General features: G+C 36.4%; 2 protein-coding genes and 1 pseudogene across 3 annotated transcripts; all 3 read left to right on the top strand.

Moving 5' to 3' along the window:
* Positions 1–2,739: 2,739 nt before the first annotated feature.
* LOC143663673 (transmembrane protease serine 11A-like) lies at positions 2,740–45,626 on the top strand. Of its 2 annotated transcripts, none has more exons than XM_077137152.1 (9): positions 2,740–2,958; positions 12,746–12,862; positions 14,935–15,053; positions 25,089–25,156; positions 26,258–26,418; positions 29,030–29,201; positions 33,604–33,863; positions 37,500–37,642; positions 43,575–45,626. In XM_077137152.1, exons 2-9 carry the CDS (start codon positions 12,826–12,828, stop codon positions 43,734–43,736), a joined length of 1,122 nt encoding a protein of 373 aa, XP_076993267.1. In that variant the 5' UTR covers positions 2,740–2,958; positions 12,746–12,825; the 3' UTR covers positions 43,737–45,626. The 2 variants fall into 2 exon arrangements, with proteins under 2 accessions (XP_076993267.1, XP_076993266.1); XM_077137151.1 differs by having other exon boundaries at positions 12,741–12,862.
* Positions 45,627–69,902: 24,276 nt separating this feature from the next.
* On the top strand, positions 69,903–142,480 carry LOC143663301 (transmembrane protease serine 11D-like). The gene is made up of 10 exons (XM_077137020.1): positions 69,903–70,011; positions 92,706–92,827; positions 94,841–94,959; positions 109,353–109,420; positions 120,633–120,790; positions 124,452–124,490; positions 127,430–127,607; positions 137,038–137,297; positions 138,366–138,508; positions 140,962–142,480. The coding sequence occupies exons 1-10, from the start codon at positions 70,004–70,006 to the stop codon at positions 141,121–141,123; spliced, it is 1,257 nt and encodes a 418-aa protein (XP_076993135.1). The 5' UTR covers positions 69,903–70,003; the 3' UTR covers positions 141,124–142,480.
* Positions 109,692–110,588, top strand: LOC143663743 (vesicle-trafficking protein SEC22c pseudogene; annotated as a pseudogene).
* Positions 142,481–144,179: the final 1,699 nt, after the last annotated feature.

The following is a 144,179-nucleotide window of genomic DNA, read 5'->3' as shown; positions in this document are numbered from 1 at the left end:
GCTACTCACCAACTACCACTCCAATAAATAGCTAGTAATGAAAAACACAGGGCTGGTATTTCTTGAGTGTCTGCTTTGTGTCAGACACCATTCACATGGCAGATAAAAAAATTGATAAGGAGTAGTGCCTTTGGAGTTGAAGAGATCTGGATGAAAACACTGACTCTATCACTTACAGATGTAGGATATTGAGTGATTTAATATCTGTGTGCTTCTGTTTCCATTTCTGTAAAATGGGGTTAAGTCCTATCCCAAAGGGCTATTGTTAGTATTAAAGAACATAATGCAAATAAAACGCCGAGTGCAAATTATGGCCCTTGCTAAATATTACTTATCCAGAATTATTATAATCTCATTTAATTGCTTTCCTATTTTGAATATATATTTTTATTGATGCGTAATTTACATTTAGTAAAACTCACCACTTTTAGTGTACAGTTCTATGAGTTTTGACAAACACATAGAGTCATATAACTGCTACCATAATCGAAATATTGAAAATTCACTTGTAGCAAACCCTTCCACTCTTCCCTCTAAACTTGGCAACCTCTGATATGTTTTCTGTTCGTATAGCTTTGCCTTATCCTGAAAGTCATATAAATGGAATCATGCAGTATTTAGCCTTTGAGTCTGGCTTCTTTCACTTATCCTGATGCCTTGTAGGTAACGTCATTTAACTGTCACACTTATTACTACTCTCAGAGGAGGAAAATGAAGTTTAAAAAAGATACATAACTTATTCAAAACTTTAGTAAGTTCATGGAAGACAGAATTTTTTGTTCTGGTACCCTTCATTTCAACATTGTATTTTCTTGTTTGCTGTGTCATATTACCATCTGCTAGCCTATTGCTTATTAAACTCTCACTACCATTCAGCCATTTAGTCCACCAACCTTTCTTAATCAAAGGTGTGGAGAGCTAAGAAATCGGATGACTTCAGGACCAGCATAGAGACTCTGAGCAAAATCCTGCCATATTCTGTCATGCTGACATCCAGGGCAGTCACTATTTTACCTGAATCCAGGTCATCATGATTTGGTTCTAATATATGGCAGGTAGTGTGGGGAGCATTTTACATGTATTATTTCATTTAATAGTTTGGAAAGGTATTATTAATTCCATTTACAGATGAGGAAGCTAAGATGCAGAAGAGTCAGTGAAGTGGGGGAGCCAGGATTTGCACACAAGTGTGTTCCCCCCCCCCAGTGTCTGGGCTCTCTCTATCAGGCTTTCTGCCAAGTCAATGGCTGGCATGCTGCCAGACTATGTGCTCGCCAGTTTCTCATATATTCTGTCATTATAGGAAGAAAATGATACTCAGAGCTTAAGAAACCTGTTCCAGTTTATAAAGCTAGCAGGGAAAGAGTGAGAATTCTGCTTCAAGGCTGTGGATCTTTTTACTGTGCTGAGAAGCACTATACCAGGAAAAAAGAAGGGATAAGATGTCAGGAGAAACAAGGGGGGAAAGAAAATAGAAGGGGAAAATACATAACTTTATGAAATTTTTAATAAAGTTCAAAAGAATGACCATCACTAAGTTTTTCTCTGTTGAGTAGTAGGTAAGAAAATATATGTAGATGAACTAAAGTCCTAATAATAATAGCTAACATTTCAATAGTGCTTCTATTTATTATACGGGGCACTCTTCCAAGCATTTTACATATATTAACTCGCATTTCACAAAAACTTTACTACGTAGTTACTAGTATTATTCCTACTTTACAAATGCGGAAATTGCCAAGATTTATACCCTGGCAATCTAGCTCTGGAGAGTTTACGTACTTAAAGCACCATTGCAGGATGTCTAGGGAGATTATTTCAAATACACTTTCACTATATGTTAGAAGTAACAACTGCTGAATACCTTTATTTAAAGCACTTCCTTTAAATGGGTACCCTGTGTAAGATTATAATCAAGGTTAAACATTGAGTATATTCATACTATGGAAAACTATATAGCTGTTAAAAAGAATAAGGTAAATCCATATCCCAACTTAATGTTTTCAGAAAACATTAAGTGAAAAAAGCAAATTGCACAAGGATGTGTGCCACATGATACTACTTAATTAATACATATTTTTTATGCATATGGATATGTACATGTGTATGTATAAATGTTAAGAGTATTCCATAGAAGGACAGACTCTAATAACAATATTTACTTCTGAGGAAAAGGTAAGGGACCAAAATTAGGAGTCCTGGTCAAACAGGGCTTAAGCTTCATTGGTAAAGTTTCAATGTTTCAGAGACTAAGTATTCATACGTTGCTGGTCTAACTGAAAATATTATGTTTCCCTTCTCTTATATTTTGTTTTTTATATATTACATCAAGCCATTCATTTTTGGGAAACCCTGATTTGCTATGAATTTATTTGTATTACTTTCAGGCGTAGTTTTTTTTTTTCAGAAGAAAATGATTTTTTATTAATTAATTAAATTATTAATTTATCATACCTTATGAGAAATAGAGACAGTTATCATTCAACAAGAATTCAAGGACTATTTCTTGAATTCTCTTAGGTATTTAGGTCTTAGGACTACCTGATAATTATATTGAGAGTTTTTATAAGAAGGTTATTTTAAGGTATTTGTATAGCTACCAATAATCTTCTTTAAACTCTTAATCCTAGTGCGTTCCTAAGATGTTTGTCATATACACACTTGCAACCAGGTTCTTCTGCTTTTAAAAAGTTAGTCAATACCAAGTAGATATATATTGCTCTCTTGTTGGGACTATGCTGTCTTCTGGTTATTTCTTCAAACTATTCTACGGGTTGAGTCTTCTCTGTCCAGACTTGTTGAACTAGTTTCATTTCAGCGACTTGTTATTTGTTTCCTTATTTCATTCAGCTGCAGATCTGTAATGTAGAGAGAGATGCCATATAGTTGATTAGAAGGTCAAGTACAGTGGGTGCAGACCTACAAGATCGTGTTCTTCTTCCCCCCGACGATGCATAGGTAAGTTCAGTTTTGCTTTGTAAATGTCTTGTTCGTTGTACTGCCTGTCAGTGGCTAGACTCGCAGTGTGCCAGGGGACTGCTGGAGAGGTATCTTAATGGATGCAATCTGCACAGAATCTTGTGAGATTTCTGTGATTATGGCATCCCAGATGATTTAATCTCTGTGTTTGAGTCAATGTTTTTGTATAAAAGTCATCATTAGTGATATTTTCTGTTGCCAGATAATAGTAAGGATTTTAGAAGAAATTAACGAAAAATGATATTACATTGTACCTTGACTGAGTCTGAATTTAGGGGAGAGGGAAGGGAATGTACATTTCTTTAAAGACAAAACCCTATTTAGCAATTGATCTAAACATTGATAGCACTTTCTTTTTATCTATTTCCCTCATTCCCTGTGGACTAAGGTAGATTGGGAGTAAATAGCTGCAGAGGCACCTGCCTTTATCTGAGAACACCTGCAACTTCTTATGGGAAAAAGAGAGAACCAGGAAACACAGTAAAACCAAAAGTTGAGGAAAACATATCCACTCTCTGAAACTCTTCCTACTAAATATTGAAGAGATATAAATATTGAATTATTTCAAGTTTTTTTTCCAAAATGAGGTTTGCCTCGTGCAAATAAAAGGATAAACTAAAATTCCTTGGCACAAATTTTATATAATTACTAGAGTGATTTTTAACATCAAAGATTATGTTTATTATGGTTTAGATTTATGTAATTTTTGAGACATTTCACATATATTATTTCGACTGATAGTCAAGACACCCATTTGAGTTCATAGAACAGGCATTGTTAACTCTCATTTTAAAGCCTCATTTCTGAGGGAAACATAAGTTAAGGGTCGTGTGCAGAACTACAGAGCTATCAGATGCCCAAACCAGAACGTGTAATCTATAACTCCTCAGATTAGTTACTCTAGCCTTTCTAGGAGGTAAGGGTGCCAACTGGGGAAGCACAGAGATGAAAATTTGGTATCAGTTCTCCCTTTAAATTGGCAAACCTCATCAGATTTTCTTTCCTGCTCATAAGATACGTGTTTGTATCATCTCTTTAGTGAATTCACGGTAATTGTCATAGGTGCCACACTTGTTCTCTTTGAGACCCTCACAAAGAATTACTACAATGACTCACAAATAATCAACACTCTTTGTATATCTGTTGAACAAATGAATGAATGATCAATGGTAGGATATCAAGCATTAATATTTCACTTATTTATTAAATCATCGAATTTGAAAATGCACACCCCATTCTTTGAAAAGAACTGTTTATGAAAATCATTACATTATAAAACAATAATTTTAATCTTTCATATTTCACATTCCCCAAATTGTTCTTTTAAAAATTTCAAGTCTCCTCATAAACACGAAAACTCCTCTTTTCCAATGAACACTTAGGTGTATGTATGACTTTTTTTTCAGTTGAAGGGGAGTAAATTACAGCAGTAATATTGGAGGTCATTATTATTATTCTGTATATCAGCCATATGTTAGAAAAGAGGAGACAGTGGGAAATCCTGAGTGGTTATGGTTTCTTTTAGTTAAGTTCATGGGACACTAATCCAGGATTTGGATGGTTTGCAGGAGATGGCAGGTCACACTAACAGGTAGGCTTAAGGATTGAACAAATGCTTAATCATTCTATGACACCCTATGTCTCACCTACACTAATTCTGCAATATGATCCTCAATCATTCTCACTATTCTTATTTCTTTATCAGTAAGAAACATAATATGGGAACCTTGTCAAAATATATTTCTTTCCTATCTTTGCTCTTTCTACCATAATAAACTTTGGATTCCTTCTCTCTTGGTTTCATGACCCTGTACTCTACATCTCAGAGATGGTTTTCTCTAGTGTTCTGACTTTGCTATGAAAATCCATTTACATTTGCCTTCAGTGATATCTATACCCTTATAAATTTTGCAATTGGGTGACTCATTCACTTTAAAACTTCAGTTATCCTCTTATAAAGGATAAAATGCCAAATGACTTCTTCATTTGAAATTGTTATCCTGTTCCCAGATGTCCAACTTATCTCTCTTCCTATAACTCATTATTTTGGGTATTGCTTAATGAAAGCAAAAATTAGATTCTGCCTCTTCATTATTATCATTCTTTACAAAAAAAGACAGTCATTGGCAAGTCCTTTGTAAATATTAGTGCTTTATATTTTAATTTCTTTGGGGATACTCATTTCAGTTAACTTGTTAATTTGCTAAGTCCATTTCCTCATCTAAAACTATGTCTTCAGAGTTAAAACTATATTAGCAAAGTAAAACCTCCATGCTAGTCACTGAGCACTAATCTTTGAATTAATGATCAATTAAATATTACTATTTTTTTTTTGTATGCTGTATGGCGGAGTCACATTTCATTACTTTTCTGTGTAAGTATCCCATTATTGCAACACCATTTGTTGAATTTTTTTGTTTGGTTTTTGTTTGTTTGTTTGTTTTGCGTCTTTGTTATGTTTTGAGGGAAGTGCATGGACTGGGAATCAGAACTGAATTTCCCCCATGGCAGGCGAGAATTCTACCACTGAACTACTTTTTCATCCCCCTAAATATTATTTTATGTTAGTGTTCAGCAAACTTACAGTGCTTACTATGCACTATATACATATTACGTTTAACACTCACCTTCAGTTTATACATGAAGAAAGTATCTAGCCTAACATCACACGGCTAATGAATTCAAGAGCAGAGATTTGAACCCAGGCATTCCGGAACTGTAGTATGTGCTTAACTATTAGGATGGTCTGCTTTTCCTTCTTTATGATAATTGTCAAGAAAAGAATAGCTTTTATTAAAATTTAAAAGCAGAGGAAAACTTCCACAGTGCTAGTCACTCAGTAGGGTTCTATATATAATCAACAAGTTGAGATAAGTATCCATATCACTGAGATTTAAGGGCTGGTTTATAATACCCTTTCCTTGATTTTTCTTTCCTTCTTTTCCAATTGTCTGAATTAAAGTGAATGATACATTTAAGAGAGAAGGGAAGATGGTGGATATGTGTAGGAGACCAAGATATAAAGGATATTATGATCAGATAAGTATTTGATGCCATTTATGATCAGATAAGTGGGTAGTGGTTTATTTACAATCCTTGTAATAGCTACCCTTTATTATCAATTTACTAAATATAGGTTACTTTACATACATTCTCTCATTTATTTCTTACTATCTTCATGTTAGGCCCTGTCATTACCCCATTTTACAGAAAAGCAAAGTTGCATCAAATCACAGAGTTACTTAATGAGGCTATTCCGCACTATTCTATCCCATCATATTCACAGCTGTATCCATGGTGATACAAACATAATATCACAACCTTTGAAGAGTTCATCACCCAAGGCGTTCACCTACATAACTAAGGTACTCTCATTACAAACAGGAAAGATTGCTTTGAAGTCACACAGGCAAGACCTTCCTTTCTCTTAGATCTGTAGTCTTGTTACTTCTCCTCCCTGATCTTCATTCAGTTTTCTCATTAGTGAAATGGCGATGACAAAACCCACCCCACCAAGCCGTGGCAGCCAGTACACGACAAAACCTATATGAAAACCCTGACACAGAGTAGGAATTGCTATGTGCTACAGTCCTTCATTTACTCACTTCATCACCTCAACATCAATTAGTAGCATGTATTACTATCATTTTAGAGGTGGGAAAACTGAAATTCAGAAAGGTAATTTAAAATTTTCAAGATTCATGTTTAAGAGCCACGAGCAGGGACTGAAGATAGCGTTTTCTAACTCTTAAGGTATGGCCATCTCTGCTCTATCAGGATGCTTATAGACGATTTGTCCAGTAGATGAAGATTTAGAGGAACTTTTTTTAAATCTTTAATTCTTAATTTTATTATCTTTATAGAAATTTGTGTTTTTTTAAATACCTACAGAAAATAAGTTTACAATACTTTATTATTTTCAATCTCATAGTAGCACATATTGAAGCAGAAGCATTAAACGTTGTATGATGAGTTACACGAGGGTAGAAATCGGGTCTTATTCATCTTTGCCTCCCTAAACCCAGAGTGATGCCTGAAACATAGTAAAAGCTCAATAAATGGTTATTGGAAAGAAAAATGGATAGATGAGTGGTTGGATGGATGGATGAGTAGGAGTAGGTGGTAAGTTGGTTGCATAGTTGCATGAATGAAAAGATGGACAAATGAAAAGCAAACAAAGGAGGAATAAGAAAAATTGCAATGGCTGGTCAATTCTTAGAAGTGGCTTGTTCATGTGTATTTATAATGTGTATATTATCCCAACCTGGGCCCTGGGACACACACTTCACAAACTTCATTATGTGTGACTATATCCTGTAACAAAAATATGTTAGGACCAACCCCACATTTTTTTTTGAAACTCTGACATTAGACACTACCCAGGTTTTCAAGTAAAGCAGAACATTCCACAATTCATTTCTGTTTTGTTGGTCAACTCCTTATTCTCTAATTGATATTGTGCTTGTAAAGTAGCATCTCCATTTTATTGCATCACTTCTGGGCCACAATGGAGCACATTTGTTTGTTGGTTAATTTGTTGCATTAAAAATATTCTGGATATTTCTTTATACCCCACCAATCTAATCTCTCTTCTGAGAGGCCTCTCCAAGATGCCATTTGCTTCCAGTACCAAACTTTCCTATTATATATAACCTCATATTAAAATGCTTAATTTCTGAGCATGGCTTTTTTCTATCAGGTGTTTAATAATAATAATAAACAAAAATATAATACTAGGTCACATTTTTTTCAGTATTTACTATGGGCCAGTCACTTTACATGCATTAATGCATTTAATCTGCACATAAATCATACGAGGTAGATATTCATTTTGTTCCCACCTTTCAGATGTGAGAACTGAGACACAGAAGTCCAAATGCCTTGTCTCATATTGCACAGCCAGTAAATAGTGGAGCTAAAACTTGAACTCAAGTAGTCTGGTTCCAGAGATTGAGCTCTTGTCATTATGCTATATAAACTGCTCCCAGTGAAATCAGTTCCATCATGTTGCATTAATTTAGACTAACATGTTTCCATGTGCTATTCCTAATCCAAAGTCTAAATTCAATCCTATCTAAGAAAGGCTTTACAGCTATAAACTGGCACAAGAACACTCTATGTTTTGTTGATATGTGACAAATGTCAGCCAGATCTCAGGATGCACTCAGGATCAGTAGATAAGGAACTTTAGCTGTATGAGGACAGGGGTGTCTAGAAAGGACAAAGATCCAGAAATCATTTCACTTGTTAGGGTTGAGTAGAGGCTAGGGGAAATACAGAACTGCAAGGATTTGGAGTAAATCCAGCCCAGCAGGCCAGACATGATAAGCAGTGAGTAACTATGTACCTTAAAGAAGTGCCAAGAGTTGGGCATATCCACCTGTATGGATGGAGTAGGACCACAAGGAATGCGGGAAAAGCATTCTCGTTCCGCTTTTGTTCACGTTCTCCTCACTTAGCAGCAAGTCTCTCAAGATGGTCCTTTTTTTTGTCAGTTTGCCAAATTTCCATCCCTGAGACCAGGGTGAAGATGTTTTAGTTCCCCAGAGGGCTGAGGAAGTGGGGTCCTCTCTTTCCTAGGTTCCTAATTCTCTTCTTCCAAGTACGCTGAACTCAGCTTAGCCTGAATCTCTTCATTATTTCCACAGAAATGGTCTTTTACTCAGTATTGCACTTCCTCTTTACCCCATCCCCCCCAAACCCTACCCATAAGTGGGTGTTAGATGTGGAAGGAATGTAAGAAGTTTTCTTTGTCTCTTCTTCCTTTTCTTTTTAAACTTCCAGGTAACAAAGAGTTCCATGAAATACCAAATGATGAGAGTACATTTAGAACAATGTTTTCAAAACATGGAACTTCAGGGTCCCACAAAACATTGGAAGATATGGTGATAAAATCATATTTGGGGAAATTTTATTTCAACCCAATTCAACAAATAGTGGTACAGCATCTACTGTGAAGCAGGTGGGATATTAGGTGCTGGGTTTATACCAGTGAACAGGTTATATAAAAACCCAGGATAGAATGATACTCGACATTACCCCCATTTGAACTTAATGAAGTCCCCAACACTTTTTGAAGAGATGATCTTATATAACTTTATCCAACAGATTTTTCCAAACCTATTTGAATATGGGAAACCACCCTTCTCCCCACATCCTGGGAACACTGATTAAGAAAGTCTTCAGTGCAGTATGACTTAGCCAAGCTTCATGATCATGCACACTTATGGGGGAAGAAAAGATTTGTACACATAACATATTAAGAAATAAAAGGTATAGTGGACATGTGGCCACTAAAGAGAAAACCATCCAATTAAATACAGACCTTCAAACTTTACAAACAACCATAAATACATAAATATGACAATTAAATTTCTTTGCACATACCTGTGTCACAGGCCTCCTTCCCTCCTTGCCCCTTTCTAATAATTTCAGTCAATGCTATAAGTGCTTTGAAGGGAAGAGAAAAGGGAATTCTAACTTTTTGTGAGTACTGGAGAATTTAAAACCGATGGAAATGGAGAAGATGTGAAAGCAAAAACAACTCAAGACTTAATCATAGTGAAAGACAGTGGCCTGGCTGAGCAGTAAAAACCCTTTACCATCACTTAACTTTTACCCTCTTAAATTATACAAATTATTCATTTGCATTAATAGGAAACCTGTTCTGACAAAAAAAAAAAAATCTCTCAAGAGGTAGTTTGAGCCTGCCATGCAGGAGATCTGGGTTCAATTCCTGGTGCCTGCCCATGCAAAAAAAAAAAAGAAAAGAAAAGAGGTAGTTTGATATCACTGAGAAAAATGTGTATCTGAGTCATAGCAGACAAAGTTATTCTAACTGCACACTGCCTGCACGAATTAAGTGAGTTTTCTGTCTAAAGCAAGTTATTTATCTATAGACTGAAGATAAATAATTCTACTGAAGAGTGTTTGGAAGATAAAATGTGATAATACATGAACAAACCCTACAAAGACGGCACTTACCAAATAGTAGCTCTTGTTTCTATTATTTTTTTATATTAAGTGGTCATTCTGAAAGAGTCACTGGGTGTTCAGATAATCATATATCTGAGTGATTTAGTTCACAAAGAAAGATTGCTTTTCTTGTAACCAAGTTCAGTTACTCTGAAGAAATGATGATATTTAATAAGGGAAGGAGAGTTTGGCATTTTGGTTTTAGAGAAAATCTTTCTTCCAACAATCGGCCCTAAACCAGGAAAAGGGGAATAGCTTTCTACACCCAAAGGGCTCCCTGAAATTCAGAACCTTCAGTACTTTAGTTCACTTACATTAGGAGTTCAATAGACTTGTAGATTGACATAGGAAGCTAATACATATTTTTTAAAATCAGACAGTTTATTTTGAACTTCAAAGAACTTTATGGCCACCTACAAGAACATTATGTGTCTATAAACTGGCATTTGTATAATAATGAAAAGTTTCTATCTACATGGAACAGACAAATAATTCTAAAAGAGGAAAAATTTGGACCTTGTAGATATGATAATAATAAAGGGCATGTGACTGATGATGGAGTGAGTCAAAGTTGCTGCCTGCAGGGAAGACTTTTCTAGGAACAGGAAGATCCATACACAGTAAAGGGCTCATAATAACTTTCACTTCAATCAAACCATCTTTGAACTCACATAGATAGAAGTCACCTATGTGAGACTGGCATTGAGAAAATGCATATCCAGACTCTAGTCATTAACACCACTGCTATGTATATGTTCTTCAAGATATGCCTTTAAGTCAACAAGATTGCAGAAGGCAAAGTCACAAAATCATTCAAATTATCACAATGCTTCATTGACAATATCTTTGGAAAATAATGCTATGAATGCAGCCTTCTAAATGATGATAATCAACCTTAATGAATGTGTAACGGGATATGATATACTGGATTTCACACTGAGTATAGATTGTGTTTCTCTGAGTAAATATCATCCATAATTGCCCTTTCCTTAAAGTAATGCAGAATCCAATTAGGTCACCATCAGGATTACTTTTAGCTTTCTACCCATTTTAATTTCCAAGAGCTCATTTTGTATTCCCAAAAATTATTACTTGAAAAAAATCCCTTAATTTTCTTCTAATTTTATGCATGACATTGGATTCCCTCTTCATGGAATCATCCCCCCAACCTCTGCCACCAAAAAAAAAAAAAGACACGTACGGAAGATTTTAAATCTCACATGCTTTCTTTGAAACTATAGGTCTCTATCCATTTTCGTGATAGTCACAATATTTTCAGTTGTGGTGGGTGGAATTCTGTGAAAACCCTCAAGATTCCTGCCCCTTGGTGTTACACACACCTTTTCCTGCTATTCAGTTAAACACTAGTCTAAGTGCTACTGAGAAGGAATTTTGCAGATGTAATTAAGATTCCAAATCAGTCGATGTTAGAATAGGGACGCTATTCTTGGAGGGTCTAGCCCAATCAGGGGTTTACCTGGCTAGAGAGATTTGAAGCATGAAAAGGACTCAATGTGAGAGAGAATCTCCATCACTAGCTTTGAGGATAGTGGTCCACACGGCAAGAAACGTGGATAGCATTTAGAAGCTGAGACAAGCTTTTGGCTGACAGCCAGCTTAAGCAAGAAACCTCAGAAACTGAATTCTTCCAAAAATATGAGTGAACTTGGAAGAAGATCACCAATCTCAACTGAGAAAGCAGCCCCAACTGACACCTTGATTTCTGCCCTGTGAGACCCTAAGCAGCAAGTCCCGCCATGCTACATATGAACTGTGAGCTAATAAATGCGTGCTGCTTTAACATTAAATTCATGGTAATTTGTCACACAGCAATAGAAAACGAAACACCAGTGTTTGTTTTATGGGTGTAAATAAAGCCAAAAATAAAAAAAAATTCAGGTGCACAATGGTGCATCTCTAAGTACAGTCTAGATTCCAAAAGGATTTTCCAAGTGTGTTGCTTTTCCAATACTAATACAAATTCTTCAAAATAGGAAGTTAATGTTATATTTTTCGATTTCACACATTGCTTGTTCATATTCATGAAAGTTGATAGTAATTTGAAAGTTTATTTGTATAGGATTAAGTAGCTGCAGCTTTTATCCATGGATCCTGCAACTTTTGTAATTTGTCATTGTGTACTTGCTATATTCCCTAAAGTTTTTCTCAAAAAGAGAGACTCTCTGCCGATGACTTATCATCCAGTCTACTGGTCCCTGTTTTTTCCCAAAGGCTTACAGCTCCTTCTATGTAATTTGTGGATGTAAGATTGCCATGGCACTTGATGTAGTGTGTTGAAACATTCATCTGCTTATGATGCACCATTCAGTCTGCAACGCTGTGAGGCTGTGCGTGTATTGGAGGGGGCGTGAACTTCTTGTTCACATCTACTTTCTCCAGGCTTGTATTCAGGAACTGTGCTGTGATGGGAAGATATATTTCAAAGCCTGAAAATTGCCTTGAGTCTAGGCTTTTCCTTTGGTTCTTTTTTATTTTTTTTACTGCTGAATGACTTGGGGACATACTCAGAAAGTTCTTTGAGATAATGAATGGTCGAATAAGTGAAGAATGTATGAGTAAGTGAAGAGATAATTCCCTGATCTTTTTAAACACTTCCTCTCAGGTCAGGATGATCTTGACCAAAATTACAGGCAAATGTCTTGTTGCTGGGAAAGTAAGCCAAAGTGACTTGTAAGGCAAGCCAAAGCAGCTCTCCTTATCCAACGAGAACCAGAAAGTCTGTATGTTAGAACATGAGACTAATTGGTGGGCTTTCCTTCCTGCAGAGCAGTAGGACCTGACATCCAAAGAAGAGATCTGAAGCCATGGACGGTTGTTCTTCTTCTTCTGTTATCACTGACAGTGGTGGTAATGACCATTGGTTTTCTGGTTCACTTTTTAGGATCTGGTAGGTAAAATTAGGGATTTCACTTTTCAGCAACCTCATTTGCATGAAAATAAATATATTTCTACCAAAAAATACTGGTACCTTTACCTGTAAGTGTTCATATTGAGAATATTGCTTTAATTTTTCAATCATTCAATCAACAAATAATTGTTGAGTACCTACTCTGTGCCAGGTACTTTTCTGGGTACTCAGGACACAGCATGAAACAAAGCAAACAAATTCCCTATCTCCATGGAGCTTATAATCTAGTATGAATTCTAGTATAATAAGCATTCACACAAGAATAGCATATGTCTAAAATTTGCTAATAATGAAAAGCAAAAATTGTAATCATTCTTTATATATTCAAGGAAAAATATGTAATTAAGATTGGCTCTTTTACTGATGGCCATCATTTTTCATGCACCAACATTTCAATAGCAAGAGAAAAATACTTGTCTAATGAAATAACACATTTCAAAATGAGGGGTAAGCTCTAAGTATGAAATATTATTACTTATCTTTAAAGAAAATTTACTCTTTCCAAAACAATATTTAGATACTACATTTTATCGATGTATTTAGAGATATTTATAATATCAATATTTATAATCACATGAATAATATATTTGGGAATTTTTCTCTTTTTATATTGCATCTCCTCTGCACAGAGTGCAAAGCATTTAAAATTCTTCACAAATTTCCACACTGCAACTTTATTGTGAATGTGCATGATAAAAATGACTAGCTCAGGGTGCTAAATTGAATGGTCTCATCTGCTATCATACTCCACAGATCTGATGAGAGAATGAGTACTTTCAGGAAACTTAAAAGGCTTAAGAACATAGTCCTACATTTAAAATGAAAATCCCATATGTTTACTATATGCCAATAAAAAATGATTCTCAGTTCTATTTGATACAAAAGTCCTTTATGGGAAAATTTTAGTTTGTATATTTGTTACTAGAATAAAAAATTTTTTTAAAAATTAGACTGTACAACAGAAACAGTTATCCCTAATGTAAATCATGGACTATAGTTAATGGTACAATTATAATAATGCTCTTTCATTAGCCGTAACAAATGTACTATGCTAATATGAGGTGTTTATAATGGGTGAGCGGTATTTGGGAACTATATATTTTTTTTTATTAAATTTTAAATGGGAACTCTATATTTTATCCATGATTTTCCGTAAATCTACACCTTTTCTAATAAAAAAGGTAGAAAGAAAATTCTTTTATTATGTGTGAAAGTTTTGATAACAGTATGGATTACACAGATGACTAGTTAGAGGGACTAAGTAAAAGTGCAAGCTCCAGAGATGTCTGGTTTATGAGATACACCATCCTGAGATTAATATTAATCCTTCATAGCTTCCCTGCCTTCCCTGGACTTACTCTTAAATTTGCCAAATTCCTCACCAGTCTTACCGCTCTGTTTTCTTACCTTTTGATTGCCAAGCAGAGATCTTATTAACCTAACCCTGTTACCCACTGTTTTTGCCTCTAACATTAGATAGATTTGTTCTCAGCCTTCCTCTTCATATCTTAGCACACATGGCTTTTTCATTAAAAATCAAAATTTGCTAAGACCTTCATTTGTGTCTACACCCAGTAGAGCATACTGTAGTGTACATATCACCAAAGGGCAAAGGGCAATTAGTAATTGAGGGTTCAGGCTCTTGAACCAGACTACCCAGATTTAAAACTTGGATAGGCCACTTACTACTTGTAAAACATAAAACAGCAACTTGAGACCTCTGTGCCTCACTTTCCTCATCTGTAAAATGGAGACATTGCCAACTTTAGAGAGCTAATATGAGGATCTATGCATCCTTGTATGATCCCTGTATGATCCATGTATGAGTCAATACATGGAAAATGCTCAGTAGTTCCTGGGTCGTGGCAGGCACTCAATAAACGCTAGTAATTATTACTAACAAAGAGTGTTAACCATTGTTTCCATTTGAAAATAAAACCTTAAATACAAAGAATCTCAAGACTTCATAATTAGCCCCATTATAATTAAGGCTTAGATCCTGAAATCTATATCCAAACCACATAATTTCCAACTTTTCCTCCCCACAACAGACCACAAAATGGAGTATTATCATGGCACCTTCAGATTTTCAGATCTACAGGTCAAGAGCAATTCTGGACAAATTAGCACATACCAATTTAAAGAGTTGCAGGAGATGAATGAGAATTTGGTAAGTAGGGTAAAATTATTTTATCATAGAACAATGCATATGGAAGCATTTTTTGGATCATTTATTTCAATATTTCTCAAAACATGATCTTTCATACCACTTGTGTCAGAATCATCTGGAGTTCTTGCAGACTCCTACACACAACCCTAGACCTGCAGAATCAGTGTGGGATGGGTTAGGTATGTGGGGAGAAGAGACTGTAGGAAGGAAATCTTCATTTTTAACAAATAGGTGATTTTCATGAACCACTCTAACTCAGCCACCTCATTTAAAGTTGTGAGAACTAAGTCCAAGGTATCTTAGCCCTTTGCTTCCCTTAATACACCAAAATGTCACTCAAATGGGAAAGCGTAACTATACCAGAAATTATTGTAAGACCATACGCTTTCACTGTAAGGTCAAATTTTAAGATTTCAAGTATTTCTTAAACGTATGATAAAAGAAAGGATGACCACAAATCTTCATTGTATCTTACAAGTAATACTAATGATAGCTTTCTCAAATCCATTTCCATTTTTCATGGCATCATCTGTTCCTTGTCAACTTCAACATATTTACAGTAATGCCACAGATTATGCTTATAATTACATTTTCAATTAACAGTGTCATGCACATTGTTTTCTATTTTGCAGTCTCATTCACCTCCCATAAGTTATCAATGTTTACAGATTGATCTACATTCTTTCACTCTTTTATATTAACGGTGTCTTAGAAAATAAAATTTGCAGTGAATTCTTCTCCCCCACCTTTTTTTTTTTTTTTTTCTGCATGGGCAGGCACCAGGAATCCAACCCAGGTCTCAGGCATGGCAGGTGAGAACTCTGCCTGCTGAGTCACCATGGCCTGCCCTGCAGTCAATTCTTAAGGACAAATCTGGAGCTTGAATATGAATCCCAGTTCCTCCTCTAATCCTAATTATCTCTAGATTACCCTCCTCAATGTTAAAAAAAAAATCTGCCTTAGTTAAAAAGATATAAAAATTGTTTGAACAATTAAAATTGTTATAATTATTCAGGAAGTTCAAAATCTATTTTCTTAATGTTTTATAGCTGATGTTGTTTTAAGGTTGCTGAAGTAAATGGTCAGCAATGTGGCAGGACTTTTAAAGATAGTAAGGAAAATGCAACAGTACATCTAAACAGGAAAAGCTGTGTTTGGGAAGTGGACTTTTATGTTTTGGTTATTTCTGGGATTGAGTAATCTTTGTGCACAAAGGCTGAGTTAGGCAATGGCACTTTACCATCATTGACACATGCAAATTCCTTCTCTTGTTGTGATAATTTATTTATTCTCCTTTATTCCCTTTACTCACTTCCATTCCCCTCTTCCCAGCAGGTAACCAACCTAATGTGGTTCATATGTATTCTATTGATTGCATTTGTTCTTGCAAAAATATGTTTTATTTTGCATGAATGTACTTTTAAATCATTTAAGTGGTAATGTGTTGCAAATCACTATTTGTCTCATACCGTTTTACCAAAACTGGATATTGTTTGTTTTCTAATTTTGGCCAGCTTGATGGACATAAGGTGGTATTATATTTGTTATTTAATTTACATTTTTTAAATTACTAATGACGATGCACATTATTATATTAATTGTTACCCTTTTCGGTTTTATTTTCTATTAACTGCCTGTATATATTCTGTATATATTCTTTACCCAATTTTCTGTTGGAGTTGTTTTGTTTTGCTTTATTCTTATTGCTTTGCAGGAGTTCCTTATGTATTCTAGAATTAGCAGTTTTGGTTCTAGACATTGAACTTATCTTGTCTTCTATTAATTGTAACCATGCTGTCCTTCATGAAATAGAAATCTATAATGCTGGATTTTCAAAGTAATCATATTTTGATTTGAAGTGATGAAATTCATTAGTTTCCTTTGTCTAATGGTTTATGTTCTTGAAGTTTTTAAAAGACATCCTTCCCTGGTCCTAAGACAATAATATTCTAACAATTTTTTTCTATTTCAAAGGAGTCCACCTTTGAATGTGATGTTAGGTAGGGATTCTTTTTTTTGTTGTTGTTCTCCATATACTAAGCCAGTTTTCCCAATATAACCAACTATACAACCTGACCTTTTCCCAATATATGGCATGGTTTTTGAACCCATTGCATTTCTAGGAGCTTGGTTCTGGCAGAAGAGGAAACAAGTTCTATATCCTCAGGCTTCTCCTAATGTCTTTGGAAAGATCGAAAATGAACAGCGTGACCTGATGCAATTTAGGACTAAATTGTCCATTGTATGTAGACAATAAGCAAAGAAAATCAACAAGGTTTCCCATGGTCAGGAAAAGATTTGTATTATTTTAACCCTGTTTAAATGAGACTTGCTCCTCTTTCTCACCTACTCCCCCACCCAAGTTAGCTTTAGAAGAATTACAGGAAGGGTTCATGCCTCATCCTTAGCCACTCCTATTTATTGTTGGCAAAATCCCAATGAATAAAACAGGATTCTTCTCCCTGTCCTGTATGGGCACTAATTAGACAGCCAAAAAGAACATGTTGTAGGTCCTGTTCTTCTTCATAATTTAGGATTTACTGATTTGAATGCAAACGGAGATGTAAAAGTAAAATGAGTGCATTCTCAGGTACAACTAAAACCCATCCCAGTTCCTAGTTTCCTGAGATAGTGGCACAGACTATCTCAACTCTGGTATCATCCTTCAGAGTAGACTCCAGAAACCAGACACCAGTAATTCATGATTCCCCCAAATAGATAGGTCACTTTTATTATTATTCAAATTTTATATTTGGGTAAGGTCACTGACGGAGAGGGCGCTTCATTTAGAGAAAAGTATTTCAGAAGTATCAAAAAAATATTTTAAAAGTATGGAGTCATTATGAATGTGAAAGTTATAAACTAATTTACAGTTCAGCCTATTTTAGTTTGGTTTATAACTATTTTAGTTCATTTTAGTTTAATACAGTTTAAGCTGTTGTTAAACTATAACAATAATAATAGCTAATATGTATTGAATGCTAAGCACCAAGCTAAGCATCTTGCATGTATTAATTTTGTTAATCCTCAACAACACCCTTATGAGGCAAGTACTAACTCAACTTTACAGATGATAAATCAAGATAAAGAGATAAATTTTCTCTAGGGCATTCAGCCTGTACAGTTGGGACTTGGAAGCAAGCATTCTGATTTGAGATTCCACATTAAGAATTACCTTCTGTGTTCCTCTTGATGTTTATCATTCAAAAACATTATGTTTTGATAATTCCTGAGGTTTTACACCCCATCCAATATTCCACAAAATACCCAGGAGACAGGTATTTGTTTCTGGTACACTATGCCCTTTTAATTAAACATAGTAATTTATTAACACTTAAAATGTTGAGAGTTTTCACAGGATGGTCTCAGAAAAAATATTGCCCCTGTCCCCAGGGCAATTTAGAATTTTATCTTCTTTGTACCCAGGAACACCAGAATAGGACTCAAAATGATCCTCAAAATATCCTTGAGACCAAGTGTCTAGAGTTGTAGATACGAAGAAATGGGAAACAAAAAGTGATAAATGTAGTTTAGGAACACTCTCAAATTAGAAGACAGAAGTGTAAGGTTTAGCTCCAATCTGCATTTCTACTGAGTTCCTTTACTTTAAAAAAATAAAAAATCCAATTGGGTCAAGAGATGAACTTAGCAAAGGCATTAAAGTTCACCTAAATTTGGAGTTAAGGAAGTAAAAGAAGGAAAAGTTTCCTAATGCTTGGAGTAGGTCTATGGGTTTACGCTTAGAAAGAAGAGAGTGGATATGGAAGTTTTGAGAATAAAATAAACCAAGATTATGAATAAACTTCATGTGCAGAGGTTAGGAAAGTTGGATATAGCATATGACTGACTCTTCTTTGAGATCTCAGGTCTAAGTTCATTCTGTAATTAAAGATTAGGCATGCCTCAAACAGCAGGGTGTGTATTGTTAGTGTGACCTTCAATGTATTTAGTTTGAATCCTGAAAGAAAAAGCTAGCTATTGTATATTTCATTTCTAATCCCCAATACAATACTGCAAGAGAAGTGTTGCTATGCCCACTTTCCAGATACAAAAATTAAGCTTCTGAATTTAAGTTTCTAGAGCTGATAAAGATGGAGGGGAGAGTTGAATCCATATAGATATTCCAAACAAGTACTCTTTCCACTTAATTGTCCAACTTTTCAGAAAGGGACTCAGCTAAGATTGGAAATTCAAGGTGGAGAAAAATATTAAAATTTACATCAATTCTTCACCTTTTTAATTTTAAATCCATAAAGATTATAAATCCAGCAAGTTGAGGGTGCTAACCAACTTTTTCTTAACCAATACATCAGTTTTGCTGTCTGGATAAAGATATCCACCGCTTAGTTTCCTCAATTCCCTGTACCAATTTTTGATAAGAAAAGCAACAGGAGAAGCAACTATAATACAAAAAGAAAGGTTAACAGATGTATGTATGTCTAGCTTAAACCATCCGTGGTTGGAGGGGAGATATGGATGGGTCAGTTTTTTGAGGAAAATTTTTTGGTTTTGTTTTTGTTTTTGAGAAAGGAAGCAGTATGAGCAATCTCTAAGCCTCCTGATAAGATTGTAACTATTGCACATTCTTCACTCTGCCACTCCGCCAGATTATCTATTTAGATTATCATTCATTCATTCACTCATTCAGCAAATATGACACCATCAGGCACTATAGAAGAGGCTAATAAAAATGATGATTCTCTCTACCTACTCCCTCTTTCTCTGTCTCTCTCTCACACAATAATCACATTAGAGAACAGCAAATCTGGGAAGGACATTAATCTTCTAATTAATCATCTTCTGCTTTGGGCATTCTGGCTTTACATACCTTTATTACAACTTTAGACATGTCCAAATTAGATGTTTTCTACTTTTAGAAAGGTAATTTGGGAACCAAAGTTTAAAATATAGTCTCTATGTGGAATGATGGAAATGCTTTGGTAATTCAGGGTTGTTAACAGCACTGAAATATATTTCTGAATGTGGTTAAAAAGAGAAATGTTAGGTTGAATATAAAAAGTCCATGGAATTGCACTACACATTGAACCCTAAGTGGAACCATGGACTATAGTTAATAGCACATTAAAAAAACGTGCATTCAATGATTGTAACAAATGTACCACATCAATGCAAGGTGTTAATAGAGGGATATATGGGAATCTTGTATTTTATGCATAATTATTCAGTAAACCCACAACTTCTCTAGTTTTATAAAAAGATAATTCAGACTTTTAGGTCTTTGTAGTTAATACTTTATCCTTTGTAATCCTGAATTGCAAAAATTTTAATTATATGAATTTACTTTGCCTTTAATCCCAGGAATATAAACCAATTTGGGATAAGGTTTTCCAATATATCATTACTTGCTATATGGGGTTAGTTAGTTACAGATATCTGACTGATTCCCTCAGACATTCTACAAGAAAACATTGAGGAAGAGCCAGTGAAATCAAAGAAATGACTTTAATAGCATCACATAACATCACAACCAATTCAGTAGGGGATTTATTATCTTTTAGTTTAGGATATTCAGAAAGTCACACTTCCACAGCACTCCACCCACACCCCCTCAGACATCGTAGGATACTGCATCCAACTGCCTTCTCCAATAGACATGGCAGTGGCTCAAAGCTGCAGGCATTACAAAGATGATGTTGTGACAAACGAAGTGACCTGATCCCCATATAGTCAACAAACCTCAAAATCCTGCGAGCACCACTCAGTATTCAGGTTGGCCATACTCTACTTAGGTTTGGAACAATGATTCCTCACTGACTTGAGTCTTAGGTTTCACCAAAAATCCAAAGTATAGATGCAATAACAATTTTAGAGGATTGCAATGAGCATTAGCAAACTTATGGCCCTTATTACTGGGCGGCAATGAAAGCAGGCTGCCTTGTAGGGGGGTAGGAGCTCTCTGTACTCACCCTGTGGTCGGCGTTGCCAGGACATTCACAGACTCTGGAATGAGGTGACTCTGGTTTGTGTCTGGGCTCTGCTGCTCATTTCTAGGTCACCTAGGGCCAAGTCCTTCCTCATCTGTATAATGGAGATGTTAATAGTAGTCATCTTGGAGAGTTGATGGGAAAAGCGAATGAATTCAAATGTTAGAGCAGTGCTTGATGCACAGTTGGCAGAAAGCAGTACTACCCCACTATTTTGACTGCTGTAGTCTTACCACAGAGTGGTTTTCCCTACAAGGAATCAAACCACTTGAAAACTTTGGCAAAGAGAAAAAAAATCCCTTCGAAGACTCAAGTGCAGTTGTCTTCTTTTCTGTAAGAGCAAGATACTACCTTGATGTAAAACACATCAAAAAACTCTTATTGGCAAGGTTTCCTAGTAATGCCAGGCTTTCTGATAAAAACATTCTTGTTTTCATTCACTCATTTATTCACTCATTCAACAGACACGTATATGTAAAGCACCATGCCAGATTTTGTAGCATATGAAAAGATGAATCACCATCTCTAAACCTAAAGGTTTGTAGTTTAACATAGGCGATAATATATTTGTGTAAATAACTATATGAAGGGGTCAAAAGTATAAGATGAATAAGAAAAACTTAAGACAGAAGGAAAAGAGATAACTCTGAGAATCAAGGAAGATGCTACAAAGAAGGTAGCATCTGAGACGGGCCTTGAAGGATAGGTGTGATTCAGAAGAGCAGAATAGGGAAGGGCTTGACAAACCAAGCCTGAAAAGGACAAGTATGTAGAAAAGAGAGCCGCGCCTGAAGAAAGTATTGTCAACCCTGAAAGGTACTCATCTTGTGAACAGTTTAATTTAGCGTCAGATGGCATGGACCTTAAATGTCTAACTGCCAAGGGGATCAAATGCAGTTGTGCTCTATTTGTTATGTCTAACTTGACTACAGCCCTTGAAGCAATTAGGCCTTCTTAAGGCCAATGGTGTCCTTTTAAAAATAATCTCTTATACCATCCTTTGTGTTCCACTCTTACTATGAGAAAGCAATAAGGTCTGGAGTTTTCTGCATGGCATTTTTGCAGTACCTATAGTTCTCAGAAGCTCATGCGGTGCTGTGCTGGAACACACGGCTGTTATATTCCATTTGACAATCTTCAGTGGCATGTGTATCTGAGGTTTGTACTCTCAGTCTTTAACTCCTCCCACCCCCTACTGTGAATATACCCCTGTCCTAGGTGAGGAGAGCTGATTGGGAAGCTTCTGACAGTGAAAGGTGGGTGACTTGTATAAATAGAGTTAGTCTGGGGATGAAAGCTGGATGGTTGGGTGCGTCTGTTTGTTTGAATTGCCAGCCTCTCCCTAACTCTTTCATTAAACACCCAACTAACCTTCAATTGGCCTCTTAGAAATTAATCTCAGTGCAACCGTCAGCATTTCAAAATCATCAAACAGAAAGAAGTACTACCTTGAAAGGGAGTCTTATGTTCACTGTTGTGAGACCATCTCCAACTACAAAACTTTCCAGATGCCCCAATGTGGAAGGTAGAATAGATTTACAAATCACTAATTCCATTAAGGAATGTGAATAATTATGAATTTTTAACGACATGGCACATAGCTAATAGAAGAATCTTTTCAAATTGTTGGGAATTTGGAATGACAAACTGTTTTCAGAGAGAATGTTTCTTAAGTAACCTTGATCTGCCAGGGAAAACAATGACTTCATAGCCTCTAGAAAGCTAGTTTATACATAAACACCATTCAGCGATAAAGTTTATGTTCATGTTTTCTCTGATTTTCCTCCTGTCGTAAATTCCATTACTGTAGGAACTCTTCTGTTAGTTCCTGTGTCCCAGGGTTTCTTAGAATTAGGATCACATGAAGATGGTATAAATGCATACTCCTGGCTTTTACCCCAGACCTCCTAAATAAGGCTTTCTAGCGGCAGGATCATGGAATTTGAGTCATAAATAAGAAACTTCTTTATTCATGGAATAGCTGCCACCCAGATTCTTTTTACATTATTCTTTCAGCTCCTACTTCCCAGTCACCCTCACCACTCAAAGATTTAAGTGATGCTGTGCTTAGATATTCTTATAGGCATATTGCCAGATGAATAATGTCATCCAAAGAGTCAAAGACTTAATCCAAGACCGTCACCAACAAGTTAGAAACTGCCAAGGCATTAATTGTGGGTGGAACTATTCAGAATAAAATTATAAAAGGAACTTCTTTCAATACACAACTACTATTTAGTTTTCTTCCTTTAAAAAATTCTTTTGAATTTCCCCTAAATAATAAGTAATAGTATTGGCTATAGGGGACAAGGAAATAAATAATTAGAACAATGCCACTTTTGCAAAGTATGTCTTCCCAAATAGTTTTTTTTCTAGCATATAAAACCCACATCCCCTTAGCCTAATCAGGCTTTTCTTATTTAAGTTCAATAAAGGCATATTTAGAATTCTAGTAAATTCTCTATTATCTAAATGCTGTCTCTGCTCTTAAGTTTACAACTATTACAAAACTACATAAAACGTCACAAATTCTATACTTCCCCCTTAAGTCAATCAACTATTTCTTTTATAAGTTATTTCTATGTGTTCTATGAAATAAATTGAAGTAAAACTGACATCATATTCAGCAGGAAGGCTATGTATGTGTGGTTGAGTTCAGAGAGATGGACCGTAGCAATAGAAGATCTGGGTTCAAGTCCCATGTAATTATTTGTGTGATATCAAGAAATTTACATAATGTCCCTGCATCTTAGTTTCCTCTTCTACTAAGCAGGAACTAAGCTTAGTCCTATTTCATGGAGTTATCTTAAGGTTTAAATTAACTAATGAATACTTTGTTTCCTAATTAATAAGTAGGAATGCCTGATAATGCTGAGCAACTCATAACTTGTTCCTCATTCCCTGAAACAACCATCTCCTTTATTATTCTCATTTTATGTATGTTTACTTTCCATACTAAGAATCAGCTTCCCTGCCACTCCCTGCACAATTTAGGAAATGATTTTGCACATTTGGCTCATCTACAGTTAAATGTGGAATGGGTCACCTGCATTCAGCTGACACCGTTGCCACCCATTGTCACTAGGGGTAATGGCGGCCAAAGGCTAGCTGGGATAAGTCTCAGTATCAGAACGCTGTGGTAGGCAATGAACACTGTGGGCATGTGGACCAGAAACAGAAGCTTTTCTTCCTTGGTGACATATACTGAGTAATCTGAGTTTGACCTAATCCTGTAAGACTATCTTACTCTTTCTTTGTCCCTGGTTCACCCTAGAGCCCACAATCAAAAAGGACACTTTAAAAATCTTTGGCTCTTCCCTAAATCCCTAATGCTTCCTTCCTGCTTTACTGCCAAAGACCTGAAGAGAAAGCTGAGGTGCAGAAGGCCAGGATGGGAAATAGAGAACAACTATCAATATATACCCGACATTTTATCTTTGTCTTCTTTTTTAAACCCTTTGAGTAGCAAATCAATCTCTGTTTTACAGGTTAGGAAACCGAGCCTCAAATCAGTTCAGTAATTTTTTCAAGGTCATCCAGTTCATGAGCAGCAGATAAGTTTCCTCTAGAGGCTGTGTAGCTACTGAGCCAAGGTTTTCTCCACAACCCCTTAGATTTCCCTCTCTTTTGTCCCATCTCTGTTCTATACCTTTATGCTTCTCTTTTTTTTTTAGAGTGTTAAGAAGGCAACTTCTACTCCAGATATTTACTCCAGCACATTAGAAACATCTAGGGAAATGTTTTAAAATATGTATATCTAAATTCTCTCCAGACCAATTGAAACCAAACTCTTGGGAAATGCCTCAGCATCTGTAATTTTTTAAAATTTCTGCAAGTGAATTTCCTAGTGCCTGCCCATGCAAAAAAAAAAAAAAAAATTCTGCAAGTGAGTCTGTTGCACTGTGAGGATCGAGAAACATTTGTTTAAATAATGATATTATTTAAACAATATATATTAATACATAATATAAATATGTATTATTTAATAATGATATTTCATACTGAATTTTTCTATTTCCTTAAAATTTAATCAAAGGTGTATTATTATTATACATTTTATTAATGCAAAGTTTCTGTTTTGCAACTACAGGTGGATGAGATATTTATAGATTCAGCCCTGAGAAAACATTATATCAAGAACACAGTGGTCACATTGACGTACGTATGTTTGGACAAAATTTGAGTCACAAACTTGGAGAGACAAAGGGCAAAGGAGATAGGGAACTCTCATATGTTGTATGATTCCCTGGGCTAGACTCTTGGTTTAGGTTTCTCATATATATTATCTCTAAAAATCTCCAGATACAGTGCCGACCACCACTCTGTAAGTAAAAAAGCTAAGACTTGGCAGCAGGGTAAGTGATTCAATTTCCCAAGTGTCAATTTTCCCAAATGTCAGAACCAAGATTCTAATCCGCATCAGCTGCTTTTAAGGCTTGGAACCTACTAAAACAGTCTCAGGAAAACCCAGCTGTTATGTCACCCACCTGCACCTAGTTGGATTCTTTGGATAGTTATGTTATTTCAGAAATATTAAGAAGGCAAAATTTACTACCAAATCAGGTAAAAAAAATTTAGTTATGATGAGGCCCCATTAGCAGGAATACCCCAACTGGAAATAATAATTTTTCTTTTGGTTATGGAGAAGGAAAGCTGGTATAAATTGCAGAAATCACTCAGACTTTCAATTGCATTATTTTGAAAATCACATAGCAGAATACATATGTCATAGGTACAAACCCATGAGCCTACATGACTCATCCTCCTAAAGAAAAATGATACATTCAGACTTGGATTTATTTGGAGGAAATAATAGTCAGTTTTCTCACCAAGAAGCTAATGCCTTGTTGGAAGACTTACTTCATGTTTTTTTACACCTTTACTGAATAACTAATGACCTCAGGAAGGATTTTGATAGGTGTGTGATTGGCCTAATAAACTGTTAAAGGTGCTTCAAATGTTCAGAATATGATTTCAATAATGATATTTTGATATCTGTGTCCACCCAACTGCAATAACAAGCCTTCAAATTAATGGAGAAAATGTACTCAAAACATAATGAAAACTGGAAGAGGGAACACATAAGGAATTGACCTTGGGTCAGAGGGTTAAATGCAAAAGAGGGTTGAGGTGAGATTAGTCCTTAATGCTCTCAGCAATGAGGACACAATTCAGATTAAGATTCAGGTATGTTCAGTGTACAGTAGGATGGAACCAGTTGTAATTTTTAAATATGTACCTTTCCCTTGGGCTTCATAGTTCAGAGGAAGATGGTGTGAAAACAGATGTCATTATGGTGTTCAAGTTTCCCTCTACTGATCAAAGAGCAGGAAGAGAGAAAAGAATCCATAGCATTTTACATCAGAGGGTAAGAAACACAAGAGCCCTGCCAACAAACATACTTTCAGTTCAACCTGAGGGTAAGTAGGTGTCTTCCTATGTGGTGTGAAGTTCATTTTATATCAATTTTATATCCAATCTTAAATTTACTTGCTATTATTTCCATTCCAAAAATAGCTAAAATGGAAATTCAGCTTGAAAAAATTGCAAATTAATAAACTGGTATTTCAAGGCTTTCTTTTATTCTGTGATAAAAGTATTTCTGAGGTTAGCCAAGTGATTTTTTTCCTGAAGTAAATTAATGGTGTTCCAAAGTAAAGGCAAACCTTTATCACCAACAAGGGGTTAATCTGACCCAGTCACTGTCTTTGTGACTAAACAGGTGAAAACACCAAGGGTTTAGCAACAATTGCATCTCTGGGTGGGACCTTCCTCAAACACAAACTCCTTTGTCACTTTCTAAAAAAATATTAGTAATTTCTATATACAGTGATGTTACAAAATTTTTATTAATTTTTTTCCTATGGACATTTGGGTGATATAAAAATTTTGGAGCCACTAAAGGCATCCTATGATTAATGTTTGAAAGTCACTAAACTAGCAAGTGTGCACACATGCATGTACACATTGGAACCATTTATATGTTGTTCCACATTTTTTTCTTCATCATCATTATCACTTCAAGCCCCTTCTCTATGTCCTTTAATTTACATGAAATATCTCATTTATTTTCTATATCCCAACAAAGTAGGCAAATTCCCCTTTATATTATAATTATAATTATAAAGCTATAATTATGAAGTTAAAGGATCTAGCAAGTAAGAAGAGCTAAGATTAACCTGGACCCTCTTCCAAAGCTACTTTAATATTAATTTCCCAAATGTGTTCCAGGAGCACTAATTTCTTGAGAGGCTCCATGAAAAAAGCGTTCAGTGGTCAATTGCATTTTTAAAATTCTGTGTTCAATCTGTGATGTTTATTGCTTTGAAATCCATCACTCTTATTAATGGCTCCATGGAGTCCTGCCAGAAGGAAACTTGTTTACACTTGTATACTAAGCTGCCTCCCCATAAGCATCCACCTCCAACGGACAAATGCAGAATTTCCCCTACAAATTCCCATACACACCTAATTTAAGAGAGTTCTCAGAAGAAAATCAGAGTCAGTGATTCATATCAGATGTGAAACAGGATATCCTGCCTTGTAAGGGTCTGACCAGCTTTTCAAGAGGAAACTTGATCAGGAAGTGAAAATCAGAGGGAATGGGATGGGCAAGAGTTTGCTGATGTGACAGAGTCAGCTATTCAGGGAATAAAGCTGGCGACTTCTCCCAACCCAAGGGGGAAGAACCTGTCAAAAGTTTAATCCACCTTCTTCTTTGGAGTGAGAGCAAATTAATTGAGGTTGTGAAATAGGGGCCATTCTGATAAGTTACCTGATGCATTCTTTGTACCTTCTAATAGCCAGTTAATTTTAAAGCTTGAGCTATCTGAAACAGAAATGAGGCATGAAAGAGTCATAAGCGGCTGGACTCTGTGTTCCTTACAGACTCAGTTTATAAACTTCAGCTTATTTTAAAGATTTTGCTAGATTAGAGGGCAGGATGTGCTGATGGGGAACCCGATTTGAGAGTCATGTGACTAATTCTAACTCCATTGCAGGATCACCCAAGTAATTGGCCCACGCCTCTGCCTCCCTTTTCTTATCTATAATATTGCACTGGCAATGTTTGCCAGAACCATGCTAAAACCTTTTGACTTCATTTGGAGTCCATGAGGTATCACTGAAGGGTTTACATATTTGAAAAAGATAACTCTGGTTGTACTGCGAAGAATGGATAGGAAATGGCCAACACCGGAGGCATAGAAATTAATTGGGAAGGTGTTGCAATCATCCAGATGTGAGAAAAATGGGTTTCTAAACTGGGGTAATGGCAGAGGGATGAAAATTTCTAAAATGGTTGGCCATCCTTGGAGTATTATCAATACTAGTAAAATAAATTTTGTTTAGATACATAATTCACTGGGACAAGAATAAGAGCTAACAACATTTTCCTTATTAGCACCATGCCCTAAATATAAACAAATAAATTCTTAGAAAGAACACTAAATAGCATAATCATCTCTGACCCGAAGCACATAACAGAGTACATGTTTATTGCCTACAATAATGAATGTGAAGTTTATGTGGAAATATGCACCCCTCCACCCTGAAAAGTGAGAGACTGGTCATGATATCTGCACCTATGCCCACTCATCTATTTTTATGAGTGGGCATAGGTGCCCAACAAATGGTCAATTACTTGTCAGGACTGGGGGAGTTGCTCTTCTGGTGAGGACTTCATGTTAATGTAGCATGGCTGGATTGCCTAAAATGCAGAAACAATCTTAGTCAGAACTTGGAAGACATTTAGATAATGCCACTGCAATTCCTCAGGACTGGTTTGACACATGATGCCATACCCACACTTTGTAGCTTAACATAGCTTCAGTAAGTGACCACGTAGTTACATCTGTAAAAGGAGAGAGTGAGCACAAAATCAACATCAGGAGATATGGAGAATGCATATTGATATAGCACATGTTTATATAGATACAAATATTACTGTACTGTAGTACTCTCTTAGGTTCTCTGCATCAAATAAAGTTCAGGGAGGCATTTCTTCTAACTCAATATCCTCATTTCTTCCAGGTTGTGGTAAACGAGTTGTTCCATTGATAGTCAACAGAATAATGTCTGGAGACATTGCGGCCAAGTCTGCCTGGCCCTGGCAAGCTTCACTTCAGCGTGATGGCATTCATCAGTGTGGGGCTACCTTGATTAGTAGCATGTGGCTCGTCACTGCAGCACACTGCTTTAAGAGGTAAGCAACTGATCTTACTTAAGTCAGACCCCACTAGTTCTACTGTGTTCTGAATAATAATCAATGTCCCAAATATTGCTGGGGTAAAATAAGACAATTTTTTTCAGGTTCTTTTCTAAAACAATGATAAATTTAGTATACTTAATTGAAGGGTTTGGTTGGGGTGGAGTAGAAGGGGTAGTAGTCATTACCCTAGCATACCAAGATCCTAGTCTCCCTTGACCAGTCCGCAGAGTTTGGAATAAAGAAATTGTGGAAGGAAACACAAGTCACCCTAATTCAAAATATGTACTCACAACAGAAAATTAGCATCATCGTAAACAATCCTCTCCACTTAAAACTGTGTTTGTTACTGCCAAACACCTAAGACAATCTGACGCTTATCATAAATAATATGCAAACTTATTGCAAAATGAAACTGAAATCTTCAAAAGATGTGGGAAATTGGTAACTGTGATGATGGAACTGCTGAAGTCAAATTTATGTTGATGTTATTAGAAAAAAGGGCACACTTTTATTTTCAAAACTTGGTCACACCTACAAGTTAACAGAATATAACCGAAAATGATTCGAATCTTAATATACATCATCTCCTCAGTAAGACAAATTCAACTCTACCCCTCAACAAATTCCCCAAATTCTGCTTGACCATACTCCTGTTTCAGTCTCTGCTGTTATAACAGCCAATTTAATTACTTCATAAAATTATGGGGGAAAAAACTCCTATCTAAATCTCATTCCCATCACTACCTCCATCATGCTCCCTTTATGTAGGATGAACATGACTGCCCAGCACACCTTCTATGTGCCTTACCTTGTTTATTACATCCAGGTACATTCCCTAAAATTGCATCATCAAAGTGTTTCACCAGGACCCTCGATAGTACTCCCTTTCTTTTATAACTTACATCTACAGAAGACCTTCCTAGATCCATCAATCTCAGTTCTCCTGAACAACTTTCCATTTCTTATTTTGAAATTCCTCCTATGCTGATATATATATTTAAAAACTACCCAAAGTTAGTCCTATATACTCATGCTTCTCCATAAAACTTTCCAGGGCTGGAAAACCAATTATGTCTTCCTTATGCCAGTATGACCCCAGCAACTTCTCCTTTGCCTGCATCTATTCATTCTCAAAATATTTGATGAAGACCTACTCAATGCTAGTACTCTGTACAAAACTCCCAAACGTTAATATTTTAAAATAATGATAACAAAAATAAATGTAAGTCACTAACTTGGGTCAAAAATTTAAGCATTTTGGACAGAAAGGGAAAATGTACTTTTAATATGGGAAAATTACTTAGAACTTTTTGTTGAAAATGAGCTCACTGTGAGTCAGGTGCACTAAGAGCTACATTGTGATTTAGATTGTGTTAAAAGAGATGCAGAATAAATGAGGTATTGGACTCTGTGTTGGGTATATCCTACCCAAGATAATACATTCTCTCCTGGTCGACATACTTAATAGCAGCTTGACAAAATGAAATGCACTTAGAGTAGTGAGTCTTGGCTGGTAGAGAAAAGTGGTAGTATATCCCTAGGGCATTGTCACTCAAATTATGATCCACAGACCAGCGGCAGTCACATCACCAGTGAGTTTGTTAGAAATGCTAGAATCTCAAGCTCGATCTTAGAGCTACTGGAATCAAGAACTGGATTTTAACAATATCCCCAGGTTATTCATTTGCACATAAAGTTAGAGAAACATCGTCCATAGAATAAAATATTTTAACCGAAGAAAGCTCTGACGGAGATGATAGTTGCATTCATATAACTGAAGTACTTTCTCATGGAAGATAATTTGGAATTCAGTTTCACACTAAATCCTAGGAATAGCCTGCCCAGTCTGAGCTGCTCAAAGACAGTAGAACTTCTGGATGAAGAAAGGGACTCTAAGGCAAAAAAATAAAAAGACCCCATTTGCAGAAGGGTTTAAGCATAGGCAACAACTACTTGACAGTGTTCTTTTATTAACAACTGTCATTACTTATTGAGCTCCAGTCGATACATTTGGTTATGTGCTTAAAATTTGTTTTATATAATTCTTATTTCCACCTAGCCACCCAGCTTGGTAAGCTCTTATTAATAAGACAGGTAAAAAAAAAAAAAAAAGTAACTCACCCGAGGTCATATAGTTAGGAGAGAATGGAGTTGAAAACAAGCATAGGATCAATGAGAAGACTACTTAACTTTTGTGATCTAGCCTACCCTGAGATTGTTTGAAATTTCATTATTGTGGCTTAATATTGAGTTAAAACTTTAGTAAAACTCAATATAGGATTGTTTTACTTCAGTTATATGAATGCAACTATCATCTCCATCAGAGCTTTCTTGGGTTAAAATATTTTATTCTATGGAAGATGTTTCTCTAACTTTATGTGCAAATGAATAACCTGGGGATATTGTTAAAATCCAGTTCTTGATTCCAGTAGCTCTGAGATCAAGCTTGAGATTCTAGCATTTCTAACAAACTCACTGGTGATGTGACTGCCGCTGGTCTGTGGATCATACTTTGAGTGACAATGCCCTGGGGATATACTACCACCTTCCTCTACCAGCCAAGACTCACTACTCTAAGTGCATTTGGTTCTTCTTAAGCTAACCAACAACAAAATTTCCAGATCTTTTTTATAGGAATGGCTTCCACTTTGTTTTGGGATCTAAATGACTATTCTATGTTTATCGCCATTAAATTTCTTTTTGTTGATATGGACCAATTTTAAAAGTTTAGAACGTTTATTCTTAATCTTGACTTAGAATCTTTCATGTCAGGTATCTCTTCCAGATTTTCCCATCTACAAATATAATAAACAAGCTGTAATAAAAAGTATCAGGTTGTTATTGCTAGTTCTACTGAAAGCTCTAGAATGATCATTTTCAGATAAGTGAACATGATTCAACATCTGGTCTGTATATTTCCAAGTCCCCCAAATTTGATTGACTGTGAGCTCATCTAGGCATTAAGCTGAAGGAACAACTGTGCACCAATAAAACAAGAGATGATATATAAACCAGAATGTCAATATGTTTATGCTATATGAACAATTGTGGTCACAAAACAATATTTATTTAGTTTTTCTCATCTTTTTTGCACATCAAAGTCATATAAGGAAACAAAACTTTAAATTGCTTTGAAAATAGAAATAATAAGAAATACAAGTATAATTAAAAGCTGTTAAATTGGATTTAAATGTCATTGTTATATTTAAAGTCTTCTTTATAGGAATAAAGCTACTTATGAAGAAAAAAAATTTAGTTGAGAAACTACCACTTGTATGAGAAGAAGCTGCTTTTTTGCTAATCCTGTTGGATGATGCATTAGTTAAGGAACTTTAATCTTGCCATTAATAGAATTTTGTGGGAGACAGTTTCCTACAAAGAGAAGAACAGAGAGTACCAGGCAGATGTGTAATACTAGGCAGATAGTTAAACCCGCCATGGCTTTTTTATCCCATAAGAATAAAACTAAGCCTATGTTACTAGATGAGTATTTTAATCCTTACATGTGCTTCCATAAGTTGCTCAAGCCCACAAGCTAGAAGTGACCACACTTGATCACTTCTCACAGGACTAGTGCAATTGTCTTCTCAACAGCCTCTACAATATCAGCTCTTGCCCTCCAACAACCTATTCTCTAGAAAGAGTCAAAATGATATTCTAAAAATATAAATGAGACCATATCACTCCCTAGCTTAAAAATCATCCAGTAGATTTTCATATCAGTTAGAATAAAAACTAAGTAGTTTATTATGACTCATAATGCAGTATAAAATCTGGCCCTGTCTACCTCTCCAACTTCATCCCCATCACTCTTTCCATCATGTCCTCAATTGCAGCACATCTAAGGCCTTGGTTAGTTTTCCTGGAAATTTGTCTTGCCAATCCTCTCACAACTGATCTCATATCTTCAGAGGAGCTTTCCCTAACTATCCCTTAGTCATTCTACTCCATCATCTTGTTTTCTTTTATTCATAACCCTTATTAATGTTTGAATTTATTTATCATTTGTTAATTTGGTTGATCTTTCTCCTTCACTATACTCTGATATACTCCATGAGTGGGAACCTTATCTATCTCATTCACCACTTTATCTCTAGTACTTTAATAATGCCCAGCACATAGGCATTCAACAAATATTTGTTGAAAGCATAAATTAGTGACAGTTTATGTACCTTCCAGTTCTAAAATTCAATAATTCTGTATTGGATTGCAGCTCTAAGACATTGTTTGTATATATTTCATCTTTCAAAACAGTAGCAATAGATTATATTTAAATGGTCAAAGACAACTATAATTGCAACCAAGTATTCTCAGCATGGCATTTTCTCTTTTATTAGCCTAAATATAATTAATGTAATGCAGTTAATATAATCTGTTAATTGTCATCCTTTTTCAGTAGTGCAAATCCACAACAATGGACTGTTAGCTTTGGAACAAAAATCAACCCTCCCTTAATGAAAAGAAATGTCAGAAGAATCATTGTCCATGAGAGGTATCGCTCCCCAGCAAGAGAGTACGACATTGCTGTTGTACAATTCTCTCCCAGAGTTCCCTTTACTGATGACGTACGCTGGATTTGTTTGCCAAAGACCTCTACATCCTTCCGACCAAATTCAACTGTCTATATCACAGGATTTGGAGCACTTTTCTACGGTGGTGGGTATCTCAGAAAAGATCACAGTGCATCAAGGCCTATTTAGGGCAGTATAAGTTCATCTGCATCAATATTATCCTGCCTGCCATTTTCACACAGCCAGGGCTTTTATTTTGCAAGCCACAGAAACTCAACTCAAATTAACTAAAGCTAAAAAAGAAGAAGAAAGGAAGACAAATTTGGTCCCTATAATTTGGAAGTGTAGAGGTGAGTCTGGTTTGAGACACAACTAGGTGCAGGAGTTCATCTAAGGCTGTGAAATTCCGGTCTTTTCCTTTCACAGCTCTGTTTTCCCCTACGTTGGCTTCATTTTGAAGTAGTCTAGCTCCACAAAGTGGTAAAAGCAGCCAACAGCAGCTGTGAGTTTACATTATCCTTAACTAATAAACGCAGAGGGAAAAGCATGTTCCTGTTTCTGCCAGAGTAAAGAGCTCTGATTGGCTGCATTTTTGTTCAGGGGGACCCAGATGGACCAGCCAGCTCCAATACTCACTCCTAAGCATATGCCAGGGGAGGCAGGGGCGTGGACTAGGGAGAAGTAAATGTTCTTTCAGCAGCTGTAAGCCTATCCCCGTGTGATGCTGTGTATGTAATTCCAGGTGTACCTCAGGTATGTGGTAATCCTCAGGACCACTTTCACCCTGAGACCCTCCTTCACTTTCACTCCTTTCTTCTGTGACTATTCTTTCCTCTCCTCCTCCTCTTCCTCTTCTTTTGTTCCATCATTCATTTTCAGTAAAATTCTCCACTCAATCCCCTCACAAATTCTAGTTTTGCTCAGCTACTATTCCCAGTTGCAGCCAAATCTGTTCCAGAACTAAAGAGGCTTATTTAAAGATGACTGCAAATGAGAATACTGTGAGGAAATAGTCTCTGGTCACAATGCTTATATAACCCTCTCTTAATTAAGTTAACTCCATATACTAACTTAGTCTACTATGAAATAAAAATAATTTCGTTTTTGAATGCTTTGAGGCGTGCCCAGTCAGAAATGTTTTGAACCCTCTGGAGTCTATATTACCTTGTTTTTGATAGATAAAATCCATCTGGTCCTGGTATAGTTATATGTAACAATAGCTAGAGGGTTTCTCTAACCATGGGCTTGAGAAAAGGGGCTTTCTGAGAATGACACAATCCAAACACAGAACTCTATATAATTTATTTATATACAACAAACTATAAAGATTAAACCTTTAATGCTCGGTCTTCACTAAGGAACTAGGAATAATATCTTTTCATTAATGAGGCTTGGCGTAGACTTTGTGGTCTCTGGAATTTCTCCAGATTCCCAGGTGGTCTTGCTCTATACTTTATTAATCCCAGCGGTGGCTGAGTCTGGAGCTACAAGACAGACTGCTTTGTGTCTGCACTTTCTGAAGGGTTTTCTGTTTAAGATAGTGTTGACATTCTCTGCTTCATGATCATGGAAGGGGCATGTCAAATTCCCTTTGACATGGTGTGAAAAGTAATTTGCTTCTAGGAGTTTCAAGTTGGCACAGAAATATGTCTGCCCTAATACTTTGTGTACAGCAACAGAATCTAACTGGCATTTATAAACCATTCCACCCAGCAATAACAGAATATATTTTTCTCAAGCATCCATGGATACTTTCACCAAGATAGACCATATCACAGATCTTAAAAAAAAAAACTCAACAAATTTAAAAGAACTGAAATCATACAAAGTATGTTCTCTAACCATAATGGAATCAATCTAGAGCATCAATAACAGAAAGACAGCAGGAAAATGTTTAAACATATGGAACTCAAACAATAAACTTCTAAATAATCTACGAGGATTATTCTTTAAGAGGAAGTCTCAAAGAAAAAAATTGACTTAAATATAAAAATACATATAACTGATTGAAAATGAAAACCAACATATTCGTATACTTGGGATGCAGTTAAAGGACTGAGAGGAAAGATTGTAGCATGAAATGCTTACATTAGAAAAGAAAGGTCTCATGTCACTAATCTATCTTCTTACCTCAAGAAACTAGGAAAAGAAGAGCAAAATGAACCCAAAGTACACAGAATAATAAATATAATAAATGATAAAAATAATAAGTATAAGAGCAAAAATCAATGAAGTTGAAAAGAGGGAAATTATTGAAATAAGAAGTTGGGTCTTTGGAAAAAAGAATCAGTGTTTTGTAAGAAATGCCAGTAAGCAGTTCCACAGTAGTTGAGAAGTAGTTGAAGGATGTACACAATATGTGGGATACACTTAAAAAAATTTTAATACATTTGCCAACTTGTTTTCTAAAAAGTTGATGAATTTACAGTCACTTATAATTTGTAAATTATCCTTCCCAGCGCTGGACAATGAGTTTTTAAAAAACTGATAATGTAGTAGGTGAAATAAACAAAAAATTATACCAATTGTATTCAAAGTCATTTTTAGTTAGAACATTTTTAGTTTCACACATATTTTCTGAGCATTTTTTAAAAGATTCAGCAAACACCTCTCCAGAAATGAATCCTGAAATGGTACAATATTCTAAAGAAATTGGTACCGGTATTCATTTTCTGTTGCTGTGAAGCAGATCACCACTCATTTAGCAGGTTAATATTGTACCTAGTTATTATTTCACAGATTCTGTGGGTCAGGAGTTGGGATACAGCTTAGCTGGCTCCTCTGCTCCGATTCTCAAAGGCAATGGCTGCGGTTGTCATTTCATCAGTATTTCAGGGTCCTCTCTCAAGCTTTTTCTTTAAGAATTTAGTTCTCACAGCTGTAAATCCCATGGCAATCTTTCTTCAATCCTAGTGGGAGTGTCTTTGAACTCAGGGAAGCCTAAACACTATTAAAGGTCTTAATCTGACTAGGTCAGACCCACATTGGATATTCTCCCTTTTGATTAGCTCAAAATCAAATTGACTAGGCACTTTAATAACATCTGAAAACTCCTCTTACCTTTGTCACGTAACATAATCTCATCATGGGAGTGATAGTCGTCATATTTATAGATCCCATCTCTACTTGGTCAGGACTCTTGGTGACCATGCTAGAATTCTGCCTCCTACTGTCAGTTTTTTGACTAATAGGTTTGATATAAAGGATCCCTGAATTGTGAATGCTCTTCTTCGTTATGGCAGCAGTCTGTCTGTCATATTGTTGGCTTCCCTGACTCGAGAGCTAGCTTACAATCTATTACAAAACCTGTAATATATAGAAAAGAAGTCATTACCTATAAATGGTGTTTTGTATGTCAAAGTTCTTCATAATGTAAAGGATCAAATTAATGCCTCTGGAATTATAGCTATTTCAGCAAGCCAAGGAAGAAAACTATCTAGGCATGAATTGTTTGTGGGAACAATCTAGAATCCATTAATACACACTTCATTAAAAAATGAAATGCCTCCCTAAACAAAACAAAGATGTTTAACATAAAGGTAAAAAGATTTTCCAGAAAAGAGAGCAAATGGTCTTTTTGATTGTAGAGGTATTTACAAAAATGTCATTATATCATTATCATTTAAATGTACCAGATTTAACCAGGAATTTTCTTCTCTAAAAACGACTTATATTAACATCATTCTGTATTGACACTTTTAGTATGGAGAAATGTATACTCATTTTACTCTAGCTAAAAATGCTTTTTGTAAATGCTAAAATTTCTTTATTTTTCCTTAAGGGGAATCGCAAAATGATCTTCGAGAAGCCAGATTGAAAATCATAAGTAATGATGTATGCAAACAACCACATGTGTATGGCAGTGATATAAAATTTGGAATGTTCTGTGCTGGATATTTGGAAGGAATTTATGATGCCTGCAGGGTAGGTTGGAGAGATTATTTGATATTACTAATTCATATTTTATCTGGCCCCAAGAAATATTCTATAGTCTTTATATTAGTACAGACTACAGATATCATGTCAACTCAGAAGAGTTCTAAATGCAAATTTTCCAACATTATTTTTAATATCTTATTAAGTAAAGTGAAATAAGCAAAGATTACCTTTGATGCCACCAAACCATTTAGCCAACAAAACTAAAATATCATCACCAGAAATCCAAAGGTTAATCGGGCAGAGTTCTTTTCTTCAAAGGGTTCACATTCTAGTAAGGAAATAATCATATGCAATGAAATGTGATGCAATGTTATTGGTAATAAATGGAAGGCAAAGATTTCTTCCCTGAAGGGAACAATTTTTGGAACAATTATCAGAAAGAGATCTGAAGGATAAATAATGTTTACCCAGTTAGAGAATAAGGAAAGAATATGATAGAAAAGGAAAGCATAGCTAAACTTATGTAGGTAGGAAATTACCATTCATATTTGAGGGAGCCGCATGTAATCTGTTGTGCCTCAAGCATCAGGAACATAGGAGGCAAGAGAAGCAATTAACAGCGCGAAGGTAGATTATGCCATACTGTGAATATCCCAGTGCTTTACCTGACATCCTCATCTATCTTTCCTGACAAAGGTATAAAGAGTGCTCCCTGGAGTCACTTGCTTTGTAACATGATATTCTTGAACTCTCCAAGGAGGTGCCTCTTTATAATGAAATGATAGAAATGGTATTGATATCAGGTGACAGACCTCTCCAGAATCCCACAAATCACACACACAGGCAACCTCTATTTAAAAAGGAGCAAAAAAAGAATTACAGCACATAGGTCTGGCAAAATCAGGAGGATCTGGTATCTATAAAGTTTTGGTTGCCAAGAATGGTGAAGGAGACAGCTAGAATTCAGGGACTTCCTGGAAGAGATTAATGCCGTGACAGATAAGTGGAAGGTGGCAACAGGAGTCCAGGAGCCAAATAGCCTATGGGAATCCAGGCAACCAGAGTGATTTGTGGTAAGCTTCCAGAAGGACTGGCAGTCATAGAGGTTTCACACTGGATTAGGGAATAAAGGTAAGAGCTCCTTGACTGTGCAGATGAGTACTAAGACAAAGCTCTAGTCTTAAAAAGAGGGGAAATTATCAAGGAAGTGCCTCAGGCACACGAGCCTAAGACAAGAATGCAGTGATTGTAACTGGAGTCCTTTCTTTGATTGGAATCAAAGAAAACCAGTACCAGCTTGACTTCCTCAAATGCACTGAATAAGGATCTAGGACCCAACAAATTCCCTATATACAGAATTGACCCCAGAGCCTGCTTTGGAAGGAGAGAGGACAGAGAAAGCTCTTAATTTTTTCAAGCAGAGGTCTAACTAGGCTAGACTCAAACACAAATGACTAAAGGATCAGAACTGCTTATATAAAACCCAGAAGTGAAAGTGTTCAACAACTTCATACAGATTTTTGAATCCCCAACTAGTTCAATCCAGAGTTTCAGAAAAGAAAGATTTCTGTTTATATCCACCAAGTAAGCATCACACACACACTAATTTGATACATTTGAAATCATTTCAGGAAACCATAGGTGGGTCCTTTGGCAGCATTTGTCAGAGGACTCATAACTTAAACTCAGGTAGTTTAGAACATGAAGAATTGCAAAATGAGTCCAGACGTGTTCCTGGTCATTAGTCTGCTCATTCTAAGTCTCTTCATTTATTTTCACTCACACACAAAAATATGTATAAGTGCCCCCCCTCCCATTGACCTGACACTGTGCCAGTCACTGGAGATATGATTATGAAGAAAACATTTCTGGAAACTGCTCTCAGAGAACTTACTCTCTTGTGTACAAGATATAAATTTTCAATTAATGAAAAATTATACCAATGAGGGGCAAACACAGAAAAAAAGAAAAAAGGCCTTGATTCTATGAGTAAATATAAGAAATGAATATGACGAGGGAGGGTAGGTAGTGGCTGGAGGTAAGCTAAGATCTGAAAGAAACGTAGGAGTTCACTAGGAAAATAGGCAAGGGAGATGGCTCGGAAAGGAACCACAGATGGGAAGATCCTATTATGATGGGGGCAGAGAGAATTCTAGGAACCGAAGGAAGACCACGTGGTGGAGCGTGGAAAGCAACGTGTCTGATGGTGCAGCATAAGGCAGAAGAGCTGGTCAGAGGTCAGACTGTACAGGGCTTCCCAAGCCCTCTTAATATTTCCCCTTTCATTCTAAGAACAAATAAAAGTCACTAAAGAAGGCTAATTAAGAAGTTTCTATTTAGAAAGTTAATATTAAATTAGTTAATCTGTCTGAAGCTCTCAAAATTCTGCCTGGTTCAGACAAAGTACAATTTACGTGCATGTTATTTAAGTGCATGCTAATTTGTTAAATTAAATTTGTTAAATTAAAGGGGGGATAAAATTTTATTTGAAAATTGCACAGACTATTCTGGCCACAGTAAGGAGAATATTTTGAAGAAGGTCCACAGCAGATCAATTAACATTTATTGCAGAAAACTTAGTGAAATTGATTGTAATTTGTACTAAAACAATGAAGTGGAGACAAGGACAGTTAGAGTATTTCAGAGATAAAATTGGCAGGGTGAAATGATGGGTTCCAAGTGGATAGGGGGATTGGGGGAGAAGAAAAGCGTGATATCTACATTTCTGGCTGCAGTAGCTGGGTGAACTTAGGGAAGAGTGGAATACGTCCAGATCTAGGAGAAAGATCATGGGTTCAACGTCACATTGAGTTTGAGTTTGAGATACTTTTAACATATTCAATTGAAGATGCTGTTAGATCTTTGCCCACAGCTCTCTGTCACCTGGAATGCCATCTATCCTCCTACCTGAGTTACAGTACAAGTTTTAGAATTCTTCTTTTTTGTGAAAAGCTTCTAAGCCTGTCCTGTTTCCCCTGCCACCCCCATATCTTCCTGTTTTGTTTTGTTTTGTTTTTTACCTTTTCTGCTGTTAGCCAGTGAAGGCAAATCACTTGGCACTGGGGTACATATGATGGGTTGCTGTGGCATAGTTACTTCACGCCTCTGTGATCTGCCTCTTTAGACAGTTAATAAGGACCAATGGCAGAAATTTGAGAAGATATTTCAAGAAAATTTTGGAAAAGAGGGAGAGAAGTCGGAAGTGTTGTAACTGACTTGTCAGAGGAGAGGTTAAAATATAAATCTCTTGGATGAGAAAAGGTATGGAATACCAATTATAAGTGAAGTTCAACATTTTGAGAGATCAGGTAATCTCTCAAAGATTGCAGTCAAGTTAGAAAATAGTAGGAATGGTTAAAGACCTCACAGAGTTACCTGGATCCCCCACCACCACTACAATAGGCCTCCCTACCCTGAGTAATCAGGTATCCACCCCCTCCACTTCCTCTTGGTTTCACCCTCTTCCCCCACCAAGCACATAGGTGCAAGAGACAGGAGATTTATTCTCTGTATGAAATGCCCTGAAGTCAGTGAGACCAGACAGGGCAGAGAGCAAGAAGGAGGCAGGAGTCTGAAAATATGGGGATTACATAAAGTGACCCTCAGCCACTTCCCGTTCCCTGTCCCAAAACACTCTGTTCTAGTTTGCTAGCTGCCGGAATGCAATATACCAGAAACGGAATGGCTTTTAACAAGGGGAATTTAATGAGTTGCTAGTTTACAGTTCTAAGGCCGAGAAAATGTCCCAATTAAAACAAGTCTAAAGAAATGTCCAATCAAAGGCATCTAGGGAAAGATACCTTGGTTCAAGAAGGCCGATGAAGTTCAGGGTTTCTCTCTCAAGTGAGAAGGCACATGGCGAACACAGTCAGGGCTTCTCTCTCTCAGCTGGAAGGGCACATGGCGAACATGGCATCATCTGCTAGCTTTCTCTCCTGGCTTCCTATTTCATGAAGCTCCCCGGGAGGTGTCTTCCTTCTTCATCTCCAAAGGTCGCTGGCTGGTGGACTCTCTGCTTTGTAGTGTTGCTCTCTCTGAATATCTCATTCTCCAAAATGTTTCCTCTTTTATAGGACTTCAGAAACTAATCAAGACCCACTCAAATGGGTGGAGACATGTCATCCCCTAATCCAGTTTAACAACCATTCTTAACTAAATCACATCAACCAAGGAGATGATCTCATCACAGTTTCAAATATACAGTATTGAATAGAGATTATTCTACCTTTAAGAAATGGGATTTATATTAAAACATGGCTTTTCTTAGGGGGCATACTTCCTTTCAAACCAGCACACACTGCATCCAAAAACGTACCACTCCCCCAACTTCCTCCCAATGCAGGAAATTGCAGAATTTTTCTCTAGAGAAACCCACAGCTGCAGAGAAAAGATCTCCATGTACTGACGTTTGGAATGAGTACATCAGCCAACACACAGAATACCCAAGTAACACACATGCACAAAGTTTCCGATCCGGCTTTAAGTTCTTTTCTCTAGAACCAATCAAGAACAAGAATCAGCCCTGGGAACATAAAAATAAGATCATCCTAATTTTTAAAATCCAATAGAATGATTAGAAGGTAAGATCAAAGAAATCTCTCAGGAAGAACAAAAAGGTAAAGAGAGGGCAAATAACAGGGAAAGTAAGAAAATTAGAGGAAACTCAGAAAGTCAACATCAGATGAATAGGAGTTCTCAAAACAGAAGACATGCAAGTAAATCAAAGAAATTTAAAAAAGGACCTACTTAATTCCGATGTATATGTATTTCCTATTGTAAAGGTCTAATTAGTTTTGGGTGCAGTAAATGAAGAGATTCTCTCCAAGGTACACAATCATGCAATGTCCAAACAGTAGAGATAAGGAGAAAAACCTTATCAAAGTAGAACTACCCAATAATAACATTAGAATCTAGAAGACAGTGGAAAATACTTTCACAATTCAAAAGGAAAATAATTTCAACCACATCCCTGCCCAAGCCAAACTAATTATGAAGTCCAAGAGTAGAATTAAGGCATTTTAGGCATGTAGTGACTTAAGAAAAAATATAATACCTCTTATGCCCTCTCTTTTATGAAATCACTTGAGAGAGTTACCTCAGCAGAATAAGGCAAGAAAGACGAAGACATTGGGATCCAAAACATGGAGAATCCAACACAAGAGTATGGTGAAGGGGTTATAGTTCTGCACCAGTCCGAGTTAAAATAGAAGGGGGAAGAGGCAGTGTGTGCGTGTGTGTGTTAGGGTCAGAGAGATTATCAGAGGGGTAAGAGAACTGATACGTTAGCTGATGTCCTTGATCTTAAGTAAAAGTTATTAGATTTGGTAGATCTTTTGGAGTATTCAACAATTGTCATAGATACATAGAAAACTAGCCAAAGGGAATGGGGCATCATTAGTTCTTGGAAATTAAATTTGCCAAATAAAGTTAATGCAATCAAAACATGTTATTTGACTCATCAGTGAACATTTAAAAAGTGATAGTAATGTAAACACTGACTATTCATTTAGGGAAAGTTAAAAGGAGGTTGCAAGAGAGCTAAAGCCTTACCTAGATGACCAAAAATCAGTATATCCTATGTAAGTCTAGAAATAGCAATTTGAGTATATTTTTTTAGCCATATGGAGTTAAATATGGCTATTAAAAGAGTGTAAAGTGGTTACCTCTGGGGAATGGACTGGACAAAAGAAAAGTGGTACATCTGATTCCTTTTTTAAGCCCCTCAGTATCATTTTCTTTTTTTAACTATTTGTTGTTTTTGTTAACATTATCAAAACAAAATTTAACTTTAAAATGTGGAAATTGAACTTTAAGTCTGTTTATAATTTTTGAAATATATGCTTCAAATAATTATCCTATCATTGGTTTTATACATATATACACACATATACTGTCTATTAATAAAATATGTGGTTAACCAGAATATCTTAAATTGCAATTAGCTAAATTGTTCTTTTCTTTCTTTTTTTATTATAAGGGTGATTCTGGAGGACCTTTAGTTGCAAAGGATCTTAAAGATACCTGGTATCTTTATGGAATTGTGAGCTGGGGAGACAACTGTGGCCAAAAGAACAAACCTGGAGTATACACAGATGTGACTTATTACCGAAACTGGATTGCTTCAAAAACGGGTCTCTAATTCACCATAAAAGTTAGACGGAAAGAGCTGTATGCAGGTCATACATGTACAATGATCCAAATATTTAGCAGGTGTGGCATACAGAAGTGAAATTAAATGACTGGACCCAGCAACATGGGGCACACGATATGATTTATTTCAGAGGCATTTTAATCAACCAATAATAAATATAGGTAATTTATAAGGTGACTTTATTTGTAACAAGTCAGTTCACCCCAACTTGGAAAAGTACAGTAGGGTTACTCCACTCCTTACACATGCAAACCACAGTATAAATGAAGAGCTGTGCAGACGTGTAAGAATAGGCTCAGGAGATTTTTAGAGTGCCCTTGTTACGCTTATACCCTTGCAGAAACCCTTATATAATTACCTATCATTTCCCTAGCACTCACTATTTTTTTTCCTTTTTTTCTTATTCTTCTTGGTTTTCCAATGGTTATTCCCACCATAAGAAATAAATGTGTTACTTCTAAACCCATCTGGAGGACCCTCATAGGAGAAAATTATATCTAGAAAAAGTCTAGAAAAAAGTCTGATGGTAAATACCTCCCTCATTTTTTTGTTGATTTTTTGAGACATACATAAACAACCACAGATAAACCTACCCTACAGATATACCCAGGGAAAAGTACAACTGGTGAATAAATTTATGTATTAATTTGCTAGTCAGAAATTAATTTTTTGTTTAAAAAGTACTGAAAGGTGTGGTAACTTCATGAGCAGTTCCAAAATGAGGGCATAAGATTTTGACATTTTATAGATGCATTTACATATTTGGACCAGGGAGGGTTTTATACATTATTATAATGAGGTTAACTGATCAGAGAAATTTGAGGACTTACTAATATAACAAGGAAATAAAGAACATAGTTTTTATCCACATAAAGAAATATGTTATTCTATGTATTGCTACAATCAGTTATCCCCTAAGGCTTGTGGCAGTTGCTTGACTTTTGCAGATATTTTAAAAATAAAACATAAATGTTGTGCACCTGCCAAATCCAATGCACTGAACAAAACAATGCGAAAGAGTGAATGGACCTCCTCAGTGAAGACATTAGGAGGGTCAGTCTCATGTATCCCATGAGACAATAAAATGAAGACCTTGTGGAAGCTGTTACTGCGATTGGCAATGCCAGATAAATGTCAGGGTTTGCAGGCCATTTGCTCATGTAGTCCATGTACAAGCCAAACCATTGGGTCAGTTGGGTTACCTAGATAAAGAGTACTTTCTTCCCCTAATGCTATTAAGAGGGCATGAACATATTCTTAAAATAATGAGAGAGATTTATAATTCAGATCTACAACTTTCATAAAAGTTTAAAGTTCAGTAGAGACTGTACAAATCATACAGTCCAACACACTTATGTTATGGATAAAAGTATTAAAATCAGGAAACCTGAATGACTTGATGAATCTACTTAGGGTAGCAAATATCCCCAGTGAGACTAGAATCCAGGTTTCAGGTCCGTGTGCCCTTCTTCTTACCTAGTATCATCATCATTGCTCTATTTATTGAATTATCAGATCTGTAAAGAATTTTAGTGATTGCTATTCAATCTACTTTAAATTAGGACACTCTTAAGACTAGAACTTTAAAGGATGTGATTCAACTAGGCAGCTGGCTGCCAATTCTCTGAACTCACTTTAAGTCAAAGCTTCATTTTCATATATATAACTATAGACAGCATATAAATTATCCTATGTCCTGGTGGTAAAATATAATTCTGACTTTTGATGTTAAGATGTAGGAAAATATCTTGTGTTAAAAGCTTTCTAATTCTAATTTGTTTGGGGCAGCATTTCTTTCTGGGCCACATGTAAGCAAAGATTAATGTATCACTGTAAAGCTAATAAAGTTGGTGATCAGAGCATACCACAAGAAATATCGCTGAGTCTATACTAGGCCAATAGCATGACTCTTTCTTTCAACCATCTTCAGGATTAATTTCTTTAAAATAAGTTCTTTGGGTAATTCTGAAGCAGTGGCTCTCAACCTTAGCAATTCTGTGTTGTAGAGGTTCCTACTCTGTCCACTAGATGTCTCTAGCAAAACCTTCTCTTCCCAAGTTATGACAACCAAAAATGTCTGCATACATTAGCAAATATTCCTTAGAAGTAAAATTGCTTCTGGTTGCTACTGCTCTGAAGACATTTGATCATTTTCAGAAATGTGAAGAATACCTCACAGTCAGGACATGAGTTTTGAAAAAATACAGTCTCCTGATCAAGCTGACCATTCATTATCATACACCTAAAAGAAATAGCAGAATAAATGAGTGATGGGTCAGTCAGTGGCAATTTCGTATACAGACTGCTGTTCCCACACACAACATGCTTGGAGGATTCTTCTCATCCTCCTGCCTAAACTAGAGTATATTTGTAGAACGCCACTAAGCACTACTGTGGAGATAGGTTTTAGTAAGCACGCCTACCAGCATTTCTCTATGTTGACCACTACCCACAGGAAGCACAAATACATGCATGCATGCATACATACATACATATTAAAAATACTTGTATACTGAAAATTAAAATTGAAGTTTAGCAATACAATATTTACCTTCATTAAGTGCAATGGAATCTGATATTTTCTGTTTTAGTCAAGTCTATTCTATTTCATTTTTTTAAATGTATTTCACGATCTAATGGGTCATGACCTGCAGTACCAGTAGCACATTCTGGAATAATAATCCGCTATTATAAACACCACATTATTATTATCTCAACCTCTCCGACCTGTCTCCCTACCTTCAACCCCTCCGTACTGTATTGATCAACAAACTGCAGCCAGATTATAATGCTATCCAATTACAGATTAGATTATAATGCTGTTTCTGTGCTCTCAAATCTTCATTGGTTTCCCTTTGCCTGATAACTAGACTCTAAATCCATTTCACTGTAGAATTTAGGGTTCTTTACAGTTTCACAACAACCTATAGATCTTTTCTCTTGCCAGTACTCAAAGACTTTTATAACAATGAATGCTATTTTCCATTTCCTGAACATATCATCCCTTTGGTCATACTATTCTCTTCACTCTGTTAAATCAGCTCAAATATCACCTTTGCTGACAAGTTTTTCCTATTACTCCAGATGAAAGTATTCTCCATCTAAAACCTCTTAGAATTTTTTTTCCCCAAAGCACCTCTCATACTTTACTTAGTATTGTAGTTTTTATATTATCTGTATTATCTTTTAAAGTACTTTAAGTCCTATAAGGTCAAACACTGTGCTTTATTCATTTTTGTATCCCGCACAGTATTTTGAAAAATATTCTGTATATTTTATGTTTTGAATAAATGTTAATGAAAGGATAAAATAACAGAAGCTAATGACTTTTCAAACATCAAGACACAAATTTAGGCATTCACAATTGGTCCATGGTTATCTTATCCTGATTCTTTGAATAATTAACTTTCTTCAATTTATTGGTAGAAGACAATAGTGATGAAACCAAAAGTCACATACAGTATTTACTTTTTAAAAAGCTCACAGATATTTTCTCCCATTGTGTAAGTCACTGTTTTATTTTCATGGTACATTCCTTTGAGGCACAAAAGTTTTTAATTTTGATGAGTTCCTATCTATCTATTTTTTCTTTTGTTGTTTATGTTTTGGACGTGACGCCTAAGAAACCATTATCCTAAAGTAAGGTCTTGCAGATGCTTCCCTATGTTTTCTTTGAGGAGTCTGAGGATTCTGGCTCTTACATTTGGGTAAGATGCATTTTGAGTTAATTTCTGTGTAAGGTGTGAAGTAGAGGTCCTTCCTCCTTTTTTTTTTTTTTGCAAATGGAGATCTACTTCTCCCAGCACCACTTGTTGAAGAAACTATTCTTTCTCATTTGAGAGGTCTTCATTCTCTTGTCAAAAGCCTGTTGGCCATAAATGTGAGAGTTGATTTCTGAGCTGTCAATGTGACTAATTAATAAAAATTCCTCTCCTTGAACCAGTATTATGCTATCTTGATTACTATGGCTTTACACCGCATTTTAATATTGAACAGTGTGAGTCCTACAATTTCATTCTTCTTTTAAAGATAACTTTAGTAATTTGGGGCCCCTTACCCTTCTATATAAACTTGATGTTGGCCTTCCCATTTCTGCAATGAAAGTTGTTGGAATTTTGATTGGGATAATGTTGAATATATAAATCACTTTGGGTAGGATTGACATCTTAACGATATTTAGCCTTCCAGTACATAAACAGGAAATGTCCTTCCGTTTATTTAGGTCTTCTTTGATATAGACATCTCTCCAAAGAAGATACACAAATTGCTAGAGAGCACATGAAAAGATGCTCAACATCATTAGTCATCAGGGAAGTGTAAATTAAAAACACAATGATACCATCTCACACCCATTAGAATGGGTATTATTAAAAAAAAACTGAAAATTACAAGTGTTGGAGAGGACACAGAGAAATAGGACTATACATTCATTGCTGATGGCAATGTAAAATGGTGCAGTCACTGTCAAAGACAGTTTGGTGTTTCCTCAGAAAATTAAATATGGAATTAACATATGACCCAGAAATCAACTACTAGGTATAAACCCCAAAAAATTGAAAGCAGAGACTAAAACAGTTATTTGCAAATGGATGTCTATGGTGGCATTATTAACAATTTTCAAAAGATAGAAGCAATCCAAACATCCTTCAACCAATGTACGGATAAACAATATGTGGTATATACATACATACAAGGGAATATTATTCAGTAGTAAGAAGAAATAGAGGGACTTCTGGGAAGATGCCTAATAGCATAGCTCAAGTTCAGCCGTGCTCCATGGAAAAGTTAGAGAAGGAGAGGGAAGATGACTGAGATAGCAATTCAAGAGTAGGACTGACCTGGGAGAGCCTTCTGCTCCACCTAGGGAAGCCCTGGTAGCAGAGGCTGAGAAACTGAGAAGCAGAAAACTGGAGCCTGGCGCAGATGTGTGAAGCCCATGGGAGTGCACAGACAGGAGCTGGGGACTAGGAAGTAAGCCAGGCTGCATTCCTTGAAATCACTACCTTCACTAGCTCAGCCTGGTGACCCATGACTCACCCCACACCCCACGCACCCAAACCCCATCACCCGCCCCCAAACCCTGTGCTCCAGGAATCCCCACCCCACCAGACCCCAGCGCATGTACCTGCCCCCCACCCCCACCCCAAGTGCAGCCCAACCCACCTCTCCTGCACACCTCCCCAGCACTACCTCCCCCTCCTGTTCCCTGAAGGCTGTTGCCAGCACATGAAGGCTGCAGGTACTGACCTCCACACCTCGGCTACCCCTGGCCCCCTGCCCATAATGTCACACAGCCTCACCCCACCCACCCTGAGCTCTGTGAATCAGTTTGCTGCACTCCTAGACCCGTGCATGCGCAAGTGCCCCCAATTATGTCCTTCAGTTCTGGGAATGTCAGTTTACAGCAGTCCTGAATGCACGCATGCGCATGGCCCTCAGTCACACTTCCCAGCTCTGAGAAAGGGCTGACCTGGGCAGCTGGGTCACATCCGCCCCTGACACACGAAGGCATAACACTGACCTGCTGCCACAGCTCTACGCATGTGCACAAAGGGCTCCATGCCCAAGACCAGTGCACACCAGGGCTGAACCCCCCAGACCCGTGAAACCACACAGCTAAATCCTCCCTGGACAGTGGACACCTACGTTCACAAGCACCAGAGTAACATCCCCAACCTGCACCTATCCTGGCCCTGAAAAGAGTCACTGCACTGTTGTACCCCACCCTGTACCCTGGTCCCTGTGGCACATGCATCCCCAAAACACAAGGCCTTACACTACTGAAAGAAATCAACTCCCAAAGTAAATCAATCAAGAAATATACATGCAATAAAAACGACAGAAGATCACTAATCATATCACAATGCAGACAGATATAGCACTGCCTAACAACCAAATTAAAACACCAGAGGAGACACAGATATTGGAAAAACTAATGAAAGAAGTTCATATCACTCTAGTTAATAAAATAAGTTGGATGGCAAATGACGTAAAGGAGATCAAGAAGACAGTAGAACATAAAGAGGAATTTGAGAGAATAAATAGAAAAATAGCAGATATCACAGAGATTAAAGACTCTGTTAACCAAATAAAAAACATACTAGAGGCACACAACACCAGATTTGAAGAGACAGAAGAAAGAATAAGCAATATAGAAGACAGGATAACTGACTTCGAAGACTCAAAACAGCAACTGGCAAAAAAGATGGAAAAATTTGAATTGGATCTCAGGGAAATGACAGACAATACAAAACACACAAATATATGAATCATTGGTGTCCCAGGAGAAGAAAAGAGGAGTAAAGGGCTAGGAAGAGCAGTTGAGGGTATAATGGGGAAAGACTTCCCAATCCTTATAATGGACATAAATATAAAAGTCAAAGAAAGTCAACAAACTCCAAACAGAATAAATCCAAATAGGCCTTCCCCAAGACACATAGTAATCAGTCTTTCAAATGTTGAAGAGAAGTAGAAAATTCTGAAAGCAGCAAGAGAAAAACAATCTACTATATACAAAGGAAGCCACATAAGACTGAGTTCAGACGACTCAACTAGCACCATGGAGGCAAGAAGGCGGGCAGCTACATGATATATTTAAGATCCTGAAAGACAAAACTTCCAGCCAAGAATTCTGTACTCAGCCAAATTCTCCCTCAGTTTCGATTAAAATTTTCATAGACAAACAAGTTCCAAAAAAAAATTGTAAACAAGAGGCCAGCCCTACAAGAAATACTAAAGTGAATTCTGCTAGCTGAAAAAAAAAAAAAAAAAAAGGACAGCAGAGGAAGGTCTGGAGGAGGGCAAAGAATTGAATACCAGTAAGGAAAACTTAAAGGATAAAAAGAGAAAATAATATACAGCTCTGACAAATTAAATAAAAAAGATAAGATGGTGAATTCAAGAAATGCCTTTCTAGTAATAACTTTGAAAGTTAACAGACTAAACTTACCAATTAAAAGATACAGATTGAAAGAATGGATTAAGAAATATAATCCAGCTATATGCTGCTGTGGTAGTTAGATTCAGGTGTCAGTTTGGCCAGGTGAAGATGCCTAGTTCTATTGCTGTGGACATGAGCCAATGGCATGTGAACTTTCATCTGTTGCTAATTACATCTGCAGTCGGCTAGGAGGTGTGCCTGCTGCAAAGAATGTTTGACTTGGTTGGTGCTTAAATGAGAGAATGCAATGTAGCACAGCCCAATCAGCTCAGCATACCTCATCTCAGCACTCGCAGCTCAGCCCAGGCCTTTGGAGATGCAGAAAAAATCACCCCAGGGAAAGTTGTTGGAACCCAGAGGCCTGGAGAGAAAGCCAGCAGAGATCACCCTGTGTCTTCCCATGTAAGAAAGAACCTCAGTTGAAAGTTAGCTGCCTTTCCTCTGAAGAACGAATGAAATAAAGCCCCTTTTATTAAAAGCCAATCTGTCTCTGGTGTGTTGCATTCTGGCAGCTAGCAGACTAGAACAGCTGCTTACAAGAGACTCATCTTAGACACAAGGATACAAATAGATTGAAAGTGAAAGAATGGAAAAAGATTTTCCATGCAAGTTGTAACCAAAAGAAAGCAGGAGCAGGTATACTAATATCAGACAAAATAGACTTTAAATGTAAAAACAACATAAGGGACAAAGAAGGACACTATATACTAATTAAAGGGCCAATTCACCAAGAAGCTATAACAATCATAAATGTTTATACTCCCAATCAAAAGTACATGAGACAGACATTGGCAAAACTGAAGGGAATGATAGATGTTTCAACAATAATAGTAGGATACTTCAATACACCACTCTCTGCTAAAGATAGAACAACCAGACAGAAGATTAACAAGGAAATAGAGAAGTTAAATAACTTGATAAAAGAATTAGACCTAACAGACATATATACATAATTGCTCCCTAAAACACAAGTATGTATATTCTTCTCTAGTGCTCATGGAACATTCTCCAGGATAGATCATGTGCTGGGGCACAAAACAGATCTTTATAAATTTAAAAACATTGAAATTCTTCAAAGCACTTTCTCTGATCACAGTGGAATGAACCTGGATCTCAAAAACCACCAAAGAACAAGAACATTCAACAAATAGGTGGAAATCAAATAACAAACTCTTAAACAACCAGTGGGTCAAAGAAGAAATTGCTAGAGAAATCAGCAGCTATCTGGAAACAAATGAAAATGAGAATACAATTTATCAGAACTTATGGGATGTGGCAAAAGCTGTGCTGAGAGGAAAATTTATTACTGTAAATACCTATATTATAAAACAAGAAAGACCAAAATTCAAGACTTAACAGCTCACCTGGAGGAACATGAGAAAGAACAGCCAACTAACCCCAAAGCAAATAGAAGAAGAGAAATAACAAAGATTAAAGCAGAGATAAATGAATAAGAAAAGAACAATAGAAAGAATCAATAAAACCAAAAGTTGTTTCTTTGAGAAAATCAGTAAAATTGATGGGCCACTAGCAAGACTGACAAAGAAGAAAGAGAGAGGATGCAAATAAACAAAATCAGAAATGAGAAGCGGTGAATTACCACAGACCCTGAAGAAATAAAAGAAATCATAAGAGAATACTATGAACAACTATATGCCAACAAACTAGACAACTTGGATCAAATGGACAAATTCCTGGAAACACACAAACAAGCTAAACTGACTCAGGAAGAAATAGAAGATTTCAACAGAGCAATTGCAAGTAAAGAGATTCAATCAGTCTTCAAAAATCTTCCTTCAAAGAAAAGCTTAGGGCCAGATGTCTTCACAGGAGAATTTGATCAAACACTCCAGAAAGAACTAACACCAACCCTGCTCAAACTTTTCAAAAAAATTGAGGAAAGAGGAACTCTACCTAACTCATTTTATGAAGCTAATATCATTTTAATACCCAAACAGGGAAAAGATGCTATAAGGAAGGGAAACTACAGGCCAATTTCCTAATGAACATAGATGCAAAAATTCTCAACAAAATATTAGCAAATTGAATCCAACAACACATTAAAAGAATTATACACCGTGACCAAATGGAGTTTATACCAGGAATGCAAGGATGGCTCATCAAGAGAAAATCATTTAATGTAGTACAGCACGTGAAAAAATCGAAAGGGAAAAATCACACAATCATCTCTATCGATGCTGAAAAAGCATTTGACAAAATTCAACATCTTTTTCTGATAAAAACATTCCAAAAGATAGGAATCAAAGGTAACTACCTCAATATGATAAATGGAATATATGAAAAACCGATGGTCAGCATCACACTCAATGGAGAGAAACTGAAAGCCTTCCCCTTAAGATACGGAACAAGACTAGGATGCCCACTGTCACCACAATTATTCAGCATTGTGCTAGAAGTTTTAGCTAGAACAATCAGGCAGGACAAAGAAATAAAAGGCATTCAAATTGGAAAAGAAGAAGTAAAACTTTCATTATTTGTAGATGACATGATACTATACTTGGAAGATCCTGAGAAATCTACAGCAAAGTTACTTGAGCTAATAAACACATTCAGCAAGGTGGCAGGATATAAAACTAATGTGCAAAAACCAGTACTGCTTCTACACACAAGCAATGACCTAGCTGTGGATTCAGTTAAGGAAAAAATTCCATTCAAAATAGCAACTAAAAGAATTAAGTACTTAGGAATGAATTTAACTAGGGATGTAAAGGATTTGTCCACAGAAAACTACATAACATTGTGTTCTAGTTTGGTAGCTGCCAGAATGCAATATACAGAAATGGAATGGCTTTTAAAAAGGGAATTTAATAAGTTGCTAGTTTACATTTCTAAGGCCGAGAAAATGTCCCAATTAAACAAGTCTATAGAAATAACCAATCACAGGCATCCAGGGAAAGATACCTTGATTCAAGAAGGCCGATGAAGTTCAAGGTTTCTCTCTCAAATGAGAAGGCACATGGCGAACACAGTCACAGTTTCTCTCTCAGCTGGAAGGACACATGGAGAACATGGCATCATCTGCTAGCTTTCTCTCCTGGCTTCCTGTTTCATGAAGCTCCCCGGGAGGCATTTTCCTTCTTCATCTCCAAAGGTCACCAGCTTGTGAACTCTCTGCTTCATGGTGCTGTAGCATTCTCTACTCTCTCCTAATTTCCTTCATTCTCTAAAATGTTTACTCTTTTATAGGACTCCAGAAACTTATCAAGACCCACCCAAATGGGTGGAGACATGTCATCACCTAATCTAGCTTAACAACCACTCTTGATTAAATCACATCTCCGGGGAGATGATCTGATTACATTTTCAAACATACAGTATTGAATAGGGATTATTCTATCATTTTGAAATGGGAATTTTATTAAAACATGGCTTTTCTAGGGGACATACACCCTTTCAAACCAGCACACATTGCTAAAAGAAATCAAAGGAGATCTAAATAGGTGGAACAACATTTCCTGCTCATGGATAGGATGGCTAAATATGGTTAAGATGTCAATTCTGCCCAAATTAATATACATATTCAACACAGTACCAATCAAAATTTCAACAATGTACTTTGAAGACTTGGAAAAGCTAATTACCAAATTCATCTGGAAGGGAAAGAGACCCCAAATAGCTAAAAGCATCCTAAAGAAGAAGAACGAAGTGGGAGGATTAACATTCCCTGATTTTAAAACTTATTATAAAGCCACAGTGGTCAAACAGCATGGTACTGGCACGAACATAGAAGCATTGATCAATGGAATTGAATTGATAATGCAGAAATAGATCATCAAACTTATGGTCAACTGATTTTAACAAGATCCCTAAATCCTCTGAACTTGGACAAAATAGTCTTTTCAATAATTGGGCATGGAAGAACTGGATATCAATAGCCAAAAGAATGAAAGAGGACCCCTATATCTTACACCCTACACAAAAATTAACTCAAAGTGGCAAAAACACTTAAATATAAGAACTAGCACCATAAAGTTTCTGGAAGAAAATTTAGGGAAACATCCTCAAGATCTAGTATTACGAGGTAGCTTCCTAAATTTCACGCCCAAAGCACAGCAACTAAAGAGAAAATAGATAAATGGGAACTGCTCAACATCAAATGTTTCTGCACCTCAAAAGACTTTGTCAAAAAGGTGAACAGACGGACATTCGAGAATAAACTTGGAATATGTTATTGGTAACAGAGTCCAGCAGGAGTTAGAAACAGGGTAAGATAATGGGTAATTGGAGCTGAAGGGATACAGACTGTGCAACAGGACTAGATACAAAAACTCAAAAATGGACAGCACAATAATACCTAAGTGTAAAGTAATCATGTTAAAACACTGAATGAAGCTGCATCTGAGCTATAGGTTTTTTTTTGGGTTTTTTTTTTGTTTTTACTATTATTATTACTTTTATTTCTTTTCTCTATATTAACATTTTGTATCTTTTTCTGTTGTGTTGCTAGTTCCTCTAAACCGATGCAAATGTACTAAGAAACGATGATCATGCATCTATGTGATGATGTTAAGAATTACTGATTGCATATGTAGAATGGTATGATTTCTAAATGTTGGGTTAATTTCTTTTTTTTCCGTTAATTAATTTAAAAAAAAGTGAACAGGCAGCCAACTCAATGGGAGAAAATATTTGAAAATCACATGTCAGAGAAAGGTTTGATATCCTGTACATACAAAGAAATCATAAAACTCAACACCAAAAAAAGAAACAACTCAATTATAAAATGGGCTAGAGATATGAATAAGCATTTTTCTGAAGAGCAAATACAGATGGCCCAAAAGCAAATGAAGAGACGCTCATTTTCATTGGCTATAAGGGAAATGCAGATCAAGACTACATTGAGATACCACCTCACACCTATAAGAAAGGCTGCTATTAAACAATCAGGAAACAATAAATGTTGGAGAGGATGTGGAGAAATTAGGACACTATGCACTGCTGGTGGGAATGCATTTTGGTGCTATGGAAGACTGTTTGGTGGTTACTTAGGAACCTAAATATCAATTTGCCCTATGACCCAGCAATAGCACTATTTGGTATATACCCAGAAGAGCTGAAAGCAATAACACAAAAGACACCTGCACATCGATGTTCATAGCAGCATTATTCACAATCATCAAAAGATGGAAACAAACCAAATGCACACCAACAGATGAGTGGATCAACAAAATATGGTATATACATATGATGGAATATTATGCAGCAGTAAGATGAAATGATGTTCTGAAGCACATGACAAGATAGATGAGACTTGAGGACATAATGCGTGAAATAAGCCAGACGCGGAAGGATTGCTCCTGTATGATTCCATTTTTATGACCAGCGTAAAGGTATAATCAGAGGCTTATAATACAGAATATAGGGGAGTTAGAGATACATAAAAGCTAGAGATGGGTGAACAGTCAGCTAACCATTAGCTAATGAGGTTGAACTCCAAAGTAAAGGAACAGATAGAACTGAAGGTGGTTTTCTAGTGGGTTTATAAGTAATATTACCATATTGAGGATGAACAAGATTGAAAGGGATTGTATAGACCTACTTGTCCCACTGATTATCACTAGGAATATGAATTAGTTCTTGCAAGAATTACTTCAAGGATATGAATCATGTACAAAGAGTATTTTAAGTCCAGGGTACAGGGGGAAAACTGCTATTGCATGCTATGAGCTGTGTTCAAAAGGAAGACATCAGCACTACCACAACAACAGCAGAGACAAATGATGGGGAGCTACAAGATTTAAGAGGAGATTTAGACATCCTATTTGGTGAGGGTGTGTTTATTGGTTTTTCTTCTCTTGAAGACAGTAAAATTATCTAAAATTGAGAATGTTTATGGACTGTGGACATGTATGGTTATAGACATGCATTGGTCACAGTACATGATGACTGATGAATACACGTAGCTGAAGGATGCATTGACTGAGAAGTAGATTGGTGAACCACGTTGTATACTTATGAACAAAGGTTGGGCTGCTACAAAAAGGAACAAAGTCATGAGGTATGCAACGATGTGAATGAACATGTGGGACATATGACTCACATATGTGTGTATATATATACACACACATATACATATAAAACCTGAAATATATATGTGTGTGTGTTTGTGTGTGTGTGTGTGTGTAACCTGATATCTAGAAATAAGAATGAAGCCGATCATGTTGGAGTTAAAGTAATTCAGAACACAGGGGTAAGGAAGACAGTGTCTTTATTTTAAACCATACATACTATTTGGGATCAAAGAAAGAAAGGTTTCTTTGGTCTGGAAATGAAATTACCTGTAGCGCTAAATCTAGCTCAGCCCATCTGTATAGACCAATTGGAACACAGGGAGCCCAGAATAAGAAAGAGGTCCTTTAATCCTGTATAGATTATTATAATGCCTGAATACATCCTAGAGCATATTAAGCAGATAATTAAAAAGTATTGGCAAAGTCCCTTGATGAATGGGAGAAAGAATATGGAGCCATTAAACCTTACCATGAGGGAATGCCTTGATGCAGTGTCATACTTTAGGGACACCCAATTCAATAGGCCATGGCCTCAATCCTGAGGCTTACTCTTGTGAATCATATGTAGGTAGCAGAGAAGCTTAGACTATCTATAGGTATGTCTAAGATTTACTTCTGGAGGACCTCTTTTGTTGCTCAAACGTGGCCTTGCTCTAAGCCCAACTCTGCAAGTGAAATCATTGCCCTCCCTGCTACATGGGACACGGCATCCAGGGGTGAAAGTCTCCCTGACAATGTGAGAGATGACTCCCAGGGATGAATTCAGCCCTGGCACCATGGGATCAACAACTTCATCCTAACCAAAAAGGGGAAGAAGTGTAACTAATAAAGTATCAGTGGCAGAGTTTCAGTAGTGTCCAGTGGCTACTCTGGAGGTTGCTCTTATATAAGCTTCAGTTAGTTAGACTCTAGTATTTATCATAACCTGCCAAACCCAAGCCAGAACCATTCCAGACAATTCTAAAGAACACCTAGGGCAATATATAGGATTCCACAAATGTTCCAGGCACTAGTGTAACTTTCCAGAATCCTACAATCTCCAGATGGGTCCCTGGCCCAGGTAAGTCCTGAAACCTAGAGGGCCCAGCCTCTCCAGAACATCAGATAGTTCCATCTCCCTACCCCATATTAGTGACAGCCCCTTCCAATATGAAAAATTTGGAATGGTCATAGCCCATACACCTCTAAAGAGAAGGATGGAAAGAGCAAATGTGATGGTGGAGTTATACAGTGAAGATAAGATTTAGCAAATGAATATGAATGCTGAATTATTAAATTGATATCTCTTTTAGTCTCCAGTATCTTAGAGCAACTAGAAGTAAAAACCTAAAATTATGGAATTATAAGCCATGGCAAACTCTGAAATATGTTCTACAACTAATTATGGTGTGCACTTTGAAATTTATTGCTTCTTTGTATACATGTTATTTTTCACAAAAGAGAGAAGGAGAAAAGTCAATTTAATGATAAAAAAATATTTAAGACTTCTAGCCACCTATATTCTGGAGCAGCTAGAAGGAAAAACCTGAGATCTGTCCTGCACTTGTTGAAGAGTGCTTTGAAAACTATTGCTCTTTTTATTTCTTTGCTCTGTATGTATGTTATACTATACAATAAAAAAAGTTATAAAAAAAAGAAGAAGAAGAAGAAGGAATGAAGTCCTGATACTGTAACAACATGGATGAAACTTGAAGACATCATGTAGGGTGAAATAAGCTAGACACAAAAGGACAGATATTGTATGACATGTCTGATTTGAAATAATTAGAATAAGCAAACTCATAGAATATAGGTTATATTTAGATTATAGGTTACCAGATGTTCTAGCATGCTAGCTACTGGAATGCAACACACCAGAGATGGATTGGCTTTTAATAAAAGGGGATTTATTTCAATAGTTCTTCAGAAAAAAGACAGCTAACTTTCAACTTAGGTTCTTTCTTACATGGGAAGGTACAGGGTGATCTCTGCAGGCCTTCTCTCCAGGCCTCTGGGTTCCAACAACTTTCCCCAGGGTGATTTCTTTCTGCATCTCCAAAGGCCTGGGCTGAGCTGCAAGTGCTGAGATGAGGTATGCTGAGCTGCTTGGGCTGTACTACGTTGCGCTCTCTCATTTAAGCACCAGCCAATTAAATCAAACATCATTCATTGCAGCAGGCATGCCTCCTATCTGACTGCAGAGGTAATGAGCAACAGATGAGGTTCACATGCCATTGGCTCATGTCCATAGCAATAGAACGAGGCACCTTCACCTGGCCAAGCTGACAACTGAATCTAACTACCACACCAGGGGATGGGATGGTGGTAAAGAATGGGAAATTAAGGCTTAAAATGTACAAGATTCCTATTTTAATGATGAAAATGTTTTGGTAATGGATGGTGATGATAGTAGCATAACGTTGTGAAGATAATTAACAGCTCTGAAATATATATCTGAATGTGATTAAAAGGGGAAATGTTATATATAAAACATTTTAAAAACATCCAATGGAACTGCACTACACAAACTATGAACCCTAAGTTAAAGCATGGATTACTGCTAATAGTATAATTACTAAAATGTGCTATCATTATTATAATAAACATTCCACACCAATGCAAGGCGTTAATAACAGAGTGCTATATGGGAATTATGTATTTTATTCATGCATGGTTATTCTTTAAACCCACAACTTATCTAATAAAGAAAAATACTTAAAAAAAAAAGAAGCGCCTGCATAAAACTGGACCCTTCAGTAGGCAGTACCCGCAGTGAAAGGCAAGATAAAATTAGAAGGAAAATAGCTCATCGAAAACAACAGGAGTTTGATTTTCAGGGAAATATATTGTATTCATAGATTTTTATTATCCATATTATACTGTCTTTTCATTTCCCTCAGTAATCGAAATTTAACTAGTACACTGACTTTTTTTTTTTTTTTTTTTTTACATTTTTGTTGTTTTATAAGTTTAGGAGTCTCCTACCACACCAGAACTCACCAAATTCTAACGGTCAAACTATTACCCAATTTATCCTAATGGAAGTGATCTGGGACTTATGGACTAATAAAAGACTGAGAAACAGTGAGTGACAGTGTTAGCCTCCATATAAACAGACATCTGGAACTACCAAGCTTGGATAAAAATGCTATGTTTCATGCTCAATAAATGAAAAATCTCTTGTTTATGAACTATGGTATATTAGACCAAAGTTAGAAACCCTTAACTTGCATTTTGAAAAGAAACCAAATTAAAAGCCATCTATTTGTTTTTAATCCGAAAATTCTAGCCAGTGGGGAAAAGAATCTGAATACAAATCCACTTAGGAAACCAGGAAAGTATATAAAGCTTCAAAAGAAAGTGTGGTATTTCAGAACCTAATTCCTAGTCCAACTCTTGGTAAAATGAGGCAGATCTTATAATAAATCAGCTATGGTTTTTGTAAAAATGAGTATGAATATTTAAAGATACTATGTAAGTTTTATCCACTGCAAGATCTAAATGTGTCTGCTAGATTCCTAAGGTGGAGAGTGGGTTACTACATCTCTCTCCAGCCTGTACATGTCTCAGTAGACAAAAATAAAAGTTAGGACCATCATAGGAAGTCAAAAGAAGGGCAACAATAAAAATAGAAGTTGCTCAGGTGACTGTATCTGTCCTTGGCCTTGAAATAGGTGTTATGAGTTTGGGCATACTAAATGCTATTATATAGTATGAAGGGTCACTGAAAATCCCTGTATAACATGTTCAATATTTTGGGGGGGCTATGATGATTAACTAGGGTAACATCATGACACAGTAAAGCTACTTGGCTGAAGCCTCTCTGACTGAGTTGTGTGGTCCCTGCCCTCATAGAATAGATTTGCATTCAGAGCCCCCAGGAGCATCTCAGGAGGCTCTAATATTCAGGAGGCATTATTATTGATAGGAAATCTTCTGCTACCATTGAGGAATCATCTATATCATGGGGGTTGGGCATGTGACTTCAAAATTCTCAAGTTAGTAGGATTTTCCAGGGAAAAGTTTCCCTTATTAATCCCTGGTAATATGGCTTCTAGGATTAGTGGCATTGTCTGGCATTTGACTGTGAAATCAATAAGTAAGTTATTATGATGGTCTAGACAGTGGAAGTCTAGAGACATGGTTCTATGATTCTGGTCCCCCTCAAAGGAATACTTCCAAATCTTGCAAGTGCGCTTGGTAATGAATAAACAAGGTATTTTATCTTTGTGGGAATGCTTGCCTAGAGAATTAGTTATGACAACAGAGTTTCTTGAGAAAAGATAATTCTTCCATTAGAGAATGATGCTTTTTGAACCAATTGAATGGGTGAATATACACTCAAATATTCTTTTTAAATATGTTTAAAAGATTAAATTACCAATTCACACATTCAATCGTTTAGCATAGAGATAAACAAGGTGGAGATTGAATTGATTTGAATTCCAGCCCTGCACTATACCAGCTGAATGACTATGGGAAGGTTATTTGAACCCTATAAACCTCAGTTTCCTTAATGGAGATATAGTTAATAAATACATTTACTTATAGTAATGAGGACAATAAATAAATGATCACCATATGTATTATAATATAAATGTAAATTTTTCAAAACCAAAATCTTTGGCAAAATAGGATTTTTTCCCTGCTTAAAGTCAGTATGAAAGCATTCTAAGTTTCTGCGGGAAATTTTTTACTTGATTCATTCATTGCTATTCCTGTGCATGAAGCACTGTTCTCCCAGTTATCTGCCTGGCTCACCCTCTCACTGTTTTCCAGGAGGAAGGAACAGAAAACAGATAAGCAGGGGACAGACAGAACTGGGACAGAAGCAAGGAGAACAAGTAGCAGCCACTTCAATAATCCAAGCAAAAGACAGTGATAACTTGGACTAGGGCAGTGGCAGTGAGGGGGTGAAAAATAGTCAATTCTGGATATTTTCTATAAATAGAGCTGAAAGGATTTTCTGCCAGGTAGATGCAGAGTGTGAGAGAGGAATGTCTCTTAACTGTTTTCCCTGCTCCTGCCCTTGCTCCCTTCACAACAGACAGAGCTACCAGGTTAAAGTATAAATCATATCATATCACTCCTCTTCTCAAACCTCCAATAATGTCTCTTCTCAACCAAGGTATTCTAGTTTGCTAGCTGCCGGAATGCAACACACCAGAGACGGATTGGCTTTTAATAAAAGAAGATTTATTTTGTTGGTTCTTCAGAGGAAAGGCAGCTAACTTTCCACTGAGGTTCTTTCTTACGTGGAAGGCACAGGATGGTCTCTGTTGGTCTTCTCTCCAGGCCCCTGGGTTCCAACAACTTTCCCCAGGGTGACTTCTTTCTGCATCTCCAAAGGCCTGGGCTGAGCTGCAAGTGCTGAGATGAGGAATGCCGAGCTGCTTAGGCTGTTCTACCTTGTGCTCTCTCATTTAAGCACCAGCCAATTAAGTCAAACGTCACTCATTGCAGCAGACACGCCTCCTAGCCGACTGCAGATGTAATTAGCAACAGATGAGGTTCACGTACCATGGGCTTAAGTCCACAGCAACAAAACTAGGTATGCTCACCTGGTCAAGTTGACAACTGAATCTAACACACAAGGTAAAGTCCAAAATGCTCCAGTGGCCTCTATAATCTGGCCCCAGTCATCTCCCGTATCTCGTCTCTTACCGGTCTTCCCCTCAATGCTCCTTGAGCACACTGGTACTGCTGGGACTTTTGAGCTTGCTGTTTCCTCCTTCGGGAACCATCCATCTCTGGTTGTCCATGGATTTTCTGTCATTTCATTCAGTTCTTAAATCAAAAGTTACTTCTGCAGTGAAGACTTCTCTAACTATTTCATCTGAAAGTGCACATCCCTACACCCCTTTCATGCTTTTTCTGTATCCTTAGAATTTCCTGCCATCTACGGTAGGCAAAATTTTGGCCCCCATGATCCCCACCACTGGTGTCATGTCTGTGAATGTTCTATGTTATAATGACAAATGGGACATGGAGGTGTAATTAAGGGTCGCTAATGAGGTGGCCTTGAAATAGATTGTCCTGGATTATCCACATAGGTTAATAAATGTAATAAAATGGGCCCTTGAAAGCAGAGAAATTAAAACAGAAGAGGAGGTCAAAAGAGTCAAAGCATAAGAAAGACTCCACTCACCACCGACGTGCAGATGAACGGGGCTACGTGGAAAGCATGAGAAAGTAAAGTATTCTGCCAACAACTTGAATGAGTTTGGAAGTGGAATCTTCCATGTAGTCTCTAGCAAGGAATATAGAATTACTGGCACCTGCGTTTGACCTTGTGCGCTCCTAAGCAGAAAACCCAGTTGAACCATACCGTGCCCAGACAGCTGACCCATAGAAATTGAGATGATATATGGCTATTGTTTAAGACCTTAAGTTTGTGAAAAATGAGCAAATAAACAAGGAAATAATTAGAAGTTTCTATAATTTCTGTAAAGAAAACAGAGATGAAGATAGTAATGGAGTGGGGAGGAGAAGATATTTTCGCTGAAATAAATGATGTATCACTTTTTGAGTTTTTTATTTAGAAGCACTGGTAAGGGAACCGTTCCTTTGGACTTACTCCTGAGCTACTTATGTTTCACCAACATGGGTGCAACACAGGGAAGCACTTAGAGATATAAACAGCATGAAACTAACAATGCCAGTAAAACTGCTTAATGACTCCAATACAACCCATTATTTGAAGCCTATAATTTATATAATCATTTCCCTCTTATAAATATTGCTTTATTTCTAGAAGATAAATGATGTTACATTATGTAACGTCATATAAAAATCTTTATCCACATTTTATACTATTTCTTTTAGGCTAGCTTTGACTCCATATGTGATCCCAAGGATATGAGGGTCCTTCAGGAACAGTTGTTGAATTTTATCAAATAAGTTTTGGTGTCTATCAATGTGATTTTACTGTTTTTCTTATTTAACTTTTCAATATGGTTGCAACATGTTTGGTAACTTTAAACCATGTCTGAATTCTTCAAATAAATATTCTTTTCTTAACAGATTATTATTTTAAAATATTGTTGAATTTGATCTTTTAATATTTTATTTAGGATTTTTGCCTCTGCCTGCGTGGCTATGTGTGTTTGTGTGTGTGTGTGTGTATATATATACATATAAGGTTCTTGTCTTTTTACCCATTGCTTTATTATAGGATAGTAGCTAAACAAATGTTCACTGACTTTGAAAGATGTTTTGAGATGGTCGATCTTAACATGTAGATTACATGGTATATGTGAAATTGACTTTGATCATCCCCAGGGTCAAAGCAGAAAAAAACAGATTTCATGTTTTCGTATGACTAAATACATATATCTGTATATTATATGTTCAAAAACAACATTTTCAAATACAAACTCTATATTGAAGATCAAGGGCAAATACTCTAAATTGCAAGTACTTGATTTATTATCTCTTCATCTTCCTTCCCATCCTACTTCTCTCACTGTGTCTATATATTGACTTTTCTTTCATTGCTTGAATAAAAGTATGGAAGGAGAAGTAAACTGATATGGGATTGCACTTCAGAAGAACTAAGCTACCTCAAGAATTAAGAAGCTTTCTCAAAAGTGTGTAAGTAGATTTAAAAGGTTATTCTGATATGGTAACTAAGAAGAAATTTATTGAAACAAAAAGGAAAAGATGTTTCAAGTTGAAGGAACAAGACTAGGAGGAGATAAGAGAGGGCAGCTTATACAGCAATTAAAGGAAATTCAACAGATAGAACACAGAGGGTGATAAGCAGAGTGGGAAAGGAGGGAGATGAAAAGGTCAAGGGCCAGATCTTCTGGGGCTTTGTCAGCCATGTTGAGAATGAACTCTATCTTTAAGATGGAAGGGAAGCTATTGAAGAGTTTTTAAAAGGATAGGGACTGTTTTGTTTTGCTTAAGCTTCTGGAATGCAATATACCAGAAATGGATTGGCTTTTATAAAGAGGATTTAGTAAGTTACAACTTTGCAGTCCTAAGGTCATGAAAATGTCTAAATTAAGGCCTTCCTTTCTCAGGAAATGCAGCTGGCAATCAGAGCTTCTCTGTCACATGGGAAGGCACATGGTAATGTATCTGTCCTTCTCTCTGGGCTTCTGGTTTCAAACGGCTCCCTCTCCAAGTGTCGTTGGGTTCTCAGCTTCCTAGGGCAAACTCTGAATTTTATCTCTTAGTTTAGTATCTACAGACATCTGCCTCCTCATTTCATCTTTCTTCCCTTTGTGTTGGCTCTGACTCCCTTTCCCCATGAGCTCTTTCAAAACTAAGACCCATCTTGAATGGGCGGGGCCACATCTTCATGGAAATAGTCTGGTCAAACAGCAGCTGTCTCCACAAGATTGGAGTAAGATTGAAGGAGCATGGCTTTTCTCAGGTACATAACAGTTTTTAAACCAGCACAGTGACATAATTCAACTTTTATTATAGAATTTTAATTCTTTTAGGAGTGAAAAATGGGCTAAAGTGGAAAAAGATGATGGGAAAGAAGGCTCAGAAGCAATCCAGCTGAAAGATAGTAGTAGTTTCGAGTCATGTCGTGGTAGTGGGGACAAGAAGAAGGAAAGAAATGAATTTAAGAAAGGTTTAATAGGGCACTGAGAAGCAACATGGTGTCAAGGATGACACCCAGGTTTTAGTGTGAGAAATCTGGAGGTAACATTTGTGGAGATAGGAAACACTGAGGAAGCAAGTTTACAAAGAGGAAAAATAAGGGAGTACAGAGCACAGATGAAAAGAATAGCCTTCCAGTGGAGGAGGAAACCTCGTCTGCTGTAACAGGAAGTATGTGGGCAGATGCATAAAAATGTGTAGGCATGATGACAGGAAGTTGAGGGAGTGTTCATCTGAAGGCTTCCATTTTTTTCTCCATGGTATAAAGGTAAGTCATCTGTTGAAAGTAAGGGCAGGGAATAAGGGAAAAGTAAAATTGGGGGAAGAGTAAAAAAGATTTTAAATGGTTTTTATAATCCCTACATCATATCTGACCAGTGAAATCTAACAATATTGTTGGGCAGTGTTGAAGGGCTATCTAAGGCTGAAAGTCATAAATTTATAATGGGCTCAATGTTAAAATGCTACTACTTTTAACAGTCATCCATGTTCATACTGTTCTTGTTATCAACCAAATGAAAGACCATTTAAAGCCTTTTGTGGATGTATTGGATAATCCTAATAATTGAGTTTACTGGTCTCAGGCCTTTCAGAGAATGAAATGATTTATAGTGTTTTATATTAATTTGTATTATATTTGTTTATATTTAAATATATGTAATTGATGTGGCAAACTTAGGAAAGGGGTAAAGGAATGTACTCTTCCTTTAACAAGATAAAGGGGTACCTTGTAAGCAAGATGCTTCTTTGCCCTCTAACTACTAGCAGCTGGTTAGAAAAAAGGGAAAACAGCTTACAGATGGAAAGTACAAGAAAGTTTTTGATTGCCAATATAACAGCCTTTACAAATTGTAGTGAGCTGTAGAGTTCTTCAGATTCATGCTTGCATGAATGCTTTAGGAATAAGTTAATTTAGAGAAGAAAAATAACATGTGCCACCCAGCTTGGAGAGAGGGGCATTTTAGAAAAAAGCTATTATCAAACCATAAATGCTCTACAATGCCTAGCAATTCTAATCCTTGACATGTGGATACACCATCTTGCTTTGAGAATCATTGCTCAAGGAATGATTAATGTCACAAACTGTTGAATATGCCATGTGCTGTCATTGATTAGCTCATTTTATTTGACTGAATTTAGTCTTCTTAACTGCATAAGAAAGATATTTTAACTCCATTTTTACATGTAAGAAAACTGAGCTTTCTGAGACCTCACTGGATAGCAAATAGAAGAGCCAAGGTTTGATTCAACATGTTGTCAAAAACCCGAAGAGCATACTGCTTATACTACCAAATGTCTTCTGAATAGATGAAAGCATTTGAAACATGATGGGACAAACTTACACTCTCATCTCCATCCATCTTACAAGTCTTAACACAAAATTAAACCTAGAAACTATTATAAGATCCAACTATTACCCAATTCTTAAATTTACATTTATAATAATTGTAAATACTTTGATTAAATAACATTTTACTAGTTTTCAAATGTTGAGCACATGTATTACCTTTTTTCTATCTTTATAACAACTTTTTCTATGCTTGTAATAACTTTGGAGAGAGGTCACAAATTCATTACTTTCCATAGCCATGTGACTGTGCTGCCTGAACTTGATGACTGAACAAACCACAAATTCAAAGAAAACACCACTGACCCACACCTTCTTAGATCATCTCCTATTTGGTTGTTGTTGGTTTTTTTTCCTGCTCGTATTGTCATGACATGCTCCATTAAATGATTCATGTTTCTTTCAAAGCCAGGTCTAATGACAGATATTTGCATATAAACATGTCTAGAGTTTAAAATGAAATGATTTGAGGATATTCTCTCCCACGACCTCTCCCTTTCAGCCTAGGCAGGCAAAAGAAAGAATCTCAACTGTTCTCGTATTGCATAGTTTATCCTCCATCAAAATGAATGATCCCTTCTGTCTCTCTGAAGACTATTCCTACCAGTCCTCCTAGTTCAAATTACCTTGCTTTTATGAAATTAAAATTAGAGAACTAAAATCAAGTGGGTAACAGTGAGAAAGAGGATTCTGATATTTTTAATATAATATGATTCAGTATTCCTTATTCTTGCAGTGGCTGCTTCTTAAGAATAAAATAGGGGAAGGCCTATTCTGCCACTCCATGAGGATCTGAAGATTGGGAGTCAAAGCCTATTAATTGGTTCCTCTTAAGAGCAATTCTTTTGCCTACCAAATCATAATTTCATGCCCCACCTCCCTTACTGTGATGAGCTGTTGAACATGCAAGAAATCCCTTTCAGTGAGTTCAATTTTCCCCATACCACTCCCCTGACTCATTCCCAACTTCTTTTGTAAATAGTGATAGAGCACAGGAATCTGCCAAACTTCATTAAGCCATTGGGCATTCAGACAATATGTGTTGACTAATATACAAGAAAAACCAAGAGTAATGGGAGAAAAATGCTTTGTAAGATAAAAAAAACAGAAGGGTTCACTTCAAATCCTAGAAAAAATTATTGAAACAGAAGTAACTTTTAAAAAGTCATTAAAATATTTAAATCTTTTGACCCAATAAAACTCTGCCAATCAATTTATTCCAAAGAAAAGTTCAACGGTAAAGTGAGAAAGGAAAGCTATGTTTGTGAAAGTGGGCATTGAAAGAATTGTCTACAATAAGAAACAATCTATAGAAGAAGTGTCTAAATACTTCACATTAAAAGATGACTTCATATTTTTTGATGAAACCACTTGGTGTAATATGATTTGCCTTTTAAAATGTACCCTTTACAAATGGTATTAATTGATGTATCTATGTACTATATTTTCAAGTTTTCTTTACATTTGAAATTGTATCAGAATAAAAAGTTATACATATGAAACTACTGAAAATTAAAACTAGGCATACAAGGATGTATATAAAATAACATTAATTACCAAAAGTATAATACAAAGTTATACACTGTGATATAACTCTGTGAAAAAGACTGGTACATATGAACAAGTACTTAAAGTCAGCATACAAAATAAAAATGGTGTGCTTAGGTATCTTTGTTCAAATACATTAAAAATATTTTTCCATTCTTTTAAAAAAGACCAATGGCAGAATTTTAGTCATGAAATAAGGTTCTTACGAAAAACTGTTTGAGAAGTATGAACAGCCGCCCACTCACTCCTGTCCCAGTTGTCTATTTTGTAAATTATATAAAAATTGCAAGCAATTAGCATTTCTAAAATGTTCAGTCCTGGAATAAATTCATTAACCTTATTAGCTATCACTGATTTACAAGATAAATTCATAGTATTTTGGAGTTAAAATATTTCTCTAAAACCACCTGATCCAGCTTCCTGTTTTCTCAGCAAGCAAATGAGACTCAAGGAGGAGTAAGTGAATTTCTTCCTAGGCTACACAAATAGTTAATGAAAAAGCTGAGATTAGAATTCAAGTGTTTTTTAAATCCAATCTTGTTCTATTACAAGTCCCAGTTCTTTAACACTCATTATTTCTTTCAAAATAATCCCAACGACTTTACCTCCTACTCCTTCCCAATGCATTAGACAGGAATGCCCTTTCTTCCAAATTATTCTTGGCTTTGTGTTTTCTTGGGCTCTGATCCTGCCTACAAGCACTGCTGCACATTCTCCACCCTTACCCTATTCCCCACACACTTGTACTACTCTCTATTGTCTGCTCATCTTTCTAGTAGCAGCATGTTAGAAGAATTTTTTGAAAAAATAGAACTTGGAAAAAGCAGTGGAATTTAATTCCAGTGTTTCGGTTTGTTTACCATGCTATTTCATGCAACTACTCAATTACTTCTCTGTATCTGTTTCATTTGCTTCCAGAAAAACAATATTTCATCACAGAGAAGGGGGGATTCAGAAACAGTACTACCCAAAAGTATATGGAAAGAATTACCTGATAGTTGTTGGCTTTCTGTGGCAAAGAGTGAGATGTATGTCTGTGATAACATGGGTAAGAATGTCACATTCCCTTGAATTAGAAATAATTACTCTACAACATATGGAATAGTTGCAAGCTTTCATTAAAAAATAATAATAATGCCGTCACCCAGTATCATTTTCATGACAAATTACAAGAACAAATCCTTCCCAATTTATGCAATTCCCTGTTTCTTTTTTTATTAGAGAAGTTGCAAGTTTACAGAAAACTTCTTCATAAAATACAAAGTTCCCATATCAAACCCTATTATTAACACCCTGCAACAGTTTGGTACATTTGTTACAATTCATGAAAAACCATTCTTACAATTGTACTATTTACTATAGTCCATCATTTACAATAGGGTTCACTGAGTTGTAGTGTCCTATGTTTTATTATTTTTATTCTAGTAATATATATACAAACTAAAATTTCTCTCTTTACCACATTCAAATATATAATTTAATGTTTTTAATTATGCTCACAATGTTGTGCTACCATCACCACCATCTTTACAAAAACTTTACAATCAACCCAAGGAGAAACTGTGTACAATTTAAGAATTAAGTTCCATTCCAGAAGTCATACTATTGGTTGAAGTTGATTCCTTCAGACTTGTTAAACGAGTTAGATTTTAATTACCTGGGCTGTCCTCCTTTGGCTTAAGTTCATTCGTGGATCACACAACACACATGAGAGTCAATCATTTGAGTGGGGAATATCAGAGAAGTTGGATAATCTGAAAAAAGGACCTCTTCGTTATTCAGGATTAAAATGTATAGGTAAGTCCTTTTTGCCTCTGTTGCTTTGGAAGTGTCTCTGTATCTTAAAGCATGTAAAAAAAATGCAGAATCTTAGGAAATGTTGGCTCTTTTTAGCAAACTTCAATTCATTTACTTCTATGAAAACTTCATTGAAACTCAAATGCTCTTTAGAGAATATACTTGATCCTGTTCACACAATGTACTTGTCTGCTTGATTAATCTTTTTGCTAAAGAAATAGATCTTAAGGAACGGCTTAGTATCATGACAGCCCATCTTTAAATAAGAAAGCATTTGTATTTGTTTCTTCATGCCTAACTTTCCAAAAAGCCGTGTGTGGATTTTTTTAAATGTAACCGCTTAGTAAAATTTCTTCTGTCATTTTAGAATTGCTTGAGGATTCTTTACTTTCACTTCTATCACAGTATAATTACTAGCTATTGAATATACAATGAAGCCTGATGTCCTTTTTAGTAAAGACTCTACTTTTTACATAGTTATGTAATTGTTATTTTCAAGTAAATTCTTGCTAATACATAAAAAATAGTATTTGTCTATTTTTCTATTCAGTTAATAGTTTTCATATTTTTTCATTGATAAAGCATAATTTGATGTATTGTGTATACGTCTATGAGTGTATACATTGTCTATGTCTTTTTTCCATTGACACAGAAAAACATATATCAAAGTCATTTTGAAAGAGGGTAGATTAAAACTGAGGCAATGCATGGTTTTGCTTAGTGTGGCTGGATTTATTTCAAATCTGCTGAAACATTAGGAAACTCTGTCAGATTAAAATAATTTCAATAAAAATATATGTACAATTGGGCAGCACAACAGTGGCTCAGTGGCAGAATTCTCGCCTGCCATGCCGGAGACTGGGGTTCGATTCCCAGTGCCTGCCCGTGCCAAAAATAAATAAATAAATAAAAGTAGATGTACAATTGTGTACACTGGAATACATATCAGAAAATGTGTGTGTGTGTGTGTGTATATATATATGAGTGAAAATGGATAGCAGTCTAATTTTTCATATATGTTCAATAAATGTGATAAAATCATTGAAATGTTAAAAATCTATGAACTAATTTATAGACTGTCTCTGGTCTCATTTTATGTGAAAAGAGCAATCACAAAATTGTATTTAATCAAATTGTATTAATGTTTTACATATAAAACAGTCAAATAAGGAATATAAAATACTAATAAGGCTTGCTGTGTTAAAGTAGTGAGCTTTTGAATGATATTGTCTCTATGATATAAATATTGTTTTGGTAACTCAAATGTATTTTGAATTGTATTTTGCTGCAACATCTCTCTGATTTTAAAAATTTACCGTAACATGGGTTCAGTTCCCCGTGCCTGCCCATGCCAAAAAAAAAAAAAAATTGACTGTAACAAACAGCTAACTGTACATCAAAAACTTAATTCCCAGGAAAATAATAGAAGATATGTAAATGCTGAAAATAATGAGAGTTGTTCAATTTCAGAATGCCCTAGAATCAATCTAATCCTTAAATTGATAAATCACATAGAGGAAATATAACAATCAGAGTCAAATTTCCAATTACAAGGAATTCCTTCCTAATATTTCACAATCATTTTTTCCTTATTTATTTGTCTAAAACATATCTATCTTCTGATTAGTTTTATCCAATGGTTAGTTGGTTGATTTTTGTTAGTATGAGATAACCAATTACCATGCTGAATTGATAAATAAATAAATAATTTATGAATCCTATTTCATCAATTTGATAACCCAAGACTGCAAAACAATGCATTATGTGAATCTGAATAAAGAATAGCATTTCAAGCAGGAAGAAGGAAAGTATATCCAAAAGATCTGGAGAGTTTTTCAAACTTCACCCATTTCCCAATTCTGCCTTATTCTCCAAGTAAGCAGAGTATCCAACTATGATGGAAAAGAGAGATGGAAGTGCATAATATAAGAAGGCTCCCCAGGTAATTCTGCAGCTCCCTTGGTTGAGAATGGGCTCTCCTAAATGTTTTAATTACTTTTACATTTAAAATAAACACCTGGACATTTTCCACGTTACCCTCTGCTAAAGGTTTCAGAGATGGTATATTTCTTTTTTTCTTCACTTTGTTCTCCCCTTACTTGAATAAGGAAATCCAACCACTAGGCCCAGGAACCTGGGCAGCTATTTTATCATGGTACAGCCATTCCTCATTTCACATCCTTGGGCATTCTAGAGTACATGTCCATTAGATTGCATAACAAGTTTGAGATGAGTCTTAAGATATAGATAAAGATTTATAAGCTTGAATTCAGAATGTGGTTTCAGGAAGGATTTAAGGTAAATAGGCATATCTCAACTCAGGAACAGACAAGTTTGGGCAGGATTCCCCAAACCAAAGCAAATCCCTTTCCATTTTCGTCCCTCTTTATCTATCCTTATGATAGGATTAACTGAATGCAGATAGATGCCAAAGCCAAACAGATGCCTTGCCTCCCAACAGTACAAAACAACAAGACCCCCAAACAAGCATCCTAACTATAAAAAATGTATTCCAAACTCAGCCTGTTATCTCAATCCTGGTTTTTGTATTAACTTCCATAAACCATCTTCAAAATTATAAATAAGCAAAAGATATATTTCTTATTAGAAACTAGGCAGGTGAAAACCAATTTATCACTATAGTCACAGTATCCCTGTGTATTTAAAGTACAATTTAAAGTGCATTTAAAGTACAATTTCTTCCCTACGAAACCTCAAGCCACATGCTAAAATGTTGCTACCTTTGAGCAGAATGTTTTTATAATGGTGATAGAGGATGTGGGGCTTGGGGCAGAGCAAGCATTATAATGCATGGGAGGGTCAGCTTCAATAAGTCATGTGGGATCACATGTTTTCTAGCAAAGTGCCTCAATGTCCAGTGCCAATTTGTCCTCCAGAAGGCACTACCAAGCTATTCCTTCAGAAATCACCTCATTGCTTACCTGATTTTTATATGGCTTCTGCTCCCAAACTGACTTTGGTTGACATCCCTAGAAAAAGTCGTGAACAAGGGAATCAAAATCTACTGTTAGCGCGGTCCCTAAATTCATCCAGTTCAATCCCTTAAAAGTTCTTGCTCCAAATTGGGGGATCCCATTCTCTTAAACAAAGAAGACATGCCATAAGTTCAAAGTTTTTAAGAGTGTTTCTTTACATCTAATTTTAACAAACACTTAGGATATGTGAAAGAAATGTGCCACCCAGGTCTAAGGTCATTTGCTGGGTAGCTATCTAAGATGCCTGGAAATCATCAAATTGGAAAATGTTTATACTGATGAATAGCTGAGTGGGGAGAGGCCAGATTCCATTGAATACTTATAATATCTATTTTCCAGAGATATGAAAAGTGTATCCATGATTAATAAAAGGATATGGGAATTCAGATTTCAAGTCAATGGATAAAAATACATTGAATGGATCTTTTCTAAGTTAGAGAAGTTTTTATTCTGACAATCTTATGTCTTAGCCAGGGTTATTTGCTTGTGTTTAATATTGTAAGGCATGAATTAAAATATATGGTTTTCTTCTTTGTTGCATTACTCCCCTCAGCATAAAGGTATGCTATAATATCTCCAACCTAAAGAAAAACCCTCCATCGATCTCTCATCCTCTCTCCAGCTATCTTTTCATTTCTCATCTCCCCTTCAGCATAGCTCTTCTAAAAGTTTATATAGACTCACTGCTCCATTTCTGTTTTCTTCTTCTTCATTCTCTCCTTTAAAAAAATATTGTGGAGTTTATCAGTAGTAAAAACTATTAAGAAAAAAAGCACATCTTTGTACTCACCATCCATTAAGAAAAATACATTAATACCTTAGAAGACCCCATGAGCCCCTTTCCAATTACATCCTCCCCCAACATCACCCAAAGTAACCATTGTCTGGCATGAGATCTTAATTCTCTTCATTTTCTTTAATGGTTTTATCACTCATGGATATGTTTTTAAGAAATGTGTTGTTTAGTTTAAACAGACATTTGAAATTCATGTAAATGAGATCAGAATTATGTTTTATGAAGTATCCGTGATATTCCATTGTAAGAATATACTATAATATATGTCCATTCTTCTAGTATTTTGTCATTGCAAATAATGCAGTTTTGTACATTCCTGAACTGGTCTATTCATACAAACGTACAAGAGTTTCTCTTAAGTATGTTCCCAGGATTGGATTTTTTGGGACATAACCTGTGTGCATATTTATTCTATTCTCTTATCTCATTCCAAACAGGTTCTCATCCCCACTAATTTCTGAATATGCCCTTGCCAGCTCATCAGTTACCCCACAGTGCAAAATCCAATGGTCATATCAGTACTTATTATACTTTACCACTCCACAGCAGACAAATTTCTCTTTGAAATATGGTCTTCACACTGCTTACAAAATAGCACCATCTCCTGCATTGGAGAAACTTGAGAGTTTCTGATACTGGATTTTTCTCATTGTCCTGCCTCACAAATTTTGAGGGTTCTGAAACACAATACTTTAACCTTGTTTCTTATGTAACACACTTACTTGCTATGTGACTTCATCCAGTCCCATCATTTTCAATACTATATAAGCTAATGGTTCCTAGTTGTACACATATAACCATTTGCCTTACATCTCCACTTGGATGTATAATAGGTACTACAAAATTAACATTGTCAAAATCTTACTCTTACTCTCTCCTTAAAAGCTGTTCCTTATCCAAAATTATCCAAATTCTCTGAACTCAGTAAAAGGCACGACCATTTGTAAAGTTGCCCAGACCAACTTTAGACTTATATGTGTCTCCTCTCTTTCTTACATCCATTATCCAGACCATCAGAATATCCCTTTGGTTCTACCACAAAAACCAGCCTCCTCCCCTACTACCACTCTGGTGTAAGTCACCATTATCTCTGGCCTGAACCACTGTAAGTGCCCACTAGCAGTTTTTTTGTGTGTGTGTCTTCCTTTCAAAAATCATTTCTGTTGGAAATCTAGCAAATATCATTTACATTGATAATATTCTTAAAAGAATTAAGGCTCAATTAAGCTGTGGAGCCAGTCATTCACACTTCAGTATGAAGTGTTCAAACAGATGTTTATTTATTTAATATTGACTGAACTCAGTTCCCTTGAGTTTGTTTGTTTGTTTATTTTTGGGGGATGGAGAAGAGGAGTGATGCATAAGCCAGAAATCAAACCTGGGTCTTTCGCATGGCAGGTGAACATTCTATCTCCCTTAAGTTTTGATGTGTGTGCATATAGGGGTATAGACAGAAGGAAAAAAATAGAGATTATTTTGAAGCATGGGGCTGTGTATGAGGAGAAAGGATTTAGGTAGGGGAATACAGAGAAGACCCTGGGCAGATAAGAAATGATGTGTGTACATGAACAACTGGGAGAACAGCAAATATAGGTCCTAAACAAATTTTGAAAGAAAACTCAGCTAGAAGCAGCAAGAGTAGAAAAATGACCTGCACTCATTCACTAGAAGACTAGAAACGTTCTTGCATGAATGCAACTTATTTATTTATTTGCAAGGACAGGCACAGGGAATCAAACCCAGGTCTCTGGCATGGCAGGCGAGAACTCTGCCTGCTGAGCCACTGTGGCCTGCCCTTAAATGCAACTTTTAATATCATATGGAAAAATAGGCCATTTAGAGTCCTAGACACCCAAGCATTTTATTTAAATTTCTTCTATGGCATTTATCTTGTTACCCCTTATATTATATTTCATTCATTCACTGAAAAAATACCTGTGTTGTTTTTTGTTTGTTTGTTTGTTTGTTTGTTGAGTGCCTACTTTGTGCAAGATGCTGTGTTAGTTGCTAGAGATTCGGATCTAAAACAGAGAGTCTCAGCCTCTGCTCTCATGTTATTTATTGGGAAGGTAGACACTAAAAAAGTAAACAAGCAAATACTTATTTAATTATAGTTGTGACAAGTGCTATGAAGAAAAGTTTAAGGTCTTTGATTAATTAAGATGAATGGAAGCAACTCTCACTGAAAACATTTATTCTTTGAGAATCTCGGCAGAGAAAAAGGTCTTTTTATTGAAAATCACATGCCTCCTCTTCAGTTGGTGACTGCATAAATGATTAATATGAGAATATGTGAGCTCGCTTTAATCTGTTTGATAAACTGACAATGAAATAAGTATTACAATAGAGGGAACTAAATCAATCTAGCAGTTTATGCCCTCTCCAAAGAAACTGTTACTTAGGCAGATATTTAAATTCAAGCCAGATCATGCTGGTCTTTGAAGACCAAGTTTAAAATTTGGAATAATATACTGAATTAAAAGCAAAGCTGTTAAAAATTTGAGAAGAGTGAAGATATTATTACATTAGAATCTTTAAAAAGATCATTTTGGGTCCCTGTAGAAAAGAATTTCTGTTGAGAGAAAAGTCATCTGTGGATGAGAACGGTTGGTGGTGATTTAGTATTTTAGAAAACAAAGAAGATAACTTGGACAAAAGTGGTGGGGGTGGCCACTACTTTAAGAAGTAATAGAGATGGGACTTGGCCTTTGATTGGAACTGAAGTATGAGAGAAAGAGGTACAAAGTATGTTTCCATATTTTCCATGAGTAACTTGGTGAATGCTGGCATCATTCACCAAGAAAAAAAAATGCCAGAAAAGGGTTTATATGATAGGACAGGGGTGAGGTTGTGAGGATTGGAAGGGTGATGACAATCAATTCTGCTTTAGGAACATTGACTTCAGGGCACCAAGTAGAATATGTGCAGGATGCAGTTGGATGATTCAGTCCGGAAGTCATGTATAGATCAGTGTTTCTCAAAGTGTAATCTTTTAATCTCCATCTGAATACTCTGATATGCTTGTTTAAAATGCAACTACCTGGGTATCAAGACCTGACCTTCTGAAATAGTCACTCTGGGTGTTGAATGCAGGAATATTTACTTTTCTAAACTCCTCAAACGGTTTTTACATGCACTAAATTTGAGAACTGTTGACTTAGATGGTAATTGAAAACTGATTGAATGAGGTCAAATAGAGAAAGAAGAGAATCACCAAGATAGAATGTGGAACAACACCTGCCTCTTAAGGTTGAACGGACAATAAGAAATTAGCAAAAGATGTGAGAAGACGATAATAAGAGAGTGTGGCATCATGGAAATCAAAGGAAGAGAGTATTTTAATTAAAAGTGATCAAGTGTGTAAAATGCTTGTGAGAGGTATGTCATCCTCCCTCAGTGACATGAGTGCCTCATGCCCAAATTTATTCTTCATGGCTCTCAGTGGATAAAAATTTAGTTATCTTCTAAATGCCCTCAGTGCCTAGCAAAATGCCTACACACAATAAGTATTGAGTAGCTATAAGTTCTTTTCCAAAAGCCTTTCGGTAAGCATAGATCCATTCTGTATTTATGGAGCACCAACCATGTGCTGGTTTGCAAAAAAACAATAAGACCTCAAGGAAAGAGCGTAGACAAGAGTCAACAGGCCTAAATGCTGGCCCCCTCTGTGCTACTGGTAATATCTACGCAGATCAGTTTATTCACCTTTATAATGAGGACATTGGAATGGATACTTTTAAGGCTCCCTGCCGCTTACAACATTCTATGATTCTACAGAATCTTATCACTTTCACAAAAATGCTACTATAAAAAAAGTGCTATTATTGTCAGCTAAAGTTGTGTTCTACCTAGAAGAGAAATGTAGAGTCTATCATTGATTTCAAAAGCATGACAGGGGTCTTAGTACTTTACAGATATTATTTCATTTAAACCTCACACCTCTCTGAGGCATAGTATTATCCCCATTTTATGGTTGAGGAAACTAAGGCACAGACTGGTTTCATCATATGCAGATAGTTTTATGCTTCTATCTGATTTCAGAGTTCGTGGTTATAGCTATTGTACTATTTTGAGCCTGAGCTAGCTTGGTTCAAATAGCACTTTTTGTATTTCCTCTGTGGCAATTAAAAATTCAGGACTACGTCCTCCTAGAAAGTTTTATATACAAATAGGAGAAAAAGAGTAAACAGATGCATTTGCTCAGCCTTCGTATATGTGGCTCTTCAAGCCATGGTGAGATGAGGTGCACAGAATAGCCAGGGCCACGCTTGCATCATCTAAACCATCCTCTTACTACATAGACTCCCTTAAAGAAGAGATTATCAAAAACTTCAGGAGTTACAAACACTGGTATAGGACTTAGTGCCAGGCATTAATTTGCTATGTTAACAAATTTTTAACTTATTTAATCCTCATGACAACCTGGGGGTAAGTATTACTGTCATCTCCATTTTACAGCTGAGGAAATTGAGAAGTTAGGTGGCTTCCCGGGGTCCCACAGTGAGTAAAGGAAGTGCTATTTGAACCAGGCTAGCTCAGCTCCCAAGTCTGGTCTCTTCATTACTATACGGTGCTGTCTCCTTCATGAAGCTTACAGTCTGATGTAGGGGTCCGGGAATGGGGAGACAGATAATAAATGCGTAAGCAGACAAGTCCTTATAGGGAACGAAATGGTTTGCAAAGATTGAGAGTGTGTAGCTGAGAAAGGAGGATCCACCTGATGCATTGGTCACGGAAGTCCCCACCGATGGGACACCACAAGTGAGAAGGATGCAGCCATGGGAAGGAAGGGCGGCCAGTTTCTTGGGAAAGGGGAAAAAAAAAGAAAAAGAAAAAAAACAGTGTAAAAGTGATGAGAAAATTCCCTGAATTATTGTTCAACTACAAAGGAGAAAATTAAAGTCCAGAAAAGTGATTTGTCCAATGTCAAACAGGTTTTCTAATCGGCACATCACTGTTTTGCCCACGCTATACTTACCTCCTCTCGGAATTAGAGATATGTCTGAGCATTTTCCATGAGCTCTGAGGGTTAAATTCTATTGTACAGTCTTTTAAAATCTTAGCTTCATACACCTAGAGACTATTTATTATGACACAAAATCCTTCTGGGAAAACAATTCTGAGAATTCCAGTTTCCTCTTCTGCTTCTATAGACAATCTGGGCAAGAAGCCACTAGGATTAAACTCAGAAGCGGCTGAGTACAGATGTTGTTTTTAAAAATATATTGATGCAACTAAATATTACTCAAGAGCATTTGAAACACCTAATCTTGGGTTTGGTTCGTGATTCACCAGAAACCACATTTTTATATATGAAAACAATTCATATTTATATATAGCCATATAGAACTAACAATGATGAATACATCTGAGGCTCATATTTCAATCTCCAGCCCCCTCCTCCTGAGCTGCTGGTAATAACCTCTTACAGTGGTGCTAGAGAATAATCTGGCACTGTTCTGAAGTCTCTTCTCTATGATTCCCACTGACTTTTTCCACCAAGTTCGTAGTGAAATATCTCCTTGCTTTAGGCCTTTTATTAATAGACTCTAACTTTTTAACTTGTACACTTAATAATATAAAATATTTCTTTTATTTCTTCTTCCCTCACCCACCTGCCCCATTATTCATCCACCTGCTTCCCTTCCACTGAGTAACAAATGTTGAAAATCTGATAAAAACTTACCATACAAATTAACCAAGACCGCCTCCTTGGTAATCGTTAGAATCTTCCTATGTTTGAGTTTATGCATAACGGTGGAATCAAACAGTGGTGGGTTCACATGCTTGGAGCAAAAAGACTTTGCCGTATGTTTCTCTGGAGTATGTTGTACAAGATTCCTCGCCTTCTTGGGCCACACTTTGGAGATATTGCAACCATGGATAGGGGCTATCCTGACACTTGGAATTTAGTATTACAAATCAGGTCACATTAGCTGGGAGTAGGGGCCCCTAAATCTTTCATCCATTTCTCTTCTGGAGAAAGTAAACATGTATCTAGTTCTGCACAAGGTCTGCATATTTTGACAAGTCAATAGATTAAGTTTCTGAGCATTCCATAATGGCCGCATAGCAAAAAATAATTGTCTGCAGACTTGAACTTTAGGAGTTAGACAAGGAATAAGTGAGCCCTCAGTAAAATCACTCCTTGTTGTCTTGTTGCTACTCTGATCTAATTGTATCCTAAACCATTATTGCATAATGTGCGGTCCTTGTCCAGTAGCATCAGCATTGCCTGGGAGCATGTTGGAAATGCAGATTCTCAGTCCCAATGACATCTTTGCTAGATTGAAATTTGTGATATAACAAGTGATTTGAATGCACATTAAAATGTAAGATGCATTAAGTGACTACTTTGTTGCTCTAAGATAGTATCCCAAGTATCCAAAAAGGGAGAAAGAAAGGTACAGCAAGCAGTTGCCTTCGGTTTAGATATAAATAACCATGCCTTCCAAACTGGGTGAGCAGATGATTTCTCCTCCCTCTTCTATTGAAACACTATTGAGTAAGGTAGAACTGACAGAGCAGTATTTTCCACACTCAGTTCTGGAAACATTGTGTTACTCCCAAATGTTAAATATTTCAGAAATGAATGTTTCTGTGTTCAAATAAGTTTGGGAAAAAATCTTATACAATCAGTTCAGGCTACATACAGGGAGAAATAAATAAGAGAATTAAGTAAAGTGCCGAGAACAAATGACGTTTTCTCATTTAGCAGTTTGAATTTAAAAAAGTTTTTCTCTAGGATTTCTCAGTCTTTATTCCACGCTGACATTGACAAGTGACAGTAATAAATGTGACATACCCCATGGGTCTAACTGGTCTTCTAAGCAATTTTCAATGCACTTTTTGTAACTCTGACTTAAAATGCATATGAGTGGGAGGAACATCACCCTGTAAATAACTGCTCCAAATTGTATAAAAAGTAAACAATTTCAAAACTTGACTTCAACTGTTATTTGTAATGGATTGCTGGCTAGCAACAATAGCACATTGCCATACTCCAATTCGCTGAGAATTGTTGCCTAGGAAATGGAAATTGAGATATACCCAAACGCTCACCTATTTAACGTATACAGTTCAATGGTTTAGAGTATATTAGAGATCTGGGCAACGATCATCAAATCCAATTTTAGAACATTGTCATCATCCCGAAAGATATATTTAATTTAAAAAATTAATTCAATGGATTCTTTTCCAAAGGTCTGTTTTAACAATAAAATACCACAAATTATACTGTAATGACGTTTTTAATAATCTGTAGATAGCTGACAAAATAAATTTGATGCCAAAGAAAGTTAAGGGGCATCTTCAGTTAAAAATGAAAAATAAAAAGGAAAGGAAATGAGGAGAAAGAAAAAAGAAAAGGGAAGAGACAGGAGAAAGAAAACTTAGTTATTTTAAAATTAAATTCAGATAGAAAAAAAATGCTATTTGGGGGAAAATAAGGATCAGGCCTTCAGCTAAACTGTTTCTTGCTTTGAAATTATTCTGGGCAATGGCTCTGAAAATCGCTACATTTTCTGCACCTGGGAAGGAATACTAAGGTTGACCAACATCGCCCTCTAGAGTACTTTCTTGCCTCTCCCCCTAACTAATATTGCTAACCAGTAGGAGATGGAGCCAGACAGCCTGTGCTAGGACTCGATTGCAGTTGTTGGTATAGAAACACGAAGTATATGTTCTTTAGTAATGGTAAAATCAACTAAGTATTGCTCCCATCACTATGTGGACCTTGGGACTCCTTGAAAAATACACTTAAAATAGCAACACCATAAAGTTCCAGGAAAGATTACCTTCATTTGTTCCAGTCACCTAGGTAGCTCACCTTTGTAGATCACACCCTATAATGGCACTCTGGGCCATTTGCACACAGAAAAGTCTTCATTGTTTAAATTACAGAAGCAAGAACCCACACTTTGAGCAGCTGCTTCGTTTCAGCAAAAAAAAAAAAAAAATGGCCTTCTTTATAAAAGCAAGTGTTTATGTGCAGCAGAACAGTAACCAGAATATGTCTCTCAGTCCCCAACTGACTGGTGATAGAAATGTCGAATAGTCTTCAGCCATCTTCTATTACTGATTATGCAAAGCTGACTCTGTTCCTAAAGAGGGGGGTTATCTGATAAGTGAAAAGAAAACTGACAAGCTTTACTCACCTGTCTCCAGCAGCAGTTCTCAAAATTCCTTTGGTAATCTACATCGTCCTTTCAGCCAAACCATTTGCTTGAGGAAGATGCGGCGTAAGCATGACAACTCAGATATACTATCTCCTTCTTGAGACTAAAATAAGGCATATGTCAAACAAGGATCAAAAACAAGCACCTGTAAATTCCTGTGCTGCAAATAATGGTTGCAGAGCTGTATCAGGCTCTGATTTGATAAGGAAGTACTTTGAGAGTTTTTTGGATAATTCTTCCAGAGTTAAGACGTTCTTCCCCTGGAAAGGGCCTACCAAATCAGCCCTATTCATGAGCAAAGATTTCTGTCTTTGGCCTATGTCCTACTTCTTCATAGTCTTTAGAATCAGTTCCTGCTTCTAGACAATGCATTTCTAGGAACAGCTCTAGAATATGTTGAATATAGAGAAACCAGAATAACATTGCAAGCATCTTCTAAAATAGAGTCATCATCCATGAGTTGGTAGGAAAGAAGGGAGAAAAATAAAAATCTCTGCCATTGTGGAGCTTGTAAACCAGTGGCAAGAGAGAGGCGACAAACAAAGCTCTAAATTCTATGAAAAATAATAAAGCAGAAAAGGGGGATAGGAAGTGTTGGAGGAGCAGGTGCAATTTTAAATAGGGTAGTTCAGAAGGTCTCCTGAGTACATGGCAGTTGCACGAGGGAGCGAGCCTAGATACCTGAGATAAGAGTGTTCCAGACAGAGGTAACAGCAAGCACTGACTCCCTGAGGCAGAAAGTGCCTACTAAGCTTAAAGAATAGCGGGAAGCAAGGGTATCTGGAGCAGAATATGGAGGGAGAAAGAAATAGGAGATGAGATCCGAGACATGAGGAAATAGAGAAACATCTTAGAAATTCCTGAAAGTGCAGTTTCCATGCAGTACCAAGAAATTAAGATAAACATATTCCAAAATAAATAGCATCACCCTGGATGTTTAATATTTCAGCAATGGGAATCTTATCCTTGAAGATCTTAAAATCACTGAAATATGTGAAATCAAAGTTGCCCCATGTAAGAAAAGTCTACGGCGTTCTTCAAAAAGACCTTAGTAGTGAGTGAGATGATCAATGCAGTGCTGTGTGTGGCATTGTATGATCTTGTTTGATTGTACAAGATGCTCAACTTCTCCCTATTTTTTTTTTTTTGGTCCCTTACTATGAAAAGAGCACACATTTGCAAGACAGCAAATAAGAATAGGGGCTAAGCTTCTAGCTGTAAACTAGTGGGGAAAATTTATCTCAAATTAAACTCTTACTCTTGATCTCATTCCACCAGGCTCCAGTACCTTAAATAACCAGCTGTTGATTTCTTGTTTAATGGAGTAGGTGTGGACTGTCTACCAATTACTGAAACAACCACACACCCAAGCACCCAGCATGAGTAATTATTTATGTTGTTTTCATGAATTTGAGGTCCAGTGCCTCTTTTTAAATGAGCATGATCTAATAAAAGAAGTACAGAAAAAAAAACTCTTTTTTTTTTTTCTTATTTGCAAGCCACACTGAAGTTTCAACTTTCTTTGGTCATGGTTCACCATGTTTTTAGTCTCATATATAAAATGATTTCACTTAGGACAATGACATGATTATATGTTTGTCAATTTTAACCAATGATTATCAAAATTATTCACATATGTAAGTACACAGATATCTATACAAATACATAATTTCTTATTATCATAATCCCCAAGTACTTCTACTTATTAGTGGATACCTAAGGCTATAATAATTGGAAATTCCTTATGGAATCATATTTATGTTTGTCTGTTTATCTAGAGATTTGCATTGGAGAGCTATATAATTTTAATCCAAATGTAGTGAAATGAGTTGGTTTCACGCAATCTTTTACAGAGCTTTAAATGCTACCAGTGAGATAATGACTTCAGAAATAATACCTGTGATCCCAGCATCTTTGCTGCGTACAAATGCCCCTTTCCAGTGACTGCTGGTCATCATCACACAGAAATACTTCTGGTTACTAAAACTGAATATTATTAGAACATCTTCAAAAAAACTTGAATTGTCTATTCATGTAACTATTATAACTAATCCCCCAGTTACTTGGGCTTAATCCTCAAGTAGTATCTTGGATTACTAGTCTTGCCCCTCATATTGAATCTTTTACCACAGACTGGTCCCAATTTTCCACCGTCCACATTTCCCTTACCACCTGCCTTTCTAGCCCCAAAGCTCCCACAAGGCTCTCGGTCCTTCTTATGCTATGAATGGACTAATGAGTCAGTCTTTCCGATGACTTCCTGCTCCTAACTCCCTTCCAGTGCAGCCCAAGTGGTCTACTAGAGTAAACTTTCTAAATACTCCTGTGCTTGTATAACTTTTCATTTAAAAAACTTCAGTGATGTGCTAAAGCCAACAAATTGAGTCCAAATCCATAGTACTTAAGGTCTCCCATAATCTTGACCAACCTTATTTGTCCAGGTTATTTTCCATCTATCTGCCTACAAAAGCCATAGGGAGTCAATTACTGTTCTCCAAGCACACTTTGCTGTATTTTCATTTGTCAATATTCAAAACAAATACATACTATATAAAATTCTATATAAAGGCATTCCAAACTATAGTGAATTTGTTTTTAATTTCTCTTCACAGAGGCATTGTGGTGGTGCTAGGAACAGGGCATATACTGAAGGAGAAAATGCATCTCTACTTTTCATGAGCTAACAGCTTAGACATGGAAGCAGGCAAGAAATCCACGGATTTTCACTAAAGGGATAAGGAGTATGATGGAAAAAATCACTAAGAATTTTGGGATCAGATGAGAGGAAGCTAAGGGAGAAGGAGGGCATTACCTAGAGAGAAATTAATTATCTTAAGGATAAAATGAGAATTATCCAGGCAGAAAGGGTATGAAGAAACTTTCCAGGCAACACAACATCACATGTAAAAGTGGTTGCAGCATTTCGTTTGGCTTGAATTAAGTGGGCAGGTGAAGATGTGGGATGAATTGAATTAATTAATTGAATTAAGAGGGCAGGGGATGAAGTTGCAGAGCTGATGGCAATGGGCTTTGTAGGTCACATTAAAGGTTTGAATGTCACCCTGAGAGTGTTGACTAGCTGTAGACAGCTTTTAAATGAAGTAGAGGAAGGGGAAGATATAAGACCCTAAGGGCTACATTCAAAAGTTTCTGGCAGGATTTCCAAGGGTTGATTGGGAAGAAGCAAAAATCTTGGATTCCACTTAGATACCTCTTTTTCTCACCCCTCAAAGTGAATCATCAGCAAATTCTCTAGCCTCTGAATTCAAAATGTATCCAGTTGTGACCACTTCTCACCACTTCTCTGCTACATCCCTGTTTAAAGCATCATCATCTCTCACCAGGAATATAAATCTGATATGTCACTTCTTTTCTCAGATTGAGCAGGACCCCTTTGCTGGTCCTGGCTCAGGATCTCACATAAACTGTCCCCTCAACCTAGAGGACTCTGCCCATGCTGGCTTCACGGCTTGTTCATCACCTTCTTCCAGTCTTTACTCAAATGTCATGGTTGCAGCAAGACCTTCCTTTGACACCATATCCAACGTACAGGTCCCCATGTCCACACACTCTCTCCAACCTCCTTGATTTGACTTATTTATTTTGTCTTCCTCTCACCATTGTATCATTTTCATTTATCTATTATCATTTATTACAGTTCTCCCAACACCTTGAATACTGCCTGGAACATTGCCAGCTCTCACCAAATGTCTCTTAGTATTATAATTAATTATTAGAAGGAGAGAGATGTATTAAAAGTCATTGCAAGCAATACAAGTAAAGTAATAATAAGTAGAATTAAGAAAGAAGTAGAGGGAATAGAGAGAAAAACATAGAAGGTAGGATAAGATTTGGCCACCTATTAAATGTGGGAAGTTTCCCAAGTTAAGCCCTGGGTCTCTAACTTGGAATACCAGGTGAATGGCAATGACATTCCCAATATTAGAAATAGTGGGGGTGGGTGCAGGCTAGGGTAAAAATAGCAGTTTCCGTTTTGAGCTGCTGTATTTAAGGTATAGCGTATCCAGGAGACAGCCAACTGATAATTGGAAATAACGGTGTGGAGCTCAAAGAGAGCTATGGAGTGAAGAGCTATCTTAGGAAATAGCATTCAGCGCTGGCTGGCTGAAACCATGGCCTAGAATGTTCATCCAAGAACAATATATAACAGGAGACGAGGAATGTGCACCAAATCTTTGTTACTGTAATAGTTGAAAATTTATTAAAGAAGACATAAAATTGCATATAAGTTCTGTATATACAAACTGTGTGTATCTGAATTTGTAATCATTCTGTCATAGGTTTCCTCCTTTCTTGCAGATAATGGAAATGTATTGCCACATAGCTCAATTAATCCATAGTTGTGTATTGAATATAATTATGTATATAATGGCAGAGATTAATTCATATTCTTACATAAATCTGGCATATTAATGTAACATATACTTTCAAATGAACGTATACCTTATTTGCACACTTACTGTGTGTAAGGAAAATTTCTAGATGCATAATTAGCACTCAGTAGATGTTGCTCCTTTTTCCATCCCCCATTTGAGGTTAGGAGAGACAGTTCCAAAACTTTCCCTATCCCTGTCCTGTGAGACAACTTACCCAGGGAAGTAGTGTCGGTGAGAGGAAATGTTGTGCTTTGATTCAGATAAATCTGGATTCAATTTCTCACTCCATCACTCTCTGAGCAATCATGAGTTATTTACTCTTTGAACTTAGTTTCCCCATCTCCAAAACATTACAAGGTATTGTGAGGACTAGCAATGATACATGTACAATGCCCGACACATGGACTCATGCAATAAAAGTTTCGAAAGATAAGTTTTCCAACATTCATGTAATTTTTCCAGATGAAAGGAAGTTGGTTATGGGTGTCATAACTGAATTTTTGCTTTGCTGTTTAACTGCAAATCATGCTGATCAGGATACTACTTTAAAAGTAAAATATTTTCTTGCATGGATTTCTATTGCATTCTGAGTCACATTTCAGACAGTGTATACAAATATATTTTTCTAATAATTTGCAAGGTAAATATTGTGTGCTATTTAGTTGATATTGGCATAAACTTTATAATCAGCAACATACAGAGGTTTGAGTAGTGCTACTAATAAGAACAGATACTTCTGTTCTTGTTCCTACAAGGTGGAACAATCCATTCCTATGCAATTAGTTGTGGCTTGTAAGATTAAGGTCTCCACACCCATTGTTCGTTGAGTCATATGTCTAATGGTTCTTTTCAGTCACTGAGTTTAAGATGTTTTCAGTGAACTGCAAGCAAAGTTGGTTCTAAGGTCATTCCCATGGGAGTCTCATCAGGGCTAAAGCGTGTGCTGACTCTAGTCTTTGGTTTTGTTTCTTAAGATTTTTGACTTCCAAATTAATCTTTGTTTTTCGGAACCTTTCACTCCACAATCACAATTTTCTTTAGTCGTCTCTGTGTATTGAAAGAGCCTAGAAGCAATGATACCAGTAGAAATGAGGACACCTAACACACAAAACATGGGTTTTAAATAAATTCCCACTAAAACAGGCAACGGATCTTGGAATAAGTGGCTAATTCCATGTCTGAAACAAGGACAATACAAGCAAAACAAGCTTGGAACATCTTTTTTAAAGAAGTTTTGTCGATAAATACTAACACACTATACAAGGAGATATACTCACACATTATACAATCCACCCAAAGTGTACAATCCATAGCTCGCAATATATTCATAGAGTTATGTAGTTATCACCACAGTAACTTTTAGAACATTTTCATTACTCCTAAAAGAAAAATCCCCTACCCTTTATTCCCCCTTCTTATTGATAACTTAGCATTGGTGTGGTTCCTTTGTTATAACTGATGAAAAACATTAAAATTTTAGAATTAACTATAGTTCAGCATTTGCAGTAGGAGATCTTTCCCCATATACCTCCATTTTATTAACACCTTGTAATAGTGATGTACATTTGTTCTAGTTCATGAAAGAACATTCTTATATTTGTACTATTAACCTTGTACAAGGTTAATTATGCTTAACAGTCCCCTGTTTTATCCTCTAGCTTTCTTTCTAGTGACATACATGACCCTAAACTTCCCTTTTCAGCCATAATCACATTCATAATTCAGCTCTGCTAATTACACTGACAGTAATATGCTACCATCACCTTTATTCATCTCCAAACATTTATAATCAACTTAATTAAAAATTCTCTACCAATTAAGCATCAACTCCCCATTTTCTACCCTCATTCTATGTCCTGGTTCTAGATTTTAACTATATGAGTTTGCTTGTTATGATTAAGATCACATTAGTGAGATCATACAATATGTAACCTTTTGTGTCTGACCTATTTCCCTGAATATACTATGCTCAAGTTTCATCCACGTTATTGCATGCCTCAGGACTTCATTCCCTTTCACAGCTGAATAATATACCATCATATATGCATGAATATATATATATATATATATATAATCACATTTTGTTTTTCCATTCATAGGTTGATGAACACTTAGGTTGCTTCCAATTTTGGCAATTGTGAATAGTACCACTATGAGCACTGGTGTACAAATGTTTATCTATGCCCCTGGTTTCAGTTCTCCTAGGTATAGATCTAGTAGTTTGATTGCTGTATTATATGGCAATTCTATATTTAGCTGCCTAAGGAATCCTCAAACTATCTTCCATAGCAGCTGCACCATTCTACATTCCCACCCACAGTGAATGAGTGTTTCTTCACAGCATTTCCAACATTTGTAGTTTTCTGTTTTTTTTTTAATAGTGGCCATTCTAATCAGTGTGAAATGTTATCTCATTGTGGTTTTGATTTGCATTTCCCTAATAGCTAGTTGTTGTTGAAGATGTTCAACAAAGATGTTGAAGATCTTTCCCTGTGCTTATTAGCTATTTTTATTTCTTCCTTGGAGCATGTCTATTCAAGTCTTTTTGCTCATTTTTAAATTGGGTTGTTAGTCTTTTTATTGTTGAGTTGTATGATTTCTTTATATATTCTGGATATTATACCCTTATTGGATATGTGGTTTCCAAATATTTTCTCCCATTGATTAGGCTGCCTTTTCACCTTCTTGACGAAATCCTTTGAAACACAAAAGTACTCCATTTTGAGGAGGTCCCATTTACCTATTTGTTCTTTCACTGCTTGTGCTTTGAGTATAAAAATCTAAGAAACTGTTACCTACCACAAGACCTTGAAGATGCTTGCCTACATTTTCTTCTATGAGTTTTATGGTCCTGGATCTTATATTTAGGTCTTTGATCCATTTCTAGTTCATTTTTGTATAGAATTGTGAGATGGGGTCTTCTTTCATTCTTTGCAATATGGATATCCATTTCTCCCAGCACCATTCATTGAAAAGACTGTTCTGTCCCAGTTCAGTGGATTTGGCAGCCTTGCCAAATGTGTGTAGGTACCTAATTGTCTTGATGAATTTACTCTGGAGGTCAGTTTCTCTCATGTCTAGGGTTTTCTAGATGATTAGCTTTATATTGAAGAACTTCTTTGACACTTCATTCAACTTATTACAGATCTTTAATTTATTACACATCATGTTTAATTGCTGAGATTTTTTTCAACTCTTATTCATCTGATTCCCACCTGGATATACAGTACAATATTTAAGATTACATTATTTGTGCAATTGTTTCAGCCCCAGAAGAAAGTTTCTTCTTTTCCCAGGTTCCTTCTCTAGGAATGTGGATCTGTTCTGTTTGCTTTTGTTTTGCTTCATAGCATTTTTTTAACAACCTTTTGTTGTTTCTAGCTGTTTTTGCTTGGAGAGCAAATTCTAGGAGGAGGGTCACCCCAGACAGGACTTTTCCAAGGCAATATTTTACAGTCAAACCAGAGTCAATGACCCACAAGGGGACTTAGATCCCTTCAAAGTGCTCTGGGGAGAAGAACCAGAAGGATACCAAACTTCTCTCTGACAGCTCCCTGAATCTGTGCTTTTCCGGCCTGCCCAGAAAAAGATGGTGATCTTCAAGCCAACTATTTCCCGCAGTACTAAGGTGATACTGTGCCTTTAAATCTCAACCAACTCGGCCCTTGTTTGGTGTGCTTGAAACAAAGGCTGCCAGCAGCTTTTGCCCTGGGTGGGTTTAAACCCTAGCGCAGAGGTGGGACCCAATGATCTGGATTCACTAATCAAAAGCCTCTAACAGTGCTGGGATTTTCCCCCTTTTTTTGCCTTTCATCAACTTGTTTCCCACAGCACTTAGAAAGCACTGCGGATTTATTATTCCTTGCTTCCACTCCTGACACAACCTGGTGGAAACAAAGGCTGCCGGCTGCTTTTTGTCCTGGGCTAGTTGAAACTGTAGCTGCCCTCAAAACCTGAACCCAGCATTCCAAATTTGCCAATCAAAAGCTGCAATAGATGCTTAGCCATGTTCCCTCACCCCTCCACCCTGTTCTTGGAGAAGAAAATTTTTATTTCCCCTCAGGGACTGGATCTCCAGGTAGCCTGTCATGAGAGCGGGAGTGAGCACAGTCTTCACAGTGTGAAGAGTTTTATACACAGATCTTCACTTCAAGTTATCAGTCTCTTCCTTCTGCTCTTCCCTGGATGGCCTACCATGTTCTCCTTGTCTCCAGAGACCCTGAACAGTTGTTTCAGACAGTTCCTGTGGTTTACCAACTGCCTTGGAGGACAAACTGAGTCTTGTAGCTCCCAACCCTGACTTCTTTTCCCGGAAACTCTCCAAGCCTCCACATACACAAATTTTGACACATCAGTTCATCTCTGTAAATGCCATCATTCCCAGGTTATTGAAGAGGGGATGATTATTAAACCATTTGAAACATATTTAGGCTTCGGGGTTACTCTTGCTTCCATCTCTGTCTCTGTTTCTTTATGGCACGTCCATTGCTTAGCAGACTAACATTTATTGAATTCACAAATGCCAAACACTGTTCATTTGAGTTTATATGCAAATAGCTTAAGGACCCCAGGAGTTGGGTGCTATTATCCCCACTTAACAAATGAGTAAACTGAAACTCAAAAAGTTAAGAGATGTCAAAGTGCCCATTTTTTTCCAACTTGAAAATTTCTGCAGTAATTCTCAATGTTGGTCTCTGGACCAGTCAGTAACTCATTTTTCACAAGTATAGGAACATGAACAAATAAGGGCACAGCAGTAAAGATATTATCAAGTTAAAGTTTTCATCTTTTCTTTTGTTCTGAAATTTTATATTTCCTCCTTTCATGTATTTAAATATATGCCCTCTTTTTATTAAATGGTAGAGTTCAAGTAGGGTTGCTTCTTGTAATTTGAAATTTATATCCAACAAAAATGAAAGTTGGTACATCTATATAGGTCTCCAGTAATCTTGAATTTTACTGATCCTAGAGCCTTGGTGGTATACTGCAAATTACTTAGCAATTGCCCTTTTATAGGTATATAAGTTGCATAGAGCTTAACAACACTGAGAAAATCTTCTGTGAAACCTAAAATTTTGAAAACCACTGACTCTCAGAATATTTCCTTCACAGTCATACTAGAATATTGGCAAAACAAAGAGACAATGAAAGTCAGACTATTGTGTAACTGCTTTTTTAGCTCTGTTGAGGCTTTTGAACTGAAGCATGTTCAGAGTTAATACAGCCAACAAATATTTTCTAATTTTACAAATACTTTTAAAACATCTACACATGCCAGGCACTCCAGAGAGTGCCAGAAACCCCAGCATGAATATTGGCTCTACTCTCAAAGAGTTCACAGACTACTGAATAACTTATTTCACTAGAACTGTACACTTTTATAATGCCCTACATTGACTAGATTACCTCATTTGATCTTCCAAATAGCCTTGTGAGGCAGACATCATTATTCCCATTTTTTAGGTGAAGAAACAAAGGCTCAGATAAATTACAATATGATGTCTGATCAAACAAGGAGCAGGACTGAAATTCATACGCAACTCTGCAGCGATGACCCCAGGATGTGAGCCTGTGTGCCTATGCGTGTAGGGTGCAGGGAGGGAAGAGAAACAGTGAATAAAATAATCCCCAGACTGTTTGCCTAATATAATACTAGATACCATCAGTATAAACCCATAAGCTTACATTAGACCTTATGAATTCATGGGAAAAAATGATAAAACATATAAATTGAAAACTACTATTGGTGCGTCTAATTTGTTTCAGGTGCTTGCTACTCTATAGGATTTCAGCTCTCTCTACCTCTGCCCATAGTAAAAAATACTACTGTTCCAACTCTACTCTCTGCCCTGTTCCTTTGCATGCATCCACCTTTCAACAGAAGAAAATGATCTCTCTTCTGTGCATCCCTGGGGATGGCACCCGGGTGAAGGAAGTTACTAAAATGGTGCTCAATAACATGTCTTGGAAAAATCTGAAATAAAAGAGACCAATTAGTCATACTGAGAATATCTCGTTTGGCAGAATAATGGAGAACAACTGCAAACCATAGGTCAGATTGCCTTATTCTTCCATCAAACTACCCAAATGTCAATATTTTTGAGCTGGAAAAAAACTGAAATAAAAGCCAGTAAAAAGAAGAGTCTTGTTCAGTTCAGATTTCACTTCCAGGACTATGTTGCATTCACAAATCAGCCAGTATTTTAAAAATCAATCCCCATGCAAGCTAAGGGACTTAGAAAAACAAAAGCAAAAGATGATGACGAGCACTGAAATGACAACTTCTTTGGATGAAATGATTGACCTTTGATTTTTCCCTTATTTGAAGGCCAGTCCGAGTGCCGTCAACCTCAAGATTCCTGAACCCATGTGTGGTATGTTTCATTGTTGTCACAGTGGTGGTGATCCTGGCAGTGACTGTAGCTCTACTTGTCCACTTTTTAAGTTTTGGTAAGTAGTAGAAGATTACTACACTTCGAACTAGAAAACTAAGTGTCTGAAATATACTTTCAGGTTAGAAGTTTGACATTCTTCTCTCTCTCTCTGTCTCTCTTGCCTTTTTTATTTCTTCTTAATGTAACATGGTTACATATCTTATTTATTATTACTCTTGAATATATGTTCATGTCTATATTTTCCCTCAATAAACATTTTTTCCTCATCTCTTCTCTGACTTTCATAGTAGTTGAAACATTACTACCTTGGTAAGGATTATTCTAAACAAAGAAAATGAGAACTCTGGACACTTTTATGACTCCAGAATTTGTCTATTTTTTTATTATTACCTTGATTTCCTTTTTAATTTGATAATCTGATAAAATTGCAACAGTGAAATATTGCAAAGAGCCTTAAGCATCAACACCTAAGAGCTAAATTACCTAAATATCTTTTAATTCATGCCCTATGTCCTAAAAACATAGTTTATGAGCAGAACATGTATGATAGTAGAAAATAACTTTGCAGTTGAGAAAGGAATAAAAAAAAACTTAAAAAAGATTCTATTTTATTATTTATTTCTCTTATTTTGTCTAATTTTATCACCAAAAAATAGAAAACAATAAAAAAGATATAAAGTAGACACTGCTCATGCATAAACAACCTTCATTAATATCTTAGTAAATATTCTTTCAAGTGCTTTAATGTGTATATAAAATGTGTCATATTTTACTAGATAATATCATACATGCTATAATATGATTTGTTTACTTAAAATTCACCCAGGTTATTTTTATTTTAGATATATTTCTCTTAAATCATTTAAATTTGTGTGTGAAGAGAGAATGAGAGAGAAAGTGTGAACATTATTTATATGTACTATAGTATGTCTAGGCTGTTTTCAAATTTTCCAGATTTTAAACACTGAAGAGTAAGTAAAATTGGTCAAAAAAGAATTAGAATTGAAAAAAATATATTGTAAAATTATTTTTAAATGGACTAAAATGCTTTATTTTGCAAGACAAAAAGAAAAAAAAATTCCTAGTTGTGCATTAGAAAAATCAGAAACTGGGACTAATCATTTCAACCAAGTATTCAATCAAATTTAAAAATCGTAGCTAAATTGTGCTTTTGACTACACTTTTCTACCAAATCCCTAACACCTTAAGAGAAAAGAGGCACCATGTTTCAGATTAAATTAATGGAATATCACTCTTTCTCACACTGTATTACCAGAGAAACACAGAGTAGGAGCTATGTAAGTGCTCTTCAAACTGTAACCCACTGAGCACTTACTGCCCATGAAAGATTTGTCCATCTGCTACAGAGAATCACCCTTCTCCAAGGGTTCCCAATTCTTTCCCTAGATATAACAAGTTACAGTGTGCATGTTCAAAAACAAATATGGATTTTTCCTAAGACAGATCCTTCTAGGATATGTCCATATTCATAGTGTTTGAGATGTGTACAGATGTTTTAAGGGTTTTATTTCTTTCATACAGTTGGATGTGTCCTTATTCACACTAGACTCCAGATTATATCTTGTCATATTTATTTTCTAACTTAGCCCAGAAAAGAGTAATATTAAATCACTAATTCCTCTAGAAAGAATATTTGAAATAAACCATTCAGAATTACTTGGCGTTCTTCCTTAACGATAATGAAATAATAGCATTTAATAGAAATCATTAATGTGTGTTGAATGAATAAATCCGCAACCACCAATCTCAAATGTCCCTAAAAGATATTAAAAATGAAAATGATAATACTTCTGAAAAAATTTTTATTTCTCAAATCATGATGCTACTCTGATTTTAATCCATCTTTAACAATTCCAGCTTTGCAACTTTTTTAAAACTGAAAAAATAGTAATCGTTTAATTATATTTATAGTAAGTTTTGAGTTTGCTTTCTACTAAGGGAAGCAAATTTTTTAACTAATGTAATATAGCCTCTCAAATCTTGAGAAATTTAAATATTCAACTACTCTTTAGAGTGAGACTGATTCTCTCTTTTTGTCTTTTTTTAGATCAAAAGTCTTACTTTTACCATAGCAACTTTCAAATCCGAAATGTTAACTACAGTAATCAGTTAACTTCACCAGCTACCCAGGAATATAAGATTTTGTGTGGAAAAATTGAATCTGTGGTAAGTTAGTATTTGTCTTTGCTTTTTATGCCATCATAAAATACATATTAAATCTAATATTTTGTGATATATTTTCACTTGCTGCATGCTCTGCATAATTTCTCCATGCTGTGTTTTTTAGAAGTAAATTTACTCATATATTGATTTTTACTAACATTTTCTTAGGTCATGAGTGAAAAAATGTTAGAAAGACCATGAATAAAAATATGTTTCAGGAAGTCTATTGTCTGTGCAAATTAAATATCTATTATTTCTATCCTTGAGATCGCCTTTTGAAAGCCTTTTTCATTTTGCCTTCTTTACTCTTTCCTCATCCAATAACACGCAATGTTTTAGGTGTTAAAGCATATGTTTGCCCAAACTGCAGTGCATAGTTTGGACAATAGCACACTTTGGTTCAGAAATAGACATAGAAGTTTGAATGTAAATAGGCAAAGCAAGCTTGGGTTCTCGTTGGTTGTCTGCCAGGAAACCACGCAAGTGGACACATAGCATTTGTATTTCACCATAAACCAAAGTGTGGACTTCAGCCTTAAAAGACCAGAGTACACTGGTATCAGTGTTTCTATTCATCCTAAACTTCTAAAAAAGTGTCGGAGGAATGTAAAGAAATACAGCACTTCTCACATGTTAGCACTTAGCGGACTCACTTGGTAGGCTTCTTAAAGTACGGATCGTTTGGCCCATCACCAGAATTGCTGAATTAGTAGGTCTGGATGGGAAAAATTTGCATTTCTAATAAGTTCCCAGGTGATGCTGAGCTACTGGTCCAGAAACCACACTTTGAGAACTACTGAGTTAACCTATAATGAGAACTATCACTGTTAAGGAGCAGAATCACCAGCTTCTCTAAACCATATTTTCCCTAAAGGCAAGCTCCCTTTACTTAGTGAGCATGACATTGGAACAAGGGAAGTTAGGTATATCATTTATGTTAATGAGATCAGAGTGAATACCTGAATCTGAATGATTTGGGAAGAAAAGCTAAACTGGGTAGCAGAGGTAGGGTTAACATAGGGGAACATAAGTTTGATGTATCAGAACTGGGAGTCTCCTGTTCCTCTAATAAACATTCAACAATCCTACCAAATGCTGAGGACATACAAAAGTAGAGTGGGAATGGATTCAGCTTTCATGGAGCCTAGTCTTACATGAAGATTAAACAAGTCTATAGACACTTATGAAACATGACATATAGTGGACATGTGACATGAGAGTAACACAGACATGAGTTTGTGGAAAAGTATAATATTTGGTTCAAAAAAAGAACCTGCATACAGTAAGATGAATTGGAAGCTCATTATAGTGGTCCAGAAAAAAAGCCCAGGGGTTAAGATCTTGAATTAGGGAATAATCCAGAAAATGTGGAAATGCAAATACAACTTCCCTCTGAGGCCCAGCAAAGAAATCTTCCTTCTTCTGCTCAGAACTTTCTGCTCCCAACCTGTTCTTAGAAATGCATGGGAATATTTAATATTCATTTGTACTATGGTATCCCATTGGTTGGAATTTAAACCAGTGTACATTCCTAACTTTCTTGAAGAAGCTACTAGAGGTCCACACCCTCAGGAGGCCAGTCTGAGGACACAGATATTTATAATGAAGTCCCCACATCCATACAAGGAGGTCTGCCAATGTTTCAGCTGTGCATCCAGGTTAAAAAAGGAAGGCAAACTGAAAGGGTATGTATTGAGATAATCCCAACTTCGTTATCGGGAATTAGAACCCAGCTATTTGTTATTATGTCAAGATCCAAAAAAGGTCCTCAGCCCTAATGAGGTCACTCAGTTCTTGCTAGAACAGATCAGATATGTTAAGTTAGCTCATCCTTAGTTGAGCATATGTAAAATTGCGAAAGCCTGATTTGGAAAGGAATTGCGATAAGGCATAGCATATATGCAGCAATGTGAAAGGACATGAACTAAATAATTTCTTTTGAAAAGTACTACCAGCCCCTTTGGAAGATATTCAGTAAGTCTTTAGAACACTATCCCAAATGACAAGAAAGTTTTATACTCCATCTGGTTATTCTCAAATTATTCTTGAAAATGTTCTGTAAAGTTAATCATAATGTAAGCATAAACCTTTTTTTTCCAAAATGGAAGTTGTTTTAGTATTATCTCTTATATAAAAAAATGTATTAGTCAGGGTTCTGTAAGGAAACAGAACCAGCAGGATATGTCTGCAAATATTATGAGATTTTATAAAATTGTTATCATGCAACTGTGGAGATGCATGAGTTCAAATTCCATAGGACAAACCACAAGTGGGGAAATGCAATGAAGGTTTTTGACAAATCTCAGAGGGGAAGTTGGCCAGCTGAAGTAAAGATGAAAATTCTCTTCTGACTGCTGAAGTCATCACTTCTTTTAAAGCCTTCAACTGATAAGATGAAATGTCTCTCCTTGCTGAAGGCAATTTCCTCAGTTAAATGTATATGTAATCATACATACATGCAATCAGCTTATTGATTATTTAAGTCCATGAAATGTCTTCACAATAACACTCAGTCCAGTGCTTGTTTGACTAAACAATTGGACACCATTACCTGGTCAAGTTGACACATGAGCCTAACATCACAAAAGATAATACACAAGCATGTGGAAAATTCAGACCATTCAACCCTCTCAACCACTGGAGACTGCCAATAAAATAAGCCAAGCCCTTGATTTTGAGGTTTGCCTTTATTAAACTTATTTCTGTAGTGGAGAAGCTAAGACTACCTAAAATAAGGCCTCAGAGTTATGTCCAGGAAACCTCTTTTGTTGCTCAGATGCGGCCTCTCGCTCTCTAAGCCTAAATCTGTAAGGAAAATCATTACCCTCCCCCCAGATGGAACATGACATTCAGGGGTGAAAGTCTTTCTGTCAACATGGGGCAAGACTCCTGAGAATGAGTCTGGCCCTGGCACCATGGGATTGACAACTCTTTCCTAACCAACAGGAGGAATAGAAGTGTAATAAAATAAGGCATCAGTGCTAAGAGAAATCAAATAGTCAAGAGGCTATTCTTATGCAAACTTCAGTTAGATAGTGCTGATAGCCATGGTTTACTAAACCCCAATCAACATCATTCCTGATAACTCTTAAGAACACCTAGGGCTTGAACTGAGACTCTATAAGAGTTTCATGCACTAAGTTTGCTTTCCTGGAACCTGTAATTTCCAGAGGTTGCCTATGCCAGATAAATCCTCAAACACAGAGGGACCAGCCTTTCCAAGATTATCAATTAATTGCATCCTCCTATCCTTTTGAGTTGACCTCCCTTCTCAACATGAAAAAGTCAGAATGGGCGTTGCTTATAGATTGGGAGAAGGGTCATAGGAGAAGGAGGAGATACAGCAGAGAAAATAGTATTTAACAAATGAGTATGACTGCTGAATCACTATATGTACATTTCTTCTAGCCTCCAGTGCTTTGGAGCAGCTAGAAGGAAAAATCTGAAATAGTGGAATGGTAACCCATAATAAACTCTGAAATCTGTCCTGCAACTACTTGTTGAAGTGTATTTTGAAATTATTGCTTTTTCTTTCTTTTCTTTGTATATATATTTCACAATAAAAAATGCTTAAAAATTCAGACCAATCAAGAAAATACAAAGAAAAAATATATACACATTGCATATTTTATTTGCCTCTAGAAAAACTTTTTATAATTTTTTCTTTATTTTTAATAAAGTTTTATTTTAGAATTGTTTCAGATTTACTGACAAGTTGCAAAGACAGTACAGAGAGTTCTCATTACCCTGTACTCAGTTTCCCTTATCATTAACATCTTACATTTCTATGGTATGTTTGTAACAATTAATGAACAAATATTGACACATTGTTGTGAACTAAATTCTATATTTTATTCAGATTTCCTTATTTTTTACCTAATGTCCTTTTTCCTATTCCAGGATCTTTTAATCATGTAGTTGAGATAGCATTTGTTTGGTTTTTGCACTGTAAAATAATCCTCACCTCCCTCCTTTTTTTGAAAGTCACTATGCTTAGGTCACATTTGAGTGGTGGAGGGTTTTGTTCCACCTTCTTGAAGGTAGAGACTCTGCATAACTCATTTGAAAGTCTTATTTGTCTCTTCTTCCCCTGTATTTATTTATTCAGCCATTTATTTATGTCCAGATCTATGTCTATGCACTTTAAGGATCTATTTCAGTTTCTAGATTGCAAGTGCCCAGTTTACATCCCCATGAGCAGTATCTAAGAATATATGTTTGTTTATTTTCCCACAGCCTTCACAAAGCTAGGTGTTTTAAATCTAATTAATGGTTGCTAAACCAATAGGTGAGAAGTGATATCTTATTATTATTTTGGTTTGCATTTCTTTGCTTACTGGTGAGATTTAATTTCTCTCCATATATTTATCGGTCATTTTTATAACTTCATTTGTGAATTGCTAGGTCATCACCTTGCTATTTTCTCATTGTAATATTTGTCATTTTTATATGAATTTGAAAAAAATCTTTGATTATTAGAATATTAACATTTGTCTGTCCTTCATGTTGCACATATTTCTCCAGTACGTGTTTTGAATTTCAATCTTGCTTATAATGTAGATTTGTATACCAAACAGAAGATTAAATTTTTTGTTTAGTCAAAATATCAATCCTTTTTCGTGATTTTTTCATTTTTATGCCAGGTTTAGAATGGCTCTCCCTATGCCAAAGATCCTTTAAAATGCCCATTTACATTTTCTTTTTCTCTTTATTATTTCAGAATTTATAATTTTATCTTTGCTGCCTCTGGAATATACTTTATAGTATAGTAGAATCCAACTTTTTCTACAGAAATGGTGAGGTTGGGGCCCCAGGAAGTGTGTTAAATACTGCAGTTGACTTATTTGTTATGCCACCTTTATCATATGTGAAATTCCTTTATATTTTTTCCTGTACTTTTCACTTTTTCACTGATTTCTCTTTGCCTGCACCAGTACCAGACTATTTAAAGTACTGTGGCTTTATAATATATTTAAACATTGAGTATTATAAGACTTCCCTTGAAATTCTTCTGATAAATGATTTCCCTCGTTAATATTACAAATGTATCCTTCTGTTAAAGCACTTTGAAGATGTGAAACGCTATGTGAATATACTCTAATGCAATCTGTTATAGTTTACAAAACACTTTCACATATATTATCTAACCTTCATTTTACAACAGCCATGTGAATTAGTGGATCCTTTTTATAGTCCAGTAAAGGCGGTGACACTAAGAAACATGTTAAAGGCCATTCAATTAGGAAGTAGTAGAACAAGAATTCAAATGGAGGTTTCCTTACTCCAAGCCCAAGTGTCATACCATTTCTCAACATCATTATCCTTGTCACCTAGACAATGTGATGGTATTTACTGGGCAGTAGAACAGGACTAAGAAGACCTGGGTCTTAGAACAAGAATCTATTACATTAAGCAATTCACTTCTCCTCTCTGGCTCTCAGTTTATTCATCAGAAAATCAAATCGTTGTACTAGATGATCTTTATAATATATTCTAACCCAAAAAGTGTGTGATTTTGTGATTATCACTTGAAACATCCATGTCACCATTCCCCTTTTTTTCCTTACCCTACCTTTCTGGCCACTCCTTCTCTGTGTCCTTTATAGACTCACCCTCCTCTGTCTAGACATTAAAGGTTATAATTTCCCAAGGCTTTGACCTACCCCCTCCTCTCCCACCATATTTTCACACTATATTCTATCACTAGATGATCTCATCCATGCCATTGCATCAACCACCACATACACACCAATGACTTGTAATGTCTCCAACCCAGACTTTTCTTCTACACTTCAGGACCTGTTCATTCAAACGACTGGCTTGACGTCTCTACCATCTCAATATATTATATCTCACATACATTATATCCCCAAATTGAATTCATGATCTCGAGCCACAATCCTAGACTTCTTCCAATACTCCCCATCCCCATTGATGACATCTTTTATTCAGTTATCCAAACCAGAATCCTAGAATTCATCCTTAACGTACTGCTTTCTATCATTCCAACTATCCAATCCATCACCAATCCCTGTGAATTTTGTCTCCCAATTTAACCTGAAATCCATTAATTTCTCTCCATGTTCACTGCCACCATGCCCACTGAAGCCATTACCTCTAGCCTGGAATTCTAAAATAGCATCATAATTAATCTTCCCATTACATTATTTCTTCCTTAAAATTAATATTTTAAGGATATGATTATCCATATGCAACAAGAGAAATTGTTCTCAAATTGCAAATCTGAAAGAAAGAAGGAAGAGATTTAGCTTTGATACTATTTAAAAAATAGATTGGGTGGGTCACAGTAACTTAGCAAACAGAGTACTCGCCTGCCATACAAGAGACCCGGGTTCGATTCCTAGTGCCTGCCCATGTTAAAAAAAAAAATGGATTGACAATATCATCCGTGTTTATTTTTTATGTCAGATGGTCATGTACCATGTGTAACTTAGGGAAGAGAGAGAGTGCAGTAACTTAGTTGTGCTGACTAAGACATCACCCTCCTTATACTTGTTCCTGGTATGTTTCAATGATGTGCAGTTTACAGTTGGATTTGAAGATTATGTTATCTAGTTTTAAAAGTAAAACCAGTCTCCCCAAATCAACAAGTAGGCTGAGAAAAATCATGCACACACACACACCACCACCACCACCACCTCTAATAAACAATTTTTTAAAAATCTACACTTTGAACATAACCTTAACATGCATGCACAGTAATTAACATGCAAATATCAGAACTGCGACCTCCCTAATTTCTGATTGAAGCAATGCTAACCAGGGAAAGCAATGACTATTATTGGCATGCTTCATAGAAGACATTTAATGTGCACACACATGCAACTTGTCCCTTTACACAAAATGTGAGAAATTAATCACTCTTCAAATAATATTCATGATATGAAGAGAAGATTTTGAAAACATATGTTTAGAAATGTGTGCATCCTAAGTGATTGGATTTTCTTTTGTTTCACTGAAAATGAAATGTAAATGCAAAGTATGTTATCTATAGAAGAGCTCAGGTATATATCATGTATAGTGGCTTTTGAACACATTTCTTAAAAATAGAAAAATTATCAAGGAAGCACCTTTCATTTGGTTTGCAAAAGTTAACCAGTTAACATCTGGGAGGATGGAAAGCCAGTTGCTGAATTTCAACAAAACTTTTGCCTGATGGATGGAACTGACAGCTTAGTGTCATGATTTATTAAGTTCTCCCAATGATACACTTCATGCATTTGTAGCTACATAATTTTGTAGAAACTCTTCAGCACTTAAAACCAAGTATTGAAGTTAATCTTAGAATCAGAACTGTGACTCATTTTATCACAAAGTGTTCCAGAAATTATAAATTCTATCCAGTCATATTGTTAATAAAAATATTATTAATAGAGCACGGGACAAGATGGTGGCTTAGCAATGTGTGTGTTTTAGTTCGTCCTCCAGAACAATTACTAAATAACCAGAAACAGTACAGAACAGCTCCTGGGGCCACGTCAGTGACCGGACACACAGCGTACCTCAGTCTGGACCAGCTGGACCGGCTGTGAGCACCCCCAGAACCATGAGTTCCCCAAGCCATGGTGACTGGCGCCCCTCCCCCATGGGCTGCATCCCAGAGGGGAAAGGAAAGGGACTTTACCAGCAACAGGGGCTGAGCCCAACCAAATGCCAATTGTGTAATTAATTAACAAATTCTGACTACTAAAAATAGGCCCCCAACTCAGGTGAACCTGGTCAAAGTGGAGGTTCATCATTTTTGCCCTGGTGCCAAGGGGGCAGGGCTGATGGAAAAAGGGGGGGGGGGGGAAAGAAGCACAGGTTTTGTGGTTGTGTTTCTACAAAGTCTTGACTGCCTTTGGATACAGCGGCAGGGCTGCCCAGGTTTCAACTGCCCCAGGCATAGGCAGAAACAAGCTTGTTTGAGGGCTTATCTGGAGACTGTGCCTTCCCCAGGGGAGAGGTGAAGCCCAACTCAGGTGGGATCCCTCCCTCAAGGAATTCAGACCTCAGGGCTTGGTAATTCGAAGCCATTAAAACCAGCCTACACCTTCTCCTCTGTCTCCACCATGCCCCCAGCAGGGAGAGTCTGCCAAAGTTAAAGGTACCACTTCATCTTATGCGGGTGGGACCTGCAGGCAGACAAGCAACACATACTGGGCAGGATAAGAAAAACAGAGCAAAGAGACTTCACAGGAAAGTCTTTCAACCTGCTGGGTCTCACCCTCAGGGAAAACCGATGTAGGTGACTCCTTCCTCCTGATAGGAGGCCAGTTTGGTCTGGGAAAATCCAACTGGGATCTATAATACCTAAGTAGACCCTTCTAAGTGCGGGGGGAAATGCACCATACAAGCAGGGCAAGAAACAAGAAAACAAGAACTGAAAAATTCTCCTCTGTTAAACAAAACTTAAGTTAGAGGTCCAGATAAAGCTGAACTAAATGTCAAAGAAAAGATAGACAACAAATTCATCCAGCAAGAAAACCCTAGGTAAAAGAAGTGAAAGCAATCTCTAGAGTAAACTAATTAAGGTAATTAAATGTCTAGACACCAGCAAAAAATAACAAATCACTCTAGGAAAGTTGAAGATATGGCCCAGTCAAAGGAACAAACCAACAATTCAAATGAGATGCAGGAGCTGAAACAATTAATTCAGAATATACAAACAGACATGGAATACCTCATCAAAAACCAAATCAATGAATTGAGGAAGGATATAAAGAAGGCAAGGAATGAACAAAAAGAAGAAATCAAAAGTCTGAAAAAACAAATCACAGAGCTTATGGGAATGAAAGGCACAGTAGAAAAGATGAAAAAAACAATGGAAACCTACAATGGTAGATTTCAAGAGACAGAACATAGGATTAGTGAACTGGAGGACGGAACATCTGAAATCTGGCAAGAAAAAGAAAATATAGGGAAAAAATGGAAAAATATGAGCAGGGACTCAGGGAATTGAATGACGATATGAAGTGTATGAATATACATGTTGTGGGTGTCCCAGAAGGAGAAGAGAAGGGAAAAGGAGGAGAAAAACTAATGGAGGAAATTATCACTAAAATTTCCCAACTCTTATGAAAGACTTAAAATTATAGATCCAAGAAGTGCAGCATACCCCAAAGAGAATAGATCCAAATAGACATACTCCAAGACATTTAATAATCAGAATGTCAGAGGTCAAAGAGAAAGAGACAATCTTGAAAGCAGCAAAACAAAAGCAATCCATCACATACGAGGGAAACCCAATAAGACTATGCGTAGATCTCTCAGCAGAAACCATGGAGGCAAGAAGATAGTGGGATGATATATTTAAATTATTAAAAGAGAAAAACTGCCAAGCAAGAATTCTATATCCAGCAAAATTGGCCTTCAAAAATGAGGGAGAAATTAAAACATTTTCAGACAAAAAATCACTGAGAGAATTTGTGACCAAGAGACCAGCTCTGCAAGAAATACTAAAGGGAGCACTAGAGACAGATATGAAGACAGAAGAGAGAGGTGTGGAGAAGAGTGTAGAAAGGAAGACTATGAGTAAAAGTAAAAAGAAGGAAAATTAGATATGACATATAAAATCCAGAAGGCAAAATAGTAGAAGAAAGTACTACCCGTGCAGTAATAACACTAAATATTAATGGATTAAACTCCCCAATCAAAAGACATAGACTGGCAGAATGGATTAAAAAACAGAAGCCATCTATATGCTGTGTCTACTCAAAGGACATGAGAGCAAGGACACAATGGACATTTGCACACCCATGTTTATAGCAGCATTATTTACAATTACCAAGAGATGGAAACAGCCAAAATATCCATCAACAGATTTGGCTAAACAAACTGTGGCATATACATACAATGGAATATTATGCAGCTGTAAGACAGAATAAAGTTATGAAGTATGTAACAACATGGATAGACCTTAAGGACATTACACTGAGTGTGCTTAGCCAAAAAACAAAAGGACAAATATTGTATGGTCTCACTGACATGAACTGACATTAGTGAATAAACTTGGAATATTTCATTGGTAACAGAAACCATCAGGAGATAGAAATAGAGTAAGATATTGGGTAATTGGAGCTGAAGGGATACAGATTGTGCAACAGGACCGAATATAAAAACTCAGAAATTGACAGCACAATGCTACCTAACTATAATACAATTATGTTAAAACACTGAATGAAACTGAGTGTGAGAATGATAGAGGGAGGAGGGCTGGGGGCATACATGAAATCACAAAGAAAGATAGATGATAAAAATTGAGATGGTATAATCTAGGAATGCCTAGAGTGTATAATGATAGTGACTAAATGTACAAATTTAAAAATTTTTTGCATGAGGAAGAACAAAGCAATGTCATTACTGCAGGGTGCTGAAAATAGATGGTAATTAATATTTTAAAATTTCAACCTATGTGTGAGACTAAAGCAAAAAAATTTTATTTGGTACAAAATTTATATTTTGACTAGTGCATCTCCTAAGATAACTTATGTAGATAGTTGGTTGAACAATATAAGTACATGGAACCTTGGGTAGGACATGAGATTTTGTTGGTTTGTCCAGAGTGATGCCCCGATAAATCCCAGAGTGATTTGATCAGTGAGTGGAAAAGTTTTTGCAAAGTCCCCTTTGGGGAATGGTAACAGGGGAAAATTCAACCTCTCCAAGTTAAATTCTTGATATTCTCACAAGCAGTGTGGACAATCAAAGCTATAGGTGAGCTCCCAGTCTTGGGGTTTGTTCATATGAAACTTAACCCCACAAAGGATAGGTCATGCTTACTTAAAATTAGTCCTAAGAGTCACCCCCAAGAGAACCTTTTTTGTTGCTCAGATGTGGCCTCTCTCTCCAGCCAACACAACAAGCAAACTCACCACCCTCCTCCTGTCTACGTGGGACATGACTCCCAGGAGTATGGATCTTCCTGGTAACGTGGGACAGAAATCCCAGAATGAGCTGAGACTCAGCATCAAGGGATTGAGAAAAACTCTAGAATGGCCTGAGACCCAGCATCAAGGGATTGAGAAAACCTTCTCGACCAAAACGGGGAAGAATGAAATGAGACAAAGTGTCAATGGCTGAGACATTCCAAACAGAGTCAAGAGGTTATCCTGGAGGTTATTCTTACACATTAAGTAGATATCATCTTGTTATCCAAGATGAAATGGAGAGGCTGGAGGGAACTGCCTAAAAATGTAGAGCTGTGTTCCAGTAGCCATGTTTCTTGATGATGATTGTATAATGATATAGCTTTCACAATGTGACTGTGTGATTGTGAAAACCATGTCTGATGCTCCTTTTATCTACCTTGTCAACAGATAAGTAGAATAAAAATAAATAGTAGGGGGAACAAATGTTAAAATAAATTTAGTTTGAAATGTTTGTGATCAATGAAAGGGAGGGGTAAGGGGTATGGTATGTAAAATTTTTTTTTCTGTTTTTGCTTTATTTTTCTGCTGTCTTTTTATTTCTTTTTCTGAATTGATGCAAATGTTCTAAGAAATGATCATGATGATGAATATGCAACTATGTGATGATATTGTGAATTATTGATTATATATGTAGAATGGAATGAGCATATACTAAGAATTTTGTGTTTATTTCTTGTAATTTTTTTAATTAATAAAAAATTTAAAATATATATTTTTAATAAATTTATTAAAGACATAACTAAATGATGTTCTATTACTCAATTTTTTTATTTTCTAGCTTTGTAAATATTTTATAGTTACATTATTAATAATACAATGTTATTACATGCATATATTTTATAATAAATGTTCATGTTTTGTCTACTCATGCACAGACTGTAGATATGTACATAATATGTACATAATCAAAAATATGTAGAGACTTCAAGTAACGGATAGATCATATTGCCACATATATTATGTTATCTATTTTTGAAAACTGAGCCTTCTGTATTTTCTGATTGGACTAAACAGAAAAGAAAGTTGTAACTGGACAGTGATTGAAATCACAAAGACAAAATCATTCCTTTCATTCAGCTAATGAATAACATGAAAAAACTGTAGTTATTAAATAAGAAAGCACTGACAACAATAAGGTGATTTATCTGGCACGTATATGCACAGCTAATAAGATATTTTCCCTCTAGATTTGAAAAATATAAGACAATTACATACAATGTATGTTATACGTTGCCCTTTATTTGACTTCTTCACTAACAGTCTTGCCAATGTTTATTTTGTTAGAATTTACCTAAACAATCCATGACTCATTTCAAGTTGTTATCAATTATGAATATTACTGAGATATAGGATTTAAGATTATCCTAGAATACAAAGATATTATCATAGCCCTCAATCTGGAGAGTGATAGTAAATCATTCTCTCTTTTTTGTTGTTATTTACTTGATTATTGTCCAGTGTAATAGAAGGGTCAACAGCATATGTTACAAAACAAACAGTATGAAAGTAAACTCATTTGACCTCTCGAATGGGTTAATATTTTTGGAAGAGTTAAAAAGGCCAAAAGATTGAACATAAAGCTAATCTTTGTATGTTGCAGTAATCAACTGCATAAAGATCAATTATTTTAATATACCATTGACTATCCTCTTTTTACAGATGGAGAAACTGAAAGGAACACAGGTTGTAGGTTCATTCAGGTTGTCATTATAAATTAGCATATCTCTGTGTTCTCTGTCTAGTACCCTTTCACTCTTCCACTGGCATACATACTGGAGTTCATTGATTTTCTACCAAGTATTTGATAAGTTCTAACGAAAGGTTCAATAACTCCATTTTTGCCCACTCTGTGAAATATAGAATCTTACTCTGTCTTTTCTTTTATCATTGTACATGTATATCCATAAATTAATCAATTTGTTTTTGTTGCTTGTGCAATGCCAAATCATAAATTAAATATAATTATAAAAAAATGTATCTGAATTTTAGTGATTCTATCAGCTTTTTTTTGCATTCTTTTTTACTAAATTCAACAAAATAAAAAGTAATCCACCAAAATTAGTACTGAGAATTTAATAAAGGCTTTAATTCACCTATCCATTCATTGCCACAAATTAATTACATGTATCCAAAAATTAATTCTGTGAAAACATACAAAATGGTGCAAAAAGTATAACTAAATACTAAGTAAATTGTGGGTAGGGCTGTTATTATTATCTTTTGGTCCATGGAATCATGAAGAGTTCTCAAGGCTGTAAGGGATTAGTGCAGGTTATATTAATAATGCATATTAATTAGTGTGTCCCCTCAAAAACATATCATACTACCTGGCACATGAAAGGGACTAAGTACATATTTATTGATATATTGTAATACTTATAGGAAAGTAGGTTTTGTAGATTTTTTTACTTATAAGTTGAATTATTTGCTTCAATTCCTTCCCTCCTCTCTGTAATCATTTGCCATAAAACCGTTCCATTTCTCTCACAAGATAAGGAGTATACTTCTCAATCCCTTGAGGTTGATCTTGATCATATGACTTGTCTTGGTTAATGAGATTTTAGAAGATAAGACATGCTGTGCTTGTTCTAACAGGTTTGCCCTCTTTTTGCCCTCATTATTAGAAGAATATGTCCTGCTAGGGATTAGCTCTGAGAAGAAAATAAGAAATATGTGGTACAGAGCCACCTCAGCAAATCCAAAAAATTATGAGTAAAATAAAGAATTTTATATTCCTCTGAGAGCTTTTGGCAGTTTTGATGCATGAAAAGCTGACTGATAAGATTTCATTCCTCTTCCTTTACAGGGGTTTTCAAGACATTTCTTCCAGAAAAAATCCCCAATACCCTTCTGTACTGGTTTGAAACTACTACGTATCCCAGAAAAGCCATGTTCTTTTAATCAAATCTTGTGAGGGCAGACTTATTGTTGGGTGGGACTTATTGATTAGATTGTTTCCATGGAGATGTGACCCTACCCATTCAAGGTAGGCCTTAATCTTTTTACTGCAGCCTTCTATGAAGAGAAAGAGAATTCTGTCAGCTTTTACTTCATCAGTTGATTCTATTTCCATTAAAGTCAAGTGAAATTAAAGTTAAATCTTTTCATTAAGATATTTCCTATAATATAGGATTACAGGAAATTAATAACCATATTTAAACCCATCCTTCTACCTATATATGAGGAATATAGTTCACCCTTGAGCGAAGCATCTGATGTGCTCGAGATGACTTCTAGTGAAGATGCATTCTGCGCATTAGTATATTTGTGTAAAAGATGACTGGGCACTGCATCAAAAAGTTACATAAACTGCCTAAATTTGTCCCATGTGTCACTGTGATGGGACCATACTGAATCCAGGCTTCTTATTCCTCATTTAACAAGTCCCCTGTTGCAAGTTATAAAGGAAGGAAGAAGGGGAGGAAGAATTATAATTACAAAGAAGTTTTTTTTCTCTTTCTACAGATTACTGAATCATTCAGAAAATCAAATTTAAGAAATCAATTCATAAGAGCTTATGTTGCTAGACTGAGGTGAGTGAAACTATATAAAAAAATATATAAGCATAGATGCAATTTGGCACATTTGACTTTTGCTCACAGTATGAATAATGAATAAGAAGTTCACGCAACTTGGTACAATAGTATGAAAATAGCATACTAGACAGCTTTTAAAAATGCTCCATGTGGGACCTAAGCTGGGTCCACGCAGCGGGCTGAGGTTGCTGAGGAGGCAGTGAATTTCATCACGGTGCAGCTGGTTAATGCAGACTCCCTGAGGCCATGGTCCGGGTGTAGTGTCCTCATGGCTTCTCTTACAGGCCACGTCCATGATCCTTTTGCCTGTATAGTATGAGTGAGGGATGAACTGCTACTCTTGGCCTCTGCTGACGTTTATCACACCCAAAATTTCCTAGAATGCCGGAGATGGCGCGAGACATTAGCCTGGCAACTGACCCAGTATCCAGTACAAGGTTCTGCAGAAGGAGATAATCTCAGTGATCATTTTCTCTTTAGGGAATATGGCCTGCAAGGCCATCTGCTTCTACCAGTGTCCATGACCTTCTGCTTCTTGGAAACCCTGTGGTGAGAATTCACAGCCTCATATGACACCAACTGCATTGGCTTAGCCTCCAGACCATGCACCTTTCTTAAATTTGACAGCATCACTCAAAAACTGAAATGGCATTTTAACTATGTAAATTCCTCTCAGTAGGAGAGCAGTCTGGAAAAAAATTCAGGAGGAGCTCTAGTTGTTCTTATTCTGAAAGACACAGATAAGGCAAATGGGATGACAAACAGTTGTGTACAGGTGTATTCAGAACCTGCTTCTAATTTCTGAATGGAACTAGTGACAGCCCTGGGTGTCCACTCCTTTATTCTCAACATGTATGTGCTGCTCTGATTCTCATTTATAGATTTCGTCTTCCAGAACATTCTTTAAAGCTTGCCCAGGAGGAAATTGGGAATTTTCTAGGTTTTCTTATTTCTTTCTGGTACTTGGCTAGTGCATTTCCAGCATTATTTGTACCTGTCATACATTCCAGCCAGTATGAAAAGGATGGTGCTGATGCTGTTCTCTATTTGCCGGGGCAATATGTACCTGCACAGGTTGAGGAACCTCTGGCAAATCCTCCTTCACATAAGAGTGGCTTTTTTGTCTTCCCATCAGAAACAGTCATGGCAGCTCCAAGAAAAGTAGTCTAACTATAAAATGTGAAGGAGACTCTGGTAATGAATAGATCCTTTGATTTTCTTTTGAGGGTCAATCTGTATTTCCATTCCTGCTTCCCGACGTCACCCAAGTTTCCATCCTTGAAACCTTCCAACCTTACTGGACTGATAAACTAAGGATTTTGGATCTTTAACAGGTGCAGTTGGAGGCACAAGAAGCCCACTTGATAGTCAGTCCTGGTTTTGTGCTGAGCATTACTGCAGAATGTCCCATTTAGCACATTTACTTGGGACAGTAGAGTCTACGGATTCATTTAGAAAAAGCATTAATGGAAAAAGAGAATAGAATAATTTTGGTCTTTTAAATTGAATGATGAACAAACCACTAGATTCAATACCAGGAGTTTTAGTAATTGGCAGTTGTCTCCCAGGAACCACTTCAAAATCCACACCAGCTTTTAAGGCTAAATTTGGCTTGGTTAGATTTTTAAGAGGGTTAATACAGCATGAATTAAAAGTTAAAAATATGGTTCAAAAATATAAGTTAGACAAATTTTGTTTACATCTTTTGATTACTTAAGTCTGATATGATACTTTTGAAACATTTAAATATATTTTGGTTATAAATTGAACTTACCTTCATTTAAGGTGAAAAATAGTTAAACGGAAAATTTAAGAAAGCTGAGTTTATACAATTTACATATAAGCTTTTGTGGTAGTGGGAATGTACCTTAAAGATAGTGGCCACAGAAACATTTTGTACTTATTTTCAGGGTATTTGTATATATATTTTTTTGATTAACTGAGTGTTCTAGTTTGCTAGCTGCTGGAATGCAACACACCAGAAATGGATTGGCTTTTAATAAAAGGAGATTTATTCTGTTAACATATAGTTCTTCAGAGTAAAGGCTGCTAACTTTCAACTGAGGTTCTTTCTTACATGGGAAGGCATAGAGTGATCTCTGCTGGTCTTCTCTCCAGGCCTCTGGGTTCCAACAACTTTCCCCAAGGTGATTCCTTTCTGCATCTCCAAAGGCCCGGGCTGAGCTGTGAGTGCTGAGATGAGGTATTCTGAGTTTTTGGGCTGTGCTATGTTGAGCTCTCTCATTTAAGTACCAGCCAATTAAATCAAAATTCATTGCAGCAGGCATGCCTCCTATCTGACTACAGAGGTAATGAGCAACAGATGAGGTTCACATACCATTGGCTCATGTCCACAGCAACAGAACCAGGTACATTCACCTGGCCAAGTTGACACCTAAACCTAACTACCACACACTGAGTAATCGATACTATTGGTCATATGCTTAAAAGCCTGGGCAGAAATTAGAGTTTCAGGATTTCTTGCAATTGTCCACAAAGTGGAGTAGGTGGCACTTCACAGACTCAGTTGGAGGAGGCTGCTGTCATCAACCTTTTTGTTGTTGAGTGCCTGCCATTTTAATGATGGTAGATACCTGACCCTGAATACCTGTTCTCAGAGAGCCTTCCAAATCAGTTACTATTTTACACCAAAACTTTCCAACAATCTCAATTAGATCAAGCACCTCATTTTTTATCAACAAGTGTTAAGTCAGTATTAACCTTTTTTTTTTTGTAGCTTTATAATGATGTAACTAACCCTGTGCTCTGGAAAATTACTTTTCTTTCTCTTATTGTCAAAATATTGATTGGTTATAGTTTTCCAAAATATGATCTAAATAAGACCCCTTTGGTCTACTGAAATTTCAGCCTTGATTGCCCAGAATCACTGAGGAGGCCATTTGGGGAGTTTACCCTTTGGATTTCTGTTGGTAAAAGTCCAGAATCTTAATAGTTCACCCACAATTGCATGGAATACTTTGGATTGAATTATATGGTCTTGACAAATTTAAAAATCTTAAATTTTATTTGATAGTTAATTTTAAAAGTTGAAAACCATTGCAAATGATACTGAGTAGGTAGGGAAAGCAAGAACACAGTTTTAGGTAATTTAGTTGTACTTGATTATGACTGGTGGTATATTATTATTGAGCTACTTTAACAGCACTTGAAGAAAAACAAGTTTATGTGATTGGGAACTGAACTGGGAAATGCTGCCATAGTAATTTTATTTTCTTATAATAGAATTGTCTATTTTAATCAAAGACAAAATGCCTGGATATGAAAATTATATGAGCACCATCCTCAGATATAAACTTCAGTGTTATTTCTCCATTGATTTTACATCTACATAATTTTCTATAACCCCAGTAAGTGTACTTTTTAGCTTTCTGGGAGGTAGTTTTTAAAAGGTGGCAAAATAGAATAAGACCAAAAAAAGGGAGAAAAATCCTTTTGCCAGAAGTACAAAAAGAGTTTTAAAAGCTGGTGGAAACCTCTTAAATATATATTGTTTTCTCTTCAACCCTGTGTGGTAATGGTGCTGCTATGAGATCATGTGGCCCCCAAGATGATTTGGGTGCTGAGCCTGTGATCTACATTCAGCAAGAAGTAAAGAAAGATCTTTGAAAAAAAGATCTTTACCTACTAATATAAATAATCAATAACTTCAATCCTTGGTGGAGAAGGAGGAAGCTGTGGAGAGGGATTAAGGTGAAGATACAGTAGCAGGGCCATTCCATTCTATAAATCTAGCAGATACCATTCATAATGAAGTCTAATAAGCCATACCCCCTGGAGTTGTGCAACACTATGATTCTATGTGGTATTCATCCAAGATCAGGACACCATCACCGTATAAATAGAGAATTTGTGGCTTTTTCTGCCTAGATTGCTATAATATAAAGAATATGTAGCCCCAAATCCAAGAGATGGTGCTCATGGATTAATAGAGGAAGTGGCAGCATGCATGCTAGTTGTTTGCCAGTCCTGCCTTAGTTGAATGTGTATCTATCTATGTGATGTGATGAGGTAGGTACTCCCAACAAAAATAGTCAGCCTTACTGACACTGCCATAAATACCTCCAATGATCACATTACTCAATATTCAAATAAGGTGCAAAAGAAATTCTTAGGAAGGGAAAAGAATCATACTAATTCTTTCACAAATACTAACACTACAAGCAAATTAATATTTTGTATTCTCCAGAGAGCCACCTAGTGTGCTGGTTGAATCTGTTATGTACCTTTAAAAAAGGTTCTTCTTTTAAACCATCCTTGTAAGGCCAGACCTGTTGTGTGTGGGACTCTTTGATTAGGTTGTTTCTATAGCGATGTGACCCACCCATTTAAAATATCCTTACCTGGCTATACATCTTTTAATTCTATTATAAAAAACTTTTTAGGATGTTATTGTTCTTCTGACTAGCTCTTAATGGATTGTTTATCCTTGGAATTGAGTGCTTATCTTTAATATCACTTTATTTTTAATCCTATGCAGCCTGGACTTACCATGAATAACTCCAGAGCATTCTGCCAGAACCTTACAGGGATGGGCAGGACCTAGACTAATTTTTTGGTTAATTTTCTCAGCTTTGGGCCATTTCTTTGCTTGGTGGTTCTGGGTCCCTGCAGTCAATATTAAGGCAAATTAAAAACATTCATGCACCCAGGTCCATGATTATGTATTCTAAAGATTACTTATATTTTCCATCCAAAGCCGGGCCTCTAAAACAGATCAACTTTGCTACTTTTTTTCCTTTTATGTCATAATGAGCAGGTATTTCTTTCTAATCCATTCTTTCATGTGAGATTTAGTCTTAGGGAATCCTGGCCTTATTGTGAAACCTCAATACCGACTCCCTATTTTGTTCTAGCCTGAGACCTTACCTCCAGTCTCAAAGTAGATGCTAAAACTCAAAACTGTCAGATATTCTAATGCTTACTATCACAATATTCATGTTCTTCTTTCATTTCGGTCTTTGGTGATTTCCTTTACTTTCATGTGAACTAAACTTTGCATTTCAGATAGTTTTATATGGAATTTTTTTTGAGTTTTTTTAGGGATCCATACTGTCAAAAGTGGAAGTTGTAATTAGTTGTTCAGGGTATGATTCTCCAGATAGAAAATGGTATGAGAATGGCAACTATTGATCTAATTCGTGGCTCACTTCTGAAATTTAGAAGAATACCTATCACAAGAAGATGCTTATTTAATAGTTGATAAATAAAAATTAAACTGTTTAGAATGTATGTTATGTCAAAACTGGCCATTGAAATAGGAGGAGATTTAGAGTGGAAAAAAAAAGACTCCAGTACACACAGGAATATGAGAATATGTATTAGTTAGGGTTCTCTAGAGAAACAGAATCAACAGGGAACACTCACAAATACAAAATGTATAAAAGTGTCTCACATGACCATGGGAATGCAGAGCCCAAAATCCGCAGGGCAGGCTGTGAAGCCAATGACTCGGATGGAGGGTCTGGATGAACTCCACAGGAGAGGCTCACCAACCGAAGCAGGAATAGAGCCTGTCTCTTCTGAATCCTCCTTATAAAACGCTTCCTGTGATTAGATTAAGCATCATTCACTGCAGAAGACACTCCCCTTTGGTTGATTACAAATGGAATCAGCTGTAGATGCAGCTGACGTGCTCATGATCTAATTCTATGAAATGTCCTCATTACAACAGACAGGCCAGCACTTGTCCAACAAGACAAACAGGTACCACAACTTGGCCAAGTTGACACATGAACCTGACCATGACAGTCCACCCCTTGTCAACTTGGCAGACATATATATCACCTTAAACCATACCCAATTGTCAAACGAAAACAATAAAACACGTATTTTTTCTTTTACCTAACAATACTCAACTCTCCTACATATAACTGGAAACACATTAAATCTCTCCAGAATAGGGCACATATCCTTGGGCAACATTTATTCCTAAACTTGATATCTTACAACTCAAATAGTATAACATGAACAAAACAGCATTACAGTCTTCGTTTCTGTAACGTGGTCAAAGTTCATATTTATCACTACCTTCTTCCACTAACCATCCCATGTTCCCTTTACCCTCAGCAAGCTCTTCAGCTGGCCATGTTTCTTTGCCTGGTGGGGTGGCCCAAACCTTCACATGGGACACAAATATCTTCATGTTTTTAGCCCACTCAGAAAGGTCTATCTACATACTTCTTCCCCAGACCTCTTTGTCACCAATTTTCCAACTATGTTCTTTCCAAGTCCCTGACCATCCAGCCAAACCATTAGCAACAGCCCACGAGTCAGTATACAAACTCACCTCTGGCCAGGTTTCCTTTCAAGCAAAATGAATAACCAGGTGCACTGCTCGACGTTCTGCCCACTGGGAGGATTTCCTCTCACCACTGTCCTTTAAGGACACCCCAGAAAGGGGTTGTAATGCTGCAGTTGTCCACTTTCAGGTGGTACTTGCATATCGTGATGAACCATCTGTAAACCAGGCCCGAGTTTTCTCTTCCTCAGTCAATTCACTGTAAGGAACTCCCCAAGAGGTCATAGCTCTGGTCTGGGAAAGAGAAGCTAACGTGGCAGGAGTGGAGACCATGGGCATTTGGGCCACTTCTCCATGTAACTTACTTGTGCTTTCAGGACTTGCTCTGGCCCTATCTCGCATATACCATTTTCATTTTACAATAGAGTGCTGCTGCGCATGCCCAACTTTATGGCTTGGTGGGTCAGACAACACCCAGCTCATGATAGACAACTCAGGTCTCATGGTAACTTGGTAGCCCATGGTTTAGCGTTCAGTCTCTACTAAGGCCCAGTAGCAGGCCAAAAGCTGTTTCTCAAAAGGAGAGTAGTTATCTACAGCAGATGGTAAGGCTTTGTTCCAAAATCCTAAGGGTCTGCATTGTGATTCTCCTATAGGGGCCTGCCAAAGGCTCCAGACAGCATCTCTATTTGCCACTGACACTCCCAGCACCATTGGATCTGCTGGATCATACGGCCCAAGTGGCAGAGCAGCTTGCACACCATCCTGGACCTGTCGCAGAGCCTCCTCTTGTTCAGGTCCCCACTCAAAATTAGCAGCTTTTCTGGTCACTCGATAAATGTTCCAGAGTAGCACACCCAAATGAGGAATATGTTGTAGCCAAAATCCAAATAAACAAACTAGGCATTGTGCCTCTTTTTTGGTCATAGGAGGGGCCAGATGTAGCAACTTATCCCTCGCCTTAGAAGGGATATCTCAACATGCCCCACACCACTGGACACCTAGAAATCTCACTGACATGGAAGGCCCCTGTATTTTTGTTGGATTTATCTCCCATCCTCTGACACACAAATGCCTTACCAGTAAATCTAGAGTAGTTGCTACTTCTTGCTCACTAGGTCCAATCAACATGATATCATCAATATAATGGACCAGTGTGATGTCTTGTGGGAGGGAGAAATGATCAAGTTCTCTGTGGACAAGATTATGACATAGGGCTGGAGAGTTGATATATCCCTGAGGTAGGACAATGAAAGTATATTGCTGAACTTGCCAACTGAAAGCAAACTGTTTCTAGTGGTCCTTACTAATAGCTATTGAGAAAAAAGCATTTGCAAGATCAATAGCTGCATACCAGATACCAGGGGATGTATTGATTTGCTCAAGCAATGACACCACATCTGGAACAGCAGCTGCAATTGGAGTTACCACCTGGTTGAGTTTATGATAATCCACTGTCATCCTCCAAGACCCATCTGTTTTCTGCACAGGCCAAATAAGAGAGTTGAATGGGAATGTGGTAGGAATTACCACCCCTGCATCCTTCAAGTCCTTAAGAGTGGCAGTAATCTCTGCAATCCCCCAAGGAATCCGGTATTGCTTCTGATTTACTATTTTGCTCGGCAGGAGCAGTTCTAGTGGCTTCCACTTGGCTTTTCCCATAAGAGCCCTCGCTGCATGATTTAGAGAACCAATGTGGGGATTCTGCCAGTTGCTCAGTATGTCTATACCAATTATACATTCTGGAACTGGGGAAATAACTACAGAATGGGTCCGGGGGCCCACTGGACCCACTGTGAGAAGGACCTGAGCTAAAACTCCATTGATCACCCAGCCTCCATAAGCCCCCACTCTGACTAGTGGACCAGAGTGATGTTTTGGGTCCCTTGGAATTAATGTCACTTCTGAACCAGTGTCTAATAATCCCTGAAATATCTGATCATTTCCTTTTCTGCAATGCACAGTTACCCTGGTAAAAGGCCGTCGGTATCCTTGGGGAAGGCTTGGAGGAAGATTAACAGTATAAATTTGTGGCAGTGTAATAGGGTTCACCCCAAAGGTACCTGGCTTCCCCTTCATTCAAGGGGCTCAGGGTCTGTAAACTGTTTCAAGTCTGGAAATTGATTAAGGGGCCGTGACTCTGTGTTTTTGTAATTCAGGTTAGACCTCTGTTCACTTGACCTAGAACTCTTTTGTTTATACAGCTTGAACAAGAATTTAGTAGACTGCCCTTTTATTGTATTTCTAGGTACCCCATAATTTACTAGTCAGTGCCACAAATCTCTGTGTGTCATATAATTTTGATGCCTGCTTTGAGTTTGCTGTCTATTATAATAGCCACATCTACCCTGTGTTTGGCGATTAAGTGCTGCCACCTGGCTTCTGCTAACTCGGGATCCTGTCATCCCCATTGTGTTTAAGGATTCCAGCTCAGTGACAGCAGTTCCTATAGTAATATCTGACCTACAGAGAAGTGCAACCACAGAGCTCTTTAGAGATGATGGTGCTAGTCTCACAAATTTATTTCTCACTGTTCTGGTAAAAGGTGCATCCTCCAGACATTCCTGGGGTATAAGAGCAGGCTTTGCATGATAAATCCACTCTAACATTCCAATCTCTCTAAGCCTCTGGATCCCCTCGTCTACATTAAACCAGGGCAGTTCTGGCATTTCAATCTCAGGAAATATTGGCCACCTTTTGATCCATTTTCAACCAACCATCCAAACAAACTGTTAATACCTTTTCTAACTGTTCGAGCTATAACATTGAATGCAGAATCTCTGCTTAGTGGGCCCATATCAACAAATTCAGCCTGATCCAGCCTTATATTCCTCCCACCATTATCCCACACCCTTAAAAGCCATTGCCACATATATTCCCCTGTTTTCTGTCTATATAAATTGGAAAACTCACACAGTTCTTTTGGAGTATAATGTACCTCCTCATATGTGATACTTTGTACCTCACCTTTAGAGGCCTGTTTGGACTTTAGTCTAGTTATAGGTCTGGAAGAAATGAGGGGTGAGGGGGTGGGTCATGAATAGAATTAGAAATGTCTTCCAAGCCATTTGCTTCAGGGCCTTCATTTGCAGTTTCCTCTGGTGAAACAGGATTAATCACTCTAGGGCTAATCTCTTCGGGAGAAGGTTGGGTGGCCAACTCCGCAAGGCAGGCTGTACATGGGGCGGTTATGTCCTCAGGGCAAACTATTACAGGGTTATCTAGAGAAGACTCAGCATGGCTTAGGGTTTCAATCTCACCCCCGACATCATTATCAATCCACATGTCACCATCCCGTTTTTCAGGGTCCCACTCCTTTCCAATCAATGCCCTCACTTTAACGCCAGACACCATGCAAGATTGAGATTTCAGTTTACGTTGTAAAGTTGCTACTCTAACAATAAGATTCTGAGTCTGATTTTCAGAGATCTCAAATATACGGCCTCAGGAAATAAGATTTTTCTTTAACGGCGCTTAAGCTTCTCCATTGAAGCCTTAAGCCCATTCCTTTCACTCCTTAATGTAGCCAGTGTATCTAATAACAACCAACCAACATCTCTATACCTCTTCTTTCCACAAAATTCTGTAAAGGTGTCAAAAATATTATCCCCCAGAGTCTGGCTTTGTAGAAGGGAAGCATTAGGAGAATCTAATGGTGATATTTTGACTATCTCTTTTGCCAACTCACTCCATGGATTGGGAGTGTCATTCTGATTATGGGAATCAGTATCCTTAGTGTCTTTGAGTCCAGTCAGAGTAGAAAACCATTCATAAAAACCCATTTTTAAGATTCTGTTTCTTAAGAACCACTCCTGGTACCAAGATGTATTATTTAAGGTTCTCTAGAGAAACAGAATCAACGGGGAACACTTGCAAATATAAAATTTATGAAAGTGCCTCATGTGAACGTGGGAATGCAGAGTCCAAAATATGCAGGACAGGCTGTGAAGCCAACAACTCTGATGGAGGGTCTGGATGAACTCCACAGGAGAGGCTCACCAGCCAAAGCAGGAATAGAGCCTGTCTCTTCTGAATCCTCCGTAAAACGCTGCCTGTGATTAGATTAAGCATCACTCATTGCAGAAGACACTCCCCTTTGACTGATCACAAATAGAATCAGCTGTGGATGCATCTGATGTGATCATGATATAATTCTATGAAATGTCATCATAGCAACAGACAGGCCAGCACTTGCCCAACCAGGCAAACAGGTACCACAACTTGGCCAAGTTGACACATGAACCTGACTATGACAGAGCATCAAAAACAAACTTGCCTAGTGCACATTTTTCTTTAAATGCAATTCAGAAGAAGAGGTAGCCAATGTCAGATGGAGGAAGTGGTTCACATGGTAATTTGCAAGGAAGTAAGTGGAAATTATCAAGGTTTTAGATAATTATAGCCTTTAATCAAATTACCAAGGCTCGTTGTTAGTAATGTGGTTAATTGAAATGAGAGAATATCTTCACATATCACCATAAAAGTTAAAATTTGCTTTTGTAACCAGATGACTAAATCTAGGTATCAGAAAATTAAGTTGAGCCCCTATGTCACATAAATTTGGAACCTCTTCTTTTTATACATTTGTTTAATTTTATACATTTATTTTTTAAAGTATCTTAAGTCTAATAATAACTAATACTTATAGTACACTCATTGTATGCTAGGCACTCTTCCCAAGAGCTTTGCATAAAAACCCATTTTATACACAAAGGATCTTAGAAGATTAGGAAGCTAAAATAACTCACCAAAGTCATGCAATAAGTGACAGAGCTAGTATTAAAGTCTGACTTCAAAGCCTAACTATCCGGTGTAGTAGATTCAGTATATTATGCACTGAAATCAAATTTGTAGGACATTATTATGATGAGGTTTAATCAAGAGGAATATATAAATAGAACAATAGAAAACTATCATAATAATCCTTTTTAAAAATCTCATTGTTTACAGGCAAGAGGGTAGTGATGTAATAGCAGATATTGTCATGAAGTTTCGATTCACTAGAAGTTACAGGGGAGCAACACTGAAAAACAGAATTGAACCTATTTTGCGCCAAGCAGTGAATAACTTTGGAAATTTGGAAGTAAACCCTTCACCTGACTTAACATGCAAGTACCATTTTTATATACCATTTTATTTCAATATATCCCTCAACTTTACCAATTCTAATTTACATTTTAGTTTCAACAGAGATTGATTTTTTCTTTACTTGGAATTAAATGTTATGACAATAATTAGAAAGCTAGTTATAACACACACATCTATTGTAAACTATTCTAAGATGTTAAGAATCATTTAGCATTCATATAATAAATTTTATTTGTGAGAAATTTTTTATTAATTATCCTTTCCAGCAATCCTTTTGAGGGATGATATTTTCAAATACAGATGATTGGCCAATAATTTGTGGATATGCTTTATCCACAAAGTGAGCTTGCTGCTCAAGATCAGAAAACAATTTAATTAACAATCCACTTCACCCATAACAAGGCCTGGCATGTGATTGGATGGTACCCATTAGAACTTATACAATAAAGAAAATTTTTAAATGTACTCATATCTTCAACTCCTTTCTAAAAGCCCCCTCTCCCTCTGCCTGTCTTGAATCTATTCCCATTTTATCTATTCCGAATGCTACCATCCTGCCCAAACCAAAATCAGCTCTCATTTTAACTATTGCAATAGCCTCCTTATTACTCTTCTTATGCCCTTTTTGGCCCCTTTCAATCTATTGTCCAAGAATCAATCAAGAATATATTTTTAAATAGAAATACAATCACATTGAAAGTCTGTCATGACAGTTAAAAAATAGTAATAACAAAGTATAACCTGTAAATAAGATACCATACATCCTGGTTTTCCCAAAACAGTCCCACTTCATGAAAATTGTCCAAGAACCATCATTAATATTGCATCCTTTCACTGTAAAAGTGCTCCCTCCAACCACTTATTGTACCATCCTCTCCCTCATTTACCATAATCTGAATCTCTTCCTCATTCGCCACACTTTCATTTTCTCTTTCTGACAAACTCCGTCCTGCCTCAGACCATTGCAAAATTCTTCTTAGATCACTGTCCTTCTCCCTTTAATTCTGAACTAAAGTGCTGCTTTCTCAGGGACGGTTTCTCAAACTCTCATTACTCAATTATTTATCTGTGTCACAGATTCCTTCATTTTCCTTCATTACAATGATCGCAATTAAAATTACAAAATTATTTCAGTAATATCTCTATTGTTTGTCTTCATTATACTCCACAAGTTTCATAAGGGCAAGGACCAATATCTACCTTGCTCATCCATCTATCCTTCTGCAACCCTGTATATATCACATAACAGACAATAAATATTTGCTACATAACCAAAAGGTAGGAATTACTTATACCTGCATAGAATTTAAAGACACCCCTCCAACTTTACCATAACTGCTAGCTTAATAAACCATTATCCCCTCATAATAAGCTCACGATTAAAGGATTTTGATGGCTTCTACACTGGAGTGGTATTCAATCAGAATATTCCTGCTTAACTGTACTGAGTTGTTAAAATATTGAAAAGCTTTTTTTTGGAAACAATCATTGTGCCATGTCCACAAAAAGTCTCCTTAATTCTCCCAAACCTGCCACCCCATACTCTGATTTCCTGGTTTCTCCCCAGAAAACCCTGCAACTAAAGAATTAATGCTTGGCATGGAGAGAACCTCCAGGATACTGTTCCAGCTCCATGTGTTCTTTCCAACTTGTTGATATTCATGCCATATAGTTTGTTAAATAATTTAATATTACCGCTGCTCCTATTTAAGGAATGTATGGAATCTTTCAAAAGTACTTCCCAAGTAATTGTCACAGCACAGACAGTGACTGCTGTAGAAACCCAGAAAAGGAAGAAGATAGAGTGTTCAAGATCTCTCAGCAATAACTTCATGAAGGATGGACTTTGACTTTAAAAGATGGGTAGGGCTTCCGTATTTTGAGAGGAGGAAAGAACATTATCAGAGAGGGAGAGACAAATAGTCTGTAATAAACATAATGCTTTTGCAGAACAATGATGAAAGAGACCTCCTGGAATGACTGGTTTGCGTTTTCATCGTCATCCTCATCATTAAAATCAAAACACTTATTTAATGGCCATTTAAATTTTTTTATGTTTTAAAGTACCTTGTATGCATATCTTTTTCCTTTACTCTCACACAGTCATATTCCATAGACACCTTTGTTGTCTTCACTTGGAAAAGTTAAGTAATTGCTCAGAGTCCTATAGTCACCATGCGAGGTAGTCAGGATTCAAATTCAGATCTCTCTTGTTCAAAGAACAAGTAATGATTTGGCTCCACTGAGACTTGAGCTAAGATCTACTTGTAAAGCCAATGTAGTAATCCAACCTTGTGAAACTTCTAGTGAGAAATACTTGGATAAATTGATTTTTAAGAGCATGAAAATCTGTCTGAGACGTCTGGATTTATCTTATAGGAAATGGGAAGTGACTAAAAGATTTCAGGAAAAGATGTGATCTTATATACATGTCTAGAAAAAGCAGTCTGGTAAAGTAAATATGGATGAATTGAAAAGGGCAAGAGGGCAAGCAGGGAATCTCCTAATTTAACGGTTACTGTAATACTGTGGGTGACAAATGATGAGATTATGAATTAAAGTAGTAGCAAAAAGTATGGAGAGGATGGGGCTAATTTCAAAGTATTTTGGGGGCTAGAAGGCACAAAATTGGAGACCAATTTTATATGGGAATGATGAGAAGGGAGGAGTTGGACACAATTTCAGATTTCCAGCTACTGGTGGAAACAATACCTTTTGCTCACAGAAGGAATATAATATAAGTAGCAAATTTCAGATGAAACTGGGTCACATTGTGTTTGAGATTTCTATGGAACATTTAGAGAAAAAGTGTCCTGTAAGCAGAATTCAAATTAGAATCGAAAGACCATCACTATTTTCCTTTCCATTGTCTCCCACCAATTCCCAACATATAGCATGTGCTCTACAGAATTTATTGCTCTACAAATGCACTTACAGCTCCATGCATTTGCACCCACTATCACTTCCACTTGCAATACCTTTTCACCTCTTATCTGCCTTTAAAAAATCACTTTAGGTCTTAAAAACTAACTAAAATGTTATTTCCTCCATGATGACTTCTGCGATTCACCTGGGTAGTATTAAGTTACTCTTTCCTTTCTCCTCCCCACTTTGCACTTACATTTATTTGAGTGATTCCTTGATTGATTTCTGTATGTAAATTATGTGAGGGAAAGTCCGCCATATTTTGCTCACTGTTATATTTATTAAGAACGTGTCAGGTGGGCTACAGTGGCTCAGCAGGCAGAGTTGTCACCTGACATGCCAGAGACCCGGGTTCAATTCCCAGTGCCTGCCCATGCCAAAAAAAAAAAAAAATGTACCAATAGAGTAAAAGTTATATATATATAAATACATACATTATATGTCAATGATTCTGTATGATTGTGTCTTCCCAGCTAAATTGAGTTACTTGAAAACAGTGATATCTTGTAAATATTTGATGAAAAAATAAAGCAAGGTTTCTCAAACTTTAGTGTGCATAATAATAAATTGAGGGGATATTGTAAACCCAGAGATTATCTCAGAGATTCTTTCAGCAGGTCTTGTATGGAATTCACTTTTTAAGAAGCCTTCTAGGATTCTTATTCTGATTGTTTGAGTTTTACATTTTGAGAAATCAAGATGATATCCAGTCCTTCTTGTATTAATTTTTTTCTCCCTCTTTTTTATTAATACCAGCGATTACTGTCCAAGATGCAGCAAATATTTTCACCAGTGGTAAGTTTTAAAACTATTTGCATATGTTTTATAAAAATATATGTATGGTTTAACAAAATATTTAAAAAGTGAAAGCTCTTTGTACTCATTGCCAAAGCATTGTTTTCATTATTATTTCATGATACGTAATATTCTTAATGAATTTGTTAACTTTATTCTCAATTCACTAAAGTGAATTATTCGTGTTTTTTTGGTTTTGGTTTTTTTTAACTTTTCAAATTGCAGTAATTTCCAACTTACAGAAAAGTTGCAAAATAATACAAAACCAACACTGAGAACTCCAATATACCCCTTACACAGAAACCCAGATTCACTAACTTTTAACATTTTGCCACATTTGTTATATTATCCTATCCATCTATTCACCCATCTATTTATCTATTTTCTAAACATCTGAGAGTAGTTTGTGTACATTACTGTTCTTGAATACTTAATGCACCCATGTATATTTCCTTAAAGCAATGATATTCACTTATGTAACCTCATTAAGTACCAAGTTATCAAGTTAAAGAAATTTAGCATTGACATAAAGCATATGGTCTGTAGTCAAACTTTTTAAATTATTCCAATAATTTCCTTTTGGACATTTTCTCCATTATTAGATCAAGTCCAGGATCATGAATTGCATGTAATTGTTGCTGCCTCTTTGGTCTCTCTTTTTTTAATTATGGAAACATATATACAATATAAAATTTTCCATCTCAACCATTCTCAAGCATACAATTAAGTGGGATTAATTACTTTCACAATTTATACTTCCCCCACCACCATCCATTACCAAAATTTTTCCATTAACTCAAACAGAAACCCTGTATCCATTGTGTGTTAACTTCCCATTCCCCCCTCCTCACTCACCCCTGGAAATCCCTACTCTTATTTTCTGTCTCTGTGAATTTGCATAGCTAGTTATTTCATATAAGTGAAATCACACAATCTGTTCTTCTCTGTCTGATATAGATTTATTCAACATGATATCTTCAGGGCTCATCCATGTCCTCACATATATCAGAACTTCATTCCTTTTGATGGTTGAATAATATTCTCTTATGTGTATATACTGCAATTTGATTGTCCATTCAACTGCTGATGGATATTTGGACACCTGTTTGGCTATTGTGAATAACAACACTGTGAGCAATAGAGTGCAACTATGTTTGAGTTCCTGTTTTATACCTAGAAGTGGGATTGGTGGGTTATATTATAGTTCTATGTTTAACTTTTTGAGGAAACAGCAAAATGTTTTTCGCAGCTGCACCATTTTACATTCCACCAACAGTTTTCTAGGATTGTTTTTGAAATAAGACATTACTAATCCAATTGACCCATGGAGTGATACTTAAGTTTTTCTCTCCTTTCAGAAAAGAGAGGAAGTACCCATGATCTGCCATTCACTCTGTACTGAAACTTGGCCTCATGAAATTTTTCTTAGAAGCTTTAGGAAGCTTGTCCTGCCCTGATTCTATGATGGCATTTCTGTAGACTTGTAAATTATGTTTGGTGACACCATTTATGTGGCTTCTCCTAACCACCAGAATAGCTTGTTTTGTTGTGGATCAAGTTAATCATATGATATAATAAAAATAATTACAAAAAGTCTTGTCAGTTTTGGGTCTATAACCCGAAGGAATAGTCACTGCTTTCCAATGTCATCCTATGTACACGTAAGCTAGGATAGCAGAATATATATTTCCTTAGAAAACACCAATTTACATCCCTGGCCAATAGAATGAAGTTATAAATTAGTTCAATGGATCTGGATACCTGGCCTATCTCAAATATTTATGTGGTTTTGCAAGATGATGCTACTCCTATGGATGTTTCTCAACTTCATTGTTTATTAAATTCATGTTTATTTCTAATTAAAATGTGCTTAAGTAATTTACTAAAGAATTTGTTTGGAGGATGCCACAGAGGAAGCAATATTCCATGTATATTCTTGGTAGAAGACTAGTCCACCTCTATCTGAAAGTTTGTCGGAAAAAAATGCTACTGGGCAATTGTCCTATTGAAGCGTCACTACTTTAGAGCCAACCTAGCAAAAGAAATTGATGGTGTTGATTTACCTCTAATATCTTAGTAATAGACTAAACCAGAGGAAATAAATATGGGAATAGAGGGTGAGAAGATATGGTGAGCAGGCTGCCCCCCGACTCTTTCAGCTCTAGCCATTGGAGTACTCATGTCTCTTTTAAGACTTCTAGATAAACCTTATCTAGATATTAGAAACCCTCAGTCACCCTCGAGAATACTCTCTGGACCTAACAGCAGGGATTAGGGGACATTTGGGAAAATAAAGTTAAGTCTGGAGATGGCCCGAAACTTTCATGATGAACTGCAATACCACCAAGTCATGCTCCAGAGCCGAGCAATGTTCATCAAACGTCTATGTGCACTACAAAACACCTGAAGATCTCGTTAAAATGCTGCTTTGCTTCTGATTCACTCCCAAGTGTCAGTCCTAAGACTCAACATCTCTAAAAAAAACTCCCAGATGATACCCATGCTACAGGTTCACAGACTACATTTTAAGTAGAAGGCTATAGAGGAACAAATTCCCCCAGAGAACCTTTGACCTGAGATGGTGCATCCAGGCTTGACCTATTTTAACCCTTATACTTGGGAAATTCCAAAGAACTCTGAAGCTGCTCCAAAATTTAAAGTCTAAATGCCAGTTCACTTTCAGAAAAGTTCTGAAAAATGCAATCTATAGGCTATACTGGTTACACATTTAAGTTAAAATATAGCATATTGAACATATTTTGGGGAAGTCCAGCATGGGGGCTTTTGTGTGTCTGGGGGATCGAAGAATGGGGACTGCAGGGAAGAAAAGGTTGAGAAAAAGACATAAAAGACGTAAATGATGGAGAAACTCTTGTAGCACCTACCAAATATAAATAAATCATGATTGTCCTAGCATGTTAATGCCCTTTTCTCATTAGAGTGTGGGGCCGGTCCAGACCTAATGACATTGTCCGAAGAGAGAATCATAGGAGGCACTAAGGCTGAGGAAGGAGACTGGCCATGGCAAGTCAGTCTGCAACGCAATAATATGCATGTCTGCGGAGGCTCCCTGATCGGTAGCACATGGATCCTGACAGCTGCTCACTGCTTCAGAAGGTGAGGGCACAACTACTTGCCATCTGGGAATAGCTAGCATAGATACTTACCTGAGGATTCCACACACTGTGGCCGGAACTGATTGGATTGAACCAGAACTGATTGGATTGAGCCAGAAATAAATCACTTTTAAAACTGAGATTTTTCCTCCTATTCATGATAGCAAGACTATTTTTTTCTTTCAGTTTACTATTTCAGATTATCACCTGATGAACAGTAGTTTGTATGTTAGAACGTTTCATTTAAATCCTGACTATGAAAGTTTAGGAAATGTATTGACTCTTCATAAGCCTCACGTTTTCCCTAATTAGAGACAATACTGTTATCTATGTCTTAGTGTTATTGGTAGGATTAAATAAGCTAATTTTACACATACATTAAAGGTTAGCAAATTGAATTATTGTGGGAGATTTGTACATTATATCATGTAAGCTGATCAGCAGGCTGATAACTAAACTTTATGCTGTCCCATGCCATTAATATATTCCTTCAAAAATTATTGAGCAAGTGTTCTGTGTTGTAGAGACTGATAATATAAACAGAACACTGCCCTTAACTTCAGGGCACTTAAATTCTAATGTTGGAGGAAAATATACATATACACACACACACCCAAGATGATCAATTATAGTAAGTACCATAAATAAGATTAATATAAACAACTTACAGAAAAATTTTAATCGAGGTGACCAAAGGCTGTTACTAACACTAGGGTAGTATGCCAATGAAGAGTAGGTTGCATAATCTTATCTTATTGGTATAAAGAAATGTCATATTGTTCATGAAAAAAAGGACTTCCTTAGACTTCAGCATGACTAAAACCTGTTACGTTCAGAACTCTCTTATTATTTGAGGTGTCTTAGATCCCAACAATTGTTTCATGAAAATCTCACCCAGGAAGGTGATCTGACCTCAGTGTGTGCCTCATAACATCCATCTCTCTCAGACTCCTTCAATAACTCATCCCCTCCAGAAAATGCAGCAAAGTATAGAGACAAATACAAAAGATGCTTGGGATACAAATGGCTTACTTCTCCCTTCTAGATACTGTGAATATTATAGCAGCTGCTTGGGTTTGCTTTGGTAGCTACCATGATTGATCCACTCGAGTTGACAAATCATACATATATCAGCACCCTCCCTATGAACTCCCAGCTTCACTTCATTGAGCCATCAATGAAGGGTTTGTTTGGGGTATGGCCAGCCATACATCAAGGATATAGAAGTGATAAGGCCCTTATGGGAGGATTGTTGATGACAGCTGTTCTGTGAAGCATTCCCTTATGCTCTCTTTCCTCCTTGCCCTGTGCCACAGAAATTTGCTTATCTATCTTTTACTGTTGTCCCTGTAATTTATTACAGTGTATTTGTCTCTGTTAGTCTCCTCCACTAGTATGTGGAGCTCTACATTAATTACTTATATTTTATTCCCAGAGATTAATACTATTGCTTATACAAGTTTAGACACTTAGTAATGGCTTATTAAAGTATAGTTAATGAAAATAAGAGCTAACTTCATGGAGCACTTACTTTGTGCCAAGTATCGTGCTTGACTTACTTTTCTTGCCTTGATTAATACTTTCAATTGTGTGAGAGAATGAGTATTATCAATGGCAGCTTATACATAAATAAACTGAAAGATTAAGTAACTTACCCTAAATAACACTGTTAATATGTGGTATAGCCAAGATTTAAACACAGAGCTATCAGTTTCCAAAACCATTCACTTATCCATTTGCTGAAAAGAATTAGAGAATGCAGGGAAAGTAGAAAGGGATGGAGGAAGTGAAAGGGGGAAGGAGAGAGAGAAGAACAGGAAAAAAGGTCTCATTAGAATCTTCACAATATTACATTAATGCGGGAACAATAGTTGGTAAATTCCATGAGCAATAGAAACTCAAAGTTAAAATTCATGAATTTGCTTGTTTTTTAAAATATTTTATTTTAAATATGGTTTACTCTTACACAAGCCAGTGTATCCTTTCTTCTTCTTCTTTTTTTTTTTTTTTTTTTTTTGATATTTCCCTAGTCAACCAATGATGTATCATTGAACCCAGAGTAAGGAAGGTCATCCTGACTTCATTAAGGTTTGCGATCAAGGAGCTGCTTTCTCCTATGCTACATGACCTCTCCTATCTGCTTTTCTCTGCACAACTACTTATTCTCTCTCTCTCTCTCTCTCTCTCTCTCTCTCTCTCTCTCCCTCAGTCTCTCTCTCTCTCCATCCTCATCAATTCATATGGTTTAACACAAAATAAAAGTCAAAGCTTGTCACTTTGCCTTGGAAAAAAGTTTCCACAATCTCACCTGACACCCATCCAACCAGATAGCCCTTCTGGCTATGAAGACCATCCTGTGATGGAAATTTGAAGGAATGTGGTATGTAGGCAACAAAAGGAAGGCAAAACAGGCTTTGGGATGCAATCAAGAATCAGCCACTATTTCATTCATGCTTCCTTCTATATAAAAATCGCTGCCTTAGGCAGAAAGAGGAATATAATTATTAGTGGATTAGAAAGATAAGATTGATGATTTTGGCTGGCACATTCATCATGTATATAATAAGTGTCCAACATGTGATGTGAACAGTAAGCATTTATACCATTTTAGGGACAAACAACTTCATTTAGCTGAATTTATAGAGAAAAACCTTAAGGATGTCTTACAAAGAAAGGCCATAGGAGGTGGTTGATCATGAAGAATGATTATTAGCTCAGCAAGTGGCTAGGAAGGAGTGGAATGTCCAGGAATCTGGAGCAGTGTCAGTGAAGGCAAGGAAAGAAAGGAAGATTTCTTCCAAGAAGTCATTGGGGATTTGGGCAGAGAAAAGTGTCAGGCAAAAATGGAAATATAATGGCTAATGATATTGAGCATCTTTTCATGTGCTTTTTGGCCAATTATAAATATTCTTTGGGGAAATGTCTATTCAAATCTTTTGTCCATTTTTAAAATTGGGTTATTTATCATTTTCTTATTGAGTAGTAGGATTTTTTTATATATTCTAGATATTAAACCCTTATCAGATATGTGATTTCCAAGTAATTTCTCCCGTCAAATAGGTTGTCTTTTTACTTTTATGATAAAGTCCTTTGAGGCACAAAAGTTTTAAATTTTGATGCTGTCCCATTAACCTATTCTTTATTTTATATTTGTGCTTTGGGTGTAAAGTCTAAGAAACCATTGCTTAACATCAAGCCCTGAAGACTCTCCCCTATGTTTTCATCTACGAGTTTAGAAGTCCTGGCTCTTATATTTAGGTCTTTGATTGGTTTTGAGTTGATTTTTGTATATGGTATGAGGTAGGGGTCCACTATCATTCTTTTGCAGATGGACAGCCAATTTTCCCAGCACCGTTTGTTAAAAAGTCTATTCTTTTCCTGTTGAGTGTACTTGACACCCTTGTCAAAAATCAGTTGATAAGAGTGTGAGGATAGTTTAGTGGTAGAATTCTCCCATGCGGGAGACTAGGGTTCGATTCTGGCCCATGCACCTCCCAAACAAACAAATGAAGAACCAACAAAAACAAGCAAACAAAAATCAACAAATGGTGCTGAAATAATAGGATACTTACATGGAAAAAGAATGAAATGTAACCCCACCATACAGCATTAAAAAAAAAAATTGGTTGACTTTAAATGTGTTGGTTAATTTCTGAACTGTCAATTCAAGTCCATCCATCTATATCTGCCCTGGTGCCAGTACCATACTCTTTTGATTTTTGTGGCTTTGTAATAGGTTTTAAGATTGGGAAGTGTGAGTTCTCTGACTTTGTTCCTCTATTTCAAGATGGCTTTTGCTATTCAGGGCCCCTTACCCTTTCACATAAATTGAATGAATAGCTTTAACATTTCTGTAAAGAATGCTGTTGGACTATTAATGGGGATTTCATTGAATCTGTAAATCATTTTGGGCGGACTTGACATATTAACAATACTTATTTTTCCAATCCATGAAAATGGAATGTCCTCACATTTCTTTAGGCCTTGATTTATTTCTGCTTTTTTTTTCTTTTTAATTTTCTGTTTACAAGTCATTTACATCCTTGGTTAAATTATTCTTGGACTATGCCTGCACAGGCACTGGTTGTGGCCTCATCCCCTCGCTAACCTACAGGTGAGTGCCTACCAGGCATGGGTCGGGACATCTGCAACGATAGGTTAAAAAGCTGTTCATGAGGAAGAAAGTTCTTAAGCAACAGAATGGATTTAGAAACCCATGAAAAGAGGCTACCAATCATAACATCTTCAAAACAAGACATATCACTTCTTACTACAAGTGTTTGTGAAATAAAGCATTACTTGTGTGGCTGCTGTGCAACTTTCAACAATATAGCAATCACTTTTCCCATCCAGAAGGTCCTTGTGCTGGTTTGAAAGGATGTGTGTCCCCTAGAAAAGCCATGTTTTAATCCTAATCCCATTTTGTAAAGACAGACGTTTCTTCTAATCCTTATTCAGCATTGTATGTTTGAAACTGTAATTAGATCATCTCCCTGGAGATGTGATGTGATCGAGAGTGGTTGTTAAACTGGATTAGGTGATGACATGTCTCCACCCATTCAGGTGGGTCTTGATTCATTTCTGAAGTCCTATAAAAGAGGAAACATTTTGGAGAATAGGAGATTCAGAGAGAGCAGAGAAGAACACCACAGCCATGAGAAGCAGAGAACCCATAAGCCAGTGACCTTTGGAGATGAAGAAGGAAAATGCCCCCCGGGGAGCTTCATGAAATAGGAAGCAAGGAGAGAAAGTAGCAGATGATGCCTTGCTCACCATGTGCCCTTCTAGCCGAGAGAAGAGAAACCGTGACTGTGTTTGCCATGTGCCTTTCCGGATGAGAGAGAAACCCTGAATATCATCAGCTTTCTTGAACCAAGGTATCTTTCCCTGGATGCCTTTGATTGGACATGTCTATAGACTTGTTTTAATTGGACATTTTCTCTGCCTTTGAACTACATACTAGCAACTTATTAAATCCCCCTTTTTAAAAGCCATTCTGATTCTGGTATACTGCATTTTGGCAGCTAGCAAACTAGAACAGTCCTCTTTTGGCAACAGCTACATGGAGTCAAAATCCAAGACGCAACACTTCAGTTGAGGAGGGTCGAATTCCAAAACTTGTATTGTGGAATCCTTCTCCCATTAATGCAGAAGACAAGTACACTGGCCCTTATGTTTGGTCTGTATGAAGATTTTACTTGCCTTCTCTGTAAGCATGTCAACACCCCAGAGTGTGTAGCTTCAGTCTAATGATCTGATTAATAGTTGTCTATCTGATGTTCGTTGACAAGAAACCTACTAGTCAAGATGATTCTTTTTTCCCAAAACACACTTATCCTTCTGTACTGAAATAAAAGTGGCCATGAGCATCCAGAGAAAAGACTTTCAGAGCCCTGTGACTTCTTAGGCTTACTTTTGCTACTCCATTTCCTGCTCTTCCGAGGAGTTACAAAGGAGAGTCTTCATTAAAGCTGAGCACATACACACTACAACATGAAAAACAACTTTTAAGTATAGGTTTTTCATGCTAAGTAGCTTGTATTATTTTGAAAATAGGCACTTTTTTTCTTAATTTCATTGAAACACACAATTTCTCATTCTAGCCTTTTTTATCTGTACAACTCAGTGATATTGTATTCACAGTGTTGTGCTATGATCATCATCATCCATTACCAAAGCGGTTCCTTTTTCTTTACACTTCATGCAGATTATAGAAATCTAAGTTCTAAAGCACTTTGGTGAAATAAAAGAGAATTCTTCTGGAGAATGCCTTGGCGTCTACTGTTGCAAATAAATGGCATCTTTAAATTAATATGCTTATTGTTTTTTTAATGCCTATACCACTTTATATTTCATTTTTACTTTTTACATCTTTGAATATCTTACTGCAAATACATTATGAGGAATGGTTTTGTGTATCCTGTAGATTCCTTCAATTTGACAAAAAACTGAACAGAATTTATGACAGCTAAATGCTTTGTCTGAGCTTAAAATCTAATGTGTTATAAATAAGTAAGCTATTCTAGCAATTGCTTTTACCTTCACTATAAACTAGCATAATAATTCTGAAAAGGCAAACTTGATTGAATAACTTCATCTGAAAAGTTTTAAAAGTGGCCTTTATGTTACGTATATGGCACAGACAGTTCATGAACACAGGACACTTTGGGTTTTACTTCCTATATTTCATGTCTGATGCTACCAGAAATATGTACGGATTCTGTATTTAACACAACTGGAGGTGGTATGAGCCCTCAGGACTGCACCAAAGACTAAACACAACCCTCATGTGGTGACAAGTTAGTGAGTCTTATTTGTCTTATTTATGGTGGAACAAAGTTAGTGTTTTTGTCTCAATAGTCAATATTCAGCTTATAGGTTGGTTATGTAATCACATGCCATATACTATTTAGTTTGTTCTTCTTTATTTAGTCCTCCAGTTTTCAGTTAAGACTCTGATTTGAGATCTTTCTTCTTTTATAATGTAAGCATTTAGAGCTCCAAATTTCCTTCTCAGCACTATTTTTGCTTCATCACATAAGTTTTGTATGTGATTTTTTCAGTTGTATTTGCCTCAAGGTATTTCCTAATTAAGCTTGTGATTTCTTCTTTGACTCATTTATTCTATAAGAGTACATATTTGTGAATTTTCCATTTCCCTTGCTGTTATTAATTTCTAGCTCCATTCCATTGTGATCAGAGAAGATAAATGATATGATTTCAATATTTTTTAATTTATTGAGGCTTGCTCAGTAACCCAATTTATGGTCTATCCCGGAGAATTATCCATGTGCACTAGAGAAGTGTGTATTCTGTTGCTTTTGGATGAAGTTCAATATATGTCTGGATCTAGCTGATATCATGTTCTATCTAAGAGTAGATGTTCTATCTAGGTATCCTATCCATTTTTGAAAGTGGTGTATTGAAATCTCCTCTTATATTTGTATGAAACTGTCTTTTTCAACCTTCTAATCTGTCATATTTGCTTCATATATTTTGAGACTGCTATAAATATATATATATATTTATTTAAAGCTCTCTTTTGATTGCTACTTGCATGATCTATTTTTTCTATCTCTTCACTTTAAACCTATTTATGTTTTAAGAATGAGTCTCTTTTAATAGCTTATGGTTGGGTCATACTTTTCATCTACTCAGTCAATCTCTACCTTTTTACTGGAGAAGTAAATCTATTTACTTTTAAGTAACTACTCATAATGTGATACTCTATTCTTCCATTTTGCTCTATAATCTTTCTAAGTCTTATACCTTTTGTGACCCTCAATTCTTCTGTTAATGCCTACTTCATATTTATCTGTTTGTTTTTTTGTATTGTACCATTTTGACTGCCTTCTCACTTCCTTTCACATATATTTTCATATGTTTTCTTTGTGATTACTATGGGATTAAATTTTAACATCCTGAAATCTGTAGCAATCATATTTTATTTGCTCTCAATTTGACCTCAATAGTTTACATATATATACTGTTCCTATACTGCTATATCCCTCACTTTTTTGTATTGTTACAAATTAAATCTTTGTACATTGTACATAAAAAGCCCTAGATTTATCATTTAATTCATTTACATCTCATACCCTGTAAGGAGTAAGAAATGTAGTGAAATACTAAAAAATACCTTTGCCAGAGGTGTCCTTTCCTTTCAATCTGAATAACTCCCTTTAGTAGTTCCTGTAGGGCAGGCCTAGTGGTTAAAAACCTCCTCCAGCTTTCATTTATCTGGGGTTGTCTTACTCTTCCCCTAATTTGTGGAAGACACTCTCATCAGATATAAGATTCTTGGTTGACAATTATTTTCTTACAGCACTTAAATATTTCATGCTACTGCCTTTTTGCCTCCATGGTTTCTGATGAGAAATCAGAACTTAATCTTATTGAGATACCCTTGTACATAACTCATTGCTCTTCTATTGTAGCTGTCAGTACTCTCTCCTTGTCTCCAATATTGGGAAATTTGCTTACTATATGCTGGTTATGGTTCTTTTTGAGTTTATCCTGTTTGGGGTTTGTTGGACATCTGGGACTTTTCACATTCATGTTTTTCATTAAATTGGGAAAACTTTCTGCCGTTATTTCTTTGAATAATCCTTCTTTCCCTTTCTCTTTTTCTTCTCCTTCTTAGACTCCAATAATGAATATATTCATATGCTTGATGGTGTCCCATAATGTCTTAGGCTTGTTTCATTCTTTTTAAATTTTTATTCTTTCTGCCCCTCAATCTAAATCATTTCAATTGTCTGGCCTTCAAGATCACTGATTTTTCCTTCTGCCACTTTTTATTTGCTGTTGAAACCTCCTAGGGGATTTTTTACTGCACTTGTTGTGTTCTTCAGCTTCAGTATTTCTGTTTCATTGCTACAGAGATCCACATATTGTTCATTCCAATTTCCCTGATATCTTTTAGGTCGTTCTTTCTCCTTGTTTTCCTTTATCTTCTTGAGCATATTGAAGATCATATTTTTAAAGTCTCTCTCTTGTAAGGCCCAAGTCTGGTCCTCTTCATTGAAGTTTGCTGTGATTTTGATCTTGTCCCTTTGGATAGGTCATCAGTTCCCATCCTGTTTCTGTATCTGTCATATAATCTTTTGTTGCACATTGTACATTTTAATGTTTAAAGTGTTGACTCTGGGATTTAGTCCCTGAGCAGTCTGTTCCTTATGTTTGTATCCAGCTAGTGATATTACAGAGATTTTCTTGAATGTCAGGAACTAATCAAAACAAACAAACCAAAACATAGACACCTTTTGCTGTCTTTGCAACTTGGCTCTACTTTGGCTTGTGGTCCCCTTCAGAACTTAATCCTCTTATCAAGAAGATCAACCAGAGAAAAGTGGGAAGTGCCCTGTCCTCTGTTTCCTATTGCAGCCTGCTTAGAGCTATGGGAACTGCCTTTTTCCCTGAGCATGTGCCTTAGGAATTAGATGCCGTAGGAAATTCCTGTATATGGTTTGCAGGAGTTCGAGTAAACTCCCCTTGAAATAGAGTTTCACCTATCCTCCCCTTAAAATAGACTTTCACCCCCTCCTGGGTACTCTTTGGAGTGCCTTAATGCCGGTAGTCTTTTGTCCCAGGTTCCTTTAACTTTATTGTTTCTCACATTGCACCAACTGACTGCAAGCAACTTCTCAGCCCTCTGGACAAACCCTGGGAGAGCAAGCTAGAGACAAGTTCCATGGCTCAGTCTTTCAGACTTCCATGCAGATTGGTACTGGCATACATGTAATCCTGCATGGCCATGAGAGCTACTCTGCTTCCTCTGGAACAGGGCCAGAGGCCAATAATCAGAGCACAAGCTGGATCCACCCTGCATGATGGGGTGTTGGGGGGGTGGAGGGGGAAGGTAGCAAATACAAAATCCAAATATCTGAACTCAAATTACCTATCTAAATAGTGTGTTCATATTTTTTTAGCTCCTCTAATCCTCGTCAATGGATTGTCGCCTTTGGTCTTTCCACAATATCTCCTACAATGAGAATAAGAGTAAGGAGAATTGTTGTCCATGGTAATTATGATCCTTCAACTCGTGAAAATGATATTGCACTTATGCAACTTGAGAGAAGAGTCAGCTTTACCAGAAATATCCACACAGTGTGTCTCCCAGTGGCTACCCAAAATATTCTACCTGGTTCTACTGCGTATGTGACAGGATGGGGATCACAAGAATATGGCGGTAAGTGTCTCAGGAGAAACATATAAACAAAGTCTATGTTATTTGCTAGTAAAGAAATTTTTTAATGCGGGAAAATCCAGAGGACAGATTCTGTGGACAGAACCATCCTATATTCTGATCAACCTAAGTTCTAGTTCCCCTAGAGTTCCCATAGAAAAGCAAAGCTATGATTCCAGAAGGCATGGAGAGTTCTCAAACATAGTCAATGGAAACACGGGACAAAGTAATTAAGGTACGGAAGTTCTTTAATGATCCAGAGATTCTCTAGGACTCAAATTACTCCCCTATTAAAAAAATATTTGAATAGATATTCTTTAAAAGTTTTTACAGAATTAAAGCATTCTAAATGAAATACATCCTAGAAAAACCATGTGTACATAAGCATTGGTCATGCTTGTTTATTGAATGGATGAACTGAGGGGGAAAAAAAGGAGGGCAATAAAAAGAGAACTAAGGAGCTAAATAAGAGCATCAACCAAAGAGTGCTACCAATAATTTACACTGGTTTAAATCCATGTTGTATATTGTCTCTTTAAGGAATAATACAAAAGCTTAACTGCTCTAAAAAATATTTCTATGTCCTCATTGCTAAAAGTCAGTTGGTATAACACATAGAATTTGTGCCAATCATAGAACACAATAACAGTGCCATTTTAAGGTAATACTAATATAAAATGGATTAGTATTTTAACCCTGACACAAAATTGTTTTCTTTTTTACTGGATTAGAGGATATGCCATACGTAATTTTCCAATCTACAGTTGATCAGTGTATAATTCAAACGCAACTGGTTAATTTTAAGACAGCAAATGTATTTATTTTATCTAAAAGCCTAAGTAGCCCTATATCACAGAGCTAGAACAAAAAGAGAAAACCAATCTCTGTAAATTATTTGTCTTTACTATGGGAATCTTTCTTGGGAAGAAACTCTTAAGTGCATTTTCAGTAGCCTTCTTTACTGAATAGGAAGTCATATTTGTAGGACATCCATTCCTCCTCATATTCACCTTAGGCTCATTAGTTTATATATCATGATGCCCATTTTCTTTCTGCTTCTACATTTAACAGGCAACACAGTTACAGAGCTAGAGCAAGTGCGGGTTAGAATACTAAGTAACAATGTATGTAATGCACCAACCAGTTATAATGGTGCCATCTTGCCTGGGATGCTGTGTGCTGGATTACCTAGTGGTGGAGCAGATGCTTGCCAGGTAAGGTCAACACAATGCTATTAATGTCATCATCTAAGAAGTCTGTAAGCAATTTTAGCTGTGGTAGACATAAAGCTAACACGGTTACAATACATAATTCTGATACTCTAAAAATTTATAATACAAATATTGGAGATAAACTTCCTTTATGAAACTGAGCTATAATAAAGCATTAATTCTGAGAAAACAAATTACAGAGTGATTAAGCATCCAATCAAGCTCAAAAATCAGACACACCTGGGTTTGAATTCTTTAGTATCTATAACCAATTTTCTTTATCTATAAAATATGGGTAGTAATAATAGTATCTAACTTTTTAGGTACTATTAAAGATTAAATATTTCTGGCACATAGTCCACAACGAAGAAATATCAGCTCTTTTTATTGTTGCAGTTGTTTACTCAAGACCATGATCACTGGTATTAATAATTTTAATCTCATGCTTTTAACCGTTATGTAGTTTCAAATTTTAAAAAATCAAATGTTTGAATCATAGACAATAATTAACTTTTAAAATATAAACTATAACTGAATATCAGCATGTAGAAAATTTATGCAGAAAATCTGGTAATTTGAGTCACAACAGCTTCCATAATCGTGAAAAAGAAAATTGGAAAAAAAATGAATAAATAACTATTTAGATCTAGCCTGTAATTTTTCAAGCAAATATACAAAAGCAAACAATGAATATGAAAGTTCTTCTTCAAAGTAATTAAAATAAAAGTTTTAACATTAAAAATTTAAATTAAATTATCTAAACTTAATTCATGGGGTTCTGTTTTTCAATAGGTTTAATTCACATGTCTGAAATCCAACCCTATATATTAACAGAAACAACTACTTAATGGCAGAAATAAGTATTCTTTTCACATGAAATTAAGTGAAATCAACCCAATTTCTTGGGGAATATATTGTTGTTTTCCTGGTACAATGCATGAAAAAACATAAGATTTATTCTTTATATCAAATATTACTAAATTCTCTATTCAAATATTACTAAGTTCTCTATTCAGTGGTCACATTTTGGGAAAAGAAGTAATATTTAATGTTTAAACAGTATATGCAAAGAAAGTCCTCAATCCATACAGGAAAAATTACATATCTCTTAGTTTAACCTGTGCTTGTCCACTATTGATAAGACATCATGCGAAGAAATTTCATGCCAAATAATAAGTAGCAGCAGAAGCACAATTACGTGAGAGCCCTGAGAACTGGTTCACTGGAACACACATATGCCATCAAAAGGATTTAGATGCCAGTCAGCTCCATCCAATGTTGGTTTGCCATACAAGTTGATGAGTCATACATTGACTTCTCCCCATCTAGACAAGTAATTAAATGGGTATGGGAAGAACTAGCAACTAAGAGCAGCCAAATGAATAGTAAACTATTCCAGAGGCACACGAAGTAATAATAGCTAACTTTTATGAGTACTCTTCTATGACAGGCCGTGCTTAAAGTGCTTTATATGTTAGCTTATTTAAACTTGTAAAAACACTATTTACAGATTAGGAAGCTGAGGCACAGAAAGCTATTAAAATATTTACTCAAGGCCACATAGCTAGTAAGTGGAGGACCCAGAATTCAAATCCAGGCTATCTAACTCCATATCCCATAATTTTAACCCATCATGTGGCATATAAGACACTACATTTGTCTCCCTCACTAGATTATTACATGAATATATGTTGGTTGGTTGGCTTATTATAATTGGCTGTTAATTATTTCATAGTGAGTGTTTGCTCATTGACATATAAATTTCTTTCGATTTATACACCAAAGAACACATTTTGAGGGTATTCTATATATCACACATCATGCAGGATGTTATATATAGGAAGATACGTGAGACTTCTGGAAACTAGTTCATTCAACAAATATTTTCTCAGAAACTTCTATAAGCTAGAAGTTTATGTGCAGATGTTTTTAGAACAGAATGCTCTCTTCCCTGATGGAGCTTACAATCTTGCGGGGAAGACGGACACTGAATAAAAAGCATTGATGCAAAGAGTGTTGCAAGCATGTGCAGTTGCTATAAAAAGGAGTGCTAACCCAATGGATGTAAGCTCAAACAGGCACACAAATGTGCTTTTATAAAATAATGAAGAAGCAGTAATAGTTGGAAAGTCATGGTGATAAGGAGAAAAGGAGCAGGTCAATAAAACTTAAGAAGTAAAGCCTGGGATGAGTTGGAGTCAACCAGGCAATCAGCTGAGGGACATCTTAGAAGTGTACTTCTCATCTTTTTCTCAGACTTGCTAGAAGAACAAATTGTGTGATTGGAGAATTTAAATAATTACATGACTTGATGCAATATTGTTACAGGTAATGTTGGACTGACTTTACTTACTTTTATAATGGATGTTATTTCTTCCCCTCCTGTCATAGAAATAAATTCCTTAGTGTTTGGCAGTTACATTCACACAAGTAATTAAGCATTCTATTTACTTCAGGGTGACTCTGGTGGCCCACTAGTACAAGAAGACTCCCGGCGGCTTTGGTTCGTTGTGGGGATAGTAAGCTGGGGGTTCCAGTGTGGTCTGCCTGATAGGCCTGGAGTGTACACACGAGTGACAACTTACCGTGACTGGATTAACCAACAAACTGGGATCTAACGCAATAAAAGCAACTCTCTTGCAAAGTCTGAATTCAGGTGTGCTAAAATTCCAAAGCTTTACTTTTCAACTGAAACAGAGAGTGAGGTATCCTATGGCAATAGCCTGTTGCATAAATGTTGTTTGAAAAACACCATTCAGTCTTTCTTTGTTATTACACTGCTTAGGTTTTCTTGAGAAACTGTGCAAATGTTGCACAGTACTGTGACTTGTAATAGGGGAAACATTAAACTGGTTTAAGAATTCGTAATTTTATTATAGTCACAATAAGTGCTAGTAGTGAGAAAAACAGGTGCCTTAATAGTGTATACTAGAAGAAGCTGGATATGCCCCAAAGGTCAGAGGAGTCTTCTTGAGGAGAAACTGGAGGAAGCACAAAACTTACCAAGGAAGAGTGACAGACAGAAAAAACAGTACAAGGCAAGAAAAAACACTATTTATCCAAAACTACTGATTACTCAAGATTTTATAGGTGGTATGAATCTGAAAATTAATTATGGAAAACCATTGTACAGTTTTATAGCAATATTAATTACACATATGACACACTTACATAGAACTATCTGATAAAGATAGAACAGTTTACTCCTCAACTGAAACTTCAATAATTATAAACATTTTGATAAGGAGTTTTATAAAAAATATCCTTCATCTGTAAGGAGAAAATACGTCTCCTCTATGGCAAAGATGAGGAAGGATGCCTTCAGAACATTCTCAGGGACTTACTTACAGTAGGTCTTCTACAAAGACACAATAATAATAAATTTAAGAACTAAGGAATCTATCATTTCTAGAAGGATTTCCAACACCAACTTTCCACCAGTAACAGTAATTTAGAGAATCTGAGTGTCCTCAAAAGCAAAATCCAAATAATGAATTGAAAGTTAATGAGGAAAAAGAAAGGGGAATCGTTGGTTTGTAAAGCAATAAGTTAAATCATGTAATTCCAATAAAATTATTTTGAAGAGAGAAGGAACTTTCTTTTCTCACACAAGCACACACCCCAAAGAGCATTAAGTTAAATAAAATCCATTAAAATATAATGGTACAGCAATTTACATAGCCTGAATCATTAATGTGACTGAGTTTAATGGGATACTAGCATAGCTAAAGATTGTTTATAGATGATCATGTATGTGTCAGGACATCTTCCTTCTAAAAGTTAAGTCACTGGGTATCTGAATAGCTCCATGCATTGTAATGAAAATTTCTTGTATTTCATAATTTAAAATTGTGATGAGATGCACACTGAAGCCATTTTCTTTAAAGGAAAAGAAGTTGTATGTTTAACTCTTGGTGAGATGTGGAAATAAATCTTTGATATGAGTTACTTGAAATAAAGCATGTTTAAAATGTTCTCCCTGCCTAATTATTTATAGTTATAATTTCTAAAGGACAATGCAAAACAATCTGTTTAGTTGGTTCTCATACAAGAGAACTGCCAACTAGTTTCTAAAGGCTTGGTACTTTCTGTTGCCTTATAATCAAGCTCTATAACTGAGGCAAGCGTCTAGCTTGACACTCCCTGGCTGCACCCTAAGAGGACAGAATTAAACAGGTATTTTAGAGTAAGTCTCAAGGGGAATATGAGGGTGTGCATGTTGCATTTGTGTGTTTGTATGTGTGTATTTACAACCTTACATAATCATAAGCATATTTGTGTTTGTTCTTATATAGCAAAAACTATAAAGGAAGTTACCTATTTAGTGGAAAATTGGCCAAATTAAATTATTTATTGAAAACAGTCCATTATTTACCAGAATATACAAAGCACTCATGTTTTTATGAAGAGATATTTGAAACACTTACTTTGAGAGCTTCTTTTTTATGTACTGATGGATTCAATTTTCCTCCATGAAAATAAGTTTGAGTATTTATAAGGGGAGAGGGGTTTTCATAAATCCATTTAGGCCTTAAAAAATCATTCTGGAAACTCTTGCAGAAACTGTCCAGCAGTATAACTCAGAATCAGAAAGGCTTATTAATAGTGGGAAGAATTCTGTTTAGTAAATAGTAAAAATACTCACCAATGAAAAAACATGGAAAAGTTAAAATACAGACTAAATCTTCCTGAATTAAAATAGTGGACGGATCTACTGAAAAGAGTCAATGTATCCAAGACAGCTAACAGCAAACAAGTGGACTATTTTAGCACTACTTAGAGGGTCTTAATTCTAGATAGTATAGATCATTCGTTTGACAAATAGATTGAGCCCTGCTGTGTTCCAGGATCACTCCCAGACCCTAATGAAATTAAGATAAATAGGACATAGTCCTTGCCCTTAAGACATTCAAAAATAGTAGTCTTGACAAACACTAACAGGTGCTACCATATAAAGTTTTGAATGCAATGATAAAGAGTTGGGTATTTATTATAGGATAACAGAATAAAAGAGGTCCTTGATGACTCAGGAAAATGCATTTATTTCATAGTAATATCAGAGCATCAATTTGATATAGGCCATAATAATTACCCTGTAGTTGGAGAAAAGAGCAGTAAGATCTCCTTAGATTATGAAACTAAAATCTATCACAGGCTGTAGCTTAGACAATCCACTTTCTATTTTCTAATTTGATAGATATTAAATGGTTCAAATAGCCCTAAAACAGATTTTCTCTTTATTTATTTTTTACTCTGCCACATAATCCAAACTTCAAAAGCCAGTTCTTTCTATTTATAATTAATTGTTATTGATCTCCAATGAGGATAACAAATCATTTTCTCATGTTTCCAGTGGCCCATTTCTATAAGAATCAGATATCTTTTGAAGGAAGACCTCCTTATCCTGGGAGATTTTGAAGCATAATCTAGATGATCAACTGCAGAAACCTTTTGGAATATTTCTGCATTGGGTGAACTTATTCACATTAGGCCATTCCCAGTGTTCCTTCCCAGTCTAAGATTCTGCTGTGATAAGCAAATAGTTTTGAGGGTCATAGGATCTCTGCCAGAAAGAATTCAGAGAGCTTTTGTTTGTTTGTTTAATCTTATGTATCACAACCACAAGCCAAATAAATCATCTAAGTAAAGAAATCAAACCAATCAGAATTCAAAT

Source organism: Tamandua tetradactyla, chromosome 19 (assembly GCF_023851605.1).
Source record: "Tamandua tetradactyla isolate mTamTet1 chromosome 19, mTamTet1.pri, whole genome shotgun sequence".
Lineage (NCBI taxonomy): Eukaryota > Metazoa > Chordata > Mammalia > Pilosa > Myrmecophagidae > Tamandua > Tamandua tetradactyla.
Note: the sequence above shows the minus strand (reverse complement) of the source record. Positions and strands in the feature narration are given on the sequence as shown.

What these genes read in the sequence shown, in the direction of transcription:
- LOC143663301 (XM_077137020.1), top strand. An exon ending in TGTCCACTTTTTAAGTTTTG is followed by an intron (nt 92,828 to 94,840) that starts GTAAGTAGTAGA and finishes GTCTTTTTTTAG; the next exon opens with ATCAAAAGTCTTACTTTTAC. An exon ending in GCTGCTCACTGCTTCAGAAG is followed by an intron (nt 127,608 to 137,037) that starts GTGAGGGCACAA and finishes ATATTTTTTTAG; the next exon opens with CTCCTCTAATCCTCGTCAAT.
- LOC143663673 (XM_077137151.1), top strand. An exon ending in GGTTCACTTTTTAGGATCTG is followed by an intron (nt 12,863 to 14,934) that starts GTAGGTAAAATT and finishes TCCCCACAACAG; the next exon opens with ACCACAAAATGGAGTATTAT. An exon ending in AGGAGATGAATGAGAATTTG is followed by an intron (nt 15,054 to 25,088) that starts GTAAGTAGGGTA and finishes TTGCAACTACAG; the next exon opens with GTGGATGAGATATTTATAGA.